The sequence below is a fragment of the Vulpes vulpes genome, chromosome 6, assembly GCF_048418805.1.
Source record: "Vulpes vulpes isolate BD-2025 chromosome 6, VulVul3, whole genome shotgun sequence".
NCBI classification, from domain to species: domain Eukaryota; kingdom Metazoa; phylum Chordata; class Mammalia; order Carnivora; family Canidae; genus Vulpes; species Vulpes vulpes.
The window spans coordinates 1,012,634-1,155,543 of NC_132785.1; the positions used below are offsets into that span (position 1 = coordinate 1,012,634).

General features: G+C 49.6%; 2 protein-coding genes and 1 long non-coding RNA gene across 7 annotated transcripts; 2 read left to right on the top strand and 1 right to left on the bottom strand.

Moving 5' to 3' along the window:
• The first annotated feature begins 14,583 nt into the window (after nucleotides 1–14,583).
• LOC112910844 (guanylate cyclase soluble subunit beta-2-like) lies at nucleotides 14,584–33,954 on the top strand. Its single transcript, XM_072760515.1, has 10 exons — nucleotides 14,584–14,700; nucleotides 15,815–15,918; nucleotides 17,794–18,010; nucleotides 19,917–20,237; nucleotides 22,714–22,862; nucleotides 23,384–23,530; nucleotides 25,422–25,576; nucleotides 26,490–26,641; nucleotides 26,997–27,104; nucleotides 33,677–33,954. Exons 1-10 carry the CDS (start codon nucleotides 14,613–14,615, stop codon nucleotides 33,814–33,816), a joined length of 1,581 nt encoding a protein of 526 aa, XP_072616616.1. The 5' UTR covers nucleotides 14,584–14,612; the 3' UTR covers nucleotides 33,817–33,954.
• A 17,158-nt stretch (nucleotides 33,955–51,112) lies between these two features.
• On the bottom strand, nucleotides 51,113–119,600 carry RNASEH2B (ribonuclease H2 subunit B). 5 transcript variants are annotated; one of them, XM_072760517.1, is made up of 12 exons: nucleotides 119,300–119,427; nucleotides 118,306–118,547; nucleotides 97,000–97,071; nucleotides 94,649–94,756; nucleotides 90,114–90,190; nucleotides 85,337–85,451; nucleotides 75,242–75,306; nucleotides 73,499–73,604; nucleotides 70,659–70,740; nucleotides 68,995–69,037; nucleotides 64,654–64,734; nucleotides 61,138–61,569 (listed from the first exon to the last, which is right to left on the bottom strand). In XM_072760517.1, exons 3-12 carry the CDS (start codon nucleotides 97,043–97,045, stop codon nucleotides 61,462–61,464), a joined length of 831 nt encoding a protein of 276 aa, XP_072616618.1. In that variant the 5' UTR covers nucleotides 97,046–97,071; nucleotides 118,306–118,547; nucleotides 119,300–119,427; the 3' UTR covers nucleotides 61,138–61,461. The 5 variants fall into 5 exon arrangements, with proteins under 5 accessions (XP_072616622.1, XP_072616618.1, XP_072616617.1 ...); XM_072760516.1 differs by lacking the exon at nucleotides 118,306–118,547 and having other exon boundaries at nucleotides 119,300–119,600; XM_072760521.1 differs by lacking the exons at nucleotides 61,138–61,569; nucleotides 64,654–64,734; nucleotides 118,306–118,547 and adding an exon at nucleotides 51,113–51,598 and having other exon boundaries at nucleotides 119,300–119,600.
• A 535-nt stretch (nucleotides 119,601–120,135) lies between these two features.
• On the top strand, nucleotides 120,136–120,685 carry LOC140599276 (uncharacterized). The gene is made up of 2 exons (XR_012001942.1): nucleotides 120,136–120,475; nucleotides 120,623–120,685. It is a non-coding gene; the product is annotated as an uncharacterized lncRNA (long non-coding RNA).
• Nucleotides 120,686–142,910: the final 22,225 nt, after the last annotated feature.

Genomic DNA, 142,910 nt, shown 5'->3' on the forward strand with positions numbered 1-142,910 from the left:
GGCGCTCCAACGGGGTGCTGGGGCGACGTTCTCCCTCCGTCTTCTCACAATCTCCCTTCCGGGGTCCCAGCGGCAGGGGCCGTGCTGAGGCCGTGCTGGCGGCACCACACCGGCTCCCCGGGGCCCCGAGCCCCCGCCGAGGGCGTCCTGTCCGCCCTCCAGAAGGAGCGCCAGGGGTTGGGCTCTGCTGTGTCGTGTATTAGTGTGACCCCGGGCAGTGCGGGGCCCGGGTGGGCGCTCAGCAAACGCACACTGGATCCGGGGGGCGGGGGCATTTCTCTGTGTGTGTCTGGCCACCGTCCCTTCCGGTAGGGCTGCGCTTTGCTGGTGGCCTCACACGGCTGTGGCACCGGCCCCGGCTCTGAGCGGCCCGTGCGTGGATCCGGTCCCTGCCCGTCTATGTGAGTAGAGTCGTGTTGGAACCCAGCCGTGGCCGTTCCCTTACGCGATGTCTCGGGCTGCTCCTGTGCCCTCCCGCAGGGGCGTCGCGCGTGGCCTGGAAACCTGGGCGCACCCGCTACTTCTCCTCTATGAAACCAGCTCGTCAACTACTGGTACTCTGGAAAATGCATCTTCTTTGAGACTTTTCTTTAAAAATCCATTTTTTACTTGAGAACCGTTAGGGACCAAGTCATACGTGGCCCCCACCCAGTGGTATTTGGAGATGGGGCCTTTGGGAGACGGCTGGTTCGCACGAGGTCACAAAGGTGGAGCCTGGGAAGGGATGAGGGCCCCCTGGGAAGGGGTCTCAGCTCTCTGCCGTGCCCAGCCCCACGGCGTGTGAGGACGCGGGGGAAGCCGGGAAGAGAGCTCTGCGGGAGCCCGACCACTGGCACCGCAGTCTCGCGCCCTGGCTTCCAGGTTCCGAATAAGTAAATTCCTGTTGCGAGGCCACCAGGTCACAGAGGTGGTCACAGCAGCCCGAGGGGGGCACCAAGCCAACCACACACTCAGAAGCCGCAGCGATTTTATAGACTTTGGTAGATTTTATAGTGTGGGGGGCTTTCCACCCAGAGCGGAGGCCGTCGCTGTGGTTTCTCTCTAACTTCGTGCTGCTGATCCCAGGAGGCTCCCCTGGCGGGCGGCTGCGGGCACAGCGGGTGACGAGCGCGTCCAATAAAGGTCGGGGGGCAAGATTGGGCGAACGCACGCATGCGGCCTGGGATCAGGGCGGCGCTGGGAAACGGGGCGCATGGTGTCTCGCTCTCCGTGCACACACACACACGGACACACGCACGCGCATGAACACACACGAGCATGTGCATGCACATAAATACACACGTACATAAGTACATAAATGCACACGCGAACACATGCACGCACATGAACACATGCACATGAATACACACGGACACATAAATACACACATGGACATAAGCACACACAAAAATACACACATGAATACACACATGCACACAAACATGCATGAATACACACAGGCACATAAACACATGCACATGAATACATGCATGCACATAAACACACATGAATGCACACACATGGACACACGAACACACACATGAATACACACACGTGAATACATATGCACACAAACACACATGCATGTGAACACATGCAAGTGCATGAACACACATGAACATCAACACACTCATATACACATGCACATAAACACTCACACGCACATGAATACACACACGAACACACACATGAACACACACATGCAGATACACACATGCACACACATGCACACACTCACATGAATACACACGAATACACACATTCATATTAACACACACACAAATACACACTCGTGTAAACACACGCACATGAACATACATAAACACATGCACATCAACACACATGCATGAACACACATGCACACCAACACATGCACACGCACATGAACACACACACGCACACACACACTCCACGAGTCCGAGGGAGCCCGGCCCCGCCGCAGGCTGGTCCGTAGGAAGGACGTCAACCGTTCAACAAGCCTCCTGGCCCATTGAGACAGGCTCTGCCCTCACACAAAGGAAACAACGCGCCCGGTCACCGCGGGTCAAGGCTGAGCCTCCGCTGACTCCCGAGGGCCGCCCCCCACCTTAGGCGACAGTTGGGACGTCCCCAGGCCGCTCTGCCGCTGCTGCTTAGGTCTGTGCTCTCCATCGGCAGGATTCGGGCTGGGACCAGACGGCCAGTGAGCCCACGCGAGGGTCATTCTGGGTGTGGACAAGCGCCTGCTTAGGGCCTACGTCGTTAGGGTCGTTCGTGATCGATGTGACGAACCGCGCAGCCAGCCGCAGCAGCCACCTGGCCCAGCTTGCTCGTGTGCTCGGCGGGTGGCGGCGGCGAGCCCTCGCCCCGTGCCAGGACGCCCTCGGCACCTACCCCCCCTGCGGTGACCCTCAGCCACACAGACGTTACAAGTCCCCGAATCGGGCCGTGACCCCCGCAGCGGCCGAGCAGCCCGGGGAGGCGACCTGAGGCCGCGGCCTTGAACTGTGGCGCGGACTCGCGGACTCGCGGCCCCACCTGTGCTAGGGGCCGCCGACTGCTGGGCACCAGGTCTCCGGGGGACTCTGGGGTCACGCAGACTTGCTGAAGCCCCGGCGGACTTGCACGGCGACCCAGGGCAAACTCCCGGTGGGGACACAGCTCGGGCGGCGCCCTCGGCCGGTCCCCCGGCCCCACGTGTGCTGGGAGGCAGGCGGTGGCTGCGAGCTGCCCCGTGACCCTCCTGCCGCCTGGGCCCTGGGCCTCCCAGTGCAGAGTCCAGCGGCTACCCCTGCGCCCGCAGCCCCCCTGCCCCCCGTTTAAGGTCTGGTTCCTCCCTGCCACCTAGGATACTCCCACGCGCAGCTGGGAACTACTTTTCTTTTTTAAACATTTTGCTTATTTGCGAGAGAGCGAGAGAGAGCGAGAGCGAGGGAGCACGCAAGCATGAGTGGGGAAGGGCAGAGGCAGAGGGAGAAGCAGCCTCTCCGCGAGCAGGGAGCCCTCGTGGGGCCTCGATCCGGGGAAGTGCCCTGAGCCGGAGGCAGAGGCCTCACTGACCGAGCCCCCAGGCGCCCCTCCTGCGTCTCCCAAGCTTCTACCTCCTGCTCAGATTTCTCCTACCTGCTGCTCAGGCCTGGCTCAGGTGACATATTTGAGGAGGAGAATATTCTAGATGAATGGCTCTTTCCAGATATCTGAAGCTTACTCCTTTGGATGCATAAGCCTTGGGGGAAAAAAATGACCCATTTTTGATGGAAAACTTTCTTTCTCAGGTGCGTCGCTATGAGGAGTCCCTCTTGTTTCCTGTGCTCAGGTATCAGGCAGCGGGCGGCGGGCGGCGGGTGGGGGTCTTGGGACGTGCGCCCGGTGCCCCGAAGGCCCAGCGTGGCTGCGTGGCTCCTGTCGGCCCTCACTCAGGGCTCAGCAGGCACCTGCCCCCCACCCCCACGCCCACGCCAGACAGACACACTCGTCGGCTCCTTGCGGTCCCCTGAGCGTCACGCGGGAAGAAGTAAGCCTTCCCTGCCGGTGCCAGAGGGCCAGGCTCGTCGAGTCAGGAGAGCTGAGTTGGGCTCCGTTCCAGTTGGAGAAGCAACTTAGACGGCTCCGTACGCCTTCTGGGAAGCCAGGCGTCTGGAAAACGGACACTTCCTGACAGGTAACCTCCCGCCAGCACAGCAGCCTTCCGTTCAGACCAGCCACCGTCTTATCAGAACGTCTCTCACGGAAACACGAGTGGAAAGGGGTGTGTGCTCACGCCCTCGTGCCCTCAGCCAGCCTCCGCGATGACCAATAGTTCACCAGTCTTGCTCCATCCCTCTGGTCCCTCCACCCTTTCTCTGGTTTTGTTTTTGCTGGAATGTCTTAAAGCAAAGCTCAGGTTTCCCATAATTTTAGCCATAAATATTTCAGTATGAGTCCCCAACAAGATAAAGACATTTTAAGACATAATCATAACGCCTTGATCATGCCTGACAAAATTCATGGTATTACAGAGGCCGGAATCCAGCTGCATCGCGGCTGGCCACGGGTCAATGTGGTCTTTGTGCTCGTTTTATACTAGATTTGCTGAGGTCTTTTCGGGACAATCAGCAAAAACTCCTACTCTGACACGATTTCAAACTCACAGGAGGCTTGCGAGAGTAGGGCAAAGAATTCCCATATACTTTTCCTCCCCGTTCCCCGAATGTCGACATCTTACTCGATTGGCTCCGTCCTCGCCCCTGAACCGCCGGGTGCTGCAGGTAGGACGGCTCCTTAGCGCTCCGAGGGCTCTTCCGTGACGACAGCGGGGCTGTTACGTAATCGACGGACGTTACTGGGATCTTTCCCATTGTCCCCGTGACATCCTCTAGGACAACAGAAAACCTTGCATCTTGCACGTCGCAGGTCTCCCATCCTCTGACTTCGGGGACGGTTCCGCCGTCTGTCTTTGTGTCTGAGAAGGCTGGTGCCCCGGCAAGGTCTGCTCAGCTACTTTGGAGAAAGCCCCGTCACTCGGGATGTCTCGTATTTCCTCTTGACCCCATTCAGGTTGTGCTCCCTTGGCAGCAAGACCAGAGAAGTGGGGTTTAGTCCTTCCCAGCTGGTCGCAGCGGTGGGCAGAGGACGGGCCTTTGTCCCCTGGTCCCCCGATCGACGTGAAGCCCGGTGGAGGGGGAGCTCCAGGTCCCTCTACTCCGTGGTTCCTGTCTCTCCCTGAGAAGACGCTTTAGGACCATACAAGTATCTCGCTGCGTCCCAAACTCCTCCCTGCCCGGTTCTAGGACTCCGCGGTGACTTTTGCCCCGAAGCCATAATTACGGTGGTGGCCAGAGAGTACACTGCTCCTCTTAGGTTTATGACTTGGATTTCTACGCTAAGGAGGGATTTCCCCTTTCCCACTTATTTATGTCAATGTGAACTCTTGATTCTTCCTTTTTTAAACAGGTGGTGACCCTCTGCTTCCATTATGTCTTCTGATGCTCGAATTCTCCAAGATGTAGCCAGTGGGGGGTCCCCTTGGGCCGGCCCCTGCGTCCTTTAGATGCATCATTACGCTTTGATTCCTTCTTTACTTTCTGGCACGACTGGATGTTATAGGCTCGTCTTATCCTTTCCCTGCCCCTGCCCCTGCCCTGCCATCTGCCATTTCTCCAAGGAGCCTACGTGCACACGCACACGCGCACACATCCGTCCGTCCGTCCGTCCAACACCTCGATGGGCCTTGTGGTCTCACGATGGCAGGTCTCTACTCGCCCCCCCAGACTTCGATCTGTTCTTTCCATCACCCCAACCTCCTTCTCACACAGCAGGAACCTGTTCCCCGCTACTCACCATAGATCTACTCCTCAGATGGTCAGAATGTGACTTGAGACCTGCTTACCAGCCCCGGGGGGGAGGAGGCCTACTGACCACCGTCAAATATTTGTTTGAAGTTTTCCTTCGCTTGTTTCTGGGTTTAGTCTGAAGACAGAGCAGCGTAAAGACTATGCTCAGATGTCGCTGGGTTATTTTTTCCCCCGGGTAATTAGATTATTCAGAACCGTTCTGTTCAAATAGTTTTCTTTTTTTTTTTTAAAATTTTTAATTTTTATTTATTTATGATAGTCACACAGAGAGAGAGAGAGAGAGAGAGGCAGAGACACAGGCAGAGGGAGAAGCAGGCTCCATGCACCGGGAGCCTGATGTGGGATTCGATCCCGGGTCTCCAGGATCGCGCCCTGGGCCAAAGGCAGGCGCCAAACCGCTGCGCCACCCAGGGATCCCTCAAATAGTTTTCTTAGTCTGTTTCTGTCTGTATCCCATCTCAGGGCTTTCCCTGTCCTTGTTGACTGTATTTATTTTATTTTCAGTGTATGAGTCATTAACGCGATTCCCCAAACCAGACCTGTCCAAAAAGTTATGCTCCGAGCAGGGTCAGTCCTCCTCCCTTCACAATATTTCTGACCTTTCTACCTCGTTCCCACTAATGCCCTGTAGGTGAGCAATCTCAAGCGTCCCTGGTTTATGCTTCTGGTGTTTAATTTTGCACAAATAAGCAGATAAATGCATATTTCCTTATTCCCCCTGATTTGTTGCACAAAAGATAAAATGCAAAGCTATTACAGATTCCCCCTTTGCGCTACCCAAAGGGATGGTGAGGCACCTGTGCTCTTTCCGTTTTCACACTTTCTTGCCATTTCCTATATATTCCCACCCCCCCGTGACCCAGAGAACTCAGGGAATCCTAAATTCACTGAGCTGAAGCTGTAACAACACAACACAGGCACTGGTGTTTAGAAGTGACCTTTGTCCTCTGCTGGACGAGCATTTTCAACCCAGAATCCGAGGAGCAGCCCCAAACCCAGCACGGTTGGAGGACGCCGCACCCAAGCCGAGATCCGGGTTCAAGCAGCCGGTACTCTCTGAGCCTGCCGTCCTTCCTACTAATGGAGCCGGGGCCCAGGAACCAAACACTGAGGGTCTGGAACAAGCATCTTCATGAATTTTTGTGGGTTTTCAGATTTGAGAGGAAGGCCCCGCAGACAGTCTCTCGGCATAAACGGCCACGGTCACCCTGCCACACCTTGCTTGGCTCGCAGGCAGCCCAGCCCTCTGGTGCGAGTCCCGGGAGGAGGGGGCCTCCGGGATCTGGGCTTCCCTGGCCAGTAACAGGACGCACCTGCTCAGAACTCCCGTCCGTGGGACGCACGGCACAGCTGTTTTTTCTCAGCCTGAATGAGCTGGATTTAGCAGGAAAGGGGAGGGGGGGAGGGGGAGGAAAGAGGAAGCGAAGATTGCACACCTGTCCGCGGAGGGTTCAGGAGCTTTCCTCCCGGGGACTCACGAGCAAGGGAGAGGACTTGAGCGGAACTTATGTCAGGTCCGTGGGGCCTGGCGGGTGGCTCTTGATGGCTCCTACAGACAAGCCTGCCTGCCTCGGGTTCGGGATGGCCCCGTAGGCAGGGACCCCAACAGAAGCAAGCAGCACAGGCCATTTCCACCCCGCCCCGCCGTCCCCAGCTTCGTCTTCCTTCAAAAGACCTGGCTAACATGTCTTTGGGGCGTGTGTACGACTCGCCCCTGATAAGGCCTGACCAACCGCTCAGGCTGCCGGACGGCGTCTGCCCGAGGGGCTGGGCGCGGACACTGAGCCACGGGCATCCGCCGCTCAGGCGCGTGGGGAGCAGGCAGGCTGGGAGCGCCCCGACCTCCCCGACCTCTCAGGTGGCTCAGCGGACCCGCAAGGCCCCTCGCCGTGCGCCCCGGACCCGGCCAGCGCATCGCAGGGCCCCTCACGGCCCCGGCCAAGGATGGGGACGGGGAATTCCGCAGGTCCTGGCGAGCCTGCGCCTTCCAGACCTGGTCTCGGCCCCCAAGACCTGGGACCGTCAGCGCCGCACGGTAGCGAAGGGAATGTCCGCCAGCGGCCAGCGGGCCACCCCTGGAGGAGGGTCCTGCCTCCTGAGCCAGTGGCCGCCCTCGGCAGCCCTCGCCCCGGCTGGGCCAGGCGGCCTCTTCGCCGCGGCGGTGCCCGCAGGACGTGGCACGGAAATGCCCGAACCTAGTCAGAGCCTGTGCCCCTGCTTGGGTCAACCGACGACGACTCTCCGCCTCAGTGAGCGCGTGTCCCCTGCAGACCAGGAGGACCAGGAGGTGTGACCGAAGACGCCGCTCACGCGGTTCTGGCAGGTCGGAGCAAGAGAACTGATGACCTCGACTGGGGGACGCTGAGGGTTACCGGGTCCTTCAGGAGCGGGAGAGACGCCGCCTCCGTAGAGCGGACAGTCGCCTCCCGGCCTGCAACGGCGCAGCCCCCGCTAAGGCCACGCCTCTCCCCCCGGGTATTCAGCAAGCGCCTACTTGGTGTCTCGCACAGGAAATGTGTGCAATGAGGTCACTGCCCCCCAGAATTATCACCCAGTTGGGAAGACAGTAAAAGGCAGCTCTCAGGAAGAGTACGCGGGGCGGCGTGGGGTACCCAGAGGGGCCTCTGCGGAGGGTGCGAGGCGAAAGGTGCGCCCGCAGGGAAACCGGGGTGTAGCGAGGACGAGGCAGGAAGGGGGCGTCCCTGCCAGCTCTGGCCTCCTCTCCCGTCCATCAGGACAAGCGTGTCGGTGTTGTTGCTGCCGTACTAGTTCTTTCTCCGACGTAGCTTATGTCACTTCACGGCCGCCTCCCTCCGGGCGTCTAAGGCGGTAGGGGTAGGGACACCAGGCCTCCCGTCCCCTCGGGGCCCTCCAGGGACTCACGCGGTGGCGACCGCAGGAGACTGGGGTGGGGTTCGGGGACACTCGCGTCCAGTGAGCACCTTCCAGGTGCCCGGGCTGCCCTGGGTCCTCCCGGTGGCCCGAGGACACAGGTGCCAGCGTTGCCATTTTACGTCGAGGAAGCACAAGCAGTGGGAGCCGCCCCGTCGCGCATCACACGGGAGGGACTTGAACCCTTTGGAAATCGAAGACGGCCACCCGGGAGCCAACACCCGGCAGGGGCCTTTATTGGGGGGTTTGCTTTGGGTTCGGCAGGGGTCTCCACGGAAGCCATCCTGAAACTCTTCGGGGAGCACTTCTTCAAGTTCTGCAAGATGTCCGGCTACGATCGGATGCTGCGGACCCTGGGGGGAGACCTCCCCGAGTTCATCGAGAACCTGGACGCCCTCCACAGCTACCTCGCGCTCTCCTACCAGGTAAGGCCTCCGGAGTCGGCTCTCGGCGGCTCTCGGGGCGGCCAGTGCCCCCAGCGCCCGTGGCGGGGCGGCCACTCCCGGCTCCCCAGGAGGGAGCAGGCGCAGGGGCTCAGAATCCCGGGTCCGGAGCTCTCTGAGGGAAGGACCGGGTGACGGATGCGCGTTGGCCGCTTCCAGAACCCGCTGGCAACCGTCGGGGGGGCAAGCTGATGAGGTCGCTTTGTGGTGCAGGGGACAGGGAGGCGCGCTGTGGCTCTGGCATGAAACCCGGTGGCGGGCTCCTCCCGGTGGGAGCAAAGGCTGAGCGGCAAGCAGGTCAGGGGTGCGAACCCCCTCAGGTGTCCTGGCCTGGGTGGAGCTGAGAAACAGCTCCCGCAGCCACACTCACTCCTGCATCACGCGAAGCACCTGGCAGGGCCAAGAGCCAGAGTCAGAAGCCATTAGCCCCGGCGACCCCCGGGGGGGTAGAGGAATTCCCCTACGGGCGTGTATCCTCCTGGAGTTCATGCCCACATCGCTGGCGATCCAAACACCTGGGCTGCCTTTCCTTCTTTTGGAAAAGAAAATGCTTTATTAAACAGGCAAAATGGCATTTACCCATTTTTTGATAATAGTTTATTTTATGTAAGATTATTTATATTTATTTTTAGGACCCTGTATAGTTTACCAAGCTCTTTCTCCACTATTCTTAATTTTTTTAAAGATTTTATTTATTTATTCATGGGAGACACAGAGAGAGAGGCAGAGACACAGGCAGAGGGAGAAGCAGGCTCCATGCAGGGAGCCCGACGTGGGACTCGATCCCAGATCCTGGGATCATGCCCTGAGCCAAAGGCAGACGCTAAACCGCTGAGCCGAGGTTGCCTTTCTTCACTGTTTTATATTTAATGCTCGTAGCCTCCCTTGAGGGGTTGTTGCCATGAGCATAAAATGGGGATGCATGTGTGAAAGTGCCTCCTCAACCACGAGGCACCGTGGCACACGCTTGCTGGGAAAACGGTTACTTTCTGTTTCTCACATAAAGAGTAAGAAACTTGGAAACCTCAACAGACTTCAAGTAGGAGGAGTCCGTGGGTCTGTCCTACTGTTACCCTGTGAACTGCTCGAGGACAGAGGCCTAGAAAGAGCCCTGGCTGTGGGGTTAGATGGGCCGACCACGCTGTCTGAGCAGCTCACTAGCTGTGCGATGCCCTCTCTGGACCCTGAGGTTTTCACTTATTCATTTACTAAGCATGTTTTGAGTGTCTACTCTGTGCCAAGCCCTTTTATTTTTAGGCATTGGGCAAACAGAGATGCAAAGGGATAAAGGGGAGGAAAAAAATCCTATCTCCCATTATTGTGTGAATTAAAAGAGATCACATGTGCAAGGCCCCAGAACCATGAGCAGGCTAGAAAAGGTGTTTCATAAATAATAATAATTTCCTTCTTTTCCCTTTCCTCTCTGTTCAACATGGCCAGTTTAAAAATTACAATGATTCATACGGCAACTCCCTTTAAAATTTCTTAGCTAAAGCACCACAATTAGGATACAAAGGAATACACTTGGCTCCTTCAATCATCTCCCATGAGGTTTTTTAAATATAACCTCTTTCATCTGAAAATTTGGCCAATACTTCAAGTCACGGTTGTGAAGAATGTTAATGTTCTCCCGTTCATTCATTAAACCAAAAAATATTATGGAATATCCTTTATGCTCCAGACACTGTACTCACCGTATAACTGCCACTCTAAGGAAAAAGGGTGAATGGTGTGGAGGGTCTGACGTTCCCGCCCACGGTCTGTACAGCTCTCCTCTGGGGTAGTCACGCGTCATTCCTTCACGCGCCAAAACTAATGGTAATGAGCAGAGCTTCCCAGGAGAGCCTGGATGGTCAGACGGTTAAGCGTCCAACTCTTGGCTTCAGCTCAGGTCAAGATCTCCAGGTCGTGAGACTAAGCCCTGCATCAGGCTCTGCGCTCAGTGGGGAGCCTGCTTGAGAGTCTCTCTCCCTCTGCCTCGCCCTCCCCCTCAAAAATAAATAAAATCTTAAGAAAAAGAATAGAACTTCTTAGGGTGTGCACGATGAGAGGAATAAAATATGTACCTGTTACGGTATTCACGCTGTAATAAAATACACGCGGTGACACCTGATAGCCACACAGGGCAAAACATCATAGGTTCTCTCTCTAGGCGAAACTAAAATAAGATAATGCTGACTTTTCTTTATGATTCTAGTAATGTATCAATGCCGTAAGGTATATATTTCTGATTATAGCTGTGCCTTTAATCTTGTTTTTTTTTTTTTTTAGCTAATTTTCATTGGGTGCTAATTATGAGGCAGGTGTTGGACTAAGTAACATACAAACGTTGAATTATCCTCCTTACGCCCCTAAGATTAGGTACTCTTATTTTTTTTTCTCATGATATAGATGAGAAATCAGGTCCAGGAAGGTCAAATAATTGCCCCGAGTTGCCAGGTTGTGGTGGCTGAGCCAGGGGACACAACCACACCTGTGCCTCTTTCCCAAAGACCATGCTCTGGTCTGCTTCCCATTAATTCCCCTTTGCCCTGATTCTCCACTTTCATAAAACCCTATTTTAATCAAGAAATAAAAGTAAATCTTACTATGTAGAGAGCTGGATAGACTGACCAGACGAATTAAAAGCACAAACCTTGAGAAATGTCTCTGGGAGGTGGCTTAGGCTGGGGGTGACGAGTGAGGGTGGAGGTCGTAGCAAGAGCAGGGGACTTTTCATTTTAACCCTCTGGGTTCTGTTATTTTTTTTTCACCATGTAGGGTTTGGACATAATTTTTTTAAATAACTTTTCATTTCCTGTTTTATTATATGCTTTTTACATGTGCTGCCTCAAATCCTCTTAAGATTTAACCAAGATGTAAACATGCATATATACAAACATATGCTTTCCCTGTGTATATGCTTTGGAAAGATAAATATTTTTTTAAAAAAGAAACTCATTTAAACTAGAAATCCTCCCACCATAGACGAAAGCAAAGATCTTGGTAGGAACCCACCTTCTTAACCTCTTCCATCACCCAGACCACAAGCTGTAGGCCCGGGTGCTGGGGGTCCTACTAACCAAGTGGTGGGGAGAGGTTACTTGCCCCGGGGACTCCCCCAGGCAAAGTCTTCATCCTTATTTTCTGACGCACATCCACCATGGGGTGGTGCATACTTGAACGCCAGCATTTGTTCCCAGAGAAAGACGATCTCTTCTGATGTTCTGATGTATCTTGATTTTCCTAATGTGCAACTTTACGCCGCGGACAACATGTACTTCCAGAAGGAGAGATGAAGTCTCCTCCAAATTGCTCTGAGCTCCTGATCCTTCTGAGGGTGAAGACGCCCCTGGTCCCTTGATCACAGGCCGGGCACAGCAGCTGGCCCCACCTTGGAGTGTGGGTAGAAGCAGCCTGCGTGGCTGGAAGGCTCACCGGGGTCCAAATATTATTCCACCCTTACTCTAGTCTTGACTCCACTGAGCCTGTTTCTTCCTCTTTAAAAGGGAAGAACACTTACCATATAGAGTAGGCTAAGGAATTAGGGATGGTATCAAATTCTGGACATATAGGGGCCAAAATTATGGTGGATTTCATGTGATTGGAGAGAGGCTGGAGCTGTAGTTGTGTGTGCTGTAATGGAGACGTACTGTGCTTTCAGAAAGCCTCGAAAGCATACACACCACTGTGTTCACTGGAGAAACATGTCCTGTCTTTTGATTAGGAGATGAACGCACCATCATTCCGTGTGGAGAGAGGAGCAGACGGGGGAATGCTGCTCCATTACTACTCGGATAGGAGTGGTCTGTGCCACATCGTACCGGGTAGGAGAACAGCTTAACCAGTACCACGGTTACGAGGTCTCTGCGGTAAGGGTGGTCTCTCCCTAAATCCCGCAGGATGGCTCATAGGCAGCTCAGCTCTTCTATCATCTGGTTCTATTGCCATCGTAACCGTTACTCGCAAAGTCTTTGGGCCATTCAAATAAGTTCCCAAACTTCCAGAAGAAGGAATACTTTCCATTTTTTTATTTTCGCATTTTAAACTATGCGAGCAATTACATACTTGGGATATTTATTATTTCATACCAGGCTTTCTTTGTGTATTCAGCTTCGTGGAGAAAGCATCCTGCCATGTGTTCATATGGTCTTTGAAACCCATTTCGACGGCTGAGTGACATTCTGCGTTGTAATTAGCTAGTCCCGTCGTTGGACCTTTAGCTGATACCACCCTTTGCTGCTGTGAGCAGTGCTGTGGTGAACATCCTTACGCTCGCTTTCCCATGCTTATGTCATAACCCTGGGGTCATGTCCAGTGCACTTCTTTTTAAAACATGGTCCTTCATGCTTTTACAACTGGATTCTGTTTACATTATTTCTAGAGTTCGTTTCATGAGTCAAATACCTTCATGAAATAAAGAAGATGTTCACGTGTAATTTTTCGGCCGGCCCCATCTTGCTGCCTTTGGCAGAGACACATCAGGATTAATTTGATAATAGATGCTGAACTAGAAATTAGAGTGGCAGGGACATATATGGTATCCAGACGTGTATAGCTTAAACCTCTACCTGGAAGGTATTTTATTTTTAATTTTATTCATCTATCCTGTGCTCCCTATCTTGACACAGGGCCTGGGCTTCGTAATATCTGGAATATTCACCTGAAGTCGTATAACTTGATTATTTTATGACTTTTGCTGACAAAACCGCCTCTTGCCATCCCTCACCATGAGGTGTCCCTCTGCTGTAGGTATCATCGAGGCTGTGGCCAAAGACTTCTTTGACATTGAGGTGACCATGGATATCGTCCACATGAATAGGGAAGAGGAGAGGACAGGCAAGAAGGAGCATGTTGTGTTCCTTGTTGTGCAGAAGTCTCACAGATGCATGAGAACGGCAAAACCAAACAGGTTACAAGACAGCCAGGACTTCCGGAGAGACCAAGAGGTACTGGGTTTGCTATGTCTTCAGAGAGCACAGATGCTCCCAGGGGAGCTCCAAGTCTCAGAACCACCTATGCAAGGAACAGAACCAAAAGGACCCTCAGATAGTGGATTTAAGGCAGAGTTTCTCCATCTCAACACTATTGATATTTTGGGCCAGATGTTTGTCATTATGGGCGTCTTGTGCATATTTAGCAGCATTCCTAGTCTACCCACCAGGCGCAAGTAGCACCCTGCTCCCCAACTCCTTAGTTGTGGCGATCAGAAATGTCTCCAGGAAAAGAAAAAAAAAAAAGAAAAAAAAGAAATGTCTCCAGGGATCACCAGGGGTCTCCAGGGAAGGGGGAGGGACAAAATCATCTCTGATTGAGAAAACTTGGATAAACATCAGGAAGTTTTCTAGGGATGAACGTTAGCTGGGAACCATTTCCACCTCTGAAAACATGAATACGAAGGCCAAAAATTTGGATTTGGTGGCTTATTTTGCAACCCTTCTAAAATAAATTGACCTTTCAAGTCCTAAGTGCCCACTTCTACAGCTGGGGCCAGTTAGGAGTCTGGAGTCAGTTCACGGTCCTGTGATCGGCTGCCTCAAGGCTGCCTCAATGGCAACTTGCGGAGTGAGCGTCATTTAGGCACTACGTGTATTAGGTACACAGCTCTCTGGGTCCACACACCTTACAAAGAGATCCAGATAATTCTGATCCCTGGAGCACACGGTGTTTACATCTTAGAGCATTCAAAGCCCACCTCAGAGTCTGTTTGCTACAGAATCTTCAACCCCAGGAAGAGAAGATGTTCACGTGGAATTTTTCTGCCAGCCCCATCTGGAGATATGTAAAAATCCTTGCTGCCTTTGGCAGAGAGACATCAGGATTAATGCAATAAAAATCTTGGGGATAACGAAGTCTTGCTAAAATTGACCTTGCAAGGCCTTGCCGTTCCTCTGGTCCCAGTTACAGCAAATTGGGCTTGTGCGTGTCTGGGTACAGGGCCAGTCACATGACCAGACCCCGTGCTTGTCTCTGCCGTCTGCAGGCTCTGGAGGCAGCTTTCCTTAGGATGAAAGAGAAGTATGTGAGTGTGTCTGTCTGTCCTGTGAAGAAATCCCCCTGGGAGGTTGTGAGGAGCATAGTCATGTTTGGAAAAGGTGAGTGTGCCCTTCTCCCGACCTCGGCTCTCAGAGCGGAGTAAGTGCTTGGTGTGCGCAGACGGGCAAAGGCCTCCAGGATTGTGATGTCCCCAGTTTCTGCAGAGCTCCGACCGGGCAGGCGTGGTTCTTAACTGTAGAACATCAGGCCCTGAGTTGCCTTCCTGTGGCCCTTTTATTTGTGCCGTGCCCCTTGCAGAGCTGGGGCAGAGACACAGGCTCCCTGCTCGCTTGTCAGGGAGACAGGATGGGAACTGGTCCCAGCTGGCTGCTGTGCTGACAGGAAGGAGGACGAGGACTGGCATATTCTCAAGCACCAGGCCTTCTGGACTGGGAGGCACGTCTGGCCTGGAAGTCTGCAGTTAATAACCACGGTGTCCAGTAGCGCAAAGGACACTGGACCAGGAGCCAGGAAAGCAGATTTCTGGCCCTGTCTCCGAGGGGCCGTATGGCCCAGAACCAGGACCTCCTCTCCCACGTGACAAATGAAGGCGTTAGGCTCTCAAGGTGCCCTTGTTGACGCCAAGCCTGTCCCGTGATGAGCACCCCCGGTGCAGCCAGAATGAGGGCCCGCGCTCCCATCAGCCCCTGGGCGTGGTCAGGACCGCATCTGGGAGGAGGTGTGCGGAGCTCAAAGGCTGCATTTTGAGTCCCTCAAGCGGTGGCAAGCGAGTCAAACACACGATTGACGCCCTTTGTCTGCGAGATTTTCATATCAAAAAGGCTCCATTTCGAATCTCTATCCCCTGCCAAATAGGGCCGTGGTTAAATTTTCATGTGCCACCCAAACTGTCAGTCTAGAGAGCCCCATGGCAAACGTCCCTGACGCTGGGCCGGGCACACACGCTCTGCTCGGCTGGCCCATTGTCTGGCTGTCACCGCCTCAATGCAGGCTCTATTTTCCTGGCGAGACATACTCAATTGGCCCAGAAGCTTCGGCGGCGGGCAGACACTTGGCAGGGGCGGGGGCTGCTCAGCCCGGCAGCAAGTGTTCTGTGCATTTGGAAGAGCGGCCGCGGCCACCTGGAGCCTGCGGCCGGCCCTGGGCCGCCCCCTCGGGCCGCTGTGTGCCGGCCGCGGCCGCCGTGACAGGCCTCTCCTCTTCCACGTCCAGGGCAGCCCGCCAACACCGTTGTGCCCGTTTATCCCGAGCGGCTCTGGATTGAACCGAAGACATTCTGCAAGGCTTTTCCTTTCCACATTGTGTTTGACGAATCAGTAAGAGGCCCTTCCCCCCTGTACTCGGCTTAGGGACAAGCTGGGGAGGGACTATGTTGTACGGTTTTTCCCGGCTGGTGGTGACCTTCAAGTCCCTGTGGGGCCCCCAGGGCTTGGGAGGCGAGGATGTAGCCCGGCGGGACCGCTGACTTCTTTCTCAGTGTGGCATCCTCCAGAAACCAGAATGCGTGATCTTCTCCGTACATGCGGGTGGGGAGCAGGGCCAGGGGGTCTGGACTCGTGAGCCCAGGGGCAGGTTTGAAGCGACACCGAAGTTTGCAACACTGAGATGAGAGAACAGTGATGACAGTGAAATCTTAGATGTGACTCCTTGCCGTCCTCGTGGCCGCTGTGGATGTCCCAGTCTCGCCAGGCTTCTCTTCCTGCATCGTGAAGGCAGGGGAGAGGTCTGTGCCGACTCCTGCCGCGGTTTTGTGGGACGTGTGAGGATGAGCATTAATGGAAAGTGTTTGGTTATCATTTCCTTGGATGTCATATATGTCACTGGAATCGATTAGGAGCTCATTTTTTAAAAAGATTTATTTATTCATGAGAGAGAGAGAGAGAGAGAGGCAGAGACACAGGAGGAGGGAGAAGCAGGCTCCATGCCGGGAGCCTGATGCCGGACTTGATTGCGCCCTGGGCCAAAGGCAGGCACCAAACTGCTGAGCCACCCAGGGATCCCCTGAGCTCATTTTTTAAAGGATTTCATTTATTTGGGAGAGAAAGAATGAGGGAGAGCGCACGAGCAGGGGGAGTGGTGGGCAGAGTGAGAGGGAGAGGCAGGGTCCCCGCAGAGCAGGGAGCCCGATGTGGGACTCAATCCCGGGACCCCAGGGTCATGACCTGAGCCAAGGGCAGACGCTCAACCGCTGAGCCACCCACGTGCTCAATTATGAATGCATTTAAAGGGCAATTAGGTAAAATGAATTTGGTCAAAAATATTTAAAAAGATGGCTTCAGAAAAAAATGGCTTCAGGTAATTGCAATGTTGTGTGATGCTTATTTGAAAGCCGAGACGGTTTGATTCAACGCCTGCTGGTTAGCTGACCGCTGTGGACACAGATTCTATGAAATTTCCTCATTGGAGGGGCACGTCTGCTCGCAGAGAACTGATGTAGCTGAGGCAAACGTTCCTGTAAGAAGTGACTGGGGAGTGATGAAGCCGTGTCCGGGCACTTCCCCAGGGCCATGAGGATGCTAGTATGACGACTATTAATGTCTTCAATTCTGGTGCATCTTAAACTCCTTTTTCCTTTTTACATTTTGGGCATAGGATAACAGAAAGTCTCCTGATAGTTAGTGTATAATGCGGGGTCGATGTCTGCAGTCTGACAGCCAGCCCACGGTTGGTGACGTGAAGTGCTCTGGGTCGGCTTCTGCAGGCAGTGGACAGCTTGTGTCCAGGATTCTCGTCTGGCCTCTTCCCTCTGTGTGTTCCCTGGACACAGCAGTGGAGGGCTCCTCACCTCCATCCGAGCCTGGGCGTCAGGTCTAAGCTACAGAATTTGCTAGTTTCTTTATTAGTGCATCCTAAAGAGAGGAAACAGGGCAGAGTCCGAGAGAGACAGGAAGGGACAGACAGAGAAATCCCACAGAGTTAGGGAAGAACTGTCCGCCCAACTGAGAGTTTTGGTGCTTCCTGTTGGTGGGAGCTCTGCTTCTGAGCACCCCATACGATCCTTTCCTGAGAGTCCAGCTGCAGATCCACTTTATAAAATAGTATTTATTCCCTCTTCGAGGTCTACTCCATTAGCGGCCCTTTCCTTTCCCCCCGTGAGTCACAAAGGACGTGGGATGAGGATACTGTCAAGGGCCCGTGTGTGGTGTAGGTGCTTTCTGTTCCGCGGGCTCACATCTGTCCTCTGTGGATAGCTGAGGGTCAAGCAAGCTGGAGTGAACATTCAGAAGTATGTCCCCGGACTCCAAACCGAGAAGGTTCCATTAGACGAGTATTTCTCCATCGTTCACCCTCAAGTGGCCTTCAACATTTTCAGCATCTGCAAATTCATCAATAGTCAATTCGTCCTGAAGGCACGAAGAGAAAAGATGCCTGAGGCATGGAAAAGTCAGCCTGCCCTCAAACTCCGAGGTAAGGAGCTCACCCTCCCTCCCCCACGGCTCTCTGGCCTTGGGGACACTGCTCAGAAAGGGACCCAACAGAGTTGTCCAGTTTTCTCAAAAAAAGGTGGATGGAACATGGCAGGCTGCCACCGGAGACTTGGCGAGAGGCTTTAGGGGTGGTGGTGGCGCTGGGGGGCTGGGGGTCACGGAGGAACAGGTTCAGGACATAACCACAGCGGAAGTTGGGGGTTGGATGTAGGGGCTGCAGAAGACAGAGAATGCTGAGGACAATGATTGGGGAACTGGGTGCTGAAGGTGTGGTTATAGCTGAGGAAGGACGAGACGGGAGGTCCTTGGGGGCAGCGGCTGGGCCAGTGAGTCACTGCTGTCTCCTCAGTGCCTAGGAAAGTGTGCCGGGCCCAAAGCAGGGACTGGGTACACATGCGAGGAAATAAGCTCCTGCAGACAGCCACGTGCAAATATTGATGAGTAATTAAAAAAAAAATCACTGCTGAGGAGAAGGTAAATTGTCACAATCATTTTTGAGGACATTTTAGCAATATGCATCAAAAACATTAAAAATGAGCATATTCTTTTGTCTCAATAACTCCATTCCTAAGATACATTTAAAATTTTGAGTTTTGGGAAACATGAATATTCGATCTGGGATGGGAATTTTCTTTTAAAGATTTCATTTATTTATTCATGAGAGACACAGAGAGAGGCAGAGACCCAGGCAGAGGGAGAAGCAGGCTCCATGCAGGGAGCCCGATGGGGGACTCGATCCCAGGACCCCAGGGTCACGCCCTGAGCCCAAGGCAGACGCTCAACCCCTGAGCCACCCCGGGCGGCCCTCTAAGATTATATCTTTAACAAAGTGGCCACGACTGTGCACAATGACCTTAAGCTTGGTCGCTGCCACGTTGCTTATAGGCTGATAGAAAGGGACATAATATCATCAATGCTAGCGAGTTGCTTATAAAATATGGTATAATCAATGTACCCAGCAAAAAGTATGATGCACATCTATAATTTTGCTATCAAAAGATAGATCTATTATAAATTTTAAATGAAAAATACAGATTACAAAAAGAAGACAGCCTAAATGTTAGTAATTACCTGAGCGGTGTGATTATAGGTGATTGTTCTTTTCATCTTTCTTCATTTTCTGCAACGCATGCACACTGCTTTTATAATAAAATAAACATATTTTTGGGATCCCTGGGTGGTGCAGCGGTTTGGCGCCTGCCTTTGGCCCAGGGCGCGATCCTGGAGACCCGGGATCGAATCCCACGTCGGGCTCCCGGTGCATGGAGCCTGCTTCTCCCTCTGTCTGTGTCTCTGCCTCTCTCTCTCTCTGTGACTATCATAAATAGATAAAAATTAAAAAAAATATATAATAAAATAAACATATTTTTAAGGAAATAGGCACCTTGAGTCCAGGAGGTAGCGTTTCTCTGGAAATTCAGATTCACTGTCAGCATGATGTGGGACGCCGTGGTGTATTCCCAAGACAACACCCAGACAGGACCTGGGGAACACCAGCATGGAAGCCATGAGCAAAAAAAACCTAAAAGAAACATTGAAGGAAGTCGGGGGGATCTCAGAGAGAAGGCAGGGTCAGGGAAGTCCCTGGAAGTGAGGTCTGCGTGGGGGGGGGGGGGTGGGTTCTGCATAAGACCCTGCAACAGCGGGAGGGCTCAGGAAGGGGGAGACAGGCCGCGCCGCAGGGGGTGGTTCAGAAGCCTGGGACGGGCGCCTCCCACGAGGAAGGTGCCCGGGACGGAGCTGAGCGAGGCGGGACCTAGAGACCAGCCTTCACCAAAAGTGGCCGAAAGGGAGGGAGGAGAACGTGCGGTGGGGTGGCAGGGTGGCAAGCCGTGTCACCCGCCGGTGACGCGCGGTACCGTGGCGTTTCTCCCCGTGACGGAAAGGCCAGATGATCTGGATGGAGTCCGTGCGGTGCATGGCCTACGTGTGCTCCCCGAAGCTCCGCAGCCTGCAAGAGCTGGAGCAGCACAGGATGCACCTGTCTGACATCGCGCCGCACGACACCACCAGGGATCTCATCCTCCTGAACCAGCAGCGCCTGGCTGAGATCGAGCTGTCCAACCAGCTGGAGAGGAAGAAGGAGGAGCTGCGGGTCCTGTCCAGGCACCTGGCCATTGAAAAGAAGAAAACCGAGACCCTGCTGTACGCCATGCTGCCGGAACACGTGGCCAACCAGCTGAAGGACGGCAAGAAAGTCGCTGCAGGTAGAGCATCCCCTTCCCGTCACGGGCCCCCTGAGCAAGGGGCCGCGTCCTCGGTGGGCACAGGCTCAGACGGCAGGCGGATCGAGGTTTGAATGCCGGCCCCGTCCCGCGGTGGCGACGTGGCCTGGGGCCGGCTCCTTGAGCTGCGTGCCCTTGGTTGTCTTGTCCCAACAATAATGATAATAAACGGAATACACGAGCGAAATGCAGAGCAGAGCAAACTGCCTGCCAACGACGCCCAGCTACGCTTCGTCCCCTAACACCCGAAAGCTGCGGCCTGTCACAGAGCTCCTCCTCCTAACTGGAAACAACACGGCCACTCAGGACCCCAGTCCCGGGGCTCCTCTCGGGGCCACCCGGGGGGAGCAAGCCGATTACGGGGAAGAAGGCTGTGTGTGATCTGAGCTCACTTTCCGTCTGCCGCGGGTGTGTGTTCACCTCCAGACGTAGGCAGGGAAGCTGCTCGATGCCAGGGGGCTGGCAGGCCTCAAGGACCCAGAGGGGCTCACGGTCTTGTGGGTCTGACAGATGCAGGACATATGCACGGGGGTTGGGGAGGCCAAAGGAAGGGACGCTCACATCCCTTGAGGGGCGATGGCTGTGCCGGGACCTGTGCGAGACGTTTTTACCCATGACATTTCATTTAATTTTCTGCACATTTCCACGAGGGAGGGGTTCTTACCCAACACAGCTACGTAAATTTACAATCACTCCCATTTATGAGTAAAACAATCTGAAAAATCAATTAGAAGTCCCAACTAACTCCAAAATCCATAGGTTTTCCATCACAAAGGTGCGGAGACACAGCTGCCAGGGAAGTGGAAATAAAAGGGTTGTCGGAGAGAAAGACAGGAGGGCAGGGGCTGTGAGGCTTTGTATAAGGTGCACGGCACTGGAGTCAAGCCTCGAGACCTCATCTTAGCAAAAAAAGAAGGGAAAGGAATTTCAGGAGAACGGGATCGCAGGAGTGAAGGTGAGGCAACGCGAACATAAGCCCTGCAAGGTGCTACCCCTGGAACGTGCCCGGAGAGGCTGGGCACCTAGGGTGGGCTCAGGTGAGGACTCCCTGAGGTTTCTGTTGCTTATAAGGAAGGTTTCCCGGTAAGTGTGTGATGAATGTGAACCTGCCTGCAGTGCAGTGAGTGCACGAGAGGGAGGCAGACAAGGCCGTGAGCGATGCGTGGCGTGCGGTGAGCATGGCAAGGGCCTGGACTGAGACCCCACCAGGAGCAATCGGCAGGACCCTCATTACCGAGAGGACGGAGCAGGGGAGAGAGGGGAGTCCGTGCTGAGTGCGGAGTTTCTAGTGCAGAAACACGTGGTCCTTTATTCTACGGCCGAGCCGGAGAGCAGGTCAGGTTGGGGGGAGGACGGGAGGTCAGTTCTAGAGCCTCTGAGTGAGATGCCCGTGGGACACCCCGTCGTGCAGAACCACAGGCAGCAGGGACTGCGGGCAGAGCTCAGTGGCGACGTCTCGGGTGCACCAGGGGTCTAGGAAGTAGCGCAGCGGGCATGGCGGCTAATCACAGGGCCCACGGATGACGAGTAAGGTCGAGGGGCTGGGAGGTGGCAGGGGAAGGGGGCTCGGCACGGAAGCCCAGGGGACACCTGTTGCTTCAGGAGGAGGAAAGCCAGTGCAATACGTAAGACAAGACCAGAAGGGTAGGGAGGGTAGGAAGAGAGAAGGGAAGGCCGGACGCCGAAGGGAAGAGAAGGGCACGCGAATGAGAGGCTCTTAGAGGCACCGTGACACGGAGGGCACCGTGCTGCGTTCGAGTCGTCGCACCCTCGCTCCTCCAACAGCCACTCCCTGGGCGCCTGCTGTGAGCCAGGCCCTGCCCCGGGTGCTGGGGATGCAGCAGCGGCCCAGTCCGCCTCTCCTACCCCGGAGCCTACGGTCCAGTGGGGAAGACAGCCAGTAAGGAACACACCCCACGCCACATATGCACATACAGCTTGTGGGTTGGGGCCGCAACAAGGCTAAAAGGGTAGGGTCTGGGGACTGCTGCACTGACAGGGGTGCCGGGGGTCTCACTGAGGTGCTCACACTGGAGATGTGAGACGGAGCCTCTTCAATATTTGAGAAAAGAGGGGTTGGGGGAGGACACAGCAGGCGGAAAGGCCCTACGCAGGAGGCACTGGGAACCCCACGGAGGCCGGGGTGGGTGGGGTGGAGTAAGCCAGAGCCATGGAGATGGGAGGTCGGGGCCGTGCTGGGACAGAGGGGGCCCCTTCCCGGCCACGGTGAGGACCTTCTGCTCCAGGCTCGGCGTGATGGAGCCATGCACTTGGGGCAGACGAGTGGACACACCGACCCAGACAGGCCACCTGGCCGCTTGGTGGAAAGTAGCGGGCCTGGACGCCCAGTGCCTGAGGAGGACGCGCCGCACCCGGTCCCCCAGGACGCCGGACGCTGGAGTCTGCAGGATGATCATTCCATATCCTGGGCCAACACGACACCCGGTTTCTGTTGCAGGAGAATTTAAGACTTGCACGATTCTTTTCAGCGACGTGGTGACGTTCACCAACATCTGTGCGGCCTGCCAGCCCATCCAAATCGTGACGATGCTGAATTCAATGTACTCCAAGTTCGACAGGCTAACCAGCGTCCACGAGGTCTACAAGGTGGGTGTCCGCGGCCTGCGGGGTGGGCGCCCGGGCGGGCAGGAGCTCAGCTCTGCACCCCCTCCGCCCCCCTTGGTGCAGAGCAGCAGGGTGAGCCCGTAAGGCTAGAAGGCAGTTGGAGCTAGTTTAGGAATTTTAGTTAGTTTGTAGAGACCCTTTTGTAATTCGCGCTGCGGAAACGCCTCCGAGGGGCACACTCTTCTCTGAGCATAATTCTATCCCTGGAACTCAGCCGAAGGCTAACGGAGTAACGTCCGCCCAGCACAGGGCGTCGTGCGCTAAGCCAGGGGCTCCGTCCCCTCGGGGACCTGTTCCTGCCGGCAGACAGAGGCCCGCGGGCGCTCTCCGGGGGTCTGCGGGCTCAGTTTTCTCCCCACCGCTTGCCTGATGCTCTTCACGCTCCTGGCAAGTCACCCGCAGCTTCCATATGGTCCTTTCGTCAACACACAGATAAGACGGAAATACTTAGGGACGGTTTAATGCCTTAAGGCAACCCTCTGAGGGCCCCGCCCCCCTCACAGGTGGAGACCATCGGAGATGCTTACATGGTGGTGGGGGGCGTCCCGGTGCCCGTTGGAAGCCACGCCCAGAGAGTGGCCAACTTTGCCTTGGGGATGAGAATCGCTGCCGCAGAAGTGATGAATCCGGTTACCGGAGAACCCATCCAGGTAGGCAGAAGCCGGGTCCTCGGCTCACACACAGAGGAGTAGCTTCTGCTTCTGTTCAGGTGCTCCCGGGCACGTCACAGTACTCCAAACGGGTGCTTTCTCCCACCTGTGTCTTCTCCCGCACGTGTTCTACGTAATTGAGCTATTAGGACATCATCCCCACCGTTCGCAACCTTCGGAGGGCCTGGGATCTCCGTGACGCTCACTGCAAGCTTGTCTCCAGGGCTGCGCAGGTCTCCCCGTTCGCTCACCGGGGTTCAATCCAACTTGAGAGCTGGCTTTTTTTTTTTTTAATTTTTTTATAATTCTGGTTTTTTAACTTGGGCATTCAGTTCAACAAGTGGTTCAGGTTTGCCGAATAGCCAACCCCTTCCCATCCCAAGGAAAACTGTGTATTCAACGTGCCTTCTCGCAGGTTCACGAGTTCTCAACCTGTGGCGGGCAACTGCCCCCGGCAGTAGGCCAGACACCGGAGTCGTGAGATACTCAGAGTAGGCTTCCTCGGGATCCCTGGGTGGCACAGCAGTTTGGCGCCTGCCTTTGGCCCAGGGCCTGATCCTGGAGACCCGGGATCGAATCCCACGTCGGGCTCCCGGTGCATGGAGCCTGCTTCTCCCTCTGCCTGTGTCTCTGCGCCTCTCTCTCTCTCTGTGACTATCATAAAAAAAAAAAAAAAAAAAGAGAATAGGCTTCCTCCCACCACGGGGCCCTTCGGGAGACGTCTGCTCGCCTCCCACACAGGAACCTACTCTCCCAAGCACGGAGATCTGTTTGCTCTGAGAGATGGAGAGGACAAGCCGGCGTCCTCTTCTGTGTGCTCAGCAGATCCTCCCCATCCTGACATTTCTGTGGTTTAAGTTTTAAAGTTTAAGCCACACTACTCGGCCGTTGCAAGCACACAGACCCATCTGTTGACTAAAACCCCCAGTAAAAAAAAAAATCAGGATGGGAGGGAAGGAGGGAAGGAGATGAGAGCGTCAGAGAAGAGATAACATGTTTTGGTTAAAAAGTCAGATAAGAAAAAAAAATTGAAAATGTACCGTTGTGTAAAGAGAGCGTGTGTATCTGGGTGCGAGTGAGCGGCCTCGCTACGGCGACGACAGTCACGCTACCCCAAGAATGGAATCAAACCGTGAATTCCTGGGAACTCTCACGGTGGGTTTACCGGGACGAAAACGGGAAGAGGTTATCAAGTTTAAGAGTAGGGCCGTGGTTAGGAGCATCAGTCACTGCGCCCCAGAAACAGCAAACCGTGCGGCTTACTTAAGGGAGCGGGGACGAGGATGCGAGACACTTCTCTCTTAGGACACTCACGCCACCGTCTCAGTTTCTTTTTTTTTTTTTTTTTAATTTTTATTTATTTATGATAGTCACAGAGAGAGAGAGGCAGAGACATAGGCAGAGGAAGAAGCAGGCTCCATGCACCGGGAGCCTGACGTGGGATTCAATCTGGGGTCTCCAGGATCACGCCCTGGGCCAAAGGCAGGCACCAAACCGCTGCGCCACCCAGGGATCCCCGTCTCAGCAGTTTCTAAATCGGTGCTCCGAGTTCTTCCATCATCTCACTCAGCCTGCGGTGTACACGGAGGTCCCACAACCGCCAGGCAGCCTGGCTCCCCTTCCCGTGGGAACAGGCAAATTAGTCTTTGGCGAAGGAAATAAGGAAGTGGATCCCCCTGCAGAGAGGGACGAAACTTCATGGGAAAAGGGCACAAGAGAATTTCGGGAGGCAACGACCGTAGGGGTGTGGCTACAGGGGTACGTGCTCTTGTCCGAGCTCACGGAGCTGAAGGCTTCAGATCTTTTCCTTTTATGTAAATTATGCCTCAAACTTCAAAATAAAAGCGGTGGCATTTGAGGGTCCCTTTTCAGCGAGGTTCTCTCTGTGCAGATCAGAGTGGGGATCCACACGGGACCGGTCCTGGCGGGTGTGGTGGGGGACAAGATGCCGCGGTACTGCTTGTTTGGGGACACGGTGAACACAGCTTCCAGGATGGAAAGTCACGGGCTTCCCAACAAAGTGCACCTCAGCCCCACGGCCTACAGGTAACCGTCCGTGTCTTTGTGCCTTCCTCTGCCTTCCCCTACTTCCAGGGTGTGCGGTGCCCAACAGAGGTGGGGGCACGAAGGGACCCCTGGTGCTTCTCCCAGGCCTCCCTGGCTGACAGGGCAGGACGCCGGGCGATAGACATTCCCGAGCCCCTATACTCTGGGACAGCTTTGCTCCGAGGAGCGTGGGAGGTGACGCAGGGCCTGGCAAAGTGCGGTCACAGGCCTCACCCAGCCTTCTGCCGCTTTCTGGAATTAGTTTCCTGGAGCAGAGCCCTGCTTTGGTGCTTCCTCATTACCCTGGTTCCCGCCCGGGCACCGCAGGGCCGAGCAGCGGTGGTGGAGGCTGCAGGCCCCCGCGCTGAGGACATGCACTATCCGGCCTGGCACCAGAGGAGGGAGCCGAGCCTTGGTCTAGTAGGAAAACGTTTTCTACTAAAAACGTTTCTAGTAGAAACGCTCAAGTAATTACTTTGAGAGCACGACGAGCACGACGACAAAGATGAGCATAAAATACGGTTTCGGGAACTCAGACGCCAACCGAATTCCAAGTTCCCTGACTTGTTCGCCGTGTGCTCCTGCTGCTCCCTGACGACCTGGGGCCCACGGGGGTTTCAGGGAGGAGAAGAGCCCAGAGAAGCCCGGGGCTCGGGCTCTGGGTCCTGCTCGGGCGCACCCTTGCGCCCCGAGTAGGGTGAGTGGGTCCTGGAGCCTGGGTGAGGGCGCACGGCCCGGCCGAGAGACCCGTCGTGGGGAGCGACTCCGACACGGAGCTCAGGGTAGGATTTAGCCCAAGCCGGGGGTTCGGGGGGTGACAACGGAGTGAAAACGGAGCAGCCCCCGCGCAGACGGGGGGTCGGGCGGGGACCTGACAGCTCGCGAGCCTGAAGCGCCCGGGCCCCCTCCGCAGGGAGCTGGAGAACCGCGGCTTCGACATGGCCGAGAGGGGCGAGATCGAGGTGAAGGGCAAGGGCCGCATGACCACCTACTTCCTGCTGCGCAACCTGCGCGCCTCGGACGACGAGATCCTGGGCCGCCCCCGGGGCCTGCGCGGCGGCAGCGGTGAGCACGGGCGACGCTGCTGCCCCCGACGGCCCGGGACGGCCTGGGACGCGGCGGGCGACGCCGGGGCAGACGGGCGGGGGGGCCCGGGCAGGGCGGACGGGGGCTGGACGGGCGGGGGGACGGGCGGGCGGGCGGACGGGGGGCTGGACGGGCGGGGAGACGGGCGGGCGGACGGGGGGACGGGCGGGCGGACGGGGGGCGGACGGGCGGGGGGACGGGCGGGGGGACGGGGGGCGGACGGGCAGGGGTACGGGCGGGCGGACGGGGGCTGGACGGGCGGGGGGACGGGCGGGGGGACGGGCGGGGGGACCCGGGCAGGGAGCACCTCGCGCTCACCTCTCCGACCCTGCAGGCTCGTCCGCAGACGCCGGCGCTCGGGGAAGGCCGGACGGCAGGGCCGTGGCCGTCATGCACTACGAGGACAGCGAGTCGCCGCCGCCTGCGGGCCTCCAGGCACACGGTGAGGAGCCGGACGACGCTCGGCCCCGCGCCCTCGTGCTCCGGGCGGCGTCGCGGGCTCGCGGCGGGGTCAGGGGCGGGGCACGGGCGGGGGCGCTCGGCGCTGGAGGCTGCTCCCGCGGGGGCCCCGGGCAGGGGGAGGCTCAGGGAAGCCCGCGGACGCCGCGCCCTCAGGGTGCCTCGGGGGAGCCCTCAGGGTGCCTCGGGGGAGCCGCCCCCAGCTGCCCACCCCGCTGGGACCTGGGGCGGGGCCTGTCCTCCCCCGCGGGCCCTGACGGGGGGGGGGGGGGGGGGGGGAGGTCGGGGGCTCCTCCGCGGCCTCCCCTTTCCCGCGGGGCGAGCGCTCAGTGCTCCTGGAACACGCGTGGAGGCCGGAGGGGCAGGGCGCAGCCCCCGGGGCGTGACAGCCCGGCGCCGGGGAACAGGCCTTGGGGCCGTCGCTGTGGGCGTCTGCGGGGTCCGCCCGCGCCGGGGGCCGGGGCCTTCCCTCCAGCTCAACCCCGAGCCTGAGTCCGAGGTGGAGCCGAGGCGGCTGGGCCTCAGGCTGCAGCACCGCCCGCTCCGCCCAGGGCCGTGGGCACGTGGCTGCTGCGGCCCATGAAGGGCCCCGCGGACCCGCCGTCACCGCCCAGGGCCGCTGCGCCGCGGCCCACGTCCTGCCTACGGTCCTGGGGTTAGCGGGCGGCGTCTCGCGGTGCGGCCCGCGATGCTCCTGTCACGTGGGGGCAGGACGCTCTGGTCATGTGCACGGGGGACGCGGGATGCGCCTGTCACGTGCAGGGGACGGTCCCGTCCCGTGTGTGGGGTCGGACGCTCCCGTCACGTGTGTGGGTTCGGACGCTCCCGTCACGTGTGTGGGGTCGGACGCTCTCGTCACGTGTGTGTGGGGGGGACGCCCCCGTCACGTGTGTGGGGTCGGACGCTCTCGTCACGAGTGTGTGGGGGGACGCTCCCGTCCCGTATGGGGGGATGCCGGGGTCACGTGCGGGCCGTGGCGGCCCTGGGTTCGTCCGACGGCGCGTCCGCGAAACTGCTGCGGCTCCGGGGAGACGGGGGAGGCCGGGCCCCAGGTCAGGCCCCGGGGGCGCTCGCTGAAGGCGCGGCGGGCGCAGGGGCTCGTCCAGGGCGGTCGCAGGTCGTGGGGCGCGGGGCGGGGGCGGGCGCGGAGCCGAGGGGCGAGGGCGTCCGAGGGCGTCCCAGGGCTGCCCCGCGGGAAGGCCGACGCGAGCCGGGCGGGCGGGAGTCCGGGCCTGCCGGGTGGCGGGGCGGGCCTTGGGCGGCCGCGTGGAGGGCCCGGAGGGGTGCAGGGAGGGGTGCAGGGTGGCGGCCAAGCGTCCCCGGGAGCGGGTGTCCGCGGCTCCTCCCGCGGGTGGCGGCCCCCTCCCCGGCTTCGCGGAGCCCCGACGGCTCACCCCGCCCGCCCGCCTCCCTCCCTGCGCCTCGGAGCGTGGCGTCGCGCGTTCGGGCCTTGCTGCTCGGGGCTGCGGGACGGCGCGTGGGCGGCTCTGCTCCTGCGGGAGGCCCGGCCTTGGCGCGATGGCACCGGCTCCCCCAAGTAGTGAGGGCGCTGCCGCGTCCCTGCGGGGGTGCAGCGGCGACTGGACTTGCGCTGCGCTGGGCCCCCCGCGGGCTGCAGCTGCCACCCAGGGCCGCCGCCTGGGCCGTGCCCCTGACCCCGAGGCGCAGCGGCTCAGCCTCGGGCTCCCTGGGAGTTGAGCCGTTGGCCCGGCGGCGCCCGCGGGGGAGGTGCGGGCTGGGAACCCTGGCGGCGGGGAGTGTCCTCGAGGAGGAGTCGCGGGTGGTCGGGCTGGGCCCTGAGGCCCTTGTCCTCAGCCCCGGACCCGATGGCTGGGCCCCGCGGAGGGACTCTCCGGGGTGTGCGTCGACCTTCTGCAGAGGACGCTGCGGTGCACCCCCAGGCCGGGGGCCGCCGTCGTGGCGCAGCGGGCATCAGCGGGAGACCCGGGGGCCTGGGTGCTTCGGGCAAGGCCCCTCCGCTCCGCTGCCTCGTCCGCCGGCCCCGCGCCTGCTGCACCGCGACGCTTGGAGGAACGCTCGGGACGCTGCGTGTGGTCCGGGCACCGTCAGCGCGGAGCCTGTCAGGCCGCCAGCGCTGGGTCAGGGGCCCTGTTGGGGTTTCACCGATGTGGCGGCCGCGTGGCAGCAGGAGCGGGAGGGTCCCCTGCGCTGACCTCTGGGGCACGCGGGGCTTCCGGGAGCTGGAGATCCGGTCCTTGCAGGCCACGGCCTCTTTGCCCATTGACAGAAATAGGAGGCGGGGAGAGGGTGATGCCAGAAGGGCAACCACCCAGGGAGGCTGGAGCCCCGCTGGGTCGTGTTTAAAGCCAGCGTAGACGTCTCCCGCTGGCGGGATTTTGCCCAAAAAGCTCACTCGTAGAGTTCAAGGCTCCGCGCTCTGTTCCCGCTGCGCACGGGGAGGTGTGGCCCGCCCGGGCCTCCCCGAGAGCAGGGGGTCGCTGCACGGTGAACCTCGCCGGGACCAGGTGCTTCCACAGGGGTGGAGACCAGAGCAACGGGCGGGCCGCGCGCGGGGTGGGGGTGGGAGGGACCCCACGGCAGGCCCCGAGGGAGGCACTCGCCCAGCGAAGCCTTGAGGACGACTAGGAGGACGCGACGGCCCTGCCCCGTCGTGGGAAACCCGTTGGGAAGCCGAGACAGCGTCGGGGCGTGAGCTGCAGGCCAGGAACCCCCGCCTTGCTCGTGTGGAATCCCTTCTCGCAACCCCACGTCGTGCCCTTCGTGACTCCTCCAGTCCCGCCTGTCGTGACCGCCAGTGACCCAGAGTCCGCGGCGATTCCCAAGGCAGCAGCATTTCCCCAAACGCCTCTTTGCTCTCCCTGCTGCGCTGCAGCGTCCCCCGGTTTTACCCTTGACCACACTCTGCCAGCAACAGTTCTCCAAACGGGAAGACGACGTCTTTACAGCCGCTTAATTCACGCTTAACGGATTCTGAAGTGGGTTTCTGCGCTGCTCTTGATTCTTCCCTGGACCGTTTGCTCATTTATGTTACAGGAGGAATATTGAATTATTATCATTTTTTTGAAACCGTAAAGTGCAGGTAAGTCTAAAGAAGAAAGCAAAAGCCCCCGTAATTACATCAGAGAGACCACTACCAAGTTTTGGGTGCTTATCTGCCAAACTTAGGTACGTGAGGGTCCGTGTGCATGTGTACACATGTGTGTTTCTCTTTACAAAATTGGGATTCAGTGCATACACTCTTTACAAAATTGGGATTCAGTGCATACACTGTTTTATAACCTGGTCAGTTTATTTCCTTGGAATGTTTAAATGCATTTCAAAACAGGAGAGGAAAATGTTTAAAAAGACACAACATGCCTGACCTGGTAACTTGTATCCCCCATGACTTGTGTTGTGTGTCGTGCACCAGAAGTCACCTTTTACAAATTGCAATTTTTTTAAAAGATTCTATTTATTTATTCATGAGAGAGAGGCAGAGATAGAGGGAGAAGCAGGCTCCATGCAGGGAGCCCGGTGTGGGACTCCATCCGGGATCCCGGGGTCATGACCTGAGCCGAAGGCAGACACTCAACTGCTGAGCCACCAAGGCGTCCCAGAAACTGCAATTATTTCGCGCTTTTGCAGACCTGTGATACGTCTGTGATGTCCCTGATGCTCTGGGAGCCCTACAGTTGCCTCTGAGTCTCCCAAGACTAGCCAAGTTGAACCTCAGTTTTGGTGTGTGATGCCCTCAGGTGTCCAGATGTCACTAATCCCTGGAAGACGTGCGGTGGAATCCTCAGTCAGAAAACCTGACCAACCAAGATGCTGCATTTTCCAACTCGGCACAGTAATGAGCAGTCACTGCTGCAAAATGATGGTACTAACGGGCAGCCCTTGGGGGCTGGGAGCAATGGCCTTCTAGGAGCAGAAGAAGAGTGCACATTCATCTCAAGCAAACAAGGAAATTATTCCTCCCTCTGGAGCGTGGAGTCGGATCGGAGTAAGATGTCAAACACACACGTGCAGGAATTCCAGGAGAGTCTCCGGTCCAGGCTGATCAAGTCCTGCTTGGATCATCGGGCAGCACTGGCTCAAACTGACGGGGCCCGTGTTTGGCCCGTTAGCTCCAGTCATAGCTGTCTCGGTTCTCCCAACGTGGTGCTCGCTGGCCAGTATTTTCTCCTTGTCTATCAGGGACTTTTTCCTCAAGGACAGAAAAGGGAAGGAGGAAGAAGAGTTTAATAAAAGTGCAAGAAGAATGTGGGTAGAAATGGAGGAGAAAGAGGACCACAGTTAAGAAGACATAAGCCAGAAAAGTAAAAAAAAAAAAAATCCTAGTTAGAAGAGAGAAAAACCTGCTGTGGGAGCGAGAGACATGAAGCAGGGGTGGGAGGGTGGGAGGGTGGGCAAGGAAAGTAAATGGAAAACTTTTTGAGGAGAGAAATTGGAAGAAAAACACGAGAAGGTGTTGAATAATGGGGAGCCTAAAGGGTCTGAGAGATACTCTTTCCCGGTGTTGAGTTTACTCCCAAAACTCTCCGTGAGCGGTAAAGCCAGAAAATAGAGGAGTTGTCTTCACTGCAAAGAAATTCCGGTGCTTTCTGGAAGCGGGGGCACCTCACCCCAGAGCCTGCCTGTGCACAGCTGACGTAAAGGGCTTCCTTTGCTGGAGTCCCCTCTTGTTCGGCTTCTGTTCTGTCCCCCTCCTAAGACACGAAACACACCTTGGCGTGCCGGCTCTGTCTCGCGGAGGTTTTCTCTTACCGGGTCTCAGAACACCCCTGTGGGCTGAGGGGGAGGTAGATGTATCGTGTAGCAAGTCTCTTAAACCTGGAGAAACTGAGGCACCGTGGGACGTTGGATGGGGAGAGGTCAGTTGCCCCTTTAGTGCTGATGGTGCTGATGGGCCTCCGGGGTGGGGCGGGGGAGTCCTGTCTTCTCCACAGAGATCACTGCGTTTCTGTGTGTAGTCAGCCCCTCTCCCCTCCGTGGGCCGTGATCTCACAACAAAACCGATCTCGGACTTTTCAATCCTTCCTTATCACTGATCTTGCAGATTTTTCTGTTTTGGAAAAGTCCAGTTCCTGTAAGAATGGTTCCAGTGCTTATATTTCAAGGAGAAGCTGCACCGCGGTAGCCTCTGTGACCCAGAGCGAAGGGTTAGGGGGAATTTGGAGGGACGAAACCTGTGGAGCTAGCGAGACACACAGCCCACACCAGCCGAGACACACAGCCCACACCAGCCGAGACACACAGCCCACACCAGCCGGCTCCGAGTAATTGTTTCTGAGAAGCATAAGGGAGCGCTGCGCAGGATTCCGTATTCTGCAAGGCAGGGTGGGAGGGGGGAGGACGTACCCTCGAGCTGGGATGACCGTGTAGCTCACATCTGCACCTCTGTCGCTCCCTACAAAATGGGGATACCCTACAAAATGCCGCGTTTCAGGGTCTTCCGAGCCTGATTCCTTGCCAGAGTAGCCCCAGCTTACACGTGAACTGGCTCCGCGTGAGTCGTCACCCGGAGCTACCAGTGGCCCCACCAAATCCTCCCTTGTGTGCTCCGGGGTCTCTTCCCAAATCCTCACCTCATCCTGGGCCAGAGACGAGGAGAGCCTGGGGCAGGCCCCGCAGCCCCAGGTTTTGCACACGTGTATCCCCACTTACCCCTACCCACCAGCACATTAGCAGATGGTCTCAGAGAACAGGGTCAGTCACTGATCCCGGTTCGGGAAGGAGACTGAAGCGCGAACAGAAGGCTGAAGGTAGAAGCCGCCCTGCGTTTCCTGACTTCTAGAAGCCTAGACCCGCAACCCTAGTATGTGAACCTCTCTGAGCTCCGATGTGTCTGGAACAATGATTAGTGTAAAGACAAAGGAAAAGGAACCGGGATGATACAGGAGTCGAGAACCTTAGATGCGAACCTTTCCTAGTGGAACCGCAGGGAGCGCGGGATGAGGTGGAGACGGGGCCTTCCCTCAGCCTTCTGGTTTCCGTGGGCTCCGGGTCCTGGGTGGCTGCATCCCCCCCTCCCCCCCCGGCCTGGTCCCTGGGCTCCCGTCCACACTTAGACTAAGAACCGGCATCTCGAGGGTTACCGTTGCATTAATCCCTTTATATAAACCATTTCATTGACTCGTTACAACAAGCCGGGGAGGCAGGTGTAGTCATCGTCCCCTCACTTGCCAGATGAGGACAGACGAGGCCCCGAGGGGCCGACGGTGAGCTGTGGCCATCCTGGGTGTGACCCTGGGCCTGCGTGGCACCGATGTGCCGACCCGTAGACCGTCCCAGGGCCAGCACAGTCAGGAGACTCGTGCTGTGCTGTGGGTCACGTCCAGGTAGAGACCTGACCTGGCAGGTGACCCAAAGGGTGACACCAGGGAGGACAGGAAATACAAGAGTGACGAGGCCGAGGTCTGGGTGGGCAGTTCAGCCTCAGCGAGGAACACGCTCCTGCCGGGAGGTGGGACAGGAGGCCCAGAGTGCCTGTGCTGAGCCCTCGGGCCTGGGGCTGGGCTCGGGTGACGAGGCCTGAGTGCAGAGGCCGCGGTGAAGCTTGGCTCACCTGCCCGCCTCCTTGTCTCCTTCCAGCTGCTGGTGAGCGCAGCCCTGACGGCAGCGCGGTGGCGGTGGCGGTGGCAGGCGGGGACTCTGTGGAGGCAGGCGACCAGCGCACGGTGACACCTGATGGGCCCGGGGCCAGGCCGTCGGGTTTCTGTGCGGTGCTGTGACACGGGGGCACCAGCCCTGGGCTTCGCTGTCCCCGAACTCGGTGTTCCGGGCACAAGGTCCTGTCTCAGCTGCAGACTTCCTAGGCTGGGTCTCTTCCCCGTTGTCCCTTTGAGAATAAAGTCTAGAAACAAACACAATCCTGACAAGTCTGGAGAATGTGCTTTTACTTCTCGGTTCAACGCCAGCCCCCCTCCCCGCCTCGAGGCCGAGATCGGTTTGTTCCCACGGGTGATCAGTGGGCCGTGGGGCCTGTTTCCCCCCCCGACAGGGGTAAAGGGTGCTCAAGCTCTCACGCTGCGGTTCCCGGGTGGGCGAGGCTCCAGGGCCCACTTGCACCCCGCACCCCCCATGCTGTGGGTCACCTTAGGGGTCGGCTGGGTGGGGGGAGGCGGGGGAGCGCCCCACACCCCGCGGTTATGAATCACCACGTAACCAGGGGCTGTGCAAGGAAATCATTGTCGCTCCCAGCCCCGGATCCTGTGGCCCCGGGTCCAGCCACGAGGCCAGGTGACACCGCGGGGGCTGGGTGGGGCGCGGGGGCTCCTGACCGAGGCCTGCTTGCTCTCGGGGTGTCTGCAAGGCTGTGCCCCGGCACCCCACGACCCCCGGGCACAGCCGGCACAGCCTGCTGCGGGCTACACGGACTACACGTGCTTCCCCTGGCGACGCCCGCAGGGTGGGTGGGCACCTCAAGGCCCGCCCCCCATCCCGGGGACCGACCCAGGCCCGTCCCTCACCCCCAGGGACCCATCCAGGTCCCCCGCATCCCGGGGACTGACCCAGGTCCGCCCCTCACCCCCAGGGACCTGTCCAGGCCTGCCCCTCACCCCCACGGACCCATCCAGGTCCCCCGAATCCCGGGGACTGACCCAGGCCTGCCCCTCACCCCCAGGGACCTGTCCAGGCCTGCCCCGCACCCCCAGGGGGCACATCCCCGGACCCCCGGCACCCCAGGACACGTCCCGCTCCGGGTGATAGCGTGGGGCGCCGCAGGGTAGCCTGGAGCGGGGGTGAGCTTGGGGAAGCCGCTGGACATCTCTCGCCTCCGTGGCCCCCCTGTAAATCGGGCTAATTCAGGGCCCGCCTCCGGGGAATGTCGTGAGACACACGAAGCATCTACGAGCATCACCCACGCGGTGCAAACCCTCTTCAAACGCCAGGAATCTCTTCTTTTTCTTAATGCTCCTATTAAGGGGTTTTCCCGCCCACGTGGGCCCCGGGGCCGCCATCCAGCTTCCAGTTCTGGCGGCTTGTCCTCTGGTGTCCTCCACAGTCCTCTAGCTCGGGGAAGGAGTGCAGCCCGGGGCCCCCAGCACGCGTGGGGGGTAGGATTGTGGGGTCAGTGGAGCAAACCGGTGTGGCCGGGCGGCCTGCTGTCGTCTCTGGAAGGAGGAGAGCGGGACCTGGCGCCTGGGCACCGGCCGGCAGCTTGCTTCACTCCCTGCCTGACAGGATGCGGCCCTGGGGCCCCGTGGTGCCCCGACTGCCCGAACTTGTGAAGCAGGTGCCCGGCCCCAGGTGGAAGTGCAGGGGAGTTTGTCCCGGGTTTGTTATGACTGAAATAATGATTTCCGGCTGCAAATGAATGTGTGCCCTGCATCTGGAGCCTTCCATCCACTCCGGGGACGCGCTGCCGGAGACCCCCTTCCGGGGCCTGGGGACACGGAGCCAGGCTGCCGACGTGCCGGGTGGGCCCTGGCGCCCGTGACAGCATCCTTCCGGGGACACACGTCCGTGCTGCAGCCTCCGAGCCCCGGTGCCAGGGATGCCCGCACCCCCTACAGCCCCGCCGGGGCCGCACGGCCATCGCCGGACACCTGCCTGTCCCTCCAGGAACGCACTTTGGGTTGTGAACTGCTCGCGCTTTCCCCAGCGGGGGAGGCACCGCGAGTCTAGGCCCAGCGCCCTCCAGGCCTGAGGACCTGGGAGCACCTGCGAGGGCGGGGATGTCCCACACCCACAACCTTTAGGTTTGTTTCCCCAGGAACCCCAGGAGGCCGGGCCCCTCAGCCCCTGCACCCCAGACCCCAGCCCCAGCACAGCCAGCTCGCGTGCAAGCAGATGAGGGCCCGGCTCTGGCACCACACTGGCCGCCAAGGACTGTGACAGTCACCGGGGCCACGCTCCTCAGCAAGAGCTGGGAAACAGCCGCACCGTCCTTACCCCCGCGGGGCCCGGCTTGGTCGTGTGGCTTCCCCGCCAGCCCTGCCCGCCCTCCGCGGCCCCCAGCACATACAGCAAGGGTCAGGGACACGGACACGGGTGGAGGGCCTGACCGTGGCCCGGGTGCCCCCCCCCCCCCTTCCCCTTCCTCGTCCAGCGGCTTCCTCCAGGGCCATCCGAGCCCGTGCTGGGGCCTCACCCCCCCTCTAGGTACCGCTGCTGATTCTTTTCCACCACCCAGACTCGCCGCCCCCTCTTTCTCACCCTTTTTTCCCAACTTCCCTTCAGCTGGCGTGTGTGTGAGAGAAAGAAGGCAAGTCACGTGCCTGGCTGGGGAATGAGATCATTGCTGTCCCCTCGTAGCGGGCTCGGCCTGCTGCTCGGGGTCACTGGAAGAAAGCGGGAGAGCTCGATTGCCACAGAGAGCCATCTGGCTCCACCAGACTCACGCTGATGCTAATCTGTTGGTTTCTTGTTCTTTCTTCTTTTTCTTTTTTTTTTTAAATTTTTTTGTTTAAATGTTTTGTTCCCGAGGAATCCTTCATCTGCAGCTGTAAACCCAGAGCTGGTGCGTCTGAAGGCAAGTGTGCATTCGGTGCACATATTTAGCGCAGCATTATGCACCCCGGCCCCTTGGAGGTGTCGGGCCATCATTGTTGTCACTGGTGGGTCTGTGTAGTCGTCCTGTCAGGGCCGCACTTTCAAATGGAAATCAAGCAATTATGCGCCACATGGAGAAGTCCGACAGATGCAGTAGTTTTACACGACTGGCCGTGCCACGGAGACAAAGGCGACCGCGCTCCCGGGGGACAGTTACATAGAATAGGTTTCAAGGGTGCAGAGAAATCTGGGAATAATTAACTGTGTGATGAGAGTTCATAGGTCTGGGGCGCCGGCGAGCGGCTGGGCTCATCCTCGCCGAGGCAGCACGAGGAAGGCGGGCTCTGCTCCGTGCACCTGCGTTCACCTGCCGCACGCACAGCTCCGGACGTCGCATGCTCTGCGCCCCTCTCCCCCGGCGCTCCGGCTGGAGCTGGTCGCTCCTGACGCCTCCGTGGTGGAACAGCTTCCAGCCCACCCTCCCTGTTAGATGCATCGTGCTCGTGCCGGACGGCGGGGGGGGGGACATGCTGCCGCGGCTACGGCTGGTCGCCCACGGTTATGTGCCAAGCCCCAGCCGAGGGCTCTCGTCCTGGGGCGCGAGGTGGGTACTGGTGTCGTCTGATGTTAGGGATGGGGAAAGGGACGCAGAGCTAAGTGCAAGAACTGGGCTTCAGCTGTAGGGCCCCCACCTGCACCCCCAACTCTGGCCGTGGCTCTGGCCGCCAGGCCGCAGCCTCACTAATGTTCCAGCAGAGAGTAGGGGGAAAGGTGGGTGCTCGCTCCTGTGCCCCCGACACAGCTACTAATGTCAGACACGTGGTTGCAGTGAACTGAATAGGAGAGACCTGAATAAAAGTTAGACCTTAATTTTTCCCGGGATGTCTGGGTGGCTCAGTGGGCGTGACCCCGGGGTCCCAGGATCGAGTCCCGCATCGGGCTCCCTGCATGGAGCCTGCTTCTCCCTCTGCCTGTGTCTCTGCCTCTCTCTCTCTCTGTGTCTCATGAATAAATAAATAAAATCTTAATAAAAAAAACCACTCAATTTTTCCCATGAGATATCCAGCAGTTTACGCAAATGGTTAAATCAGAGCCTGAAACACACAGTCATTCATCCCTCCGTGTGTCTGAAGTTGTGCTAAAATTCACTAATATCAGCAAGAAGTGAAGCCTCCCTCGGATCGTGGTGGTTGCTTTCTTCTGTCGGGGAAGAAACACCGGAGAGCAGGCTCTGCACGTGAGCAGTCCCTGAATTTCTCCACTACGCGGCTGCCTTGGACGAACGCGAAAGCTGATGACAGGTGCAATGGAGAGACAAGGCAAGAGGCATGTTACTTTTCTGAAAACGTGTTGTGAACTAGGCGTGTCCCGGAATACATAAAGCCGCTCTCCACAGGACCTGCTACACTTGCCCCCCTCGCCACCTGCCACCGTGGAAGTCCGCGAGGCCCCCTGCAGGGAGAAGACATTAATGGAACAAAACCAGAGGTTTCAAGGACGCAGAACGTTCACTAATTTGCCGATGACTAATAAACATGAGAGTGACACACGCTGCACCCTCTGACTGTGGCTTGTTTGACCTTCTCTGAGGGTGGAAACACGGAGGAGGTTCGACTGACGGCTGTGGTCCCATTTTAGGAAAGAAAGTTCTGCATCTGGAAACATTAGCTTTACTTTTTCCACGTCTGTTGGATACAGGGGTTTGAAGATATTAGAATAATGAGCTTGCACTGCAGAAATGAAAAATAATCATTATTCTCTTACGTAAAGACCTCCGTGAAAAGGGGTTGAAAACACTAGTGAGGGCAGCCTGGGTGGTTCAGCGGTTAGCGCTGCCTTTGGCCCAGGGCCTGATCCTGGAGTCCCGGGATCGAGTCCCACGTCAGGCTCCCTGCATGGAGCCTGCTTCTCCCTCTGCCTGTGTCTCTGCCTTTCTCTGTGTCTCTCATGAATAAATAAATGGAATCTTTAAAAACAAAAAAGAAAAGAAAACACTAGTGACAAGCATAAGAGACTGAAGTCGCAAATCACTTAAGAACGGGTTACTTTAGGAGCGCGGCCAAGCAGCAGGAGCCGCATCCCCCGGGGCCCAGCAACGCCCTGTGTCACAGGGACCAAGCGCTAAGGACCACAGGGAGGAAAGAAAATGGGAAGACCAATTAAAAATCAGGAATTAAAAATACTGGGATCCCTGGGTGGCGCAGCGGTTTGGCGCCTGCCTTTGGCCCAGGGCGCGATTCTGGAGACCCGGGATCGAATCCCACGTCGGGCTCCCGGTGCATGGAGCCTGCTTCTCCCTCTGCCTGTGTCTCTGCCTCTCTCTCTATCTCTCTGTGACTATCATAAATAAATAAAAATTAAAAAAAAAAATTTAAAAAAAAAAAAAAAAAAGGAATTAAAAATACTGAAAATCAAAAAAAGAGCTAACTAGCCTCAAAATATAGGTCATAGCTCATGTCATTCAACCAGTTGGTATCCACGATCCGCTATTAGCATGTGTCGTTCCCAAAGAACTGGGCTCAACGTCTTCATTATAAGTTCTTTACATATCAAAAAGTATTCTTTTTTAACCAAACAGAAAAAAATAAATCAGGTCACAGAGAAATCTCTCAAAATGTTCAGATGCAACCATTTGCCAGCCATTTGAAAGTTTTTTTTTTTTTTAAAACCACCTCTGATTGAAGAGGAGGTTTGTTTTGCTTTTTTTCTTCTCTTTGGCACATTTATTTGAAAATATCACGATCATCTTGTGATTGCGACTTTTTGTTTTTGATTTCTGCGACTTTTTCAACGTCGAATCTGAAATTCACAATCCACTTTGATTTTGCCGCAACTCTTCCAAAAACTGTGTGTGTGTGTGCGCGTGCGTGTGCACACGTGCACCTGCCTGCTGGAATATGAACCTGGCTCTCGGGTGACATATATGTCGTGACTCTGTATGTGACCACGTGCGCACATCACCACGATACTCAGCATCTTGAGAAAAGTAGAGCCGACGCTGTCCGAGGAGGGTACAGTGGGGACGCGACCGTGAGCGCAGGAAAGCCCTGTCAACCCCTCTGGTAAAATCGCATCCCACTTCTTTACACCTCATCATGGACAATGTGCACGTTGAAAACCTGCCGTTTCTGAGAAGAAGAAATAAAACGAAACAGCGAGGGGACCATATAAAAAAGCCAAATGTCGGGACCCCTGGGTGGCGCAGCGGTTTGGCGCCTGCCTTTGGCCCAGTGCGCGATCCTGGAGACCCGGGATCGAATCCCACGTCGGGCTCCCGGTGCATGGAGCCTGCTTCTCCCTCCTCCTGTGTCTCTGCCTCTCTCTCTCTCTGTGACTATAATAAATAAAAAATTTAAAAAAAAAGCCAAATGTGCGATTTTTCAGATTACACCCTTCACACCCTGGAGAGGATCTTTCCGGGGGAGCCCCGCTTACCAGTGGTCCTCAGAGGGACTGAGCTGAGGGGCCGGTTGAAAGCCACTGACTTAGGTTGACAGCGATCATCTTTGGGAGCTAGAACTACGGGTTAGTTTTCTTCACCACGAGTTCCCGGGTTTTCCGGGAAGGACTGACGGCGTGATGCTGAAACGAGCGGGCACTGGGGCCAAGCCACCGGATTTGGAACCTGGCTCGTGGCTCCCGGGCTGATGCCGCTCATTGTCCCCTTCGGTGCTCCGCGTGCCAGCTCTGTGGACGGAAACCCTCAGAGCGCTCGCGTCAAGACGTCGTTAGGGTGACTAGTGAGATAACGCGGAGCACCTGTGACCGTGCAGGAAATGTCAACTATTTAAGGGCGCCCTGGGGGCTCGGCGGTGAGCGTCCGCCTTCGGCCCAGGACAGTGACCCCGGGTCCCGGGATCGAGTCCTGCATCGGGCTCCCTGCAGGGAGCCTGCTTCTCCCTCGGCCTGTGTCTCTGCCTCTCTCTGTGTCTATCATGAATAAATAAATTAAATCTTTAAAAGAATGTTAACTATTTAATAAAAATCCTTCCATGGTCCAAGTCTATACAGTTTCTTAGAGAAACAGAAGCAGTGGAGACCCCCAGGCGCCCTGATGAAGGAAGCATAACGTCCACCTGCGGCCGGCCGGGCCCTGGGACACCTGCACACTGCTCCACTCCCTCCCCGTCCACAATTCCCTGTTTCCCATTCCCACACCCATTTGCACGCTGATGCTGGCTCATTTGTTCATGACGCCCGGAAGCAGCCACAGGGTGGATTTCAAGCTCGGGGGGCTCCGAATGTCCAGCAGCTGGCTCCGGCGACCAGCGCCCCGCGGGCTGCCCTTCTCTTCTGACGGGTTCACCACGTTGAACGTCGCGTTCGAAACGGCACTTCGGGTTTGAGGGTGAAGAACAGGCGCCTCTTCCACATGCCCAGGCCGGCACAGATGCAGCGGTTCGTGGGCACCACTGCTCGTGGGGGCCATTGGCTGTAACCAAACGGCGGACCAAATGGGCTATTTTCCTGGGTAGATTTGTATCGCTGTGAGGGTGAAATGAAGATTTCTTGGAGACCAATGCGATTGTCAAAATAGAGCCCATGACCTGGGTCCCCCAATAGCGCCAGGTCCCCAAGGAAACGAGCAAGGTTGAGCATCTCTACATTTAAGAATTCCAAGTGGGTTTTTTTTTCAGTTCATTTAAAAAGTCAAAATAACATAAAAGCCATATATTAAGATGTCTTTCTTCTACCGCTGAACCTAACCACCCACTGTTCTCATCAGAGATAAGCATTTCTAACTGATTTCTTATTTTCTTTATGAAAATAGAAGCAAACAACTTGGGTGTTTTTATTCCCCACACCTGCCTACTTGGTGCAAGCAGAACTACTGACGTTGTTCTAAGGTTTTTCACTTAACAATAGAACCTGACATTTTTCACGTCTGTGTACAGGGAACATCCTCATTTTTTTTTTTTTACAACTGCATGTTTTCAATATGTGGCACATAAAAGCCCCATCTTCTGTTCGTCTTCCCGTTGAGGGGTCGATTCTCCTTCCCTTGCCTTGAACACGCGCAGACTTAACGATTCGTTCGATAACAGCGTCGTTAAGGGAATACAGCGCAAGTGATGCTGTGCAAGCAGCTCAGGTGCAGGAGGCTTGCTGCCTCCACCTTCTGCATTTGGGACCGTCCCCTGGGGTGGGGGAGGAGGCTTGGGGCGCATCTGGCTGCCCTGAGGCCACCACGCTGTGTGGACGCCGAGCTAGGCTTCCCGGGAGACGGCGCAGAGGTGTGGGCCGGGCCCAGCTGGCTCACCAGGCTGCGGGGCCCAGACGGGACACCTGACCGCAACCCCACCCAACGCCCAGCTGAGTCCACTCAGCCCACGGAACACGGAGAGATGATAACACATTTTTGTCCTAATCACTGTATTTGAGGTCGTTTGCTACATAGCCACTGACAACCTGAACACATCGTGCAGATGCACGTCATCCAGTTAATTAGCCCCTTGGAGACCAACGTTCGGGTGTTTCCAATCTTGTGTCAATCAGCGATGACACGAATGATCTCACCTATACATTGTTTCGCACAGGTGCAGGTTTATAAATCCCCAGAACTGGAATCAGTGCGTCAAAGGACTGATGCATTTGCAATTTGGTGCATTTCCAGTCATTTAAAGTGCCAATTCCTTGCCCATTTTTCTAGTGGTTTGTCCTTTTATAGCTCAGTTTGTAGAAAATTGGTACTTTGTGATATGAGGTACAGATAGTTTTTCCCAGTTATCTTGTCTTTCAACTTTATTCATATTGATTTTTGCCAGGAAGAATTTTATTTTTAAGTCTCCCTTATTTCTTCCATTTCTTTTATCTTTAATCATTTAATCTTTGATCTATTTAGAATTCATCCCCATGCATGGACCCAACTTAATTTTTTTCTAAATTGCTACTTGCCCTAAAACTACATATTAAATAGGCCTGTATTTTTGCTACTGATTTGTTACTTCTATCATATATGAAGTCTTAGTACACTTTTAGGTCTATTTGCAGTATTTTTATTTTGATTCTTTGTCTATTCATGTAATATCACACTCAATTTTTGTAACATAAAACTATAATGTGTGAGTGGCTAGTGTACGCCTTGTTAGTCTTGTTTCAAAGACTTCTTCTGAATATTCTAATTTATTTTCTCATATGAGCTTTAGAGTCAACTTGTTGAGTTGTAAAATAATCTGGCAGTAATACTAATTGGAATTACAGGGAGATTTAATTTAGGGAGACTTGCCGTCTTTAGGATAGTCGTTCCTTTTATCCGAGCACATGGTATGCCTGCCTGCATTTGTTTAAAGCTGCTTTTGTGTCTTTAAGGATCAAAGTCTTTATTTCATAAAGATCTGAAACATTATTCTTGGTTATTTTAGCTTTTTTGTTGTTATTCTGAGTGTAAAAAGGTCTTTCGTTATATCTCCTAAGCAGTTTTTTAAATGTATGAAAGCTTTTGAAAATTCTATATTGATTTTGTATGAAGCCACCTTACTAAATTCTTATTTTCATAGTCTTTTTTTCAGATGATCGATCTTCTTGGGTCATCCACGCACACAAATAAGTCATTTGCAGATAATGATTTTTCTTTTCACTTCTTACGTGCCAAATTTCTCTTTCACCGCATATAACATTTTCAGCTTATTCTTGACTTTAGTCGGAATACTGTTGGTATTTCTCCTTTAAATATAATGTTGACTTTTTTAAAAAGATTTTATTTATTTGAGAGAGAAAACGAGAGAGAGAGAGAGAACATGAGTGGGGGGTTGAGGACAGAAAACAGAGGCAGAGGGAGAAGCAGACCCCCTATAAGTAGGGAGCCCATGTAGGACTCGATCCCAGGACCTCAGGATCATGACCTGAGCCAAAGGCAGGTGCTTAACCCACTGAACCCCCCAGGTGCCCCTTACACATAACGCTGACCCTCAACTTGGTTTGTGTTAGCAAGTACACATCTATTCCTTGTCACTGAATTTTTTTAGGTCAGTAATGGAGGCTGAATTTTATTACACATCTTCAAAGCATCTACAGGGAAAAACACACGGTTTTCTCTTTGATCATTTATATGGTGAATTCATAGAAGTAGACATCCTAAAATTGAACCATCTTTGCCTGGAATAAATCCCGCTTTGTTATTATACTGTTCTTTTAATGAGTCACTGGAGTCTGGTAGGATTTTGCTTTGTATTTTTGCATCAGTGTCTTTAAATGACTTTGGTTTTTATTTTTTATTTTATTATTTTTTTTTAAGATTTTATTTATTTATGAGAGAGAGAAAGAGAGAGGCAGAGACACAGGCAGAGGGAGAAGCCCTGGGGTCACGCCCTGAGCTCGAGGCAGACGCACAACCCTGAGCCCCAGGTAGCCCTCGTATGTTCATTTCTGACTTTACTTTTACCTTCCACAACTTCCAGGAAGACAAGGGGAGAGACAGACCTCCCAGCTTTCCACTTACCCCGGGAAAGTACATGGACATTCATATTTCAGATTCAATGTGAATGCTCTGAAGGATTGAAGCAGCTCGTTGTGAAGACCCTTTAAAGAAAAAACAATTCGGGATTCACTTTCCAGAGCGTGTAGGTATTTTGAAGCCTCAAGACGGGTTTGTTTATTTATTTATTTATTTATTTATTTATTTATTTATTTATTTATTTATTTATTTATTTATTTATTTCTATCAAGACGGGTTTAAAGTATTCAGGATTTTTTCTTAGCTTATCACTGGGGCAGAGCATCTGTCCAGACCTCATTGCTCCAGGGAAGAGAAAGGATTTCTAAAGCCTTAAGACAGTGGACAACCCAGGGTCTGACCAACATATTAATCATTGGTGGTGGTGGTGCCACTGAGGCTTGAGGATACTTGCAAGAGGGTGAAGACTTGCTCTCGGAGCCCGTGATCTCCGCACAATTCTCCTGGCTGTGCAGGCCCGTCCTGCCAGAAGTGCGTGGGCTGTGGTACCCTTTCCAGTCCCCAGGCCCTTCTGCTCCCCTGCCTTCCTTCCCACTTCCATGGCAATTGTTTAAAAACCAGACGTTTTAATAAACATCATATCCGTATAATCATGAATGCAACCGAGACGGCGGCATCCACTCTGCTATTAATCCTCCAACGACCAAATCCTGGCCGTGTCACGGTGCCTGTTCGGCGAGTGCTCTGGACACTATAATCAACACAGGATTCATTTGCTAAAACGTGAATAAAATAACTGCAGGCAGATCAGCCATTTTAAAAACAGACAAAATACATATATTCGGAGACCCAAAGGTGTCTTTCACCGAGCTCATCTTTTAAAACAAGACAAAACAAACCAAAAACCCATTGGTACTTTTGTTCACACTTAAAAAACACCACCGCATTTCAACCCGTTTTCATAATCCACTAATGAGATCAACGCAAATGACCCGCATATTGGTTAAAAGGGAAAAAAAGCAAAACATTCATTTCCTAAAAATATATTTGCTTAGAAATTCTTTTTACCTTATGAACTCCCTGTCAGCAGAGCCACCTGGGAGCCAGTTTCCTGCAGCCATAAACCCCACCACCCTTTTTAGGAGTCTTCATTCTGTGGAAAGGTAAACACTTGCGTTGAAAAGCATCACTGGGAAGACAGGTGAGCAGTAAGAGGATTCGTGCCATTCGGTGGTGACGGCCTCTGGGCCCCTTGACAACAGGAGCTGACTCCAGGGGCTCTGAAACCGGGCTCCCCCTCGCTCCCGGGGGCGGGTCTCTCCTGGGGCACCCGGGGGCGGGGTCTCTCTCCTGGACACCCGGGGGCGAGGTCTCTCTCCTGGGACACCCGGGGGCGGGGTCTCTCTCCAGGACACCCGGGGGCGGGGTCTCTCTCCAGGACACCCGGGGGCGGGGTCTCTCTCCTGGGCACCCGGGGGCGGGGTCTCTCTCCTGGGCACCCGGGGGCGGGGTCTCTCTCCTGGGACACCCGGGGGCGGGGTCTCTCTCCTGGGACACCCGGGGGCGGGGTCTCTCTCCTGGGGCACCCGGGGGCGGGGTCTCTCTCCTGGGACACCCGGGGGCGGGGTCTCTCTCCTGGGGCACCCGGGGGCGGGGTCTCTCTCCTGGGGCACCCGGGGGCGGGGTCTCTCTCCTGGGGCACCCGGGGGCGGGGTCTCTCTCCTGGGGCACCCGGGGGCGGGGTCTCTCTCCTGGGACACCCGGGGGCGGGGTCTCTCTCCTGGGACACCCGGGGGCGGGGTCTCTCTCCTGGGGCACCCGGGGGCGGGGTCTCTCTCCTGGGGCACCCGGGGGCGGGGTCTCTCTCCTGGGGCACCCGGGGGCGGGGTCTCTCTCCTGGGGCACCCGGGGGCGGGGTCTCTCTCCTGGGGCACCCGGGGGCGGGGTCTCTCTCCTGGGCACCCGGGGGCGGGGTCTCTCTCCTGGGGCACCCGGGGGCGGGGTCTCTCTCCAGGACACCCGGGGGCGGGGTCTCTCTCCAGGGCACCCGGGGGCGGGGTCTCTCTCCAGGACACCCGGGGGCGGGGTCTCTCTCCTGGGGCACCCGGGGGCGGGGTCTCTCTCCTGGGGCACCCGGGGGCGGGGTCTCTCTCCTGGGGCACCCGGGGGCGGGGTCTCTCTCCTGGGGCACCCGGGGGCGGGGTCTCTCTCCTGGGGCACCCGGGGGCGGGGTCTCTCTCCTGGGACACCCGGGGGCGGGGTCTCTCTCCTGGGACACCCGGGGGCGGGGTCTCTCTCCTGGACACCCGGGGGCGGGGTCTCTCTCCGGGGCACCCGGGGGTGGGTCTCTCTCCTGGGACACCCGGGGGCGGGGTCTCTCTCCAGGACACCCGGGGGCGGGGTCTCTCTCCTGGGACACCCGGGGGCGGGGTCTCTCTCCTGGGGCACCCGGGGGCGGGGTCTCTCTCCTGGGACACCCGGGGGCGGGGTCTCTCTCCTGGGGCACCCGGGGGCGGGGTCTCTCTCCTGGGACACCCGGGGGCGGGGTCTCTCTCCTGGGGCACCCGGGGGCGGGGTCTCTCTCCTGGGGCACCCGGGGGCGGGGTCTCTCTCCTGGGGCACCCGGGGGCGGGGTCTCTCTCCTGGGGCACCCGGGGGCGGGGTCTCTCTCCTGGACACCCGGGGGCGGGGTCTCTCTCCTGGGGCACCCGGGGGCGGGGTCTCTCTCCTGGGGCACCCGGGGGCGGGGTCTCTCTCCTGGGGCACCCGGGGGCGGGGTCTCTCTCCTGGGGCACCCGGGGGCGGGGTCTCTCTCCTGGGGCACCCGGGGGCGGGGTCTCTCTCCTGGACACCCGGGGGCGGGGTCTCTCTCCTGGGGCACCCGGGGGCGGGGTCTCTCTCCTGGACACCCGGGGGGTCGGGGTCTCTCTCCGGGGCACCAGGGGTCGGGGTCTCTCTCCAGGACACCAGGGGCGGGGGTCTCCTGGGGCCCTGCCTGGACCTGCCGCCCCGCCCCCGCCCAGCGCTCTCACTGTCCTGCGGGGCCCTCGGTGCCTCCTTGGAGCTGCACCTGTCGGTCCCCGTGGCCCCCCGTGCCCCCCCCGTCGGTCCCCGTCGGCCCAGAACAGCGTGACCCTAACCCAGAGGGACCCTCCGGACCCCGAGGCCTGGGAGGCGTCCCCCCCCCCCCCCCCCCCCGCGTCCGCGGAGCTCGGAGCCTGGCCCGGGCCGCGCCTGCGCAGATCCCGCGGGTCCCAGCCGGGCGCACCTGCCGCTCCACCCCGCGGTCCCGAGCTCCGTGCTGGCGGCTGGTCTCTTGGGGCGGGAACCCGCGCTTGCATCCGCTTCCAGGGAAGCCCCTCCGCGTGGCTCTCGGCCCCCGCCCCCCGAGCCCCGAAGTTCAGGGAGCCCCGCGCCCTGCTGCTCACCTGATGCCCCGCCGCGGGCTGCAGGCCTCCCAGGGGGGCTCAAGGCGGCACCTGGGTGCCCTGGGCTCCCCCGACACCGACATGGGCGCCTGCCCCAGAAGATGAACAGGAGGCAGCCTCGGCCTCCAGGCAGGAGGAGCGCGTAGCCTAGGGCGCGGCGCCCCGGGGCGGGTGTAGACTGGGGGGCCTGGGGGCAGCTCCGGCGGAGGCCCCGCCCCGCACTGCGGCCCATCACAGCCCCGGGACGGCGCCCGGGTTTAGGGCTGTGAGGCCTCCGACCGCTCGGGCTTCGCTTTCCCTCGTGGGGCGCCGGCCCACGGCTGCGCTAAGAAGGCCTCGAAAAAGAAGAATAAAGAGGCCTCAGTGGAAGCCTGGCCCCTGCGGGGTGCGCCCTCCCCGCCCCGGGGTGGGGGCCCACGGCTGCTCCCCAGGCCCCCTCGCGGCAGGTGGGCGGAGGAAGAAATCCCCGCTGGCTGTTACAGCTCCTGGGTCACCTTTTAGTCTGCTTTTTTGGGAAGAATGCATGTTCTTTACTGAGGTCACGGGAAGGTAATTAAGACATTACAGCGTTTCCAGGTGCCCCGGGGGGCTCCGCGGTGGAGCACCTGCCTCCGGCCCAGGGCGTGACCCTGGAGACCCGGGATCGAGTCCCATGTTGGGCTCCCTGCATGGAGCCTGCTTCTCCCTCTGCCTGTGTCTCTGCCTCTCTCTCTCTCTCTGTCTAATGAATAAATAAATAAATAAGATCTTTTAAAAAATTCTTAGTTCTTTTGAGAATCGAACTGAAGTTGTTTTCACTTCCATTTGAAAAATAGGCACTAAACCACTTAGTACGCGTCAAGGGCTGCAGCTCGTGGGGCACACGGGAGCTGGGAGGTGTCCTCAAGGCCCCTCCCGGGTTGGAGCGCCTCCTTGCACCAGGGCTCCCCCGAGCTGCGCAGGCGCAGTGCTGGCCGCTGGGGCATCACAACCGACCCCACAGGCCCGAGGCACAGGCAAGGCGGGGCGACCTCCCTCGGCTCCCCTTCTGGCCTTCCTGCAAGCCGGGGTCACACGCTGCAGGAAGCTCTGCACCTTCCCGACTGCTTCCCGGGTTCCTGCCGGTGGCTGTCGCTGCAGCCAAGGGAATGCGACATTTCAAGGCTTTGCACCTCGTTTTCCAACTTGGCCTCCAGAAGTCATCTTTTCGTATATTCCTCCCTGCCGGGTCGCTTCCCACAGCCTCTCAGGCTGGAAGCAGGACTGTTCTCTCAAAGTCCTGGACGATCTGGCAAGGAAGGAGTATCTCGTTTTACCGGTGCCTTGATGGATGGTTTAGGGCGGCCGCCAGGCAGGTGGGACAGGGCCTGAGGCCCGCGCGCTGGGGCCGGATGGCCACTGATCTGTGTGCAGTTTTCCTGAGAAGCACTTGTCAGACAGGATGACATGATACCCGACACTATACACAGCAATCTAACAACACGGTGTAGACTGTAGGGAAAGTGAGTGTGGGCTGCCAGCTGCAGGGTGGTGGAGACCAGACAACTCCCACAGGAGCCCGGTTCAGGGCCTGGGAAACCCGTACCCAGAGCCGCTTGTGCAAAGGTGCAGGTAGGCGTCCTTTTGGCCTCCTGTTGTCTTTTCAACTGTTTTTGGAGAGTAGATCATGAATCACGTGTACAGATTTAATAAGTAATAGATTTTTATAATTTCAGGTGTCCTGAATTTAAAGTGTTAGTAGTTCTTCAAAGTTGGGGCCAATGGAGTATGAGGTAAGAGTGTGGGGCTTCTAGTGACAACTGAGGTGTCACCAGTGTTCAGGGACTTTGGTCACCAAGGAGTGGGTTATATTTGAGGCAGTAAGTGAGCGTGTGTGTGTGTGTGTGTGTGTGTGTGTGTGTGTGAAGGTGGTAGGGAGAGAGAGAGGAGAGGAGGGAAGGAGGGAGGGGATCAAGGACACAGTTGGCAAGTGCCGATGGAAGACGCACAACTGCTCGGCAAGCCGTTCTGGAGCTGGGGCAGCCTCGTACCGTGGGAGCAGGGCGCCCACACACGGGTCTCCCCGGAGCATCTTCCTGGGGGAGAAGAGCAAGGGACAGCCCGCCTGTTAGCTGGTTCTCCAGCCTGGAAATGAGGTCCTAAGAGGCCAACCGATTTGCACACTTGGCAGTAAAACTCCAGTATCGTTGGTAGTTGCTTTGGATCAAAATACACCCTGGCCTCCGAGGACAGCGCTTGGGATGATGCAAGGAGGGGACAGAAAAGGGCAGGTTCTAACTCCACAACTGTGTGCAGCACTAGGTGTCAGGCTCTGGGTTCTTACCCCGATGGCCCGGGTTCCAAACGGGTGCTTCCCGCCACACGGAGGCTCCCTCCTGGCGCCTGGCGCACCCCCGAGTTCCACAGCGGACTCCAGCGCTGGGTCCCTGAAGAGGACCACGGGAATATTAAGCTACAGAGCTCCGGCACCCTGAAGTCCTTCACGGTCAATGGAAACTTCTGCGCGTGTGAAAGGAGACGTGTAAGAAGTTACAGAGTACTTTCCAGAACCACGTTCCACCTACCTGCTGGAATGAGAGAGTCAGAAACAAAGTTGTTTCCGCAAGAAGAGGAGTGGGGTCCTGTCGGAATGCAGGAGGACCCCTGAGTGGCTTCGACCCCGTTCCTCTTGTGTGTCAAGTGGGCCGGCCAGCTCTGATCCCGGGGCATTTCTGCACAAACCCCTCCGCTGCCCCCTACACATACTCACCGTGCACCAGAATCCCCACTAAATGACTTTCCGGCATCTACTTCCCACTTTCTCCCGTGTCTTATGTCTTCACTTTAAAAAAAATAATAATACACATACTACATTTTTTATATTCTTTTTTAAAAAAATTATTTATTCATGAGACACAGAGAGAGAGAGAGAGAGAGAGAGGCAGAGACACAGGGAAAGGGAGAAGCAGGCTCCATGCCGGGAGCCCGACGTGGGACTCGATCCTGGGTCTCCAGGATCACACCCCGAGCTGAAGGCAGCACTAAACCACTGAGCCACTCGGGCTGCCCATACTAGATTTTTTTAAAAAAATGAATCAATGTTTGTAAGTCCAGCAGATTGTAAAATGCACACGGTCGGGTATTGTTTTGAATTAGAAGCTGCCAAATTGGTAAGGAGGAAAGTGAAGTCGGGGTTTTTCTTTTTCTTTCTTTCTTTCTTTCTTTCTTTCTTTCTTTCTTTCTTTCTTTCTTTCTTTTCTTTCTTTCTTTCTTTCTTTCTTTCTTTCTTTCTTCTTTCTTTCTTTCTTTCTTTCTTTCTTTCTTTCTTTCTTTCTTTCTTTCTTTCTTTCTTTCTTCTTTTTTTTTTTTTAAGTAAGGGTAGGAACTTGGGTCGTCAAAGCTTCCGGTGTGGAAGCAAGTGTGTATGGTCAGCACACACCTTCCTAAAACACACTTATCCCGCCCCAGGAAAGCAGGGCAGGCCACGTGGTGAGGCTTCAGGAAGGCCTCAGCCGTTCGAAACGACACATACCCACCATGTGCTTCGACGTGGAGGGGCCTGGAGGGGATGACGCTGAGTGAAGTAAGTCAATCGGAGAAGGACACACATTATATGGTCTCGTTCATTTGGGGAATATAAAAAATAGTGAAAGGGAATAAAGGGGAAAGGAAAGAAAATGAGTGGGAAAGATCAGAAAGGGAGACAGACCATAAGAGACTCCTCACTCTGGGAAACGAACTAGGGGTGGTGGAAGGGAGGTGGATGGGGGTCAGGGTGACTGGGTGACGGGCACGGAGGGGGGCACTTGGTGGGATGAGCACTGGGTGTTATGCTATATGTCGGCAAATTAAACTCCAGTAAAAAAATTAATATGCAAAAAAAGAAAGGCCCCAGCCTCACCGTGCCCCCCCCCCCCCCCCCCACTGTGTTGAAGTCGGAAGCGCCCTGCGGTAAACTGGGAGACAGGCTGGTGCCTCGGGCTGTGGGCCATCCGCGGGCTTTCAAGCTCCACAAGAGAACTGCCTCCAGGGCAGGGCCCTGCCCCTAAGGCGCCAGTGGTATGAACCCAAGAAACGCATCGTTAGTGGTTAGTTCTTTAAAATACAGCTTGTGGCATTTACAGGATTTCTAGAAGGTGCAGAAGAAAAGTCTTAGCCACCCTTGAGAGTGGCTGAAGTTAGAGGAGAAGCAGCCAGGCTTTGCTGTCACTTGGCCCGTTTCTGTCTTTGTGCTGCCACCTAGAGAGGAAAGGAAAACACATGTTGTACTCTGGGGAGCAGGGGCAGCCTGGAACCCCCAAGGCTGTCTGCACCTTCCAGAACGACAGAGCAGGGTGGGCTGGTTGAGCCCTGAGCAACAGCAGCTGCGACACTTTGGCTTCCGAGGGAAGAGCTCGGGTAAGGGACGGGGTTTCTCCCTCCTTGAGCTCATTCTGGGGCTGATCTTAGTCTTCTGGAGGAGCGGGGGTTGGGAGGGGGCATTTTTCTTTGTGCTGTTCAAATGCAGTGAAACACAAAACCCTAAGGTCACCCCAATTTATGGAATGAATGCCGTCATTTCGGAAAAAAACCAAAAATATCAGAAACACATGAGAACAAATACATAATACAAAACACATAATCTTAGGGATTATGCATCCTAAGATGCATATTTCTTAAACTATCTTTCTACTCTTTTTCTTTTAAAAGGGAGATCCTGGGGATCCCCGGGGGGCCGGCGGTTTAGCATCTGCCCTCAGCATAGGGCGTGACTCCCCCGGGTCCTGGGATCGAGTCCCGCATCGGGCTCCCTGCCTGGAGCCTGCTTCTCCCTCTGCCTGTGTCTCTGCCTCTCTCTATGTCTCTCATGAATAAATAAATAAAATCTTAAAAAAAAAAATAAAAAATTAAAAAAGTAGGAGGCCTTATGTGGACTCCAGCGTATTAAAATACAGGGAAGTAGGGACTTGCCGGTGGAAGTGGTTGGTCCCTAACAGCCTTCTGGGAAGCGCCTGTGACATTTAATGACGACTCGCTGACTGCGTACGAGCTCAAACACTACGTAACCTGCAGCTGTTATGTTCCCAAAAAGACGTTTTTAAGCGGATGGAAGTCAGATTTCTGCGCCATACTCAGAAATGAGGTTAGACATCCGTGACCACCTGCCTCCACAGGACTCTCACCCCCTGCCCTCGTCTGCCCCTAGAGCAGAAACTTCTGGAAGGCAGGTATCTGTGGGCCACGCTGGCAGCTGTATTTCTGGTGTCTGGAACACCTGGCACGTGGCAGGCGCTCAGTATATGTCCTTAAAGGAGTAAATGAATCTGAGCTTGTCCCTTGGCTTTTTCCTTTTGCGAGCACGGACAACATTAGTTTCGTACGTTTCTGATTAAAACACACGCGTGCGGGAACCACCCTTTTAGCATCTCTGAGGTCGCTTCCTCTCTCAATCACATCTGGCGTCTTTCCTCCCTCTTCTATAGTCTTCATGGACGGGACAGCCTCAAAACGCCATTTGCTAATGGAAGTTTGTAGAGGCCAACGGGCGACAGGCGGGTCACAGACCCACGTGCAAACGCACCAGCGAGTGGAGGCCTGGCCGCGGCCCACCCGAGGATGACAGGGCCTGAGGACCCCTGCTGGGTACAGCAAGAGGCTGAAGCTCCTGAATCTGATGTTTCCTTCCTTAAAATAAGGCTCACAATGCACGCAGGCTCCCCAGGGAAGGACGGTGACAGCCGCACCCAGGGGGCGAGGTCCGGGCGGAGGCCACCAGGGCAGGGTGGGCCCGGCGCCCTCAGGCTGTGCCACCTGCTGGACCGTGGAACAGGGACACCCATTTCCCGCCCGCTCCGAGGGTTCGGGAAGACGCGGGCCGGTCAACGTCAGGGAGGGTCTCTGCTCGCCTGATGGCCCGCGGCGGCAGGTGCCCGTGACGCTCCCCAGGGCGCGGCCGGCCGTGGGCACCGCTGAGGACACGAGCAAGGCCGCGGCGCCCCCTCCCTGCCCGGGGCCCTGCATGCAGGGCTGTCCCGAGGCATCAGGTGACGTCGGGGCAGGTGGTCCCCAGCCTTCAGGCCCGGCTGCGGGACCCTGGTGCGGGCGCTGGCACGATGTGGGCCTCCGGGGCTGTGAAGTGGGGAGTGACACCCGGGAGCCGTACCATCCCCGACGGTCACGCACGTACATCCCCGTGAAAATTGCTCAGGGCCTGCGGAGCATGTGGGCAGCTGCCACCAGGCCTTCCCACCGGCGTCTCCTTGTCCCTGCAAGGACAGCGGCGACAGGACACCCACACGGCAAGGACACGGCGGGCACCAGCTCTCCTTCAGGCGACAGATGGGGTGAGCCACCCAAGGAGCTGGAGGGGTGCCGGAGACAAAACCCTGGCTGGTCCCCTGCCCCGGAGCGTGTCCTCCCGCGGGGGCTGAGGCTCCACCGGTAGCAGGGCCCGGGGCGCTCGGGGACCTGGTCTCGCCCCACGGGGAACACGCGACTGTGGGCCAGTGAGCCTGGTGACCCGGTCCCGGGCCCACACAGCTCAGGCCGGACTGGACCACGGCCAGGGCAGCAGGGTCCGGCTCCGTGAAAATAATTGGTCATTTTAGGCCGATTACTTTTACTCTTCGGGAGTAAACTCTTTAGTTCCGTTTGAAACATGGGGAGTCCTTTTCCACTTCGTCACATTTTTAAAGATTAAGATGCCTGTTACTGGTCTTGTCACAAGTTTGCATGTAAGAGAAGCAACAGGTGCATTTGGTAAGTAAACGGATACTTTCTGGTCCTCACTTCCAAATTGGCCTCGCGCCTGCTATGTCTCCCCGTCGGAGGACGACGATCCTGGGAATGGGCTGTGGGGCCTGGAAACACGCCCGAGCTCGCAAAATTCGATTCACTCGATTCGATGTGGGATTCACTCGAAACCCACATTAAACCCGACGGAGGCGCGTCTCCTTGGGAGTGCACAACTGAGAAGTACAAACCTTGAAAGATGACGGAGCCTGAGAGCCAGAACGTAGGGGGAATTTCAGAGGAAGATAAACCAGACATAAAAAAGAAAAGAATGTTGGTAATCCGAGATACGTTTCAGAAATATGTATGTCTTGACAAAAACGTTGGAGGCTCTTGTGTGTGTACATGAGTGGTTTTGTAGTTTGCAGAGATATTTTGAAGCTCACCCCAAGTCAGCACATTAATCAAAAAGATAAATAATGTAAGTAAGAGAAGCAAAGGGCCACGGGATTTGGAGCCAGCCCTTGGGGTTGGCTGTCACTATCCCGGCTCCTATGGCCACTACCCGGCCTTACGTCTATAGCTGTTGTGGGGATTCAAGCAAAACGCTCAGGACAGCGCTACTACACGGATGCTGTACAGAGTGTGTTGTTATTAGAATCACCGGTTACTAGTATTACCAAATAATCACGTGAGAAATGGGATATTAGTACAGTTTCAAAAACTGAAGGGCATTTTTACAGAATAACTGACCACTAGTCTCAAAAGTGTGAGATCAGGAAAGGACAAGAACCACATGATCCTCTCAACAGATGCAGAAAAAGCATTTGACAAAACACAGCATCCTTCCTTGATTAAACCTTTGCACAGTGTAGGCACAGAAGGAAAGCCCCCAGCGAATATCCGTCTCAGTGGGGAAGCACTGGGAGCCTTTCCCCTAAGATCAGGAACACGACAGGGATGTCCACTCTCACCACTGCTATTCAACATAGTCCTAGAAGTCCTGGCCTCAGCAATCAGGCCACAAAAAGAAATAAAAGGCATTCAAATTGGCAAAGAAGAACTCAACCTCTTCCTCTTTGCCGATGACATGATACTGTACATAGAAAACCCAAAAGACTCCACCCCAAGGTTGCTAGAACTCATACAGCAATTCGGCAGTGTGGCAGGATACAAAATCAATGCCCGGAAATCAGTGGCATTTCTATCCACTAACAGTGAGACTGAAGAAAGAAAAATTAAGGAGTCAATCCCATTTATAATTATGCCAAAAAACATAAGATACCTAGGAATAAACTTAACCAAAGAGATAAAGGATCTATATTCTGAAAAGTATACAATACTCATGAAAGAAATTGAGGAAGACACAAAAAGATGGAAAAACGTTCCATGCTCATGGATGGGAAGAACAAATATTGTGAAAATGTCTATGCTTCCCAGAGCGATCTATACAGTTAACACAATCCCTATCAAAATACCATCAATATTTTTCACAGAGGTGAAACAAATAATCCTAAAATTTGTATGGAACCAGAAAAGGCCCAGTATAGCCAGGGAAAGATAAAAAAGAAGGCCAGAGCCGGGGGCATCACAAGGCCAGATTTCCGGTTGTACTACAAAGCTGTGGTCATCAAGACAGTGTGGTCCTGGCACAAAACAGACACAAAAATCAATGCAACAGAATAGAGAACCCAGAAGTGGACCCTCAACTCTATCGTCAACTAATATTTGACAAAGCAGGAAAGACGATCCACTGGAAAAGGACAGTCTCTTCAATAAATGGTGCTGGGAACATTGGACATCCACATGCAGAAGAACGAAACTAGACCGTTCTCTTACACCAGACACAAAGATAAACTCAAAATGGATGAAAGATCTAAATGTGAGACAAGAGTCCATCAAAATCCTAGAGGAGAGCACAGGCTACAACCTCTGTGACCTCGGCCCCAGCAACCTCTTACTAGACATGTCTCCCATGGCAAAGGGAACAAAGGCAAACACCAACTATTGAGACTTCATCAAGATAAAAAACTTTTGTGCAGCAAAGGAAAAGACAACAAACCCAAAAGACAACCTACAGAATGGGAGAAGACATTTGCAAATGTTTTTATCAGATAAACGGCTAGGATCCAAAATCTGTAAAGAACTTATCAAACTCAACTGCAAAGAACAAGTAATCCAGGCAAGAAATGAGCAGAAGACGTGAACAGACATTTCTCCAAAGACACACAAATGACCAACAGACACATGAAACAATGCTCCACATCACTTGCCATCAGGGAAATACAAATCAAAACCACAATGAGATCCCACCTCACCCCAGTGAGAATGGGGAAAATTACCAAGGCAGGAAACCACACATGTTGGAGAGGATGCGGAGAAAGGGGAACCCTCCTGCACTGTTGGTGGGAATGTGAACTGGGGCAGCCACTCTGGAAAACTGCGTGGAGGTTCCTCAAAGAGTTAAAAATAGACCTGCCCTACGACCCAGCAATTGCACTGCTGGGGATTTACCCCAAAGATACAGATGCAGTGAAACGCCGGGACACCTGCACCCCGATGTTTCTAGCAGCAATGGCCACAATAGCCAAACTGTGGAAGGAGCCTCGGTTTCCATCGAAAGATGATGGATAAAGAAGCTGTGGTCTATGTATACAATGGAATATTCCTCAGCCATTAGAAACGACAAACACCCACCATTTGCTTCGACGTGGATGGAACTGGAGGGTATTATGCTGAGTGAAGTGAGTCAATCGGAGAAAGACAATTACCACATGATCTCACTCATATGTGGAATTTAAGGAACAAGCAGAGGATCACAGAGAAAGGGAGGGTAAAATGGAACAAGATGTAACCAGAGAGGGAGACAAACCATGAGAGACTCTTAATCATGGGAAACAAACTGAGGGTCGCTGGAGGGGAGGAGGTGGGGGACGGGGTCACTGGGTGACGGGCATTGGGGGGGGCACATGATCTGATGAGCACGGGGTGTTATGTAAGACTGATGAATCACTGACCTCTACCTCCGAAACTACTAATACACTCTCTGTTAATGACTTTAAATTAAAAAAAAAAAATGATTACCATTTTGAAAAGGTACAAAATTTAACTGAATAAAAGTTCTGTCCTATTATCTCAAATGCTTTATAAAGAACATCAAATAAATACTGCATCTATACAGAAGCAGAAATAAAAAAAATATATATATTTTTAGCTGGATTAACCAAGAAAACAAAAAGATACACATGACCAATCAGGTATGAAAAAAAAAAAAAGAAAATCACTACATATCCACAGATATAAAAAGATAATAGATACACGAGACAAAACTTATGCCAATAAATTTGACAACACAGATAAAACAGACACATTTCTTAAAAGACATAAATTACTAAAACTGGCACACACACATACAAAAGAAAATTAGAATAGCTCTATATGTATTATAGAAATTGAATTTGTAATTAAAAACTTTCCTAGAAAGAAAATTCCAGGCCCAAATGGCTTCCTTTGTTGAATTCTGTGCAACGTAAAAGGAAGAAACAATTACTCATCTCCTATAAACTCTTTCAGAAAATAGGTGACGAGAGGATATTTCTCAATTCATTTTCTGAGGTCGGTTTTGCTCCTGATACCAAAACTAGACGGAATTATTACAAGGAAAACCACAGACCAACATCCTTCATGAACAGAGATACAAAAATCCTTAGCAAAATAGGAGGAATTAATTAAAACAGAATACTGTGTAGGGAAAGAACAATGCACTATAAACAAAGTGTGGAATGTTATTTTAGCTTCCAAAAATCAATCATTATACTTCACATACTAAAACATAAACCTTTATTGAAGGAAAAGTACGGGATCATCTCAGTAAATGAGGAAAAAAATAGGTGATAAAGGTCAATACCCATTCCTGACCAAAACTCTCGGTGACTTGGGAATAGGAGAGAAACCTGCAAATCCACACGCACGGTGGTAGAAGCGAGGAGCACATCTTGTGCATAGACAGTGGTTTCTAAATGAAAAGGAATCCTGGCTTTTTAGGAAAAAGGTAGATTCACAGCAAGGGCAGAAAGGATACCAGAGCCTGGAATACCCTGTCACATAAGAAGAAAGGAAGTATTAAAAAGTGACTGAAACACACCAAAAAGATACAGAAGCCAGCCAGTAGGGGCTCCCACTGGTCCTTCTGGGTCATTGTGAGCAACAAAATAATTTCATAGAACTCACGGGACAAAATACAAAATCTCCAAGTCCATACTTACATGAGTTCATAAATGAATAAGTAAGTATAGGAAGGGAAAGCTATTCCTCCAAAAAAAAAAAAAAATTCCAGCTAAATATAAAAAAAAAATAAGTACAGAAGAAATGAAGGAGTTAGAAAAATCACCCGTCGATTCTAAACTTTGTCAAGGGTGAATGTTTGTTGAGACTGTACTTAAAAGCCCCAGAGCATTTACCCCCATATTACCCATTAATTACAAAGGAAAAAAGCCGTAACTCTACGGTGGACAGACCAGTATCAAAGGTTACCACCACCTTAGTCAAGGTGAGCGTCACTCCTGGTGCGTCACCCTGTGGCTCCTGAGACGCTGCCCTGAGAAAGACTCGCCGTTACCTCTGTGGGTTCCCATAGGGTATCGCCGAAACCTAATCAAGAGCAACCACTAGCAAACTTAGAGTGAGGAACGTTTAGCAGGTAACTGGCCTGTACTCTTCAGTAATGTCAAGGTCGAGTAAGATAAAGACCAGGTGAGAAATTTTTCCAGATGAAAGACTGTGACGATGTAAAAGACGTCTCCGAGCTAGATGGTTTTACCTAAAGTCTCCTTCAATATGGCCCAATAACAGAATATTCCTATGCAAAATTATTCCTTCCGGAACACGGGTCAAGATGGAAAGGCAGCATAATTCTGACACTTAACCTAATTACAATATTGCTTTTGAATATATAGAGGCAAAAATTCTAAGGAAGAGCCCAGAAAAGCTAATTACAACTAGACTTGACATGGCTAGACCGGAAGCAGACACTGGGATCCCTCATCTAACGTCAAGGAGGGTTTATCACCGGAACTGAAGTACAGTTCAACGAAAGCTCTCTCGTCACCTCAAGAGGTGCCAGAAACATATTTGATAACAGCCGACACCAGTTACTAAATAAAACTTTAAAGAAACCAAGTATGAAATGAAATATCAAAAATAAATATTCCTTATCATATTAACAGCTAGTGTCAGAATGGTGACGTACATGAATCACATCACAAATCAGTCCGAGCAGCTACTATTATTACTCTTCAACACTGTTCCAGGTATTCTCACCCAGGATATGAAAGGCATAAAAGAGGTGTAACTATCAGAATTGTACACAATTTTTCAAAGATTACATACCTTATACACCAAAGACCCAATATGAATATAATAAAGTTTAAATTTATAATAAACAAGTTTAGTAAATTGGTTATTTAAAAGATAACTATATAGAAAAAAAAAGGTAACTATATAGAAATGTAAAACTTTACCACAAAGTGGCCAGTTAGAAGATCTAACTAAAAAATAGATTTTATTAATAGCAACAAAAATATCTAAACATATGGCTAAAAAGAAGTATCTAGAACCTATATGAAGATGGAAGAACCAAATGTTAGTGAAAATATGGTTGGGATTCTAGCAAATATAGAGAAATACAATATTCTTGAGAAACAACAAGGAATTTTATAAACATGTCTGTCTTTCCCCTAAATAATTTATGTGTCTAACAAAAATCTCAATAAAAATCCCATTGGAACTTACTCTTAGAACCCGAGAAAATAATTGTACAGCTCTCACGGAATAATCAACAGGTGAGAAGACAATCAAATTAGAGCTTTATCTCACAGCATATTTAAACACAAATTCTGCAGATGATTTGTCATTAAATATAAACCAAAAAATTAATTATTAAAAATTTAGAAGAAAAGTAAGTGACTGGTTAACTTTCCTGCAAAGGGAAGCATCTTTCTAAGTACAACATCAATGTAAAGGAGAAGTTTATACACATATGCACATAAAAACATATATAAATATACCAGTTATATTTATATATTCATATACATATATATACACATACATAAAACCCAAAAACAACTGCATGACCAAAAAAAAAAACATACACAAAAATTAAAGACCACTTTTGGACCAAGAAAAAATTTACAATGAACATGGTGGACAAAAATTAATGTCCTTAAGTTTTAGAGTATCTCTAGAGTCTGTAAGAAAAATACTGATACTTTCACAATTTAACAGATAATTCTCTGTAAGATGATGAATGGTTTAGTAAATGTGAAAAAAACGTTCAATACTATTACTAATCAGGGAATAAAATGCTTTTTTCCCACTTATTTGCAAAGATAACATTCAAAGCTAACGAGGTGGCCCTAAATAAGAACTGAAACCACCATGGGTTACAGGGCACGATCCTGTGCCCTTTCTGTGAATGATCTTCCCAGAAGTATGTATTCGGAAAATTCAGTTATAAACTGGCAAGCCCACATCTAAAAATCTATTCTAAGGGAGCAATTAAAGATGTGAACAAACATTTACTTATAACCTGATGCTTCAAATGGTGAACATTTATAAGTAATGTAAATGTCCAAAATAGGGTCATGGTCATTACATAATCAAATATCCAAATAATTAAAAATGACCAGCATCAAAAAAAGCGTATTTATGAAGAATACTTTAGTAGCCTGGGAAGATGCTCCCAAAATGAAGTGTCAAGAAAGAAGATGATAAAATTAGTATTACGATTCCTTAAAAAATTATTATTATAAGAACATGTGCCATATATGATCTCTGGGTAGTGTCAAGTTGGGAGATTACCACTTTAATTTTACGCCTTTCCCTCTTTTCTACAACAAACATGTATTATTGAAACAGAAAATATTAAACAGAAGATTTACTGAAAACAAATGGCTTTTAGGAGGTAGTAGTTTCCCCGACAGCTGCGGATTGCTGTCAGTGCGCTGAAAACCCTACTGCTATAGGGACCGTGTGGCAAAGCGGCATAAAGTAACAGGCACACGCTCAAATATTGTCACATGTCAGTTTATTGAGCAAAAACCAGGATGCCAGCTAGAGGATAACTCTATTCACTTGATTACTTTTCATGATGTCAAACAAGACTCTGAAGGCCACAGAGTTACACAATGACTTTCCCACATTTTGTTCAGAAAGACAAAAATCAAATCCCAGGAAATGTCTGATTCTGAAAATTGCCTTCATTTTTTTTTTTTTTTCTCCAAAAGGCAGTAATTAAGGGTCAGGAGGTACACTGGTGCGGGGGAAGGACAAAAAAGGAACATGTAAAAGGCAAATAGTTTTGCTAGATTTCATTGTCAAAGTTTCAGATCTTTTCAATTTTTTTTTTTACTTTTCGTAGCAAAAAAGGAATCAATACTTTTCATTCCGGTCTTGTCAACTTTAGCCAAAGCCTTCTGAGCTGCAGTCATTTTGCTATTTTTCTGTTAAGGAAAATAAGAGAAAAATTGTTACAAATGTAACATTTATGAATTGTACATGCAAATCAGACAAGACCATGCACGTCTCAAGGTTCATGTATTTGTTGCTAACGTGCTTCACAAGGGAGCGATGATGATGATGATGATGATTTTTTTCTTTTAAGTTCTGATTTCCATTCCGGGTTTAGACCCAAGACCTAAAGTCTGGAGCAACAGGCAGGAGACAAACCTCTGCCCTCTGAGGGTGGAACGTTATGACCCGTGGTTGACTCTGGGGGGACGGCTCCGGAGGGAGGGCCTATTAGCCCAGTAGCGCCAACAAAGGGACTGGGAGCGACTGGGGGGTCACAGCGTGTTGCGGCGTGATGACGGGTGCACAACGGGGGCCCAGGGCAGCCACGGGGGCCTAGGACAGCTGCTGTATCCCAGACAACCCGTACCCGGGAGCATGGGGACCAGCCGGGCGACCGCCCCGGTCCTCGTCCGACAAAGGGAGACTTTTCATAAGGCTGCCTGGAGGACCCTGCCTTTTAGAGGCCGCTCCCCTGCCGTCACTGCCTGGCTCCGTCCTGGGACCCGCGCTGCCAGACGCTAAAGAGCAGCAGGGCCGCACGGGCTGGGACTCGGCAAAGCCGAAGCCAAGCCCTCTGTCCCCCGAGCGCCGTGGGGCGAAGCCTCTGCCGGAGACCCTGCCGGGGGCACGGGGCACGGGCCCTGGCATCTTGCTTCTCACATTCGGCCCCATTTCGGGGGCTTGTTTTTTGCCTGGATGGGACAAAGTGACAGTCTCCTCGAGACGAGTTACCCCCCGAGTTCAGCTGACATCCTGGCCCAACCCCTCAGTTCCTGGGACTGTGCCCGGGTAGACGGGACAAAAAGCAGCCGTCACAAGGGTGGGGGCAGAAACAGTTCCACGGAGGAACTCAGGAACGGCCCCTCTACGGAAGCCGTCCAGAATGCTCCCTATCTTGCCAAGTCTCAACTTGGATTGCCCCCTGACGTGGCCTGCCCAGATACGTCACGCAGAGCCCCAAGGGTCAAACCGATGAACGTTAAATGCCAAGGAGCGGGTAACTGCTGTTAAAATTTAGGAGGAGGGGATCCCTGGGTGGCTCAGCCGTCTGGCACCTGCCTTCAGCCCGGACATGATCCTGGAGACCTGGGATCGAGTCCCACGTCGGGGTCCCTGCACGGAGCCTGCTTCTCCCTCTGCCTGTGTCTCTGCCTCTTTGTGTCTCTCATGAATAAATGAATAAAATCTTTAAAAAGTAATAAAAAAATAAAATTCAGGAGGAAGTTAATTTATCTTAGGGCAGGCAAGGTCTTTCTAAGCATAAAAATAATGAGAAAGTCACAAGGAAAAACATTTCCTACATTTAATCCTCAGAATAACTTACAACTGTTTAAAAAAAAACAAAGAATAAAAAGGCTAAAAGCCAATTAGGGAATTATTTGTACCCTGTATGTCATGAAGTGTTGTTAAATTCCTAATCTAGAATAAGCTCTTAAAAATCAACAATAAAAACCCTAGTATCCCAATACGAAAAACAGGCACTGGACATGGACTGACAATTTGCAGAAATGCAAATAGGCCACAAGCATTTGGAAAAAACAAACAACTAACTTTTCTCGTCAGAGAAATACAGCCTAATTAGAGAGTCAAAAATTTCAAGAATAAAGATAATATTCAGTGTTGTCAACAAAGCAAGATGAATGCTCAACAGCAATGATGGTTGGGAATACAAATTTCTACATTTTTGGAAAGCAGTTTATATACATATACACATACATATGTGCAGAGATACACAGTTTATATAACATGTAGACACACACATATACACAAACATATATTTACACACATATCTAAACACGAGCTCCTTCCACATGATTTACATGTTTTATAGTCATATATATGATTATATGACAAAATCATGATTATATATAATCAATATATAAAACCACAATCCTATATATGTGCACACACATATTTACATATTGTCTCAAATCACAATCCTACATATGTACACACACACATATATTTATATATTATCTCAAAAATCATGGAAAGAGCTCATGTTTTCTTTTCTTTTTCCTTTTTTTTCTTTTTCCACAGAGCTCATGTTTTCTAAGCTCTTACCCTTTCTTAGTTCTAAATTGTGTCTAATGAGATAACCAGAGATACAGACTATAACGTTTATCACTTCATTAGCACAAGAAATTAAAAAAAGCAGGATAACCCATGTGTCCAAAACCAAGGGAGCTAGTAAATAGATCATATTCCTTACGGCGAAATAAAATAAATGACTGAATATCGTGAGACCATTAAGGTTGTCACAGAAAGCCTCATGACACGTAAATGTTTTCACGATACAGTGCTAAGGGAGAGAAAGGGGGCCCCGAACTGTAAATATTAAAATGCCAATTTTAAAAGCTATGCATGCATTCAGAATGTATGGATCAGATAAAACTTTGCATGAAAGGTCATGAAAGTATTTCCTGGGGTGACTGCTGGATGGTGACTAAGGACTATCGTCATCGTCACAAGCTCTGGGAAGCTTCCCGGCAGCACAGCTCCCTCGCTCTGCGCCCCTCCGAGGACAGAGTCCCGCACGCTCTTGCTACGTGTACCGCCCCGCCTTGACCCGGGAAAAAGCCTTCCCGGCTTGACACATTTGCTGCCGTTCACAATTGTGACTTAATCACTGAGTCACAGAAATGCAAGTTACTAATCCTTGCGTTAAATCACAAAATTAGGGCAGCCCAGGTGGCTCAGCGGTTTAGCGCCGCCTTTGGCCCAGGGCGTGATCCTGGAGACCCGGGATCGAGTCCCACGTCGGGCTCCCTGCATGGAGCCTGCTTCTCCCTCTGCCTGTGTCTTTGCCTGTCTCTGTCTCTGTGTGTCTCATGAATAAATAAATTAAAAAATCTTTAAAAAAAATTAAAAAAAATAAATCACAAAATTATAATTTAAAATTAAAAAAAAAAATCACAAAATTATACAATCACAGTCAAGCACATTCCCGGATGTCCTTGCGCAGATCGCCTAACTGGATCCAGGAACGGGCCACGACGGCGGGACACACATACCTTTTCAGTCTTCAAATCCTTCCTGTTAAACTTAGTGTAATCTTCTTTTGCTTCTACGGGCTCATCAGATAACTTTACTTTCTGCAATGTTAGAGCAGGGAAGTGATGTCAAATGTCACCTCAACACATCAATTCGGTTTTTTTTTTTTTTAAAAGACTATACGGGTCATTTTGGTCAAGGCCAAAGGGAAGAGCAGACCCTGCAAGGGGCCCACTTTGCATTTCGCCAATTGTGTGGGAGAGCGAGCCGCGGATCCCCCCGGAGCGGCAGCTGTGAGGCGGGCCCATCCGACGGGCTCCATGGCCCGGCCCACGGGCAGCCGAGCGGTGCTGCTCATGGATTCTGTTCGTAGCAGCGTGACGGGGCACCTGGGTGACTGCCGGCTTCGAGGACAGTCTAGGAGGGCGAAGGCGGGCACAGAAGTCAAAGACAAGAAATTCTTTGAAGGGGGCCAGGTGTCCAGCTGGAGCCACCACTTGGTGTAATGCCCGTTTAGGAATAAGGCATGAAAAAAAAAAAAGCAATAAGGCACGAAATTATCTCTTATCACCATTTTCGTATAGCCTCACTCTTACCTCCTTTCGACTCAACTATCTCATTTTGTCCACATGAGGACAACCCTGCAAGGTGAGCAGCCAGCAGGACGAGGACGCACAGAGACTGAACGCACGACCGGAGGCCCCTTCGCAGAGGCCGGGGTAAGGCCCCCACTGCTGTGCAGGGCTCTTTCCACGAGGCCCAGTGCAACTAGCTCCGCCTTTCCTTCCTGTTTCCACCTTCCTCCTGAGCACTTTGCACCCATGAATGCGAGAACCTTGTCAGGAGCTAGGTCTGTGGCCTTAATGTTCACATAACTGAAGGGACTGGGACTTATTTACTATGTGAGAGGCACGTAGCAGGGCAGGTTAGTCTTGATGCTCAACACGGAGAATTGACGGCACAGTGGCCACAGCCTGGGTTTCTGCAGATCCTCAGGCTCTCTGTGGAGACACGGGGTGGACAAGACCCACTGTGGGTCTCCCCCAGGAAAGGCGGATTTGTTCCCAGCTTCCCTCCTCCTAACCCAGCATTTGCTAAAGCACAGAACTGCGGCGTGGGCGTTAAAAGACGCCACGGCACGTGTGTGGGGCCGAGGGGATGCAACGGCAGGCCCTGAAGTTCTTCACCGTAAAGCACAGAGGGGCATCCTGGAAATCCGTCACGTCACGCGGCGGGGAAGGCCTTCTCTTGGTCACGGGGCAACCTCCCCGCAAACGCATCTTCAAGGGAGAAAGCCTAGCTCATCACCAACGGACCACCTGCCCACACGGTGCGCACCCAAGCCACGTTCGGAAGAATACAGATTTCTACTTGAATTAAGGTCAGTAAAGGGCATTTAGGTGGGTGATGCTTATTTTTATGCAAAGGGGAAGGAGAGTGGATATCACAGGGAGTAGAGATGAAGGCTACGATGGCCTCGCACTGCAAAAGGCAGGGACGCCCGGGTGGCTCAGGGGTGGAGCGCCGCCCTCGGCCCAGGGCATGACCCCGGGGTCCTGGGATCGAGTCCCGCATCTGCTCCCCACACAGAGCCTGCTTCTCCCTCTGCCTGTGTCTCTGCCTCTCTCTGTGTCTCTCATGAATAAGTAAATTAAAAAACCTTAAAATAAAAAGCCTGCAGAAGGCTTGAGGTCCTAAGACGGTCTGCTCTCCTCTATGGTAAAACGTTCTACTACAGATGTGCTGTCCACTTGGGCACGCTCGCTTCTCGCTGATAAGTCCGATGGAAAACGTTCAAGATGAGAGTTAAGACGAAAAGCGCTTCTTAATGAGCATACACCGTTTAATAAGATGACTGACTTGTCCAAGGGTTTTGGCGGCTCCGGATCAAGCAAGACACTGGTTATCAGCTCATCAAAAAGACGACTATGCTGGAGGGGCCTCGGCACTGACCTTTCTCCAGTTATTCACAGCACGCGCCGAATATGTTCAAAGGAATCCTCATTTCTACACTTATTTTGTTATTTAAATGACCAGATCAGGGTCCTTGCTTGGGTGGCTCAGTCGGTTAAGTGTCTGACTCCTGGTCTCAGCTCTGGTCTCAACCTCAGGGTCATGGGTTCAAGGCCCGTGTTTGGGCTCCACGCTGGGCATGGAGACTGCTTTTAAAAAAAAAAAAGCCCAAATTGCTACAGATTTGGGGGAAAGTTTCAGAAGAAACAGGAAAAAAAGGCTCAGAAAGACAGCAACAAAGGCTATGACTCAATGGGTAACGGGTACAGTTCTGGAGAAGGAGCGAACGAACGGCCCAGTACCACAGGAGTTAGTGTCCGGCGGTTCTTATCCTTAACGATGGTCTGCAAGGAGGAGCTCAAGTGTCCCCAACCTGCTGACTGCATCCGCCCCGCCGGCCGCCAGCCGTCCACTCAAACGACAGAAAGGGGCGAGGGCGGGATGCTGGGCTTCGGCCCACGCAAACGTGTGATAGTAAGGAAATAGTGCAAAACACATTAAGGTCCACAGGCCCACGAATCGTGGGTGGCGGCCTCCCCGCTAGCACAGCGGAGCGGGGGCTGGGGACAGAGGCCGTGGGCTCCGTGGGGCTCACATGGCCACTCTCTGGCCTTTACAGACCAAGGCTGCTGACCCCTGATCTAAATCATCCCCAAGGACATCACAAGCACTTTAAGGTCTGGAAATCAAAATAAGAAAACAGAAAACCGGGTTAAAAGTGAAGGAAGGAAATGCACCACCGAGGACGGCACCAAGGGCCGAAGGCTTCCAGAACGGGCGCAGGTCCCCTCTCGAAGGGCCTCGAAGTTACTACGGAAGGCGGACATCTGGGAGAAAGACAGATGCGTCGCTTCTGGAGGGAGAGGAGCGAGACAGACACGCTCCGCCTCGTGTCACAGGGCAATCGGGTCTCTGCCCCCAGAGCGGCTGTCGGGGCTGAACTGCCACGGGAAGGACGCGGCCCTGACCCCGCACGACCTCGGGTCTTGCAGCAGCTGACCCCGCGCCGCGCTACTCCCCTCCAGAGAGGATGGCCCTCCTTGGACGAGCTGCCGACGACGGCCTACGGCTACCGTCACCGTCCATGCGCTTGAAACTTTCCGTCCTTCTCAAAAGTCGAAGTAATGAGCGCTCCAAACGGGACAGGATACCAAAAAAAAAAAAAAAAAACCCAAAACAATGAAACCCAAGCACGTTGGCCACATGGAAGGCAGGGAAAGGCGCGGTCCCTAACACCCACGGCGTGTCCCCCTTCCATTCTCAAGGAGCCGGTACCCCGCTGGTGGGGAGGGACCTCAGCAACACGCCGCCGGCGCACATCTCTATTTCCCTGCCTCCGAGAAGCGCTCCTCGAGGGTCGGGGGGCGGAGGGACCCCGCAGTTTGCCATCGGGGTGGTGTATGGCCGACTCCTCTGCTCTCCCCCTCCGGGAGACAGACACAAGCCGCAGCCCACAGAGCAGAGGAGCCGTGGGCGGGAGCCTGAGAACGTCTGGAAGAGGAAGTACACAAGTTGCCTTGATCATTCCAAGCAGGGGTGTGTTTTGGGGGGGGGAAGAAGCTTAGCTCCCCTCGCTCAAAGGATTCTTTGTGTTGCAAAAATCATGCTTTTAGCGCCTCCTTCAGCCCAGGGCATGATCCTGGAGACCCGGGATCCAGTCCCATGTCGGGCTCCCTGCGTGGAGCCTGCTTCTCCCTCTGCCTGTGTCTCTGCCTCTCTCTCTTTCTGTGCCTCTCGTGAATAAATAAAATCTTTAAAAAAAAAAATCATGCTGCGTTCACCTCTGGGCCAGTAACAATTAGATCTGGCAAAATGAGTTTTTGTTATACGTCGAGTATTCCTGACGATTAACAGAGCTAATTACAGCACCTGGCTGGATTTTAATTCTATATCCGTAAGGTTTTTACGTAGGTTATCTGGCTCCAACCAACTCTTAACTTGGTTTTCGCAGCACTGTTCTTATCATTCAGGTAAAATCTACAAAAATAAAAGAGTATCGATGGAGAGCTCATTATAATCTTTTTTTTTTTTTAATTTTTATTTATGATAGTCACAGAGAGAGAGAGAGAGGCAGAGACACAGGCAGAGGGAGAAGCAGGCTCCATGCACCGGGAGCCCGACGTGGGATTCGATCCCGGGTCTCCAGGATCGTGCCCTGGGCCAAAGGCAGGCGCCAAACCGCTGCGCCACCCAGGGATCCCTCATTATAATCTTTAATCCACCCAGCGTCACTCCGCCCAAGGAGGACTCAGTAGGCTTTACAATGTACTAGAGCACACTCTACCTCTGCGGTAAAAATGTAATATTTATCCAAGTCCCCCAAAGATATCTTAGTCACAGCTCCTTACCTTCGATGGAGGGCTTGGCAATGGAACTGAAGGTTCTGGAAGCCTGAGGAGTCAAAAATAAGAATCAGAGTCATGGTTTTTCATAGACAAGCAAACAGAGAGACTGGGTCACCTTAGGACTTAGTAATGCGACTTTCTTGGACTAGCTTCACCCCCCGGTGTCCTAGTGTAAACCATCTCGGTGGAAAGAATGATGTTTCTCTAAATGAAAAAAAAAAAAATCTTCATTTTTCTCATATTGGAATTGTCTGAACTAAAAAAATAAAATAAAATTAGGACTCACTTGTTACAGTGGAACTGCTCTTCTTTAGTCTCCATAAATTTAGCATAAATGTAGTATTTCTCCCTTCATAAGTGATGAATCCACCATACATATATTTTTATTTAAATACAATGTATTTGACATACAATGGAATCCAGCGTATATTTAATAAAAGTCAGAATTATTTTAACTGCCTAACAAAGAGTCAGAAAAACTTGACCTTTCTTCAGTTAAAGAGAAGTTTAACTGACACGTCTTTCTCTCCAAATCTTTAACCAAAAGCTAATCACTTCTGAGCAAAGAAAGGAATTTAAGAAATAATAGGAGTACAAAGACCTAGGTCTCTAATGAGACAAACAGGCACTGAGAAACCCAGGGAAATATTAAACAGAAAGATAGCGTTATCAATCTAAAGCAGGCTTTCAGAAACACTTTATTATGGAAACCAGTTTCCACTCATTGTTTTTTAAAGTAGGACCTATGCAGTTTGCTAAAAACAGCAACTATATATCTATTAAGAAGTCGCTTTATCTTCACGTATCAGAGGGGAAAGCTATTATAAGAATCAGGAAAAGCTATTATCACACCCATAAAATCTTAACAATAGTTGCTAAAACCTAGAAAAGAAACACATTCCTTTCAGCCTAAGGTAAAGTCTTTATATTATATTAAATATCTTTATGAAGGACAAGCCACAAATCAAGTCGTTCTTATAAACCCCTTTTCAGCCTTCAGACACAGATTGTGTTTCATCATTTGAGTTCCAAGTGCTGGGCACAATGGAGGTACTTGGCCAACGTCTAATGACTGTGAAAATGCTACAAAACCTTTAAATGTAATTTTCAAAAATATTCTAGGGGCGCCTGGATGGCTCAGTCAGTTAAGCCTCTGCCTTCGGCTCAGGTCATGATCCCGGGGTCCTGGGCTTGAGCCTCAGGTCAGGCTCCCTGCTGAGCAGAGCAGTGGGGGGGTCTGCTTCTCCTTCTCCCTCTGCCCCCCCCTCTCAAATTACAAAAACAAATCTTAAAAATATATATATATATTCTACATGCCATCTATTGTTTTCTTCTAAACTTTATTTCGCTTAAAATGATCACGTGGAACCAAATTAGCAAAGTCTAACTGGGAATAAAATTTTATACCGTTTACCCTCTACAATCATAGCAACTCGCGATTCCAGTCCTAATGCTCACTAGTTTCCTCAATCAATATGCATCACATCAATTTGTTCCAATAAATCAGTGTCTATTAAAAGTCGCCTTCAAACCACAAAGCCTAGGATCTAACTCAAGAATAATTTCTTATCTGAAGCAGTGATGTGATAAGCTTTAAAGGAACCTGCTGGGGAACCGAGAAGCACCGAGGCACTTCCTAATTATAACTAAAGACGAATGATACTTACTTTAAATATTTTGCTAAGTCATCACTTAGTTCTTTAGGGATGTAATCAGATATCAGGCCATGGGCATAGCAAACATAATCCTCTGGAAGAAACAGAATGGAGAGTGCAAGACAAAAAATTAGTAACAATTATGGTAGTTTTACAGTCAAATTGACCAGAGTTAAAATTCTGGCTCTATCAGGCCTTAGAGACTCACTTAAGCTCTTAGCCTCCACTTCCTCATCTGTAAAATGGGGATGCTAACATCCATCTGTTAGAGTAGTGAGCAATTTCATGGATGAAATATGATAGAGGATGATATCAAAGTTAGGAGATGACGTAACACAGCAGATGCTCACCAAATGATGGTTAGAACAAGGATTCGGGGTCGTTTTCTTAGCTGAGGCCTTTGAATACAAATAAGGCTCAAAATCAGCTGTGACAATTTGACATGTTCGTGCCTTCTAAAGACTAATCTTTTCTAGTTCTGTTGCAATACAGAATAAATCTAATTAACGAGTAGTAATGAGTATGTTCATTTAAGAGACATACTATATGACACGTCTCTGTCAAGTACGTGCTTTATAAGAATCCTGAACATTACACATACCCTCAAACTAGTAAAACTGCCTTCTGGGCCGCCCGGGTGGTTCAGCACCTGCCTTTGGCCCAGGGCGCGATCCTGGAGACCCGAGATCGAGTCCCACATCGGGCTCCCTGCATGGAGCCTGCCTCTCCCTCTGCCTGGGTCTCTGCCTCTCTCTGTGTCTCTCATGAATAAATGAATAAAATCTTAAAAAAAAAAATTAAAAAAAATAAAACTACCTTCAAAAATGTATAAAACTAAGCTCGGTAGGATGTATCATTGTCAATTAATTAATTCTTAGCACCTGGACACTCAGTTCTAAAATGAAGCCGTGGCATCAGTGAGCTGCAGCTACATGAGACCAAACCTGTTTACAGCCCTGATTTTAAATTCAGTATTTCACGTATACTAGAGGATAATCAAAGTTAATATGTGGATAATCATTTGAAGATAATCAAAAACACTGTCTCAGGTTTGCTGCTGGGATACTTATTTGCTCCTTTTGTTTTGTTTTTTTTTCTTTCTCTTCTGCCTTCAAACTAAGATAATAATTTGCCTGAGCATTAAAGGGACTGCTGTCCGGACCACATGATCTCGGAGAGTCTTCAGTGAGAGACTCTCTCCACCAACATAGAACTGAAAGTTATCACCAGACCCTTTAAGAATTAAAATGTGCTCCTGGTTCTAGGTTGGTAATTATCCACGAATGGATGAAGGGACCTAAGAAAGCCAGCATGTTATTTGTTTGCCTCTTCTGGCTGCAAACTTCATTAAAGATCTAAAAAGAAAGGAAATAGTGTAAATACTGCAGGCTTACTTTCTGGCTAGACCCTAAAGCCATGGCAATAGAGCCGTGCCCAGTCCCTGAATTGGCTTATACCGACTCAGAAATTGGTATAAACGCTGGATTCAGAGCAGAATATGTGGCCTACGAGCTAGGATGGGTGACCTTGGCTAAGTCATTTACATCTCTGAGACCACAAATACTTACTTTTAAAATGAGATCTGTCTAAATAATCTCTAATATCCCTTCTCCTTCTTAAAAAAAAAAAAATCTATGGTCCATCCACCCATCCGACTTAACCCCCTCTCTTTTGTTAGAGCTGATCAAAAACCGTGATAGCTGGTAAACTGAGGCTGGCCAGAGCTTTCCCCCATTTCCAGAATGGCAGGAGTCCTCTACCATCTACACGTGCAAAGTGTTTTAAGGTATATTTCGGCCAAAGATCGCCTGAATTATACCTTCAATCACAAGCAGACTCTTGGTTCTAGTTTTTTTTTTTTTTTTTTTTTAAGATTTTATTTATTTATAAGAGACACAGAGAGAAGAAAGAGAGAGAGGCAGAGACACAGGCAGAGGGAGAAGCAGGCTCCATGCAGGGAGCCCGACGTGGGACTTGATCCCGGGTCTCCAGGACCATGCCCTGGGCTGAAGGCGGCGCTAAACCACTGAGCCACCGGAGCTGGCCTCTTGGTCCTAGTTTTAATTGTTTTAATGACAAAACTCAGAGGCTTTGGAGTTTATATGCCCACAACAGGGGAACGCTGGATTGGAGCTCAAAGTCAGAATAACTTCTGTCCCACCATTTGAGAAGGTTAATCGCATAATGTAGCTGTGTTTACTCAACTACACAACTATGCTCATATAAAAATAAGAGGACGGGACGCTGGGAAAAGCAAAAGAACAGACCTTAATAACCTAAAAGAAAAAAATTGCCGGAGGAATTGATTTTCACCTAAAATCAAAATATTAAGACCAATAGTAGGATCCGCCGCAGAGAGGTAGCACATTGGAAACCCAGGGCCACACAAGTAGTGGCACAAACACGGTAAGTGTAGGCCTCGGAGCCAGCAGCTCCATCGGAAGCTCCGCTTTATCATTTACCAGCCGTGGGACCTGGGGCGCAGCCGCCAGACTCTCAGTGTAGATGGGACCTGTGGGAGGGTCAGCGGGGCTGCTGTGTGTCCAGTGGCAATGCAAGCAGGGGGCTTGCACACAGCGCTCTCTTGATAACGACAGCCTGAGTCGTTTGGCCGGTCACTGCTACTAGTGCAAAGCAAATATTTGCCAAAGGCAGGATTTAAGCATCAATTAGTGAGAGCGGTGATCTACGGTAGAAGTATTACTGGGTTCTGAACCCCGAGATCTGCGAGAGCACACGGGCAAGAATGCAAAGCTTCTGAGACATCAGGATTTTAAATCCGCAGCACAGGCATTTATACGTCAGCAGCTTCCTCCAGGCAAAAAGGACTTCTGACGAAATGATCTGCTTACCTTCCTTGGCACTGGAAAACGGGTCACCAGAGAAAAATGCAGTTGCCTGTACCCGGGCGCTGACGTTCACGTTGTTGGTTTTTAGGGCCGACACGGTCTGCTGAACCTGTGAAGTAACCATAAAGGGAACGTTAGGGTATTTCCAACTAACATTAGAAATCCACAACCTGGGATCCCTGGGTGGCGCAGCGGTTTAGCTCCTGCCTTTGGCCCAGGGCGCGATCCTAGAGACCTGGGATCGAATCCCATGTCGGGCTCCCTGCATGGAGCCTGCTTCTCCCTCTGCCTGTGTCTCTGCCTATCTCTCTCTCTCTCTGACTATCATGAATAAATTAATAAAATCTTTAAAAAAAAAAAAAAAAGAAATCCACAACCTTCCAGATCGTCCTCCCACCATTTAGGATGCAGGAAGGAGTACCCGAGGACCTAGAAGTGTCTCCACCAGGTATCAGACGATGAGAGATGGCTCAGTTTATATGCAATAATTTTTCTAAACAGAACAAATAATAAATTTTCCCCTGCCTAAGGATTTAAGAAAAGAGACATATTCAATAAATATAAATGTCCCTTTGCTATTCGTGTCATTATTATTTGCTAAGGACAAAACTAAATGCCAAGGTCCTGCTCATCACTCACCCTGATTCTTCACCTACTACTAATGCAAATGCAGGGTGACCCATGGGGGCATCTTTGCTCTGCTTTGTATAGTAGTGGCCTCACTGCAAGGTCCATTTCCATATTTCCAGGTTCCCCATGTAGCAGGTTTTTACATACAAGATAGAAGAGGAGCTTGGAAACGGTACTATACCGGTATGCACGGAACCAGAAAAACTGTCATCCATAGACCCGGTCTGGGGAGATTCCTAATCAGTGCAAAGTGCACGATATTCTTATGCCACTGGCTGTCAAAATGGTTGGTTTCTTCCCACAGTAAGAAATAACACAGCAATCCAATACTTCAACACATCTATAGTTACATGTTTCATAAAACCATAATTAATACTTGTCCTTACTCTGTGCTATATTTTAATACATCACACTACACCCCATCCCACCCCACTCCACCCCATCCCACCCCATCCCATCCTACCCCACCCCAATCCCATCCCATCCCACCCCATCCTATCCCACCCCAATCCCATCCCATCCCAGTCCCATTCCATCTCATCCCAATCCCATTCCATTCAATTCTAAGAGAAATACTGATCAAGACCCACTAAATCAATCTGAAAAACGCTGCTCAGACCTTATAATAGTTCTAGGATTTTAGGATCACTAAGATCCCTCCAGCAACCAGACGCTGACAGTGAGACACACTGTCTCTAAGTGTGAATCCCGTCTGCCCCAGCCCTTTGCTGTGCTGCATGTGAGCAACGTCAACCTCTGAGACAACAGCAGGACTTGCAGCAGCAAAAATGCATCATGCCTGGTATCACCTGGCATGGAAGACTCAAATCTCCATCACCATGGAGAACTTCTTGTACCCAGTGGTGAGGATCCTGGGAAATGGGGAAGATGACGCTAACTCCAGACATACATGAATGACGGAGGATGAAAAGTCAAACATTTCTTTTCCTATCTGGGATATCTTTATACAGTTTTTCTCCTTTAACTGGATACACAAGATGGTCTTTGGATTCGGACTTAGCACCTTCTCTAAATATTATTTAAAGGGAGCATCAAACTTTTCCTGCTGGAAAAAGTAGGTACTCCAGTACTCCAGGTACTAGAGATGTACTATACCTTTTTTCCAAGCCACTTTATTGTCTTCTCCTTGCTGTACTTATAATACTTCTTTTTGTCTACTTCTGGATTGAAGAAAAAAAAAACATAAGTGTATTAAACAAAAAAATAAATTCCTAAGGTTATATCTTATACTATATATATACTATATATATCTAGATATATGCTATATATATTATATATCTATCTACATATATATACTATCTATATATATCTTAAAAATGTTTCATAACGGTTTATATTCTTGAAAAACTCAATTTATAAGCCTGGGAGTCTAAAAAAAAAAAAAAATCCCAAAACAGAACTTGGGTGACTCAGGTTTCATCCAACCATTAATTGAATGGGAATCTAAGCAAATCATCCAATTACACTAACGGTTCTCATCTCAAGGAGAAATTTTTTTTCTTCCCTTTTTGTTGCATCTATATGAGATGACAGATGTTAACTAAACGCACTGTGGTGAGCATTTCGTAACAGCTGTGAGTCAAGCCATCGTGCCGGACACCTTAAGCCCATACAGCGATGTGTGTCGATCGTTTAATGAAACTGGGAAAAGGCATAAAACAAAATCTGTAGAGAATGAATCCGTCATTTTTAAAACGCAGCAAATTAACACGGCAAGCAACCTTCATTTTTTGAAATAATTCTGAGCTTACCCTAGTGTTTTCCATTACAGACATCTTTTCTAAAATGAAAAGTGGAAATCCCAAGAAAGGAAACTGAAACTAAGTGCAGATGCATATGAAGTGCACTGCAGACGTTCAGGGGGAAAAAAAAAATCTTGTTAACTAATTGGCACTATCCTGGCGGGATCAGCGAGAGCAAAGAAGCGATAAACCCATCTTCGAAGGCGCTAGCAGCGTGACCACAGCTGTATTTCAGGGAATCCAGATTTACGACAGGCTTGACTCGGCCCTTAAGGGGATAAAGGCTCCAGGTCTTCTAGGGTCCACTTGCTCCCTTCGCAACCCCCTGGCTTTGCACAGGGTGACGTGGGCCCGAACGTCCTCGGTGACCCTTCGCCCAGGGAGTTTCTGGCTCTCTGGGCCACCGGCAGAGCCGGGCCCCTGGCTGTGGGGGGTGACCTGGGGCCCCCGAGAGCCCCGGGCCAGCGCAGACTCCCCCACCTGACTGCTCGCCATCGCCGTGGGAATGGTTTTCCGTGGGCAGGCCTGTCGCCTGCGCCACGCCACAGTTCCCACGGGCGAGGGGCTGGCCGTGGCTCCGAGCCTTGCTCCCCACTTCAGCCTGTGCTTGTCTGCACCGTGGGCACCAGGAGGCGTGACGGAGGGCCCGGAGCGGCAGAGGGGAGATGCTGCCAACGGTGCCAGAAGCCCCGGGGCCCCGGGGAGCGCCGCCTGCTGCGCTGGAGCCAGTGGCCCGGCCGTCCCGCAGCCTTGCTCCTGCCCACGGGCCCACACGAGGCGGTGCGGGGCGCGCAGGGGGCCCTCGCTGCAGGACGTGCGGCCGGGCGGGGAGCTCTGGGGCGCGTTCACCGCCTGAGCCCGGCCCCGGGCAGCTCGGCGCAGCCCGTCCTCAGAGATGCGCCTTGATGCCGCTGCGGCCTCCTGCGGCCTCCAGTCTCCACGTTCCTGAATGTCTGCAACCTGCCAGCTTCCTCGCCCTCCCGCCCCGAGCCCCGGAGCCCCGCAGGCCCTTCCTTAATCCTCTTGAAAATGCGCTGCCGGACTTGGTGGAGACCCGGGCCTGCACCGACCCTGGGCCCGGCGCCCGGCCCCGGCCGAGCAAGGCCACCCGCGGGGCTGGGCGCACGTGCCCACGCCCCACCCGCCACCAGCACTTAAGATTACTTTAGAAGGAAGCTTAGGGACGCCTGCCAGTGCCCACAGCACCACGCCGCGGTCCACGTGCAAGCCTGGCGGAGCCCCTCACGTACACTCCTCGTGGACGTTCAGAATGAATCTTGGGTGGGAACCGCGGCCTGGCCCACCCCACCTCAAAGGACCGGGCTAGAGGGACGCGGAGCGCGTCGTCCCAGGTCACGGAGCCAGCGGGCAGGGCAACCAGAGCCTACGCAGCGGACTCGACGCTCTGGGATCTGATGGTCGTTTTATTGAGATGAACTGGGTCCTGACCCTTGGCAGTGCTTCTGACCCTGCTCTTCGTGGGGGCACAACTTCTCCATGATTCTACAAACACTCGTCCTCCTGGTTCTTCTAGGTCTCTGGTGGCTTTGCTTCTGATTCGTTTCTGGCTCGGTTGCTGCTGCTCCACGGCCAACCGTACTTTTCTCAGGGGTGAGTTCATTTTTTCTTTTTTTCAAGAAGGCCAACCAAACCCAAGCAGGAAGCCTAGAGACACTGCTCACCTTCCTCCCAAACCGTCCTCCTGGTCAGCCAGGCCTGAACTTCAAGGCCATCACTCACTCCTGCCTCCCTGCCCACATTCTATCACTGGATTCCAGTATTACCTTTGCGGGGTCCACGGAGGAGGAAAAAACAAGACCAAATACATAAAAAAAATACCACGTCTGATATGAGGAGGCTTGACTTCTCATGGGTCTGTAACTACTTCATTTTTTTTTTAAATTACCTTTATTTAGGAATAGCGTTTATGTGGTTAATATACCCACTTTATATAATTTGAGGGTTTTGAACAAATACATATATACATATATACGGTCGTGTAACTGTCACCCCAAAACGTTCTCGAGCCCTTCTGTAGTCTATTGTTTCACACCTCTCCAGACTTCAGGTGACCACTGATCTGCCATCAAAATTGATTACTTTTTGCTTTATTCTAGAACTTCATGGAAATGTAATCATACAGCAAGTACTTTTTTGTGACCATCTTCTTTTGCTCCACATAATTTCTGTGAGACACATCCATTTCACTGCCACTTTTAATAGTTCTTTTGTCTTACGGGGTAGTATCCCATGTATGGACAGCCTACATTTTGTTTACACACTCACCTACCAAAGGGCATTTAGGTTGTTTCTAGTCTGGGGCTATTTTGAAAAAGTTGCTATGAAAACAAAAATGCTGCTCTGAACGTTCTTGCACAAGTCTTTCCATAGAGATGTGTTTTTGTAAGTCTTGGGTAAACCCCAGGAGTAGAATGACTGAGTCATAAGAAACTTGTCAAGTTGTTTACTATTTTATGCTTCCACCACCCAGGTAGGCAAGTTCCAGTTGTTCCTCACCTTATTGTTTTTTTTTTAATTTCAAGCCACTCTAGTGAATACTAATGATATTTCCTTGTGGTTTTAATTTACATTTCCCTGGTGACTAACGATATTGAACATGTTTTCTGGTGCCTATGGGCTATTTATAAATCTTCTTTTGCTAATTGTCTGTTCACACTTTCTGGCTTTTTTTTTTTTTTTTAACTGGGCTATATGAATTTCATCTCATTATTGTGTTAAGACAACTCTTTATATATTTGAGATACATATTTTTATCAGATATACCATGTAAAACATTTTCTTCCAACTATAGTTTATCTTTTTTTTTAGTGGGGTCTTTAAAAAAAACAGAAGATATTAATTTTGATAAAATGTAATTCATGGGTACATTTATAATTTCTTTTTTTATAATTAATAGGTTTTGTGTCCTAAGAAATCCCTGCCTATCCTCAGGGTCACAAAAGTTTTCTCTCTTCTTTTAGAAGTTCAGTAGTTTCCATTTCTGCATGTAAATTAGTGATCTATTTTGAGTTAATTTTTCTGTTAACACTGTTTTTCATATGAATATCCAAATTCTTCAGACCATTTGTTGAAAAGACTCTCTCTTCTCCCACTGAAGGATCTTTGTACCACTGAAAAAAATTCAATTGACCATATAAGTGTGGGTCCACTGCTGGGTTCTCTATTCTGTTCCATTATCTATATGTTTATCCTTACACCAATGCCACACTTCCTTGATTGTTATAGCTCTAGAGTAAGTCTTGAAATCAGATTGTGTGAGTTCTCCAACTTTATTCTTTTTCAAAATTGTCCCAGTTATTGCAGGTAGGTCTTTGCAAAGTCACATAAATTCTAGAATCAGCTCATCAATTTCTGGCTCTCTCCCCCAAGAAAGCCTGATAGGCATTACATTAAATCTATAGATCAGTTAGAAGAGAATGGACCTCTTAACAATATTGAATCTTCAAATTCATGAACATGGTATACCTCTCTATTTAATTCATTAATTTCTCAGCAATGTTGTGTAACATCCAGTATACTGGTCTTGCACATACTGTGTTATATTTATTTCTAGAACTTCATGATCTTTGATGATATTCTGTGTAATATGTTTTTATTCCATTGTCCAATTGTTCACTGCTAGTATACAAAAATACAATTCATTTTTTGTACATTGATTTTGTATCCTGTTTATTAGTTATAGTAATTTCTTTTGGTATATTCATTTGGGCTTTCTACATACATGTATATACTTTTTATGTATAAAGATGGTTTCACTATTTAATTTCCAATCTATATACCATTTTCTTTTTCTTATTTTGTGAAACTCTTAGGACTCCCACTCCAATGGTGAATAGAGTGGTCAGAGCAGACATGCTTACCTTCCACCCAACCATAGGGGAAAACCGTGTTCAGTCTTTTACAGTGAAGTATGATATTAGCTTAGGTCTGTCATAGACGCCATTTACCAGACTGAGGAAGTGCCTTTCTATTCTAATTTGCTAAGAATTTATTTTATGACTGAATTTTGTCACATGATTTTCCTGCATCTCTTGAAATGATCTACAATTTTTCTTTTGTCACGTGTAAACAGGTGAATTATGCAGATCGATTTTCTAATGTTCAACCAACTTTGCATTCCTGAGATAAACCCCACTTGGTTATATTATCCTTTTTATATATTTGATTTGCTGATATTTTATTAGCAATTTTTCAGTCTATGATCATAAGGGATATTGGCCTGGTTTTCTTTTTAAAATAATTTTGACTTTGATATTGGGGTAATTTTGGCTTCATAAAATTAGTTGGGAAGTATTCCCCCCTCATCTAATTTCTGAAAGGACTTGAGTAAGTATCATTATTTGAGTATTATTTCTTTCCTAAAGTAACGTAGAATTAAGCAGCGATGCTAGTTGGGCCTGGAGGGTTTTTTTTTTTTTTTTTGATAAATTTTTAATTACACATTTATTTCTAACTGAACATTCCTTGGACAAGATGATCACTAAGAAATATCCAATTCGGATATCTCAGAAGGCTACAAAAGGCTACAAGTGCGTAAATTATGGCCTAATTTTGAAATTTACAAATTTTGATAAGCAAAGGAGTTCAAAATATTCGTGAAGGCCATAGATTACCCACAATTATGAAAAATATCATAACACGTTTGTTCGTGTGTTAGACTTAACGTTTGCAAGAGCTGGTGAGTTAGATAATATGTACATATGTTGGGAGGTTTCTTTCCCTAATGTGTCTGGTGCCTATAAAACGGGTCTCAAACATCTGGAAAGACTGGGTTTACAAAATAAGGATGGAATAAAAGTGAGTCCACAATTAAATAACATGTTCAGCAATTGGGTAATCGGCTCACAGTCTTGCATTTCCCTGATGTATTATTGAACGAACTGCCTAGAGCACATTTTCACATCTACTTTCTCAATGTTTTCCATAACAGAAACTCATATGGTCTCTTTTTTTTCCCCCCTGCCCCCTGGAGATAGAAACTTGGCAACTGTACTTGGGGTATTTTAATCAGGTAAGTTTTCCTGGCTCTTCCTGTTAATCACATCGGACAGCCTAGTGCAGCTCTGGCGTGCAATGTGAAACAGTGTTCCACTCAAGATGAAGTTCATAACCCTTTATTAGGCCTTTCCCCTGTCATCCCTCCGCTGAATGTGAGCTCCTTTGGCAAGAAACAAAGTAAGCCCCAGAGCTAGCAAACAGAGACACATCACTTCCTTCACTAATAAAGCAGGCAGAGCCGAGTAAGGTCACCGCCACCATCACTGGGGATACAAACAACCGTGGCTGGTTTATGCAGCAGGGATGAGGTGGGTGGGGGAGGTTCTCATAAACCCAGCAGGCTTATCCAGATCTTTAATGCCACAGACTTCTGAGACAGCATCTGGAGTCTAATATCAAAACAGCTGGCTGGGGAATTTGAGTGTTTGGGGTTTTGCTCCGTCTGCACAGAGCCTATGGAGAGAACGGATGTTAATGGCATCAGCTCTCTTCCTTATGTTTGCTCCCTCCCGTGGACATCACCTGACCACCCCTAGCAGTCCTCCTTGTTTCTTGTTTGGAAAATCCTAGCAATAAAATACGGAATGGAAGCAAACACTAGCGTATAAAAGGACAGTAATTCAAATAAGCAGCCGATACCCAAGGCAATCACTGTTCTCTTTTCCTGAGAACAGGAAAGCTCACTGCCGGGATGAGAAGTCTGTCTTCTCCTTAAGGTGTTGCAGTCCCCTGTCTTCTTCTCTGTCTCCCTCTCTTTGCCTCTGGAAGGGAAATTATGAAGATGGGGTATATCCCAAGACTGTTTTGTTTTGAAATGAGTTTCTATTTTTATATGAGACACCACCTAAGGATTCTACCTAACACCTAAGTGTTCTGGAAGTGTTACACGGTTGCAAGAAGGAAGGGAAAGAGCTGCTGTCAGACAGGGGTTGCAGTTCTGGTGCCACCACTTCTATTGCCAGGATGCTAGTCCAGTAACTTCATCTCTTTGAGCCTCTGTCCCCTCATTTGCAAAAATGCAGGTTGTAACAGTGAAAGGGATACTGTAAAGATACAATAACTTATGTAAAATACAGAGGATACATAATTTCTCATTAGATGGTAGATGTTTTTGTTATTATCCAATTATCCCCATTCTACTTAATATATATATTTAGCAATGGACCATCAAACGGGTGCATATGGGTGTGCCCAGTACTTAAGCATCAACAAAGAATTAAAAATTTTCTAATTCAAAAAAATAAAATAAAATAAATAAAAATAAATAAAAATTTTCTAATTCAGAAGCCTTACTAGTACTCACATTCACTGAGCACTTACTATACATCTAGTACTCTCTGGGCACTGATTTACTTGTATTACATCATTTAATTCCAGAAACATCTCTTTATGGTAGCTAGCAGATAGACTATTAACTGCAATACTTAAATAACGCTCACATCCTGGTCATTCAATAATCTCAACACTATGAAGCTAAGAGAACAAAAAGCTTTATTTTATGATGTAGAACAACTTTGCAAAGTACTAAATATAACATATGGGGGATACTCTCAACCCTTCCAACTCTTCATCTTACAGACCAAGAATGCTGAAAACTGAATGATTTCAACACTATATAACAAACACACTTTTAATTTTCCTTATAAGCCAGTAGAAACTGAGATCAGATTACCAAACTATTCTCTTTTTTTAAAGATTTTATTTATTTATTTATTCCTGAGAGACACAGAGAGAGAGGCAGAGACACAGGCAGAGGGAGGAGCAGGCTCCCTGCAGGGAGCCCGACCCGGGACTCAATCCCAGGTCTCCAGGATCATGCCCTGGGCCAAAGGCAGACGCTCCACTGCTGAGCCACCCAGGCATCCCTACCAGAGTATTCTTAAAGAAATTCTTTCCCCAAAAAGATATGAAACAAATACAATAAAATATTAACATTTCTTGATTACCGGGTTGAGTACAAATGATACTTTTATCTGTTTTTTATCTGAATGTTTTATATCTTGAATTTTCTCAAGTTAAAATGATTGTTTTACTTGCCCATAGATACTTTCACTTTCTGAGCAGATATTTTATCAGCCTATATGTTTTCCAGGTTTCTTAACACGCCAGGCCTCAAATTTTTCTTTTTTAATGACAGTAAGGCAAAACATAAAGTGATAATTCAGATTTGATTTCCTATAGTAAAAGATGTATGCAGTTCTCTCTAGCAGTCTTGACAGTTTCTTCACAATCAAAACATTCTTTAAATCTTAATGGAAGGTTTAAAAACAAAACCAAACATTTTAAAAACAAGGAAAGAAAAGGAGTAGTAGGATCTCTTATAGCTCCCAAATATGCTTCAGCCTCTAAAAGGCCTGTTCATCAAAATACACATAAACAATCTCCCAGTACTTGCTTCACCCCTTAACCCAGAAGACAAATACGTGAAATACTGTCTTTATGTCGGTTCTGCGTGCAAGGACAGCATGCTGAGAGAGACAGCCTTGCCCATGAAGGTCCAAAGGGAAATGCATAGTATTTCGAAGTGTATTTAGAGCTGGTCAAACAGGTAAGTGCAGAACTTCCAACATTTAGGCAGTATTAAGAAGTCAGAGGTCGGGACAGCCGTTCAGATAATGATTCAATCAACGGTCAGGGGTCCGTGCGCAGGAGGGAAGGATGAGAGAGAGGGAAGCTCTTGCTCTGGAGCACAGGCCGCAAGCCAACACAGGCCGGTGCATTCACCTTGCTTCTGGATCTGGGCTTCTGGGTTTGGGGTTAACGTAACTGTCCTCGACACAGCTCGTAGGAGCACTGGGGATAACGAATCAGTTGCGTTTTCAATGTACGTGAGCTTGGCAAAATTCAAATGACTTGCAATTATCCTCCGTTACTGAAGCTCTCAGAAACGGCTGCGAGCTACTTCCCTCGAGACTGTTACGTCTCCCAGCTCAGGACCCGGCAAGGACTTTAACAGGACTCTTCAGACAAAACCTTGCTGCTATACACCATATGCAGAACGGAATGCTAGGCCCCGCCGAGCGTGAATTCAGTTGGATCGAAGATGTGAAATGCTATCAGTGAGGTCTCCCCTTTCGTGCTGAGCTCACACTTCTTGGAACCACCACTTTCTTGGGCTCAAAACCGTCACGACTGCCAAACCAGCCACCTTTTGTGAATCAGCAGCTTGCTGTCTTGTTTCCCGCACCACATTTCCACATTAACCCTGAGCCTGCCTGAGTGACCCTTTTGAGGCATGGATGCCACGTGTGCCCAGCGTTTCTAACTTTCCGGGACGTGCTCACGTACGCAGCCTCTCTTCTTTCTCTCAGAATCCAAAGGAACAGTGACTCGGGCTCATCTCCTGGGTTCCCCCAGCCCGCTCCTCCCACCTGTGCCGCCAGGAGGCCCCGTGCAGCCAGGGCCCGACGCGGCAGTCATCCTGGACTCCTCCTCCTCCTCCTGGACTGCTGCCCAGCAGCCGGGGAGGCTGGTTCCCCGGACAGGTGCCACCTGCCGCTAGCTCTAGGTGCTAAGCTCAGGCTACCGTCATTCCTACCGGAGCCCCGCAGCAGCCTCTGGGGACCTGGCCTTAGACTCTCCCATGTGCTTTCCACATTATGGCTCACACTCTGCTGACGCTCTGCTACCAGTAGGCAGAGTCCGACACACATAAGCTCCTTCTTCATCTGAGCGTGTGCCTGTGTTCCCACCCCTTTCCTTCCTTACCACCTTAAAGGCACCGCTGGCATCCTATACCCTGGCTCACCTGAACTCCTTAGAGCTGCTGATCATGACAAACTCTCTCATGAACCCATGCCTCTGTGATGTCTCTGACCTACCCTTCAGGGCTGCACTGGGAGCAACACGGTACCCAACTGCTTGCACTCTCCAGCTGCAAGGTTATACACCTGTCCTGGGTGCACCCAGAACACCCCGAGTTCACTTCTGTTACTCTCTGCTGCCATTGCCCTGCTTGCAATTTGTCCCCAGTAGACTCAGAGCTTAGTGAGACAAAGGATCATGTCTTATTTATAACCAGCCTGGAGTCTAACTCCAGTGCCCTACATAGGCTGCTTAGTTGGCACTCGATAAGCACTTCTGGATTCAATGAAGGCGTAGGCCTTACGTAATCTTACAAGTGAGAAATCCGAGGCCGAAAGCAGGTAAGGAACTGAACTAAAGTCACAGACTAGTTCAAAGAAGAACGGAGACCAAAGCCCAAGCCTCGTGACTCCTGGCCCTGTGGGAGACAGGCCACCATATTCCACAGGATACAATTTCAAAGCCTGAACGATCCAGTGCAACAGAGAACCAGTTCTGACAAGTGGAAGCAAGTCTGAACGACAGCTTCCCCGACGGGTGATTAGAACAAGCCTTACGTTCACGGGGACAGGTGCCCAGCCTTTCCAGCAGCCACAAGCCTGATTTCAAAGGCCACCTAGGATACCTTTCTCCTCTGTCACGTGTCGAAGTAACTTCTCGAGATCAGGAAGTCTCAGCAACAAGATGCAATTTGGAAACGTGTCATCCAGCACAACTTGATCTAGGGGCTGGAACTTTCCCTGAAAAAAAAAAAAAAAAAAAAAAAAAAAGACTTTATTCAGTCAAGAATGCAAGCACTCCAGTAGTCAGCAAACTCAGAAACTCACACCTTATAAGAAAAGAGAAAAAGACACATCATCTCGTAGCTGGACCTTTAAATAAAGTTCAAAGCCACCTGTTTCACCTAAAGAACCCCTACACTGGGCAGCCCCGGTAGCTCAGCAGTTTGGTGCCGCCAACAACCCAGGGCATGATCCTGGAGCCCCAGGATCGAGTCCCACGTCGGGCTCCCTGCATGGAGCCTGCTTCTCCCTCTGCCTGGGTCTCTGCCTCTCTCTCTCTCTCTCTCTCTCTCTCTCCTCTCTGTGTATTCTCATGAATAAATAGATAAAATCTTTAAAAAAAAAAAAAAAAAGAACCCCTACACTGGGAGAGGCTCCAAAACTGACCTCAGCTCCCTCCTGGAGCTCTTGAAAGCACTGGGGATCCAACCAGCATTACCACCCGTATCTAAAGTACAGTCACGGGATGAAGCGGGGATGGCGTGGGTGGATCTGGAAGAGCACTAGAAGCCATGGAAGCTTGCACAGATGGTGGAGACTGCGTTGGGCTGGTCCCAGCCATTCAGTGGGAAGAAGAACCAGCTGAGGTCACACAGCAGGGGCCCTGACCACAACTCAGGAGTAAGCCCAGATCGCACCCAAGCAAACAGCTTCCCCTCATCCTTAGCCCAGGGCTGAAGAAAGAAGAAAATTAACCAAAATGAATCCACTCTTGCCAGAGCCGTCTGACAGCGCTTCCAAATGTTGACCATAAGGAAAGACAAGACAGCCAGGCGGGTAGGTGCAAGGAGGCTGCTGTTAAGTCCGGCTCATCTGCAGAGGTGGGTGTGCGAGGCCTGGGAGCCCAGGGGCCAGGGCGCACACACAGGAATTCAGAACATTCTTCTTCCCAATCAGGTTGTTTTTACTGAACTGTCAGGAGCGTGGAGAGGTGAAGTCTGTCTAAATGATTAGTGCCCTGACTTGGAGATACTGGACCTTATAGAAAACGTATGGCCCTGCCCATGTCCCACTGCTAGCTCACTCTGCTGTTCTGTTTTGGCGACAACCCCATAGGAAGACAAAGAAACCATCTGGTCAGTTCTCTCACTGCAAATATAGCTTTCTTTGGTTTTAAGGGTGAAAACTCGTTCATTCAGTAGCAGGTGTGAAGGCTCCTTGTACTTTCTCTTAAGTCAACAAGTGGCAAGAAATGCCTTAATTGAAATGCTTTTTTCCATCAGATAGTAAGAATAACCCGCAGACTTCCCAAGTCTTGCTGTCTCTAGATATCTACCTTAATCTACATTCTTCCATGGTCAACAAATATTTTCAATATTTAGCAGTTTAAAACAATATTCTGATTTATATATAATGGACTGCCACACAGTAATGATATAATAATTTCATAATTAGGGATACCTGGGTGGCTCAGCGGTTTAGCACCTGCCTTTGGCCCAGGGCACGATCTTGGAGTCCCGGGATCGAGTCCCACATCAGGCTCCCTGCATGGAGCCTGCTTCTCCCTCTGCCTGTGTCTGCCACTCTCTCTCTCTCTCTCTATGTCTATCATGAATAAATAAATAAATAAATCTTAAAAAAAAAAGCCAACTATGTGTTAAAAAAATAATAATTTCATAATTAATTTCATTCTCCCTTTCTTTACCATATAGGCCCCAAAAGGAAACACAATAGCAACCTGCTTCAAAATAAAGTCAATAACAGTTGGCATAGCTAGAAAGAAGAATCTCTCTGGTGTTAAACCTTATGATTAGAAAAGAGCAGGTCAACGTTTCAAAAGCGCATCCCAATATCCTTTCACTCAATAGGATAAGATTGTATCTAAAATGCAGGGAAGGAAGGAAATACCTAAATGTCTCATGAGTTATCTCATAGGGCATTTCAGGTATTTGAGAAGAAAAAGTAGGACGGTTTACAATGAAAGCCAACACCACTTTGAGCAGGATTTCTGCTTCGCTGTCCCTGTCGACCTGAACCAGCCACGGTACCCTCGGGCCTCCCAGGGGGCCTGGCTGAGGGCTACTTTGCCACAGTCGTGGTCCTAACGGGACACGGGCAAACACCCCCACGACATGGAGGGAGAGGCTTTCTCTCTGTTCATGCATCCCAGAAAACAAATGGGAGCCAACTCAAGTATTGAACTGAATACAACCGGGTCCTTCCTTCTGGGGGTGACCAGAACCACTCCTGCTCCCTAGAGATGAAGACTTCCTAGCTTCATTGCTTATATACCTTAAACTGCCTCGCTTCACGGTAGCTTCCAGATGATGAGCACCATGGATGAAGCGAGGAATAAAACCTCCCGGGTCCACATGCCAGGACGGAGGATGTAGGGAAGGAGGAGAATGCAAGAAGCTAAGCTGCATCAGGAGAGAAAGCGTGACTTAAAGTTTCAAGTCCGTTTTATTGCTTTCAGTTTTTAGAGCAAATTAAATTGACAGACCTGTATGGAAGCAAATTAAATTGACAGACTGTATGGAAGTTCTGGAAATTTGGTCTAAGGACTAAGTAAGATGAGCCCAAAAACATTTACACAATAAGCAAACATCGGGGTATAAAAACCCAGATTCTTCCAAGCAGTTTGAATAGCACTTCTTCCTTAAAATTGTTAATTCACAGGTTTTCCAACTGTGGTTGGTAAATCCCTGGGAGTCTCTAATACCTTTTCAAGGTCATTTTCACAATAATGCTAAGATGCTATGAGCATTTTCACTGTGTTGACATTTGCCCTGCAGAGGTGGGCAGAGGTGCAGCCTCCTGAGCACCAGCCATGGCCATGGCACCAACCTGTGCTCCTGTGTTCAACCAGGAGCTCCTGTGCTCTCCACTGCCATGCAGGGCAGTTAAAAAAAAGAGAAAAAACCAGTTTTACTGAAGGATATCCTTGATTAAGGAGTAAAAGCAATTACTTTTTGGTTAAACCTTGACCCTGAGTGCAAATCTTTTAAATATTCCGTGTGTTAAAAGTGATGTTAAAGCCCTTCTGCTACCCAGGCACCGTGATGACCTCAAGAAAATGTCCTTGCATCACTAAGCCAGGAGCAGAAATGGCCCCTTTTTCCCCTTTTTGTAGGATACCATTTTCAACTGGAAAAAACCATCGTGGACTATGGCTGTTCAGACTTGGGTGTTTGGCTGGACATCAAAAAAGTGAACCCGTCACCTCAAGGAAGAGACTGGCAGTACTTGTAGCCTATGATACAATTTTAATTTCCAAGTGAAAATCAGAATCGTAGAAGAGTGGCCTCTGCAGCCGTGACAGCTTCCCGATGACTCGGTGGTGACAGCAACAACGGAGAGAGAGACAATGAGGTGTGTCCAGACGTGGAAGGTCTGCAGAATCCAGCGGAACAGTATTCTCCCAGTGACTATCCCAATGCGTGATATTACAAAGTCGTATGTGGGTAAAAATATCCATTCTCGGTGCAAGACAGACCAACAGACTCACATGAACAGAACATGGGGACTTCACTGACGGGGTTTCAGATTCCGCATCGCCACTGACGTTTCAGAAACCGCCCCCTCCATGTTTGGAGTGGTTTCAAACAAGAGCATCCAGTTACCTGAAAGAGCCTATTGCACCGTCCTTCCCTTTTCCGACTACGCATCTCTGCGGGGCTGCACACTCTTCATATACTTCCACCGAAACACGTGCAAACAGACGGATGCAGAGCCAGATACGAGAACCTAGACGTCGTCTGTTGAGCCCGACATCAACGAGATTTGCAAAAAATGGAAAACAGGGCCACACCCTCCACTGGATCTTTATGTTATCACGTAATGGGCTTATTATTTTTATTTCAAAATAAACTAATAGAATTATTTTTAGATTTCTCAGTTTTCATTTCTAATGTAGTCAACGTATCAGAATCTATACATTCTACACATGTATCAGAATCTATACATGATACATCCAATGTATAAATGTATCAGAACGTATATTCGAATGTATCAGTATCCTGATAGATAAAATCAGGAGCAAAGAGCTTTTGGGGACCCTCAGAAACTGTCAGGAGTGTAAAGGTATCCTGAGATATGCCGCAGGACCTCTGGCTGAAACTATCACTCCGTGAAGTCTGTCCTTACACTGCACAGGAAACTTCATCCTGTGGATCCTAACTGGGATCCCTAAAGTCTCGGGTGCAGCAGCCCCATTAATGAGCTTTTCCTAGGCACACCACAGTTTACCTAAAGTCTCTCACAAAGAAGAAAATGAAAGAAAATAAGTCTTCTTTCCTCCCCGAAGGCCTGAGGGAGGTCCGTTCCTTAACATCTGTACTGTATTTCAAAACTAATGAGTACTTCACGATAACATTTTCATCGTTAGGCTTTTTGCCACACGAGCCGGGCACGTGGCAGAGAGGGCTCGGCCGTTCTCAGAAGTCACAGGAAAACTAGATCAGGGCTGGCTCTCAGGCGTGGAGGTGCCCCAAGCCATCCCAGCCCACCTGGTACCCATCCATGTTCTATACCAACGACGCCAACCTGAGTTAAATTACACAACGTCTGAATTGTGGGGGCTCTACATCTGGGTCACGGGGAGCAAAGAGAGAAGCTCAGCCGAAGAGCACCCTAGTCCGTCGTCCCCTCACCGTTAACACCCCCAACAGGGAGACCCACCTCCTTATCAGCCTTTCTGAGGTAGTGGAGAAGCAGAAATAGAGGATCCATGGGTGTGGCGAAGTGGAGCAGACCGCCTACAGATTAAAAAGAGAACAAAGGAAATTAAATGTCTTGGAAAGACAACTTAGTTATTTCATCTTAATCCCAATGTGGAAACCATTCCTTGAAAAATATACGTGGAATTCCAAATTCAGAAGTTCTTCTTACATAGGCACAGGATTTTTTTTTTAATAATAAATTTATTTTTTATTGGTGTTCAATTTGCCAACATACAGAATAACACCCAGTGCTCATCCCGTCAAGTGCCCCCCTCAGTGCCCGCCACCCAGTCACCCTCACCCCGCGCCCTCCTCCCCTTCCACCACCCCTAGTTCGTTTCCCAGAGTTAGGAGTCTTTATGTTCTGTCTCCCTTTCTGATATTTCCTACCCATTTCCTCTCCCTTCCCTTATATTCCCTTTCACTATTATTTATATTCCCCAAATGAATGAGACCATATAATGTTTGTCCTTCTCCGATTGACTCATTTCACTCAGCATCATACCCTCCAGTTCCACCCACGTCGAAGCACATGGTGGGTATTCGTCATTTCTAATGGCTGAGGAATATTCACTGTATACATAGACCACAGCTTCTTTATCCATTCACAAATTACCAAAACTGGATCAGGCACAGGACTTTCTATAGGACTCTTTCGAAAGGCAGAATGTGCTAAGTGTTGTCACCACCTGTCACCTAACACTGTTAATACAGTCTCATTAACTATGTTCCCTGCGCTGTATTTTTCATTTCTGTGACTTATTTATTTTACAACTGGAAGTCTGTACCTTTTAATCTTCTTTAATTCAGCCAGCCGTCCCCCCAACTCACCTTCCCTCTGGCAACCACCAGTTTGCTCTCTGTATTTTAGAGTCTTTTTTGGGGCAACTGGGTGGCTCAGGCAGTGTCTGCCTTTGGCTCAGGTCATGATCCCAGGGTCATGGCATTGAGCCCTGTGTCGGGCTCCCTGCTTAGTGGGGCGTCTGCTTGCTCCCATCCTCTACTTATGCTCTCTTTCTCTCAAATAAAGAATATCTTTAAAAAAAAAAAAAAAGTGGGGGCAGCCTGGGTGGCTCAGCAGTTTAGCGCTGCCTTTGGCCCAGGATGTGATCCTGGAGACCCAGGATCAAGTCCCGCATCAGGTTCCCTGCATGGGGCCTGCCTCTCCCTCTGCCTGTGTCTCTGCCTCTCTGTGTCTCTCTCATGAATAAATAAATAAAATCTTAAAAAAAAAGTGTTTTTCTTTGTCTCTTTTGTTGTTTATTTGGTTGGTTTCCTAAATTCCATTTATCAGTGAAATCATACAGCATTTTTCTTGGACTGACTGACTTCATTTAGCATTATACCCACTAGGTCCACCCATGTTGTCACAAATGGCCAGATCCCATTATTTTTTATGGCCGAATAATATTCCATTGTAAATATACATACATATGTATTGTTCTAGTTGAAGTTCATATATGAATTGTTTTAGTTGATATATATATACACATATATATGTCTCCTCTGACAAAGGAAACAAAAGCAAAAATGAACTATTGGAACCACCCAAAAAAAAAAAAAAAAAAGAGATCTGGACATTGAAGGAAACCACCAACCAGATGAGAAGGCAACTACTGAATGGAAAAAGATACCTGCAAATGATACAGCCAATAGAGGGTTAATTTCCAAAATACATAAAGAACTTATACAACTCAACACCAGAAAAACAAATAATTTGATTAAAAAATGGGCAGAAGACCTGAATAGATATTTTTCCAGAGAAGACTTCCAGATGGCCAACGGATACATGAAAAGATGCTCAACATCCCTCATCATCAGGAAAATGCAAATCAAAATCACCATGAGATATCACCTTACACCTGTCCGAGTGGTTAGAATAAAAAATACAAGAAATAACAAGTGTTGACAAGGACACAGAGAAAAAGGAACCCTTGTGCGCTCTTGGCAAGAATGCGAATTGGTTCAGTCACTGTGGAAAACAGTATGGAGGGAGATTCCCCAGAAAAGTAAAAATAGAAGTGTCACGTGATCCAGGAATTTCACTACTATTTGCTCAAAGAAACAGAAAATACGAATTCAAAAAGATACATGCACCCTGATGTTTATTGCAGCATTATCTACAGTAGCCAAGGGATGGAAACAGCCTAAGTGTCCACCGAAGGATGAATGAAGAGACAAGATATGGAATATTTAGAAATCTTTTTTTTTTTTTTTTTTTTTTTTTAGAAATCATTTTTAACAGAGGTCCTCCCACCATCCCAAATAAGGGGCAAGAGTCAGGGGAAACACTGACCGAACGTGAACCAGGGAAACATTAGGAGACCTGTATGTATAAGTTTACCTATAAAGCTTCAGTAAAAGGTAATTTCCTATGTTTTTGAGGATGAAGCCATGGGCAAGCAATAGTCTTCCCTCCATACATAGCTCTTTTTATGGTCTGTGGGTTAAGAGCTCGAAACTGCCAGTGATTTAAAGCTCAGAAAGTGGTTCCCCACCTGAGGCCCTGCCCTATCCAAACCTCACCCTATCCTCCTACTCCCTGAGAAGAGAGCCTAATAATAAGACTGAGCGTAAGAAACAGGACACTCTGTAGCAAGATTCATGGTATTATCCAGGAAAAAAAGGCAAATCAAACAAACTAGTCTATCCATTCCCCACTTTTCTTCCCTCATCACAGCCCATCCAAGCATCCCAGACTCTCTTCCATAAGCCAGAAGATATAGTTCATCAAATGGAATAATAAACAATTCCTTTATCTTTATACTTATTTTGGTTTCAGGGAACATACGTACTTACTTTTATTCCCTAACAGAGCAACCCACCTCTACAGCCAAGAACTTCTAACCCCTAAATTATATATGCAATTCCATTTCACAGTAAGTGAAAGGAAATTTAAGATAGTAATGCACATTATATTAGTTGATTGTTCTTTTTAAAGTAGAAGAGAAGCTTATGAAAACAACCTCTTAGAAGCTCTAAGCTCCTTTTATATGAAGCATCCACGATAGAAATTAGGAACCGGTTTCTAGGTCTGAAAACAATATCCTGGTGGCTATTCTTAAAAACAGTTCTCTCTTCAAGGCTGAGTTTAAAAAGAAGACGATAAAAAAAAAAAAAAAAAAAAAAAAAAAGAAGATGATGAAAAAAGCAGGCACTTTGCTATGAACCTAAAACCACTTGAATAAATAAGGTCCAGTAAAAAAGAAAGGGGGGGGGGGCAGGTACCAGCTCTGACAGTCCAGGAGAGGAGATCAGTATTTCCCAGTATCATCTGGGTGTTACTGTGTCTCTCTAGCTAAACCCAATTGCAAGTGCATCACGTTAGGAGTTGGAACTCTCATATTTTGCCAGATCAATGAGCACAGCAGCAACAATAAAAGGGAATGCAGACTTTCCACCTGCCAGACACATACACAGACGGCCACTGCATTTTGGCGACCGAAAGCCATTGCACATATTCTCAGGCACGTAGGTACAGGAAATTTGTCACCAGCAATAAACTCTTGCTCTGGAATGTCTCAGAAGAAAGTGGCCTTTCCATCTTGGCACTAAGTGAAGACATACACGGCCAACAGAAAACAGAGGGCTTACAAAGAGATACAAAAATGCTCCCCAAAAACCATGAGAAAAGAGGCAAAGGCAACGCGAAATGCCTCAGCTATCCCCGACTCCCCCCACCTCCCGACTCCTAGAACCATCAGGACACGTCGTATCCGTTTTCCTTCTGAGTCAATGCTGCCCCCAAATCAGAGGACCAGTAAAAGAAACAGAACGTTGGTGCTGGGTATGTCGGGGATATGTGGGTGAGGGCAGTAATAATTTATATGACAAAGCATTAAAAAATCTGTTATATTCCATTTTATTTTAAAAGCAGCAGCAGTATCCATTTGCACAGGAATAAAATGCTACTACTAAAATGCGAAGATCCTCAGAAGTGCCTAACAGAAGAACAGAGTTCCCAGCCCATACAATGCAAACCCGCACGTTAGAACGATCATCTAATTTCTTTTCTTTCTTTCTTTTTTTTTTTTTTAAGATTTTATTTATTCATGAGAGACAGAGAGAGAGAGAGAGAGAGGCAGAGACACAGGCAGAGGAAGAAGCAGGCTCCATGCAGGGAGTTCAAGGCGGGACTCGATCCCGGGACCCCAGGATCACGCCCTGGGCCGAAGGCAGGCACCAAACCACTGAGCCACCCGGGGATTCCCCGATCATCTAATTTCTAAGAACCCATCAGTGTTTTAAGACACAAAGCAGAGTTATTAGTTTAAATTGTCCTACTATGTAAGATATGCTGGATATTGATCTTAACTTGCTCCAATGATCTTCCCCTTGCCCTGGATTACACCCTGCTAACGCCCAGGCAGCCACGGCATGGGCCCGACTGCAAACTGGGCCGCCAGGCCTGTGCCTCCACCCGTGAAGGGTGGGAAAGCCTTCCCACACCAAGTAGGTGTTTGGTGAATGGAAATATATACACGAGTCACTCACCTGATTGGACTGATTGGTCTATAAACCAAGAGTGGTGTTTCTCCTTGAAAACTTTTATTTCAAACAGCTGCTGGAGACACAGATCGAACAAGTAAATGGTTCCTTCCCCTGTTGAGACAAATCTGGTTTTTATTTGTAAGTTTTCACACGCACGGAGCATCAAGAGGCTGTCGAGGCTGTCCCCCAGTTCTGAGGAGTGTCCCTACTATGAACATAAACACATTCTACACGGACTGGCTCCAAGGAAAGCGTGTGGCTACCATAGACGCTTATTCTCCAGCTCTGTGATCCTCACTCAACTCAAACCAATAAATAAAAAAGTGCAAGTCATTCATCTCAACTGCTACAAAGCGTCTCACTGACTCCTGCGTTAGGTCACGAAGGGAAACCCGTTCTTAAACTGCCCAAACCTACTGGTTCAGCCAGATGCACCGAGCTGGCGGGTGGCTCCTCCCATGGGGACCCCAAGGGCCAGCTCTGGGCAAGGAAGGACCTCGAGTCTGAATCTATGTGCACCACATGCTGGGCGTGTGCCCTTGGGTAAGGTATGGAAACCTTTCTGTGCCTCTGTTTCCACCTCTGTAAAGTGGGAGCAATATGGAACCGACCTCACAGGTTTCTAATCTAAGGATTAGAAAGGCAGAGCACGTGCAGAGTTCTCAAAACAGTACCTGGTACGTAGTAAATGCTCAGCGAACGTTAGCCTTTATTTTTCCACAGTCACGTAGTAAATGCAAACATTTGTTCCTCTGTTGTTTATTTTTTTATTTTTTTAAAAAAGATTTATTTATTTATTCATTTGGAGAGAGTGACAGGCAGAGACACAGGCAGAGGAAGAAGCAGGCTCCATGCAGGGAGCCTGACGCGGGACTCGATCCCGGGACTCCAGGATCACACCCCGGGCTGCAGGCGGCGCTAAACCGCTGAGCCACCAGGGCTGCCCTGTTCCTCTGTTGTTTAAAGGCATTTACATAAAATAAATTTTACAAGGAGTCTGACTTTTTTTGTGCACCTTTACTTTCGTTGCATGCTTCACAACCCTTTACTGCTACCAAAGACTTCGCTTGAAAAAAATTGCTTGCCTCAACTTAGTCTGATGTGTAATGAGGAGTTCCGGGTAATATAGCTGACCGATTCCATTTTCAATTCAAATTCAACTCCACGTTGAGGAAGAGGACACGGGAAGAAGCCAGAAATGTGTGTCTTTCTTGTGGCTTCCAATGGTGTCTTTCCATCAACACCAATAAGGCACCACCCATTGGCTTTCCTTTGCTCTTACTATTCAGGACCGACCCACCAGCACAACACTCTAATTGGCTACGTATCAGATGTCGACCCAAAACCTTATAAAATCAATTACAACCTTCTAACATACATCTTGTAAAATAATGAAAAAATAATCCCACATGGAGGTGCATCAATACTACTATGTATTTATGGAATATTTTAATGTTTTTGCCTGAAAATCAAACACAAAATGCACTTAATAGAGTCAAAATGAAATCAGTTGCCATAGAATATGTATCTCTGTACAAAACGCTTTCTATATTAAAAAAAATCACTTGGGCAGCCCAGGTGGCTCAGCGGTTTAGCACCTGCCTTTGGCCCAGGGTGTGATCCTGGAGACCCGGGATCGAGTCCCACATCGGGCTCCCTGCATGGAGCCTGCTTCTCCCTCTGCCTGTGTCTCTGCCTCTCTCTCTCTCTGTGTCTCTCATGAATAATAATAAAATGAATTAAATAATAATTTATTTTATAACAATTCATTTATTAATGAATGAATTTGTAATAATAATTCATTTTATAAATAATATGAATAAATAAATAAAATTTATTTAAAAAAATCACTTCTAGACTGGGAACAAATACACTGCCTTTTGGTCAGAACGAAATTATGGAAGTACCACTAAACAATGAAAACACTCAAAATCCTGGCAGGTCAAGAGAAAACTTTGTTTTTGTTGTTGTTTTACTCTGATTATTTTACTTCACCACATAACATGAATGTAAGTGGAGGCTAATGTTGGATAGCTGCTTTAAGAAGAGTTGGCTTAAGAAAGCTGAAGATTAGTCTGTTTTCAGAGAGAAACTAAACACACCACTTCTTATCTTGCATGCATTTCTGATGAGCGAACAGTTGTACCGATTCAGGAGAAATAAAAAATAAAAAATAAATAAAAAATGTTCAGATCAAGCTTGCTTTTGTCACCCAGCAACGCCGTCTTGCCTTTAAAAGCTAGTAAGGAAGGACAGACGTACGAAGGTAAATAAGTATACAGACTTTTTGGCAGCAATGTTTAAAAAAAAACCTTAAAGTTACTGCTATGGGAGAAGGGGAGAGGAAAGCTTACCTGAACATGGGTTCACCAATTTTACAAACATAAGCCCACTTTTCATCTTCTTTGAAGCATCTTTTAAATACTCTGAAAAGAAATGATGAGTTTGTAAAAGTTAAGACATTTGCTTTGTCGCTCACCTTATTTACTCTGTTTTTCTTTTCCCTTCTGTTTACGTGGTTTTTCTTTGTAAACTCTCGAGCTCCTATATGGTTGTACCCTCTGTGTCCTACGTAGGCCTTCTCAAGCCTATAGGCCTATGCATCACCTCTATTTTCTCCAAATAATGTATCTTTAATCTATATGGAATACGCCTGGGTAGAAGACATGGAGAGGAGATCCAACTCTTTTTTTTTTTTCTTTTTTCCAATGAACTGCTCAGTTGTACCAATGCGGTCTTCTAAAAACCCATGACTGGAACAGATCCTTTAGGCTACGTGTTTATTTATTTATTTATTTATTTTAAATTTTTAACTTATTTATGATAGTCACAGAGAGAGAGAGAGAGAGGCAGAGACACAGGCAGAGGGAGAAGCAGGCTCCATGCACCGGGAGCCCGACGTGGGATTCAATCCCGGGACCCCAGGATCACCCCCTGGGCCAAAGGCAGGCGCTAAACCGCTGCGCCACCCAGGGATCCCTAGGCTACGTGTTTAAACTACACTTATAAGTCTGCGTATGGGAACTCTATGTCGGTCCACTAGTCCGTGTCTTTATTAGCATTACTATTTCAACATTTTGATTATTACAGCTTTAAGATACATTTCAATATCCATCGAAATAAGCTCTCTCATTATGTGTCCTCTACAATATTTTACTGTCAAAGTTTTAATCGTGTAGATCAAACCACGATGGCCATTTTATTCATAACCTCCTCCACGCATTTTGAATGCACCCAGACTCCTAGAGACTCTCTCTCCAGATGGAACAAAGGGGATGGATCATCGAGCAGAGCAACAACCCCCCAAAAACGCAAATCGGAGAGCTTTGGGGTAAGGAGCGGCTCTTTATGGTTTTTATTTTCTCTGGCCCCACTCCCTTCCCCTACTTCAGATCTTCACACGCTTAAATGTAGCAAGCGTGATTAGAGATCGGTTTCTTCATAAATGGTTAAAATACAGCTTTCTTCTTAAAATAAGAGTAACATTAACTATATAAAGGAAAAAAACCTGATTTTGAGATTTCCACTTGGAACTAAATGGAGTAACGGGACTGTATCTATCCTCCCACCTGAAACCACCACCACCACCAACAAAATATACAAAACTGTTAAGTTCCAGACACTGAGTGGTGATCCCCAAGAGATGGGCAACGATCGAGGGGACCCCCCCCGAATGCCCCCGCCTACTGCCTGGGGGCGTCTGCAGCCCGGAGTGCAGAAGTGAAGGCCCCAGATGATGCCGGGCGGCCTCCCTGGGTAGAAGAGGGGGCGCTGAAGGTTCTAGAGGCACCAGGGCCATGGTTCAGAGGGCAGCGTGCGGGCAAGGAGGGAGCTACAAAGAAACAAAACCCCAGAGACGTGCACAAGGGAGAGCTGCAGTCCTGGGGCGCAGACCCCGACGCACCTGCGAGGACAGAGGCCGCCCCGCGGTCGCCGGGCCAGGGGCGCCTGGTGGCTCAGGGCTCTCAGCGCCGGGCAGGTGGGCGCCCCCACACCTTCACGCACCCAGAGGGTCTCACCTCGGCAGCAGGAAACCAAGGGCCTGAGCTAAGTTCTGCTGTGGCACCAATGAAGGGCTTTAAAATGCAAGACCGAAAAGCACCAAAGCGTTTCCGAGCCCCTTCCCTGCGCCCAGAGGGAAGCTCCAGATCACGTACAGGCGCACGGACGTATTCGTCAACCCAAAAGCTAAAATTCACGCTGTCTGGCACCGAGTCGCATATTCCTGGGCGTTCAAAGCCACAGAAAATGGCCCACGAGGAGGAGAATAAAGGAGCCAATGACTGAGGGCGGGGTCCTGAGCTTAGACACTGGATGTTAGAAGGATCGGGCAAGGGCCGTCCTCATGCCCTGAGGATTAAGGCGAGACACAGAAGGTTTTTTTAAAAGACCCAAGTTGAAATGAAAACCACACTAGACGGGGTTGATGCGGGAGGGAAGGTCAACATGAAGACGTGGCAGCAGGAGCTGCGTGGAAGGAACACGGAGGACAAGGATGGCGAGTCCGTGGCCGTCGGGGAGCTGGGGGGGCCTCACGTCCTGCTCACCCACGGGCGCCGGCGGGGACGCGGGCAAGGGCAAGACGTCTGAAGGAGTTACGGCCGCATATGTTCAGCTCTGATGGAACCGGACGCCCACAGGTCGAGAAGCTCAAGTAAACCCAAAGCACAGGAAAGAGGCGTAAACTAGACGTGATCGAAGGCTCAGAGCCAGTGACAGAGGCGCAGGTGGTGGGAGCGGGTTAAAGGAGACGCGCGCGGGCGGCGGCAACTGGTCCTGGAGACTGAGCAGCCGGAGGCCGCGCCGGCGCCTCGGACGTCCTGGCCCACACGGGAAGAGGCCAGAGCAACGGCCTCGGGAGACGAGGGCGACAGCAGACTGTCGGGGCACGCCAGGGCTGAGGGCAGGAGCCACGGACAGGGACAGGCCGCCCCCCGGGACCGTGAAGGAAGCCCGGCACGAACCCACAGGCGGCGCGGAGGGCGTGGGAAGGAGGCCACGGGGCCCCAGAGTCACGGGACTCGCGTGGGGTGATCCTGCCCTCGGCCCAGGCCGTGGCCCCGGGTCCCGGGATCGGGTCCCCCTGCTTCTCCCTCGGCCTGGGTCTCTGCCTCTCTCTCTGAGGGTCTCAGGAATAAACAAATAACGTCTTAAAAAAAAAATCACAGACAACACGAGGAGTGCGGGGCTTGCCAGGCGGACGTCCGTGAAACGCGAGGCGGGGAGGCGCGGGCCAGGGCAGGGCGGGAGGCCACGGCCGCGGACCAGGCCTCGATCAGGCCTCGGGGAGATTCCCCTGCCCCCGGGGGCGGGACGTGGAACCCCGGGGGGTCACCAGAAGTAACAAGAGGCGCCGTCACTGCTAAGGTAACATGGGAGGTGAAACAGAACCATAAAGACTCAATTCACCCAAAAAGGCGGAAAGGGAGTAGGAGACGGACGTTCTGGGGGACACACGAGACAGACGGCAGCCAGACGGCAGGACCCAACCCCATCAACAATCACACGCGACGCCAAAATCTGTGCCCCCCAATCCGAAGGCAGCAATTTTCGGATTCACTGAGGAAGGGGAGCACCGCACCTGCCTGTAGGGCCACCGAGAGACGCAGGCAGGCCGAGGGGGGGAGGCAGGTGGGTGCCCCCTACCCTGCGGCCACCGGGGGAGCGAGCCCAGCTGGCCCTTAACAACAGACACACAGACGACCCCAGCGTCCAGCCCCGTCAGGTGGCCGCAAACGGGCTCTCGCCCGGGCCGCACCCCCACCGACGCCCCCCGGCCCGGCCGCACCTCGGCCCACACGGCGCCTGGCCTTGTCCAGTGAGGGCTTCGTTCCTCTGGGTAAACAGCCAGTAGTGGAATTACTGGGTCTCACGGTGACCCTAGGGGCTTTAGGGTTTTTTTGAGGAACCTCCATACTGTTTTCCATATGATTTCACTTATATTTGGATTTTAAAAAATTTTATTTACTCCTGAGAGACACACAGAGAGGCAGAGACCAGGCCGAGGGAGCAGCAGGCTCCCTGCAGGGAGCCCGAGGTAGGACTCGATCCCGGGACCCCGGGGTCACGGCCTAGGCCCAAGGCAGACGCTCCACCGCGGAGCCATTCAGGTGCCCTCATATTTGGAATTTAAGAAACAAATTAGTAAAGAAAAAAGAAGCAAACCAACCAACCAAAAGCCGACTCTGAACCGTAGAGGGCAGGTGAGGGGTCAGGAGTCCACGTGTAACGTGTGTGCTGTGGAACCACCGTGTTGCACACCTGACACAACACATCTGGGTTAGTTATACCGGAATTTAAAAAAAAATAAGGAAAAAAAAAAGAAAATGTCAAGGTCGTGTCATTTCGTAAGGATAAGAGGATCGAGAGGAACTAGTCGCCGACGCTTTCGTCCCACGGCCCCTTGCCCGGCCCGGGCCGCGCCCTACCCTGCCCGCCCGCGCTGTCGCCTTGCGGCTCTGAGGATGGTCTACACGGAGCCACGCAGGTCTGATCGTAGGAATCTCTTCAGACCTTCCTTCGTGCGGCGAACAAGCCCGAGGGACGCCCAGCGCCGCCAAGAACTTTCCCGAAGGCCGCCGGGTGGCCCCGGCCCGGCCCGGCCGCGCTCCCGTCTCCCCTCCAGCCGCCCGCCCGTCGCCCGACTTCAGTTTGGTGAACCGTTACGGATTTTTTAAGTTTCTTTTCTTTTTTTTTTCTCGATGGAGGGTTCTGGTTCTGGTGACTCTTGCCAGGTCTCCTTCCACTTTCCCATTCGTCCAGCGCTCAAAAGAATTAAGATTTACAGACACCAAAGGTCCAGAGAATCTCACTTCCAACGACGAACACCACGAGGGACGCGGTGTTCCGTGTTCCTCAGGGAGGGCGCGAGTCCAGAGGCTCAGCTACAGCCCAGACGGCGACTAGCAACGCTGGAACTAATTCCTAAGTGCGAGCAAATACGGACGTTGATGCATTTGGCGGCAAAGGCCAAGGCTCTGTGGGATGCACTGCGGGACGCGTCGGCGCTGAAGAAGTCCGCGTCCCGGGGGGGAGCAGCTTCTCTCCGGCGCCGACTAAATACGCCGCCGCCGGACTGAGCCCTTCCACACAGCATCCCGCTGGGGCTACCCTCTTTAATGACAGAGTTGTCCTACCTCTTTAATGATAGGATGGATTCGATTGATCTTTTTATTTTTTAAAATATTCCATTTATTTATTTGAGACAAGAGAGAGAAAGCACAGGAAGGAGCGGGGAGGGGGAGCAGAGCCCCCACTGAGCAGGGAGCCCGATGCGGGGCTGGACCCCAGGACCCCGGGATCATGACCCGAGGCGAAGGCAAATGCTGAACTGAGCCCCCCAGGCGCCCCCACAGAATGGACTGTAAAATCCACGTCTCCTGCCTACTTCACTCATTCATCTATTAACTACTGAGGAGCAAAGGAGACCCAGCCTGCTCCCACGAGGAGCTGATGGACGCTCCACGGAAGAGACGGACACCGAGTCCCCCAATCATGCAGATGTAGGCTCCAGGTGCAACCGCTGCTAAGGAGAGGACATGCATGGAATCGGAGGCCTGCAGATGAGGACACCACGAGGTACGCAGGTCCGGGAGGCCTTCCTGCGCCTAGCGCTGCCCGATGTCTTTGCTTTGATGCCTAAGAAGTCAAAGGAGTTACGCATTCACTGCACCAGAGACATCTTCAGCAGGCTCCTGGGCCACATCCGAGCCACAGCGGGGTTTTGTTTGATGTACACATTTGAAAAAAAATTGATTTTAGGTGCCAATAGTTGTAAGTAGGGTGATTTTACATACAGCACAGGCTTCAAATATGTTCTTTCCTAAATATGAAAAAAACATTATATGGTCTCATTCATTTGGGGAATATAAATAATAGTGAAAGGGAATAGAGGGGAAGGGAGAAGAAATGGGTAGGAAATATCAGAAAGGGAGACAGAACATGAAGACTCCTAACTCTGGGAAACGAACTAGGGGTGGTGGAAGGGGAAGAGGGCGGGGGGTGGGGGTGAATGGGTGACGGGCACTGAGAGGGGCGCTTGACGGGATGAGCACTGGGTGTTATTCTGTATGTTGGCAAATTGAACACCAATAAAAATAAAATTATTAAAAAAAAAAATTACCAGGCAGATTTTACCTCGCAAGATCAAAAAGCCTGGCGACAACCAACTCTGTCAAACTCCAACGACCAGTCTCTACTTCCCCTTATTCCTCTGTAGCACCTACACCACTTCATGGTCAGACCATGGTCACCACTTCATGGTGATCAGGTGCCACGGGGGTCCCTCCCTAAACCACATTCTCGTCTGCTAGAGTCCATGTAACCACAGCACCACGTATCAGGTGCTGCATAAATAACCATTTAGTAACAAACACCACTCTCTTATGGAGTCTTTTTATCACCAAACTTTATTACCAGTTTTCTATTCCCAGCTCAGTCAAATTCCGAGGCACTAAGAATACAGCAGTGAATAAAACAAAACCCCTGCTCTCAGAGCAAGACTGCATCCATTACACCCCGCGATCCCCACCCCACCCCAACTACACCAGCCCACTTCATCGATTCCCAGGCTCCATTCTCCCCTCTCCTCCTCCCCTCATCCAGTCCCACAGGACAGGGACTAGGGTTCATATCCACCAGACCTTGGAGGCCCTGGGTCCAGAACAAAAAATGCATTCCACAAATGTGAGCCACTTCTACAATTTAAAATTTGCTAGGAGACATATTAAAAATGGGTAAAATAACTGCGGGTAACATATTTTATTTCACCCAATATATCTAAAGTATTTTCATTTCAACATGTAAAGAAAATTTCCTATGAAATATGTCAGCATGACGTTACCTGTGGGTTTTTTATAGATGCCCTCTATTAGATTGAGGAAGTTCCCTATTCCTAACTTTTGGACCGTTTTTTTAACCATGAAATAGCACCCTATTTTCTCAAATGCTGTTTCTGTGGCTGAGATGGTTATGTGGTTTGGGGCTTTTATTTTATTAAAATGGTACATTTGATTGATTTTGGTATGTTCAAACAATGCCGCATTCCTAGGATAAATCCCACTTGGTCATGGTGTATGATGCTTTATACATATTTCTGGATTTGGTTTGCTACTTGTTGAGAACTTTTGCATCTATGTTTATGAGGGACATTGATCTGTGCTTTTCTTATGCCTTTGGTGTTGGTATGAAAGTAACACTGGCCTCAGAGAACGAGCTGGGAAATGTTTTTTCCATTTTTTGAATAAAGTTTAAAAAGGATTAACATTAATACGTTCAATGTTTAGTGGAATTTACCATGAAGCTATGTAGGATTGGCCTTTTTTTCTGTGGGAAGCTTCTAATTTACTAATTTCTTTACTTGCTCTAGGTCCATTCAGATGGTCTGTTTGAAGAAATAGAGTTGGTTTTGGTAATTTATGCCATTCTAGGGCTTTGTCCACCTCATCAAACTTAACTATTTCCTTGGCCTACAGTGGTTGATAGGGTTCCCCACGATCCTTCTTCATTTCTGTAAGATCAGTAGTGATGTCCCCTCTTTCATTTCTGATTTTAGCAATTTGAATCTTCTTTTATTCTTAGTCATTCTAGCTAAAGATTCAGTAATGTTATTGATCTTTTCAAAAGGACCAATATTGGTTTCATTGATTTTTTCCTTCTGCTGTTTTTCTCTTCTCTACTTTGTTCATTTCTGTTCTAACCTTCATTCTCTTCCCTTCCATTTGCTTTGGGTTTGGTTTGTTCTCCTTGTTCTAGTTTCTTGAACTGGAAGTTTAGGCTATTTGAGAACCTTTCTCCTTTTTAGGCATATACAACTACATATTTCGCTCTGAACACTGATTTACCTGCACTGCTTATGTTTTTGATATATTGTGTAACATTTTCATTCATTTCATTCATTTGATCCATCTGTTAAGTCGTTTATATCCACATATTTGTGAATTCCCCATATTTCCTTCTGTTATTGCTTTCTATTTTCATGTCAGTGGTTTTGGAGAGCATATTTTGATTGAGTAATTTCAATCTTTTTAAAGGTAATGAGGTTTGTTTTACGGGCTGTGATATGGTTGGTCTCTTCTAGAGAATGTTTAATGTTCACTTAAGGTGAATGTGTAGTACACAATTGTCGAGTGGAGTGTTCTACAGATGTTTGTCTCTTAAGTCTAGTCATTTTATAGTACTGGTCCAGTCTTCTGTTTCCTTGATGATTTTCCCCTTACATGGTTTAGCCATATAGGAAATGGGTTATTTAAATCTCCCACTATTATTATTCAATTGTGTTACATCTACCTTCAATTCTGTCAGGTTTTTGCTCATGTATTTTGGGGCTCTGTTATTAGGTGTAAACATTTAATAATCATCACATCTCCCTAATAGACCATGTGCCATACACACACACACACACACACACACTACATCTTTATATAAGCCCATCAACTGTTTGTGGTTTTCTTTGCCTTATGAAGTTGTATTTTTTAAAGATTTATTATTATTTTTTTTATTTGGAGGCAGGGAGAGCGCATGAGTGGGAAGGGCAGAGAGGGAGAGAGAATCTCAAGCAGACTCCACACTGAGCACAGAGCCAAGACGGGGTTCAGTCTCACAGCCATGAGATCACAAACTGAGCTTCAACTAAAAGTTGGGCGCTCAACTGAATGTTCCACACAGATGCCCCTAAAGTCGTGTTTTAAATTAGAAAGAAAGGAGCTACAAACACACACACATTTGTACCGCCTTTTATAGTAAGCTATGTGTTTATCTTTACCAGTGCTCTGTATTCTTTGCGTGGATTCAAGTTACCATCTAGTTTCTTTTCCTTTCAATCTGAAGGACTCCCTTCATGATGCTTGAGGGTCACGTCTGCTAGTGATGAATCCCCTCAGTTCTTCTGTATCTGAGAATGCCTTAGTTTCTCCCTCAGTTTGGAAGGACAGTTTTGCCAAATACAGAAATCTTGGTTCAGTAGCTTTTCCTTTCAGTATCTTGAATGTATCATCCAACTAATTTCTGGCCTCTATGATTTCTAATGAGAAGTCAGCAGTTTGCCTTATCGAGGATCCCTATACTTGATAAGTCATTTTCTCTTCCTGCTTTCAACATTCTCTCTTTAACTTTGCCATTAGACAGACTGACTATGAGGTGTGTAGGTGTGGAGCTCTTTCAGTTTATTCTACTTGGAGTTTACTGAAATTCTTGAATATGTAATGTTTTCCATCAAATTTGGGAGGTGTCTGGGCATTCTTCAAATATTCTCTTTGCTTCTGCCTCTTCTGGGCCTCCCACTATACGTATGTTGGTATGTTGGTGGTGCACTACATGTCTAGGAGACTCTGCTCAGTTTTCTTTCTGTTCCTCAGGCCAGCTCATCCTAATTGACCTATCTTCAAGTTTGCTATTTCTCTTCTCTCCCAGCTCAAATCTGCTACTGAGCCTGCTAGTGAATTTTTTATTTCAGTTATTGTAACTTTCAACTCCAGAATTTATACATTCCTTTATAATTTCTCTTTACTGATACACTCTACTTTGTGATACTTCATTGTCACACTTCCCTTTAATTTTTTAGACAAAGTTTGCCTTAGTTCTTTGAATATATTTATAATAGCTGATTAAACACTTGGCAGAGTAAGTCCAACAATTGGTCCTCCTCAGGGATAGTTTTTATTGACTTTTTTTCTCTTGTATATAAACCTACCTTCCTTTCTCTTTAGGTGTCCCACACACCCCCCTTTTTTTAATTAGACATTTTAGATAATAAAATAGTTAATGTGACAATTCTGGAAATCAGACTCCCCTCCCCAGCTTCCCAAGATTTATTGTTGTTGTTGCTTTTTGTCATCATTTCAGTTGCTGTTTGCTTAGTGACCTTCCGGGACTAATCCTATAAAGTCTGTATTCCCTGCAACCACTGATGTCTCAGTTAGTTTAGTGGTCAGTGAACGATTAGTCTGAGATTTCCGTAAATGTTTTGAACAAACGAGCCTTCTCCCAACCTTCGCTGAGGAGTTCTGCATGTGTTTGGGGACATGCCTACAACACTCAAGCAATTTGAACTTCTGCCTTAGCTTTTTTTTGTTGTTTTTGTTTTTTTCTGCCTTAGCTTTTATTAACTGCTTGCCTAGGACCTCAAAATCAGTCAGAGGTGGGAGGTTAGGGCCTTCTAGGTCTTTCCTGGGCATGCACACAGTCCTGAGTAAATGCTCAGCCTTTTAATTTCCTAGGAATATGTCAGAGGTTTTCAAAGTCCCTTAAGGATACCTTATCCCTTTTAAGTTTTTGGCCATGTTCTTATTTGCCCAACTGCTAAAGCCCCTTCAGCAACTGATATGTTAAACAATTGCCAGTGATTATTTTTGACAAAGGCCCTGGGGCCAGGGCATTTTCTGCAGAGCAAGTTCTGAGCTCCAATCAAGCTTTTCCAGGGACCTGCAAGACAGGTCAAACAGGGACAATACTCTGGGAATGAAACTTTTTGAGAAGCTCCAAGCAAGGCCCGTCCCATCCAGTGGTTGCAATGCTCCTGGTTTTTTTTTTTTTTTTTTTTTTTTTTTTACAAGTACCATGTTTGCAAGACTGCTGGTTTTCAAGGTTACTGTAGACCTGAGGAGAGGGATATGTGAGCGGTTCAAGTTACAATGCCACAAACCCTGCTTAATGAGATTCAGCAGTTTTTCTTGAATAAACACTTCTCAGATTGTTGGAAGACTTGGCTAATTTCAAGAGTTTTGAAAAAGTTGATTTTGGCCATCTTTGCCAATGTTTTCATTGCTTTTATGGAAGGGTGGATTTACCCTCACCGGATTTTGAAGGCTTAGCATGAGTAAAGAACTCATATTGCTATAAGACTTTTGATAAATTCTTTAGTCTATACCTGGCTGTAGACACACAAAATTACTTGTGACTATAAATTAAAGGCTTTATGAAAGCTAAAGGGGTTCTTTTTAAATTCTCCTTTAAATCTGGAAAATCCTGGGTCATCCCATGGCCTAGTTCCTCACCCACAGGCTTGGAAGCTCTATCTTTTTTCTAAATTTTACCTGCATCTAGCGTAGCTGAAGGATAGCTAAATTAATTAAGGAAAAAAAAATCTGCTTTTAGAATAATGGGAAAGAATCAGAAAAATAAGAGAGTGTGGAGAAGAGGTCTCCTCCATTAACCCACTTTTAACTCAGGCCTATTTCTTTAGTAATGTCAGCATAGAAAGAGCACAAGATCTGGAGACCGAAAGGTCCATAATCCACTCCCAGCTCCTCTTCTTACTCAGCAGTATGTACTTGGGCATGATGCTCAGACTCCGTGTGCCTCAGTCGTTTCATTTATAAAATGGGCATAATAATAATAATTATTATTTTATAGGTTTTTCTTAAGCTTACATATATGGGAAAGTAACTAGAACATGTAATAAGCACTCAATTAAAAATCAGTTTCCTTTCTCTCAATGACATGGAAACATTAAGAATACGTAGGGTAATAAGATCAAAATATAAAAGTCAAAAATTCTAAGCACAGAATTACTTAAGGGACTAACAATTAGCTTTCCAAGAAGAGATTAAATTAGGACCAAGATATCCTTTTTTAAGAATCCAAAACACAATGCATTTTATCTAAAAAAAAAAAAATTAAGACCATATATAGTAAAGTACCCAGTTTTTGGCATATGTGATACACTCAATAAATGTTAATGGATGTGTTGGTCGATTTTAGAAAAAGCTCAGTAAGAAATGGTAAAACAGGGCAGCCTGGGTGGCTCAGTGGTTTAGCACTGCCTTTGGCCCAGGGTGTGATCTTGAAGACCTGGGATCGAGTCCCGCATCCGGCTCCCTGCATGGAGCCTGCTTCTCCCTCTGCCTGTGTCTCCTCCTCTCTCTCTCTCTCTCTCTCTCTCTCTGTGTCTCTCATGAATAAATAAAATCTTAAAAAAAAAAAAAAAAAAAGAAAGGGTAAAACAAGTTTTTTGTTTTGTTTTTGTTTTTTTTGTTGTTTTTTTTTTTTTTTAAGCAGGCTCCATGCACCGGGAGCCCGACGTGGGATTCGATCCCGCGTCTCCAGGATCGCGCCCTGGGCCAAAGGCAAGCGCCAAACCGCTGCGCCACCCAGGGATCCCTAAAACAAGTTTTGATACTTAACAAGCTGAACTTCATTTATCTAGAAAATTGACTCCTTCTAAAACTATGCTGAGTAAAATAAGACTTCAAATTACATTTTTTAAACAGCAAGCTTTACACTTTCCTTCTTTTTTTCTCTTTTTTGGACTGTTTTTTTCTTCCATAAGAGATGACGTAAGTCCTGCTGGCCAAAAGGCTATTTTCACCAAAATTAAAAAATTCAGACAAAAGCAGGTACTCAGTCTTTTCAGCCCACTTTGAACTCAATAATGTCTTAAACTTTCCAAATGTCTCCAGTCCTGCCCCTCTAGCTTCCTCTAACCAATTCCATGGCAGTTTTCTCAAGGTCTTTGTGTTTTCTATAAAGATCCAATTTAATGTCCCACTGGTCACCATTAATTCTAGCAGCAAATCTTCCACCTGTTTGCCATCCTGATCTAACTATCTCAACAGGAAGGAGAATCTGGTTGCTACTTTCCTGACACTTGAACTTTAAAGAAAACATACCAGCGATTAAGAGACAGCTATGCCCAATGAATATAAAACAGCAAATAACAGCTCAGGAGTACTGGGCATTTACTCCTCGGATTCCCATTTTCGTGGGTCGGAAACTTCCCCAAAGTTAAGAAACTGTTCGAGGTCACAGAGCTATTTAGCCGCGCGCAGAACCAAGCACGAACTCAGGCAACCAACCGCTGAAACTGTGACACTTCAGAGAAACTCTTAATCTCAAATCCCATCCGTCTCCACTCAGAAAACATGAGCCGCGGCTCTGAAGCAGGTCACCCTGGGACGACTGTCCTCTTACGACACTGGCGTCTCGAACTCCGGTCCCCTCCTGCTGTGTCCTGCCCAGCCGCGAGGCCCAGAGAGTCCCCGAGCAGCTGCCCCCAGCAGACCCCAGTGCGGCCTGGGCCCCACACGGCCGGGGGTGCCGCAGACGGAAAAGCAGGGGCTGGGGGCGGCCGGGGGAGCGAGAAAGAGAAAAGCACTGGATCAAAAAATACAGAAATAAAAGACGAGAGAAGTCTGCTGTGGGACACAAGAAACATCGCGTGATAAACCGATAAAGTCAAGTTTGACCAAAGGTGGGAAAAGGAAGCGCAGAGGCCTCCGCAGAGCTGCAAGCAGCCCAGGCTTCCCGGGCAAGGTGCGTACACAGCAGGGGTCAACGCAGCCTTCACGCCCCCGTGCCATCGAGAAGATACTCGGGACGTCTTGCAGAAGCCAAGCGGGACACTATTTCTCATCTTCAGACTATGCAGTGCGGCTTGCACAGTTGATACAGTTATTTATCACCCACGGTCCAAGCCTGGCAGCTCTTTCCCATCCCTCCCTTGGTTAAGGCCAGTGTCTTCATATCATTCAAAGTTCAAAGACTCGAGGCAGCAGAGAGAGCCACCTTTTGCCAAGTGTCTTATGACTTGGAAGCAATGGACGTTTGTCCGTGGACCTGTCGGATCCTTGGCACACAGCAGGCAAGCTCTGAGGGACACACACCCACCGTCACTCAGAAAGGAAAGAACAGACATCAAAGCACCATTCACATTCACCATATCAAAGCTATTCAGTTTTCTTAAGAAGATGTAATAGGGAAAAAGAAAAAAGATGAGAGTATCATTCTCATGCTCGTGCAATAGAGTGACTTAAATAAGTTCCAGTCCATTCTCCGTAGTCGTCGCCACGAAGACCTACTCAAGTCTCCTGGTTCCGGTCTGTCTGATCGCCGGGGACGGCTCCTTGGAAACACTTGGGTAGGACACAAGAACAGCGCACGCAAGACGAATCAGCAGGATTTTCAAGTTACTTGCCACTTCCAGGAATGCTAATTTCAGCAAGAACTAACGTCTTCCCTCCCCAAGATGTCACCACTGCCATCAAAGGGACCTGGGTCATTTTCCCAGCTTTGAAGCTCTCAGTTTCCTTAAACACGACAGGAGGCAAACCAAGAAAGCTAGAGAGGCATGCGCCAGAGAAATAATTTTCAAGTCATGAGTTCCTCTAAGAATATCTTTCGAAGCTTTGAAGAAAGAATAAAAAATAAGAACTGGCCTCCCCCACGGACCACAGAAGATAAAATCTCCATTTTCTGAGGGCTGTCCCTGCCAACAGCCAAGTTTCTAGGACTGGCCTGTGTGCTGAAGAAGAAACGGATGAAAAATTTCAGGGGTGCAGCCAATTCGGAGCCACAAAGTTGGGCAACCTATCAAGACGGAGCTCAGCTCCGGAAATCTCTGGGAAGCAGGAAAACTCTGAGAGGTGGAAAGGACGGATGACTGAGATGTCTAATAATGACCAGGGCCGGCTGCAGGACAGGCGGCGTGCCTGGTTCCCAGTCCTCAAGCTGACAACAGAGGGAGCCCAGGCCCCTTCTGACCCTTCCACTTCTCCCACCCTGGTAAGAGACCCCCACTCCGTAGCAGGGTGGCCTCTGGCACAAAGCAGGGTCCCAGAGGACGGGGAGAGCCCGTCGTCTCTGCCATTTGATTCCTGTTGAGTGCCGGGCAGATGAGCTGACTTCTCTGAGCCTTGCAGAGCGGTGATGGTCAAGCCTGCCTTGACCACTTCCCAAGGCCGCGGAGAGTCAACTACAGCAACACACACCGGCGTGTAGTGCAACGGTCCAAGAGCTGGAAGGTACAGGCTCTGGAGGGTGGGCTTCCTAAAACTTACATAAACCTTGGGTAAATGAAGGAAGAAAGAAGTTACCGCCCAAATATAATTCTTCATACGATAAACCTGTGCCCCACCTATATGTCACCTGGTCAGAGGCCACCGGTAACTGAGAAAGTGCACGTGCTCGGCTGAGACGGGCCTGGTGCCGTGTGGCCCGAGCTCAGGCCCACTGGTGAGTGGGGCAGGGGCTAGCTCTTGTGCTGCCTCGCCTCGCCTCGCCGTCCTCTGAACAGTGCTCCCTACCCTCAGGTGCCCCTCGGGCCTCCCCGTCTCCCACCTGGGGCTCGCCCCTCAAGGCTACAGCTAACAGGGGATGAGGCTGGGGGTGCAGGTGATCACAGTGTGGCCGGCCGGAAGGTTGGCTTGGAACAAGAAATAAAAAGAGGCAGCTTCTCCCAGCAGGCTCTGAGATCCGAGGCGTGGCTGCGGTGTGCCGCCTGTTTTCCACCAGGTGGAGGGTGCTGGTTTGAGAAGAGGAAGTTACCTCTTAGGGAGGCAGGTCCCTGGACCTCTCGGTGCCAGGACACCCTAGCTCCGATGTTCTTAGACTCTTCACCCTGTCCCTGCCCCCAACTCGCACTGGCCCTTCCTAGGACCGTGTGACCCGGCTGGGGAACTCCTAGAGAAGCGCGGGCCAGCTTTGTGACACAATTAGGATGGACGGACTCCACGTGAAACAGTGACGTGCATACCAAGGCAGGCCGACTCACGGCGCACCCACACTGTCATCCTGTGGTGGCAAGCACACCGAGGGACGTTTGCAGGAGGCCATGGCTGTCCTGAGAGATTCGACCTCAAATGCCTTACGAAGAATCCCAGCTTGCCCCTGTGTCCACTGTGGCTCTGTGGATTTACGCTCGCCTCTGTGGCCCCCATCTGCATTTTCAGTCTGTACCTGCTCTTAAAGATAATCCATCCAAAATATGCAGTCTAGGCTGTAGAGCAGTACTTGTTTGGTGTATTTGTTACCGTAGAAATAAACTCCTAAGTAGGGAGAGTAAACAGTAAAATACAGATCAAAGTAGAAAAATGAGAAAAAAAATTAAGAACACTGAGTTTATACTAGGATATATACAGAGTAGAAAGAGGTATTTCCAAAATTGTTGTTTCTCAGCAGCAAATTATTTTCTTCTCTATATTTTTCTGCATTACTAAAGTTTCTATATTGGGGATGTATTACTATTTAACTTCTAAAAAGTTACTAAAAAAAAATACTGGGAGAAAAATGTCGACATGAAGATTTAACTGGTCAAAAGTGAGCAACCAAATGGCTTAGGGTCTCGCAGGATATCATCAGCTCTGGCTAGAGACCTGGGCCAGTTTGGATCCGAGTCGTGTCAGCGGCAGGGAACACAACAGGCATCAGAATGCACAGAGCTGACCCTTTCGGCAGGCAACCAGGTCCTCTTTAGCAACAGTCATGCCTGGAATGGAAGGTCACCCTTTAAAGATATCTAAAAAGCACATATAAAGGACCTCTGAACAAAAAGGCTGGAAATCCTAAGGGGCGTGCTCTGCTTTCAGAGACACTCGGCAAGGGCGGGCTCCGGAGCTGGAGCCAAGACGCCCGGCACCGGGAGGCTGATGGTGGTGCCGCAGGGAGCACACGCCGCCGGCTTGGACTGCGGGCTCCAGGGAGCTTTAGAGGAAACCGGTAGTGAACTGGGTGGCTCAGCAGGTTAGGCGTCTGACTCTTGATTTTAGCTCAGGTCATGATCTCAGGGGCAGGAGCTCCAGCCCTATGTTGGGCTCCAGGCTGGGCGTGGAGCCTACTAAATAAATAACTAAATAACTAAATAAATAACTATATAAACAAATAACTAAATAATGAAATAAATATCTAAAAAAAAGTAACAAAGTAAATAAATAAAAATTTTAAAAATATATAGAAGATATGTACACGAATAACTAAATAACTAAATAAAAAATAACGAAATAAATAAAAATTTTAAAAATACAAAGAAGATATGTACATGAATATACATATATATGAATACACATATATATTGAACAGAATAACCATGATGAAATGTGCAAGTAAGTCGATTAGGTTTACACCACCAGCTTGCACACTATTAGGGGAGAGGCTTAGATGGAAGATGTCTTGGGGGAGCTGTGGTCTGGGTTTAAAGGATAAATAGGCATTTGCCAGGCAGAGGACATGGAGGAGAGTAGGTGGGGTCCAGGCAGATCCGAGGTCACAGCCATTCAAAGAAAGAGATTGTGTGTATCCCCAATATCCCTGAGCCTTACGGTAACGGAGAGTCTAAGTACATAGTGAAATAAGAGCAGAAACAGAAAGATGAGGAAAATTTAAGAATAGCTTTCAGTGAATGTTTACTGATGCTGACTCTGTCCCAAGTCTGGGGCTAAGGGCTTGGGGTGCAAGGAAGAGCTTAAGAGAGGAGGCTGGGACCGTTTTCCCCACCTTAAATATGAGGAAATTGGGGTTTATCAAGAGGCTGCAATGTGTCCAAGGACGTGGACACACACACATCCAGATGGTACAAACCTAGTTTTAGGTTTTATTGCAACATTTCAGGAAATATCGGTAAGCTGTTTCTTAACATCGTGGTGAAAGTTTATTTCCCTATATGGGGACGATCCGTGCAGCCCCTTTTCTGTTATTCAAATAAAAAGTTATGTTTTCTGTCGGTAAATACTCAGAAATACAATTACTAGACCATACAGTATAGCTCTACTTTTAATCTTTTGAGGAACCCCCATCTGTTTTCCACAGCGGCCGCGCCACTTTGCGTTCCCACCAACAGGGTGCCCGAGGGTTCCTTCTTCTCCACGTCCTCACCGACACTTACTATTTCTGCTTCTTGAGTCTAGCCCTTCTGATAGGTGGGAGCTGGGATCTCGTGGTGGTTTTGGTTTGCATTTTCCTGATGATGAGGGATGCTGAGCATCTGTTCATGTGTCTGTTGGCCATCTGGAAACTGTCTTTGGAAAAACATCTATTCAGGTCCTGTGCCCATTTTTTAATCAAATTATTTGGGTTTTTTGATGTTGAGTTGTATAAGTTCCTTATATAGTTTGGAAATTAGCCTCTTATTGGATATATTATTTGCAAATATATTCCATTCAGTAGGTTGCCTTTTTGTTTGGTCGATCATTTCCTTCACTGTGTAGAAGCTTTTAATGTTGGGGTAGTCAATTTTTTTTTTTTTTTAAAAAGCTTTTTATTTTGTGGTGCTTTTGACTCCCTTGCCTTGGGAGACACAGCTAGAAAAATGCTGCCGTGGCCATCCCTATGGTTACTGCAGCGTTACTTACAATACCCAAGATGTGGACTCCAGTGTCCATCAACAGATGAATAGATAAAGAGGATGACATATATGTGTGTGTATATAAATATAAAATAAACAATAGAATATTAGTCATAAAAAGGATGAGATTTTGCTATTTGCAACCACACGGATGGACCTAGAAGCGTTTTATACAAAGTGAAGTAAGTTAGACAGAGAAAGACAAATACCATGATTTCACTTAGGAATGGAAAAACAAAACAAAACAAAACAAGTAAACAGAAAGCAGAATCAGGCCTATAAATACAGAGAACAAAGGGATGGTGGCCACAGGGGAGGAGACGGGGGACACAGGGGACGGGCAAAACGGGTGAGGGGAGTGGGAGATCCGCCCCCCAGTCATGGGACGGAGGCGGCAGGAGGATACGAGGCACCGCAGCGCGCGAACACAGCACCGAGGGGATGGACGGGAGCGACGTTCGTGGCCAGCACGACACACGGTGTCCGGCCGGTGAATCACTACGTCGCACACCCCAAACTACTGTAACATCGTGTGTCAACTAGGCTCCCAAGGAAAAAAGAAAATCATAAACATTTCTGACTTTCCTTTTATGAAAATGTTTTTCTGCCCTGGGAAGATAAATACGTGAGCCTCGTAAGGTCTCATCAATGTCCTACATCTTTCGGGCCGATTCCTAGGCCGGTGACGCCAACCGACAGGTGACCGAGTCCCCGGCCCGGGGAGCAGGTCTGGCGGCGGTCTCGCCAAGGTCACCGGGGTCGCCACCAAAAACAATTTTGTGGACAGAACCAGCCTCAGGATCCGCGTGGAAAGTACCAAACGTGCCTCCAGGCTGCTGACGGCCCGCAGGAGACTACTCAGTAGGGGACAAATACTCAGGGACTGTCCACCCGCAGCACCCGAATCGCGCCCCCAGCGGATGCGCAGGGCCCCCCGGGAGCAGGCCCCCTCACTGGGCGAGCCGTCAGCCCACGAGCTCTCTTAGAAACACAACCACGCGCCGGGCAAACGGTGCTGCCCAAGAACGGAAAACCCACTTCTAACCCTGTACCTTTAGGAAGAGGAGGGAAAAAGTTTTATGGTTGTTTGCTTGTTTGTGTAGGGCCGCTGAAAAGCCATGTAGGTCTGTAGCTATTTTCCTTTACCACATACTTTAAACTGTTGTTTTTTTTTTTTTCCCCAAATAAGAGGTGTTTCTTGTAGGCTTACTAAAAAGCTACAGGACTCTAATCAGAAATAACAGCAATATAAATCCTCTCTGCCATTAACTATAAAAATTAGTCTTGCCTTCTAAATTTCACTTTTTTTAAAAAAAGATTTTATTTATTTATTCGACACAGAGACAGAGGCAGAGGAAGGAGAAGCAGGCTCCCTGCAAGGAGCCCGACGCAGGACTCGATCCCAGGACCCCGGGGTCACACCCTGAGCCAAAGGCAGACGCTCAACTGCTGAGCCACCCAGGGTGTCCCTGACTTCTTTTTCAATCATTTAATTAGAACGTAGCCCTAAAGGCTGCAGTTATACGATGCTTTCCAATCTACTGTTGTATTCTATTTGGAAAGACAAATCTGATGTTATTCTTTGTGATTATTATCCTGACTCTCATAAAAGGCTCATTAATATATTCAGAATGACTAAGGCAAGCAAGCCACCTGTGATTCTTAGTTTTCCCAAAAAGCAACCCATCCTCTATCCCCACGCAAGCTAGCATTATTCCTGCCGTGGGGAAATAAATAACCAATGCAACTCTTCCTAAAACACTTCTGGACGGGTGTTTTCTTGAGATAAAGGGGAGTAGCTTCGTTGCAAAACTTGTCTGCAGCTGAAGATGTGACGTGGTCTACTTTGATCTGGAGGCTCCTGCAGAGCCTGCTTCTCCCTCTGTCTACGCCTCTGTGTGTCTCTCATGAGTGAATAAATAAAAAACCTTTAAAGAATAAAAAATAAATAAAACTGAGTACAAACTGCCTCTACCAAATACTTATGAAAAATCTTATATAACCTTTGTTCTCTTCATTAAGGGCCCAACTCCACCGTAGCTATGGTGCTCACTCCAACCAGGACACAGTCTCTTTCTCTCAAATTTACTACCTACTGGGGCTGATTTCTCATCTGCTAGAAACGCACCAGCACCAGCACCACCAGCACCAGCACCAGCACCACCAGCAGCAGCACCAGCACCACCAGCAGCAGCAGCACCACCACCACCACCAGCACCAGCACCACCACCAGCACCAGCACCAGCACCACCAGCAGCAGCATGTACCTGTGAAGACAGGCCTCACAGCCTGTGCGTATGTGCGCCCCCGACGACATTAACTCTGCCCACACAAGGAGAGCTAAACCCGGGGCTGCCCATTCCGACCTCCCAACCCTGCTCGCAAGGGCTGTCTCAGTGCCGTGCTTCCTCGCAGTGTCCGCAGACCGGCAGCAGCGGCATCACCTGGGAACCTGTTTGAAATGCACGTTCTCAGGCCCCATCCCAGAGCCACCGAATCAAGAGCTGTGGGGCTGGGGCGCAGTTCCCCAGGTGACCCATGCCCTCAAGCTTGAGCAGCACTGCTGCACTGCAGGAACTCCCAAGCCACCCCGGCTGTGCACTCAGAGCCTGCAGGTGGCACTCAAGGCCGGCCGGAAGGACAGGAGCAGCCCTCGCAGGCAGCACAGTTCCCCAACAGCTGGCTCAGCCTCCCCTAAGGAGTTCAAAGGTCACAGGACATCTCAGCTGTGAACAGGAACCGCACTGAAACTCTCACCGCCCAGAAGTACACAAACTGAACCTATCATTTTCGGGGACACAATCGATATTTAATCATTTTAAAGTTTTTTTGTGTTGTTTAATACGATGAGGATACAAACACACTTGAAGAATGAAAACGTCGATGAAACAGAACAAAATAAGAAACTCGAATTATCCTCAGCCGTCGCGTGTATCTGAATAATAGAAATGCCCTCTATGGGGAACGAATCATTAGAGTCCCTACCCTGAAAATCTCACTGAATTGATGTGACAAGAGCGAGGATTTTTCTAACGTCGGGCACGACCTCTGCTAGAGCCTAGCAACGACACGAAGCATAACGGAAGGCACGATCTGTGATAGATTCTACCGAAACCCGGAATTGTGCTTCCTGGGTTTTAGTACACACACGTCTAGCGAGGATGTGGACTGCTCTGCTGGTGGGGTGCAAGTCGGCAGGAGCCCTCGGGGGAACCAGTTGGCAGCTGCTGCTGGAGCTGAACACAGAGCTCTAGGGGTACCTAGAACCACAGAGGTCCGTCCGCCTGAGCACAGGCCGCAGCGGCTTGAGCGCTCCACCCAGACGGGGCCTCCTCAGAGAATGTTCTTACAAGTGTCACAGCAGTCACAAACTGGAAACGACCCAAACGCCCACTGGCAGTAGAGGAAATGGTCACGGACAGTCATTCAATAAAATACATACAGCAACGCACACACAAACCAGCCGGTAAACCAAGCCGCGGCTCTACACCACTGGGATGAACGTGCAGATACCAGGGAAGCCAAAGAGGCCACACTGAAGGGGCGCCCGCCCCCCCCAAACAGGGAAAGCAAATCCCCAGGGACAGCGGTCAGGGGTCAGCGCAGTTACCAAGGCTCCCCAGTGACAGGTGCACCTGCAGGATCAGGGCTGGGGTGTAGACAGCTCGCACGTCCTAGGCTGCATTCACTGAACTGCACGCTTAGGCGTGTACTTGACTGTACATCCCACCTCTTTATAAAGAGGAAAAAACACGCAAATCTCATGGTTGACGGGCATGTCATAATGTTCAGTTTGCATCGGGAGAGTCCAGGCTGCTGGGTCACCAGAGCTCCGCTTGTGCTGGGCTAACCCTAAAGTCAGATACAGTGAAAATTAAAACCAAGTTTCCCTTAATTCGCGCCTTATGCCAGCGCGTGGCGGGGGCACCCCAGAGGCCGCACTCCTCTCCCCGGGCTCTGGCCATCATCGGAGCCTGCAGCATCCCCGGCCGGCACACCCCGGGGCGCGGGCATCCCGGGGGACAAGGCCTGGCTCACCCGCCTCACCGGGGCTCCCCGAACCACCCCTCACCCCGCCGCCCCAGGCTGCCCCGGGCTGCCCCAGGCCCCGCCGGTTAGCGCAGTGTCCCAGCCCCTTAGGGCCTGTGGGTTCTGGATACTGGATTCGCCCCGTGGGGACCAGGGGTCGCGGGGGGCGGGGGGGGGGCGGGAAAGTGCACCCAGAGCAGCAGCCCCGGCCGCTCCCTGCAGTCCCCTCCCTGCGCCCCCCCGCGCCCTCCCCACGCCCCCAGGCGCTCGGTCCCTTTCTGCGCTTCGGGTGGGAGCGATGCTGCGGCGCGGAGGGGGCGCATCCGCATCCGCATCCACAACCGCATCCGCAGCTCAGGTGCGAGCCCGCCGCGCGCAGGTCCCCGGCACCCGGCGCGGTACCTGGAGCAGGAGCACGTGACCCCGCCCCCATCCCCCCTGTGGTCCCCCTGTCCCCCCCCCCCCCCGCCGTCCCCATCCCCGGGCGCCGTACCTGGAGCAGGAGCACGTGTCCCGGTGCCCCCCGGTCCCATCCCCCACTGTCCCCCCGCCCCCATCCCCCCCCCGCCCCGTACCTGGGAGCAGCAGCACGTGCCTCCGGGCTCCGGCCGGGCCCCCCCGGTCCATGCCGCCCGCCCCCCTGCAGGGCGCGCCCCGAAGCCGCAGGCCGGGCGCGGCGGGAACGGCGGGCGGACGCGTGCTCCGGGCGGCGCAGGCCCGGGAGGCGCCCTCGGGAGCCCGCTGCCCCCGCCCAGCCCCGCCCAGCCCCGCCCAGTCCGCCAGCCGCGCCCGCGGGGCTCGAATTTAGCGCCGGGCCCAGGGGCGACCCCACCGGAGACGCGGCCTCTCCCCCCGCGCGGCCGGGCTGGGTGCTCGCGAGGGCGCGGGTGACGCGGCGGGGGAGGGGGAGGGGCGGGCGGACGGCGCAGGGGAGGGGGAGGGGAGTGCACCGGGGGAAGGCGGGACGGACGCACGGGCGCGGGGGAGGGGCGGACGGCGCGCGGGTGGGCGGGAGGGGGGAGGGGCGGGTGCGCCGGGGCGGGGCGGAGGGTGTACGGGGGCGAAGAAGCGCGGAGGGTGCGCGGGGCGGGGGCGGAGAATGCAGGGGGAGGGGCGGAGGGTGCGGGGGAGGGGGCGAAGGGTGCGGAGGTCCGCGGGGTGCGGGGCGGGTGTGCGCGGGAGGAGGGGGCGGGGGGGGCGGAGGGTGCGCGGGGTGCGGGGCGGGGGTGCACCGGGTGCGCGGGGTGGGGGAGGGGGCGCGGGGGCGGGGCTGAGTGCACGGGGGAGGGGTGCGCGGGGGGCGGGGTGCGCAGGGGGCGCGGGGGCGGGGCGGGGGCGGGGCTGGGTGCACGGGGGCGGGGGTGTACCGGGTGCGGGGGGGAGGGGTCCGCGGGGGCGGGGCGGGGGGCGGGGTGCGCAGGGTGCGCGGGGGCGGCCCCCGGGAGTCCCGGGCGCAGCGGGCAGGGCGACCCCGCGCGGTCCGGCCCGGGGCTGTGGTGCTGGAGCCTCCGCGGGCCCGGCCCAGTCCTTGCCCCCACCCCCCTCCCCCGGGGCCCAGCCCCCCCGCCCCCCGCCAGCCGCGCAGGTCAGGGACTCCGGGTGTGGGACCGGCCCCCGCCACTTCGGAAGTGTCCTTGTAAGGAGTCAACAAGGGAGACCTTTGCAGAGCGATGTTTTAAGACCCCGAGGCCAGGACGTTTGGGGATTCAGACTTGGGAAAATAAAATTTTAATTGGAAAAATCGGTATCTGGTGCGTGGCTTTTAAAAAGAAGATAGTAAATACTTATCTCATAATTTGAAGAAAAGCGGGCGCCCCTCCTACCCCACCCAGATCCCCATCCCCACCCGGGGGGCGGGGGGCAGCCCCTGTTGACCGTTTCCTGTCTCTGCCTTCCAGGAGTTTTCCAGGCCGGTACAAGTCCGTGTCTTATTTTTTTGCACACATGGAAGAATAATGCTACGTGACTTTTCATGCACTTCACTTTTCTTGAAGACAGTGAAATCTGGCAGCGCTGGATCTCAGGCTTCTGAAAGGGATTTTTAATTTCCATCCTATGTCCCCTGGGCAGTGGCAAATGCAGTTGCCGGGACCCCAGAGCGCACCTTTCTGGCTGAGGAGGGTCGTCCAGATGCCAGCGCTGGAACAGGCCTCGGATTATCTCTCTGGTCCCTTCCCTCCCCCGAGATCATTCTATGGGAAAAGTTATGGGGTGTAGGCCAAATCCCCAGGCGCACCCTAATCATTACTAACAGCTACAGGAGAAACGTTTCCCACAGTCCCGGCTCCGACATACAGAGTCGTTCTCATTCTTCTCTGATCCTTTCCAGCCTTTGGCCCCATGAATATGTATTTGTTACGCGGTGGCTTTCACAGGGTAAGGACAATTTTGTCTGCTTCTCTCCCTCAATTTTGTCTGCTTCTGTCCCTGCACATGGTATAAACACATTTTCCACGGCCTCCAGAATGTTGTTAATGAAGACACAGTCTCACACTGCTAAGGTACCCAGGTTACGGAACCCTTCCCTAGTGTGCGATATTGAGGTTCTTTCCAACTGTTTTTATAAATAATGCTACGATGCGACCCGTGCGTGGACTTTGCCGCAGTTGAAAGCAACGAGCTAGATGGACACGTAGCAACTTGGATGCTTCATGTCAGGGGGGAAAGATGCAAGACTAGAGGCAAGACGAGATTTATAACGCAGTACCAAGGAGATGAATTTAAAAACACACAGAAAACAACACTATCTTTTTCTTTTTTTTAAGATTTTATATATTTATTCATGAGAGACACACAGAGAGAGGCAGAGACACAGGCAGAGGGAGAAGCAGGCTCCCTGCAGGGAGCCCGACGTGGGACTCGATCCCGGGACTCCAGATCACTGCCTGAGCCCAAGGCAGACGCTCAACCACGGAGCCCCCCGGGGGCCCCAACAGTGTATCTTGTATGAGGACACATGCACCTCTAAAAGACCATGAATCAAACTCATAAGGAATGGGCATCTTCAAAATGCAGGGGGGTGGGATGAGGGACAGGTAAGGGATGAAGGGGCAAGAAAAATCAAGAGAGGGCCCAGGGCACACGCGGCCAACTGTCACTGTGTCTTAGGAACAACAGTATAATTTACTCTCTGACATTTAGGCCCAGAGACAGAAACTTTTTTTTTTAATGTGTTGAAACAAACATTTGTAAACAATTTCCTTTATCCACTTAAAAAATTTACCCTCCTGGAAGGGGTGACAGTGGTGATAAAGGAAACTGCCTCCAGAGTCCTGTGGTCCTCGGGGTAAATAATGCCCAAGGTACTAAGCTTTGAACACAGGGACTTTGAGATGCGGCCTCACTTGCCCCTGCAGCCACATTCCCCGCTGCTCCCTCCCTGTCCACGGTCTGGCCACCCGGAACTGCCCTTGTCACATCTATAGCTCTTGACGCTGTGCTGCCAGTGCCAGATGCCACCGCGCCCACTAGCCTCATTCCTTCACCTGCTCCCTCACCTTCCACCAGCGCTTGGCCAGCTTTACTCTTCCACCAGGTCTTACTTAGCGGATTCCCCCTCCAGGGCTTCCCCTGCTGGTGCCCCCCCCACCGTCCCCAACATCCCCCCAAGAATGAGTGAGATGCCTCCAGTCTTCCCAGTAATGTCACTGGGTGGTGGAGCCCAGTCCGTCCCCATCAGCTCCTTGAAGGACGGCATCTAGCAATCCTCCACTTTATCCTCAGAAAAGGACAACGGCTTTCTCTCGGTACTGTGACCTCGCCCCCTAACTCAGATGACCCTTCCACCCTCCAGCAGCCTTGAGGGGAAGTGGTAATGGGATCCCCACATTTTACAGAGGAGGAATGTAAAGCTGGGAGGGATCAGCTAAGGGCCCCAAATCCCCAGCCGGCCAACCCACAGGCAGCGCCCCGCCTGCCCGCCCTCCCTCCCTGGCGTCCAGCCTGGGACAAAGCTTATGGGCACGCGGTGAGCTGAGCTGCATCTTTTGAATAAACCTGTATGTGGAGAGATGGCAGTGATGGCAACTGTGTGGCCTGCGGTGTTCCTAAGTTTTATAAATGAGAACAAATTGATTACACCCAGTATACCATAAAATATCCCACAAATTAATTTGTATGTAGTCACACTAACATGCAGGCACAATCTCCAAATAATAAGAAAGAAACTGCAAGTAGAGAATCACAGAAGCTCCTCTAAATGCCAGAAGCAAGAGATGTTCGCTTTCTATTTAAAAAAGAAATAAAGGAACTGGGAGGAAAAAAAAAAAAAAGTTCAGAGTCAAAGGACTTTTATGAGGCTTGGGGGTGACCAGAGCAGAGGAAGTTTCAACTAAGGGTAAATAAAAAATTTCTCTCTTTCTCAGAGATTGTTAAAAACTTCCGACAATGCTTCTTTCAAGACAAAATTTGCATTTATCATCACTTTTACCGTAAGAAACGGTCGTTGCCTTGTTTTTGTCTTGTTGCCAAATGTTCATCTAGTGACACCAGGGAAGGCCACGTCAAGCACAAGCTGGGGAGGAGCGAAGGATCAGCTCTCTAAAGAGCCCACTGTTTTTTATATTTTCTCTTTTTCCCCTTTATTCCCTTTCACTATTTTTTATATTCACCAAATGAATGATAGTGAAAGGGAATAAAGGGGAAAGGAGCGACAACGAGTGGGAAATATCAGTGAGGGAGACAGGACATGAGAGACTCCTGACTCTGGGGAAGGAACAAGGGGTGGAAGGGGAGGTGGGCGGGGGTCGGGGTGACTGGGTGATGGGCACTGAGGGGGCACTTGGTGGGATGAGCACTGGGTGTTACCCTATATGTTGGCAAATCAAACTCCAATAAAAAAAAAAAAAAAAGCTGATTGTTTAGAAAGGGGACCAGGGAGCACTGGCGAACCGTCCTTTCTGGGGAGGATATTTCCTTTCTGTTCACTCTCTTAACCACCCCAAGCTAAAAGTGCACTGCGCCTGCTGCAGAGGGGCAGCGAGGCCCACGTAAGGTAGTGAGACCCGCCAGTTCTAGAGGAGTGACTGGAGCTATTGGGAGAGGAAGAAGAGCAAGCCCTGGCGTGGAGAAGCTGGCCCTGGGGCCCACAGTGGGGCCACCGGGCTCTCCCGGGAGGCAGAGGCAGGACCCAGGGGCCAGCCTCGCCCAAGGCCGCCCTGAGGTCATAATGGAATGAGACAAAGCTGGGCACCTGGGGGGCCCCGGCCTTCCCCTTAGGGTGTAACCCGAGGGTCCCAGGGTGTAGTCCCCGCATCGGGCTCCCTGCATGGAGCCAGCTTCTCCCTCTGCCTGTGTCTCTGCCTCTCTCTCTCTGGGTCTTGCAGGAATAAATAAATAAAATTATTGAATTAAAAAAAAAAGAAGAAGAAGAAAGAAATGAGACAAAGTCAGGCTACTTTGTGATTTTTGCAAAGCACAAAAATGGGTCACTGCGGCGTCCACAAAACGCCACACGCCTCCCCTCCTCCCCAACATGAGTGACTGCTGCTGCTTTTCTCCCCTGCCTCTGTCCTCATTCCACTTCCCCTTCCTGTGCATGAGGCTCGCCGGGCCGCCCACTCATAGAATTGCCTCACTTTCTGTCTCTAGACAGAACAAATGAATGTTGTCAGTGCACAAATATCCCTGATTCTCTAGGAACTTAAATTAATAAAAAGACTGTCTTTTAAAAGTGCTTATAATTTTTTAAAATTTTTTAACATAAATATTAAACGCACTTAAAAAAAAAAAAAAAACAACCTATCAGAACCTCTAGACAGAACAAACGAATCTCGTATTTCTTGCCAAGATCACGCCGGAGGTAAAGGATGTGCAACCAAGGAAGTACTCCTTGTTCTGCAGTTAGGAAAAAAAACAGAGATTCAAAAAAAAAAAAAAAATTAACATTGATTGAAAAGGTGAAAGAACGGCCCTAAACGTTAGAGACTGCAGTATTTATCCCACAGCATTGGCAATGTGACTAAATGGGCTAAGATGTGACAAGCCTATCGTGAAACAGATTGTCATCTTTCTGGTGGATGGGAGCCACCCAGGCAGGTCTCCGTTTATTTAAAACGTAGCTTAAAATAAAAACACTATTAAGGTATGGGGCAGTGCTTCTGGCTTCAGGGATGAGCACTGACGCAGAAGAGGGCTTTCCAGCGGAATCTACGTTCAAATTGCTCAAGTAACGCTACAGGTGGGGATGAAGGAGGTCTCAGCAAGTGATGCTGCTCAGCTTCCGCGGAAGGGCAGCCGTGGGCTACCTACGGCAGCACAGGTGAGGACGAGGATGGACAAGAAGTGGCCACATTCTGAGTCATCCCTTTTGTGGAGCTTTTCGTTATCTGTTGTTTTGGGGTTTTGTGCTACCGACACGATGTCCATCTATTTGCGGCCCGGCCCCCTTGTGAATGGCATCCCTGGTGCCATCATGTACAGCCCCAAAGTGTTAATTCTAATGTTTCTTCCGGAAATTATTCATTTCACGATCTTCTTGCTTCTTAAAAATGGAAACTACTTCATATATGATCCTCATGACACAAACTAGATCAAGGTACCTTTTTTTTTTTTTTTTGAGAGAAGCGCAGGAAGGCATCGCTAATTTCCTTGGGTGCCGGGAGTAGTCTGCTTCTATGTGGGAAGTTTGGGGTGAGAAAGAGATGAAATGTCCAGCTGCCTGGGTGCCAGAGCCGACTCCACCGCGGGCCTTTACCCCCTAACCTGGGGGCTCCAGACACAAAATTTCAGAGCCCGTCACATTGATCTTGTTACTTTTCTCCCTACGTTTTATGTTGTAAACCAAGTGACCCTGTAATTTATGTTCTGACCTCCTTTACGATTTCATTTTCCACGTTGGATAAATAAGTAAGCTCAGCAGAGACACATGTTTTGATGATTTTACCTAGATTAGCTCCATTAAACCTATAAATTGTAACCAGAGGCCCATTTCTTAACTTGTGCTGCACTCTTCCGGGAGGGGCTCCTAGAAGTTAGTTGGAGGCTCTCGGTCTCGCGGCTTGTAGAACCAGGGGAGGACTGGGCCTTATAAGGAGAAAATGTAAGTTAGAACGCCTGCTTTCTAAAAAGAGTTAGAAGTTTCTGACAAAAGGCAGAAAATAACCTACAAATGCGATGCCAATCTCCTGGTGATTGTGAATCTGATGCTTGGTCTCTCTCCGTCTTGACGTGGGCCCAATCTAAATTAATTCCACGGTATTTATTGACACCTAGTCTGTGCCAGACACGGTTCTGATGGTTTGGGCGAGCTCACTAAATAAAACAGACAAGCCTACCTGCCTTCCCGGAGTTTGCATCTAGTGGAGGGAGACAGATGCGCATAACAGACCCATCCCACGGCACAGCTGAGGGAAGATCCAGCAGGGACAGAGGGTTGTGCCAGGGGGGCTGCAGCTGCAAATAAGGAAGTCAGAGCGGGCCTCATTAGGAAGGCGACAATTGAGCAAAGACTTGACTTGCCGGAAGAGAGGGAAGCAGGCCCGTACATCTCCAAGGGAAGGCGGCTGCAGGCAGAGGGAGTGGCCGATGCAAAGGCCCATGCCGAGGGCTCATGGCACATCCAGGGACAGCAAAAGACGCTGCGTGGGGTAAGTGGAGTGAGCAGGGGGAGAGGTAGTAAGGGAGGTGGTTGGAGAAGTGAGGACCCTGCACACCACCCAACGGGAAGGGATGAGGTCCCTCGGAGGGCTGAGCAGCCAGTGCTAAGAGAACGTAAAAAGGCATCAGGAAAGGGCTTGGATCAACATGTGGTCAAGAGAAAATGGTAGAACAGCCCAGAGTAGCTGCTGCTAAAAATCTGAAAGAAGCCCAGTGTTGCTCCGGACGTTTTCCCTGTGACCCACAGCAAGAGACGCCTTTCACAGCGTGACCCGCATTCCTACAAGACACACAGCTCAACCAGTGCCCATGCCCAACATCCTCTGCAGCTGAAAGAGCTCCGTGACCAGTCATGTGTCCCCAACACGGGGACGCTGCAATCACCACCACTCAGAGCCACTCAGAACGTGCTTTGGCTAAACATCACCTCGGGCCTAGGGACTGTGCCCAGGGAACCACCATCAGCTCATTAATCACGACCCAATGTGTATGTAAGATCGTCTGCTTTCCCGACAGCTGTCGTTATGCACAAGTGCTGTGTGGGCTGGATCCCTGCTAGGAAATGCGAAATGTGAAATCTGGGCACATCACTTCTGACAGGCAGCCAATATTTATGGTGGTTGGCCAAAGAGATTTTACTTCAAATAAACAAGTGTCTAATGGTTCCCAAAAAGCATAGATGTGACCCTAATTAGTAAATTTGCTAATAGATTGTTGTTCATTATCTCCAGACCAACCTTAATATATATATATATTTTTAGATAATACAAAATGTAGAACTGCATCTAGAAATGTTTTGACAGTTTCTCAAAATTGAGAGCAGCCTGTTTCCATGAACATATAAGCCCTGATACTGTTCTGACTTGTTAAATTGCTCTTTTAAAACTCAAAATTAGTCTCAATGAGATTATAGTTTTAAATGTTTTTTTTTCCCCTGCAAAAAAGTTCTTGCATTTGCCATTGGGTAGATTCAAGTTTATTTGTCACAAAAAATTTGTCCATTTTATAACTGGAAGTCTGTAACTCCTAATCCCCATCACCTAGTTCACACGTCCTCTCATCCGCTTCCTCTCTGGCAACCACCAGTTTCTTCAGTGTATGTTAAGAGTCTGTTTTTTGCTTGTTCATTTGTTTTATTTATCAGATTCTACATATAAGTGAAATCATATGATATTTATCTTTGACCTATTTCAGGAAGCATAATTCCATCTAGGTCCATTCATGTTGTCAGAAACGGCAGGATTTTATTCTTTTTTATATATTACTACACACACACACACACACACAGCCTCTTCTCTATCCACTCACCTATCAACGGACACTTAGGCTCCTACTGTATCTTGGCGATTGTAAATGCTGCTGCTGCTGCAGTAAACCTAGGGGTGGATATATCTTTTCGATAGGTGTTTTTGTTTCCTTTGGGTAAATATCCAGCAGGGGAATTACTAGATCATATGATATTTTCATTTTTGATTTTTGAGGAACCTCCATATTATCTTCCATAGTAGTTACACCAATTTACACTCCCACCAACAGTGCACAAGGGTTCCTTTGCTCCACATCCTTGCCAACACTTGTTATTTCTTGTCTTTTTGGTACTGGCTATCCTGACTGATGTGAGGTGATCCCTCATTATTGTTCTGATTTGCATTTTCCTAATAATTAGTGATGTTGAGCATCTTTTCATGGGTCTATGGCCATCTGAATGTCTTCTTTGGAAAAATGTTTATTGAGGTTCTCTGTTCAGTTTCAATTGGATTATTTTTTAGGGGGGAAGATGTTGAGTTGTATAGGTTTTTTTTTACATACTTTGAGCACTAACCCCTTATTGGATACGTCATTTGCAAAATATCTACTCTCATTCTGTAGGTTGCCTTTTTGTTTTGTTGGTTTCCTTTGCTATGCAAAAAAAAAAAAAAAAAAAAAAAAAAAGCCTTTTATTTTGCTGTAGTCCCAACAGTTTATTTTTGCTTTTATTTCTCTTGCCCAAGGATATGTACACATAAATATGTTGCTGAGGCCAATGTCCAAGAGATTACTGCCTATGTTTTCTTTTAGAAGTTTTATGGTTTCATATCTCACATTTAGGTCTTTAGGTTCAAGTTTTACAGTACACTGGAACCGTCCTGCTCTTACTACAGAGCAGTGTCCAACTTTTTCAACAGTGTTATCCAAAGAATCATTCTGCAATGATGGAAATATTCTATATCTGTGCTTTCTATTAAGATAGCCACTAACTGCTCGTGACTTTTGAGCATTTGAGATGTGGATCATATGACCAAGAAGATGAAATTTTAATTTTGTTTATTTCTAATTAATCTAAATCCAAATAGCCATGTAGGGCTAATGGCTGCCATATCGGATAGAACCATTTTACAAAAAAAAGTTGAGCAAGTCACTTCCCTACTCAAACCCCACCAACAGTTTCCAATGACCTTTCAAATAAAGTTTAAAGTCTTCAGTTTGATATTCAAAGACAAGCTGATCCCTACCCCATTACTTGCTCTCTGTAACCCCAGTTTCCTTGGTCTCCTTTATGCTCTTGCGACATACTATGTTCCTTCCACCCTCCAGGAGCTGATTCAGGTTGCTCTCTCTGCCAGGAAAGTTCTCTCCATCCTCACCCAGTACTCCTCTCACATCCTCCCATTTCTCTGGCCAAAGCCTATTCATTTCTTAAGTCTCTTTCTCTTATTGATGCCACTTACCCGTTCATTTAGCAAATATTTGTTGAATTCCAACTATGGGCCAGGCATCATGCTAATGAGTGAGAGTAAAGGCAATAGAACAAGATAAAACGGGCCCTCTGTCCTCGTGGAACTTATAGTCTAGTTAGGATGACAGAATTTTTAAAGTAAATAATCAAAACAATAGTAAGTTGTGATAAGTTTCTTAACTCTGGGCTCTGAACCAAACCAGAGAATAATGGCAGGTGGGGAGAGGCTTCTCGGAGGATATGGCATTTTCAATGAAACCCTAAAGGGAAAGGAGCCACATTATATGAGAATAGGTAGAAGGGCCCTGGAGAGCACTTATTACAATGGTAGTTAAAGCTTCACCCTGTGATTGCATATTTATTTAATGTCTGTAGACTCCATGAGGGCAGGGGCTCTATCTTGTCTTATTTTCTCATTGCAAGAGGCTGGCATATAATTGATGCTCAGTAAATGCTTGCTAATAAGTAAACCAGTAATAAGTAAAATTAGGCAAATAAGTAAATTTTTTTGAAGTCTAAAACACAGAAAAATTGTTTAGAATAATTATAAAAGGAAAAAGCATTAGTGATTATTAATTATGATTCACATTGGCTTATTAAGATAACTTTATCTAAAGGCTTTGAACCTTTAAAGTGCAAAGTAAAAAATAATCTCTCAAGAATCAAGGATTGGTTGATATTCCTCGAATTCTCAGAATATCTTAATGAAGCAACTTTTCCCTGATTCTCATCTTCATACTCAAGTTTCTACTAGTTATTCAATTAATTATTAAATTAATTCTAAGTGAGGCCATTCTTTCCATTTGTGCTTCAGATTCCCTTCTGGGTATTCAGATCCGAAACATATCAGCTCAAGATCACATAGTTAATTCATACTTCAAGTCCCCAACCACACTAGTCCAAACAAATAACATTGTAGGTATGAAACTATAATCGAAAAGGCACAGCTCATGTTATAAAGCCAGATAGTCCTCCCTATGGACTACCTGTAGAGAGGAAGCTCAGAACAATAAATTGGGGCTAGCTCTGTAGGCCTACAGGCTCTGAGCCCAGAGGTAGGCAGAGGCAGCTGAGAGTTCCACCGTGTTGAGTACCAGGATTAAAGGTGCCCTATGTGAGACAGGGTCGGTGTGGCTTCATTATGTCAAATCAGGAAGTGAATTGAGGATGGAAAGAGGGATAATGGGATGAAGGTAGACACAGACATTACCCTGCAGCTAGGACATTTGCAAGGCCCCCTGTGACCAGGTGACTGGATCTTGGAGCTCTCCAACATGATCAAGGGTGGGAGCCCGGAGCTACAAGATTGAAGCTTGGTTCTGAGTTGGGAGCTGGGTGGAGACAATCACAAAACTGCTACTTAAAAGGGAACAGACTGGGGATCCCTGGGTGGCTCAGCGGTTTAACGCCTGCCTTTGGCCCAGGGTGTGATCCTGGAGTCCCGGGATCGAGTCCCGCATCGGGTTCCTGGCATGGAGCCTGCTTCTCCCTCTGCCTGTGTCTCTGCCTCTCTCTTTCTCTCTCTCTATCATGAATAGGTAAATAAAATCTTAAAAAAAAAAATAAATAAATGTTTTTAAAAAAAAAAAAAAAAAGGGAACAGACTTGGAGGTAGAGATGAGCAAGACCAACAAAAAGCAACCCTTCAAGATGAGCCTGCAATCTAGAATTCCAAAGCACAAGAAGAAGAGGACAGTTGCACAAAGCATGGCACATGGCTCCTACAAGAGGAACATGGATTCTCTGAAGATGATATGAAAATAACAGAGCAATCTGAAGCTGATATTGAAATAAATGTTTCAGAGCCCCAAAGAGATAAAGGAACACCTTCGCAAGAAAAAACATGGAATCCTAAACAAAAGCTGGTGGAATTAGGGTACGAAGAGCGTATATTTAAAAAACAAAACAAAACAACCCAGTTAGAGTCCTCAAAATAAAAAATACAGTCATTGAAATAAGTGCATTAAGCAGAATAAAATCTAGACCGGACACAGTCAAGCCGAGAAGTGGTGGATTTGAAGGCAACAATGAGGAAATGACCAAGAAAGCACATACAAGTTGGTGGAAATAAAAAAGGGCAGCTGGTAAACATGGTGGCTGGATTGAGAGCTTCCTGCAAGAGTTCTAAAAAAGATTGCAGGGAACAGGAGAGAAACAAGATTTGGAGCAATTATGGCTGAGTATATTCAAGAATCATTGAGATATAATGAGTCCTGATAGGGAAGAGCACACAGAATGTGTCCCCATCTCCTGACCCTTCCAGTGCGGCTACTGGAACTCATCGTGGTCACCCTCTGAATCCTTTATATCACAATCTCTTCTCTGAACATTCCCTTCTCCTTGCTCTAAAGCAGACTTGGCTTATCCAAGGCAAGGGCTTTCCTGGAAGCTCTCTAGAGTTTTCTCTTTATTTATTTATTTTTTAAAGATTTTTATTTACTTATGCATGAGAGACATGGCGGGGGGGGGGGGAGGGGGCTGCAGAGACACAGGCAGAGGGAGAAGCAGGGCTCCATGCAGGGAGCCTGACGTGGGACTCGATCCTGGGACTCCAGCATCACACCCTGGGCTGAAGGCGGCGCTAAACCGCTGAGCCACCAGGGCTGCCTGAGTTTTCTCTTTAATACCACTTGGCTTTCAGGTGGGATAAGTATCCTCAGTCCTTATTGCTAGGAAGAAACTTTTGTGAACATAAAATGAAATGCAAAAATCAAAAACTCTGAAAAAAAGATTGACGAATTTGACTACGTTAAATGGTTTTTTAAAAAACCTTTAAAATATGACACTTAAAGTTAAAAGACAATCCACAGACCAGGAAAAGATATTTGTCCTGTTTGTAACTGACAAAGGATTAGAAAAAGAGAAAAACAGAATGTATATATTTAAAGCCTACATGTCAGTAAGAATGACAAAATAGACAAATGGGTAAATGCCACAAAAAATAATTAACAGAGAAGGGAACCCAAACGACCAATAAACAAGAAAATATGCTTCCCCTCACAAACAATCAGAGAAAAGACAAGACACCAAATTTTCACCTACTGGAAAAAATTTAAAACCCTAACAGTGTCAAGTGGTGAAAAACTCAAAAACCTCTAGTGGAAAGGTGACTTTCTAGAGGCAATTTGGAGAGCAGATTTTATAATCTGGTAAAATTCAAGATGTGCCTTTCTATAATATAGCAATTCCACGCGTGAGCATCATTATAATCTTAGAGAAGCTCTCAAATATGTACAGGTTCTGATCCATACATACATGCTCGATATATAGTTTGTAATAGAGGAAATTGGACGCATTTTAAATGTCCATCAGTAGAAGAACGAGTAGGTAAATTATATCACTGTTGTAAAAAGGAAAACCATGTTGCCAACTTGGTGAAACCCTAAAAACATATTCTTACATGCAAGTACATTTCCGAGGGATACGTCCGCTGTGATATAAAGAATATGAACACCCCACACGGTGCCTATCGTATCCCACAGCACATACATGGATATGATATATGTGTATATGATACACGTAGATGGCACATACAACTAAAAACTGGACAGAAAAAAAAAAATAATAATAAAAAATAAATAAAAAAAAAATAAAAACTGGACAGAAAGAACATACACTTGGCTTCAGTCCTTACCCTTCTGGAGAGAGAACAGTCAGTAGTCTAAAGGGGGCATTAATTATATCCATTATACATTAATTTTTAAAATAAAATATTTAAAGCAAATGGGACATAATTCCCTTGTACTTGGAATGTTTGTGAATTTAAAGGACTTGCCTTATTATGGTCGATAGTACAGACGGCTGTCTACTCTAAAACCAAGATCAGATGTAAAACACAGCAGCACGTCCTTTTTTTCGGGGGGGGGGGGGACAGCAGCACATCCTTAATTTGTCTAGAAGACAGACTGGCAAATAACATTTTTAAAAATCAGTTATATGGTGTGGACGTGATTTTCAGCAAGGAAAGCCCTGGCCCCTGTTTCCACTTAGGGTTGGGAGAAAGGGAATGGACTGGAGTTGCAGCCAGAGTCGGATTAGACGTTAGAAATAAGTGTGTATCTCTGCACGACATTCAGGATGGCCTGGGGATTTGGAGAACAAGAGCTTGGCCGAAGCGGCGGACACCCTGGCCTACTTGGAGCTCGAAAGGATTATCAGCGTCACGGATGTCCTCGGAAACCCGAGATTTGGGCTCTGCAGATAAGGGGAACTTAATGGATCTCAGAATCTCCTGCGAGGCAGGAAGGACACCGAGGAAGAGAACGAGAGCTTGGTCCTCCGTCCTCACAGGAACCTCTGCTGATGAGAAGCTGCCTCCCCACCAGGGCAGCGGCGCCCGGCTGGGGGACCCGGTGACGCAGGGCAGGGGGCAGCTTCAGGTGTCCCCAGGCGGCTTCTATCCACCCACCAGCCAGCGTCTGCAGACGAGCCTGTGGACGGGGCTGCAGCGTGGATACAGAAGAGAAAGACGTCGCTGCTTATTCTTAAGGACGGCACGCAGTGGGATTAGAGGAGGCCCACCACCCGTCTGAAATAGAAAAACATAACCCAGGTCAAGGGTGAGCACCACTGAGGGCGAGGAAAGGCCAGGAGCTGGGCCCAGTGTCACTGGGAGGGATTTCTGAGGGGCCCCTGCGGGTGGATGGGCTTGAGGGGTCCCAGAGGAGCCGGGGGCAGGTCAGAGGTCAGGCCCACGTGGGCTGGGACCCAGGGAGAAGTAGCCCGGGGTCTCAGGGAAGGCCTCCGGAAGGCCCTGGTGCAGATGGTTTGGGGAACGCGTGGTTCTCCATGGTTGATGAGCTGCATGTGGTCACGGAATGCTTTGGAAATTGGCCAGAGGATTCTAGAATTAAGGATGGGGGTGGGCGTGCATGTTCTGGAGTCGGTGGCAATATCCTGAGAACCGTGTTCCCAGGATTAATTTGGCAGCAATTTTTCCCACTTAAGTATTTTATTGGGTTAGGTATGACGTCAAAGGTGTGCATGTTGCCCTGCTTCTCGTTCATCCCACAGCTGAGGACTTTTTTGGGGTGCAGCCCGACTCTTCAGTGCTTAGAACGCACATCCTGAAGCAAAAAGCGGCCCTCTCAGGCGCCCGGCGGTCCAGCCAGCTTCACCCCGCGGCTCAACGCCCTTTCCTGAGGGCAGGTCTTCCTTCTGAGCGTGGGTCTCCAGGGAACGACAGTGACAGTCCGGTGGTGGCAGAGCTGTGGCACCGCAGCAGGTCCGTGTGGGCCCCAGCAGCCCCGGGCACGAGGGCTCCGTGCTGCTCTGTGTCCCCTCAGTGCCTCCAGAGCCAAGTCTGCTCAGGTCACTTCCCCAGGCCTGGCTTGAGCTAAAACTGAGAAGAATTAAGTTTGATAAATTAAAAAAAAAAAAAAAATCCAGCTCAGACTTTATCAAAACACATTTCTGTGTGTGTCTGGGCTGCAGTGCAAGCCCAGGCGGGTGCAAGGGCATCCGGGGCACACTGGGCAGCTGCCAGAGGCCCAGTCTGGTCGCATGAGGAAGAAACGTCGGGAAAAGAACTCAGGCTGAGAGTGGAGCTCACACATGGTTCAAGGAGCTGTGGGCCTGGAAGGGTGGGGAGTATGAAGTGCCTGCTTCCTACTTGGAGCCTCTAATGGGCCCAGCGCCTGGACAGGCCAGGAATCCTAGGACACTCTGGGGAGACTGGGGTCAGGCTGCTCAGGAGACCCCTGAAATCGGCTGAGTATTTTCAACCACAAGGAATCAAAATCCTGGAGGCGAGCGGGCGTAACCGTGGGAAGACTTATTTATACAACTGGATGCCAAGGGTCCAGAAGCATTGGCTTCCCCCTCAGAGGGATCCTTGGGTGCTCCCCGTCTGGCTGCCTGTGCCCATGGGAGCTCCGTGGTGCCCGGTCCACCTGAGGCCTCAAATACAAGGATACAAGGCCTTCTTATTTTGCCTTTGTTGCCTTAATCATGTTAGATTAGGTGCCTGGCCCCATCACGGTGGCTGGGCGACCACCACTGACTCAGCCTTGAACCAAGGAGGCTGTATTGCTGGTGATGTGGGTGGTGCTCAGAGCAGGAGATGCGTGCAGGACGGGTTGTTTCTGAGCAGCTCTCTGGTTTGCTGAGGTACAAATGAATATTCTGCAAGCAATGAACACCCCTTAAGACTCTTTTTTTTCTTTTTAAATTCAATTTGCCAACATATAGTAGAACCCCCAGTGCTCATCCTGTCACGTGCCCTCCCCAGTGCCCGTTACCCAGTTGCCCCATCGCCCCACCCTCTCCCCTTCTGCAGCCCTTTGTGTTTCCCAGAGTTAAGGGGCTCTCATGGTTTGTCTCCCTTCCTTTAGACTCTTACCTAGCGTTTGGAAAGTGTCTGGAGAGGCAGGGAGAAGAGAAAGTCTCCTAGAGATTGGAAACACTTCCCTGGAGGGCAGCAGGGCACAGGGGTTGCTGCCAAGGAGGGGGTGGGTGATAGTTTTCCAAGAGCTGAAAGGACCGGTTCCCTAAACCCATAGGCCATTCAAAACGCGGCTTTGGTAATTCTGACGGTTCACATTCTTCACCGTGAGGGTCTCACTCACTGCTACTGATTTGGGCCGAGCTCACGCGCTGCATGCACCTGGGAGGAAGCTGCCGGAGAGACGTTACCCAAGGTGTGTGAGGAATGGAGACTTTAGTGCATAGGTGGTGAACATGCTGGCTGGGATTTGGGATAAACGAAAATTCAAGAAATGCATTTGGACAGGCCCCTGGGGGTTTGGCTAAAGCAGAGAAGGGAAGACATTTAAAAAAAGAAAAAAGGTTTTTCCTTGATTAATGGTATAATTTTCCTTTAAATCACGAACCAGCCTATTTCTTGGTAGGTGGGGTTGATGAACTGCAGAAATTCTAGTTCAGCTTTACCTTGCCTCAAGGCATCATTTTACTGTTACTGTCGATCGATACATGCCTCTTTTCTTTAGCAATGAAACCGCCTGAGCTTATTAGAAAAGCTATGTTTCCTACCTCATTTAATGCATCTACTTTGCATGTAAGGAGGGAGCTTGGTTGCGGCCTAACTGAATTTCTATGCACACCAATGTGGTTTCCTGATAAAGAAAATGAAATTTTGTCTCCATGTCATTATGAGTCTAACATTCATGCTAACTCTTTTTTTTTTTAACTGTGTATGTGACTCACACTGAAAAATCCTATTTCTACTCCAAAGGAAAAAAAAAAGTTAAATTTATGTTACATGCCTGTAAGGCATTTTAAAGTTAATCGGGCCCTTTGGGTCTAATTTAATTTGTGTAAGATTGCTGTTGATGATTAGAATAGCTATTTAAGATTTTTGTTAACAGTCTGTTATGTGGACTTAATGGAAACACTCCAAAAGCAGTCTGTTCACTTTCCCCTGTCAAATTCAGGTTACAGAGCCTTCACAGATGTTGTAAGTAGACATCGATATGAAAAGGGAATAGAACATAAATTAAAATCATAAGTGTACTCAAACTGCCAACGTTGAGCTTTGGTTAAAAACATCTGTCACATAAAAGCACACATTCAGAGCTATTGCGTCTTGTAACAATTGTCTTTATTTTTCATATCTTTGGCATTTTCATCATTTTATGTTACTGCTCCCTTTGGGATTTTTCTCACGAATGATTGCTTTTTTAACACCACTGATTTCTCTTTGCAAACGGCATTTGTAAGGTTTTGGGACCAACACTAAGAAGTGAAAAATCCCAAGTATAACTAGAATTGCAATGGTCTCAGAGAATCGGAAAACTGACTAATGCAGAGCACGCGGAGCAAGTGAATGTATTTAACGCGTACGGGCCCGTGTTAACTCCAGCTAGCCCTTTGATTCCGTCTACGAGGCTAGGTTTCCTCATTTACAGTTTTACAGTTACCATCCTGACAGACGTAAAATGACCATGAGAAACATTTGGGTCCAGTCCTTCCTTTTCCATAATCAAGGAGATTTCAGGATGCTCCAGACTCAGTCTCCTGTTATTTGTTATAATCAGACAGGTTTTTGTTTTTGTTTTTGTTTTTCAGTTTTAAGACTTTTGTTCTCTCATGACTTTGTTCCAAAGCTTTTGATTTTTGTATTCCTTCATTCTGTTTTACTTTTCTGCTGCTCAGGCTTTGCATTTCAAATCCACAGACCTTTAGTTCATCTTCCCCCTTCTTGCTTTTCCCTTCCATCTCCTCAATGTCCTTTCCCCTCTTTGACTCATGTTTCTCTAAGAGAGAGATTTCTCAGAGGAAGTGAGTGTCCTGTGAGCTGCAGCTGAGTGTTCACACAGCAGAGAAGAGCAAGGAGACAATGAATGCCATCCCTGTGCCACGTTGCATTGCACTGGGATCAGTGGTGGTGAGGGGGGGACTGTATGTGACAGCATGGATGCTTGAGATTGTAGCAAATATTTTGAAAATAATCAAGTCAATCCCTTAGTGGGAAGTGGTTGGACCAAAATGATAGCCTTTATTTATTCTTGATGTACCCTTAATGGTGATAGGTTATGATACTATAATTTATACATTATAATCAATCAGGTGATGGAAGACTTAAACTTATGTGAAAAGCATTATCTTGATAGGCATTTTGCTAGGGGTTTGCCATTAAAGCACTCTTTCCCTAAAATGTCTTTTAAAAAGTATTAATTTGGGGCACCTGGATCACTCAGTTGTTTAAGGGTTTGCCTTCAGCTCAGGTGATGATCCCAGGATTTGGGGATCCAGCCCCATGTCAAGCTCCCTGCTCAGCAAGGGGTCTTGCTTCTCCCTCTCCCTCTGCCCTTCTCATGCCCTCATGCTCTCTCTCTCTCTCTCTCAAATAAATAAATAAAATCTTTGAAAAAAAGGATTAATTCATTGAAGGGGAACATAAGATTTAGGTTAGCCGTATTCCTTAATTTGGGGGAAAAAAGTTAGGTCCAACTTTGTGTTTTCCCCTCAAATATATTTTTAAAGATTTTTTTTTTTTAAAAAAACCTAACCTTTTGCTTCTACACCTCTGACAGTAATGATAAAAATGCCTTATCCCCCCATTCCTACGTGTCTATTAGAGTTGTAATGCTCTTGAAAGCTGGGGAAACAGGATGAAAACAGGGTATCACTGGAATGAAAGTAGAAAGATCCAGCAGCCTTTCCACGTGTACTTGAACTATGGAGATCTAAGCTGAATGCCGGCCATTCTTTAAAGGCTCAGGCCACTGTCCTGCGTGGAGCTGTCCCAGCTGTGACTCCATCTCAGGAGCTGTGTTTTCTTCTCCATCACAGGCCTTCCTTATACCTGCCTTAGTGCACGGTGTGCTGGTAGATGTTAACAGGTGGCTGTGGTGGAGGGTGGGGGCACAGTTTATAACAATTCCTGTGGTATAGATACTCCCAGCACTGCCACTTCTAAGCTGTCACCTTGACAGCACTAAACTGAGAAGTGATATGCATCATGGGCTCTTGGAAGCAGGCTCATGCCACCTCAGAGATTATTAAATTACAGTTAAAACAAGACAACAGACCCAAAATGGAGCCCCTTATGCTAAGCCCCACATCACCAAACTGAGAATTACAGTTCTGGCTTTCCCAGAATCGAAATCTTGAACCAGTCAATTAAATAAACAAAGGGTTGCAGAAGGGGAGGTGGGGAGGATGGGGTCACTGGGTGATTGACTGAGCACTGAGGCGGGCATGTGATGAAATGAGCTATATGATATACTATATGCTGGCAAACTGAATTTAAATTAAATTAAAAAACAATAATGATTAAAAAAAAAAGAAATAGCTTGATCAGTACTAGTTAGGTAGACTGCCTGATAGAGCCCTGTACTCCCTTAAAGGAAAATAATCTTGCAATAACCAACATCCTTTTTGCCTGGTATCACTTCCTTTATCCTGCTCCCTTCTGGCTATAAAAGTCTTTCGTTTTGTATGGCTTCTCAGTTCTTTCCTATCTGCCACATTGAATACTACCCAATTCAAATCAATTTTTGCTCAAACCCTTAAAAATTTTAATATGCCTCAGTTTATCTTTTAACACTACTCAACAAACATTGACTTGCTGAGCATCTACTGCTTTTGTTATGTATCGTGGGAAGAGACGGTGTATAAAATAATGTCCCTGACAATGGAGAAGGAGCCCCAAAGCAATTGCCAGAGGAGGACAGTACGCAGTAGTGACCCACCAACTCCAATGAAGGGACTCAGAAAAGCTCAAAAGAAGGGCATGTTCACGGGGGAAAGCGTGCCTCAAAGATGCTGAGGATTTCACTATGTGGAGGAGAAGGCAAAGGAAGGCCGGAAGGCTGAAATAGTCACGGTATATTCTTAGAGAAGATAGAACAGATTTCGAGTCACCCACACTGCCCCAATGACCACAAATGAACAACTTCTTGTACGATTACAGAATATTTGTTTCCCATTTACCAAGCATTTTCACACACAGTACTTCTTTGGATCCTCACTAAAGCCTTGGGGGACAGGTAGAATGGAATAGGTATTATTATTATTATTATTATTATTATCATTATTGTTTTCATTTACTATAAATAAGGAAACTTAGAGTAAGGGTAGTTGAGAGCCTTCTTGTGCTCCCATAGGCCCAGGTCTAGAATGATTTATCTCACACCTTGTCGTCTGCCAGTTTGAAAGTCCTGTTCTGAGGTCCTTTGCTAAGAAGTACATCCATTCAGCGGTCCCCCAACTGCAGAACCTCTCATGCATGAGCATGATCTGCTTTTCTTTATAAACTGACACATTGCCTCAATGGCTTTATATAGAAGAGCAAAATCTTCTAATCATGTCATTATCTATAACATGTTTTTAAGATAACTGTGAAATCATTTTGAAAATAGACCAGTTATTTGAAATAAATAAATGAACAAGTAAATTTTTTTAAAGAAATGCTTTTACTTTATTTCTTATTCACGCTCTGCCTAATTCCACAATAATTCCACAATCCTTGAGACACCTCACAATGAAGTGCTCTACATCAGGACAGGTTCTTTTGGTTGTAAGTGACAGAAATCCAATGAGAAACTAGTAGAAGCCATGAGAAACCTGTATTGATTGACTCAGTTAACCTAACTGGGAGATGAGCAAAGTCGTTTGTAGTTTTTAACATGTATTTGTAGCATAAACAACATGCACTTTTTTGGTGTGTTTTCAAACTACAGAAATACTGTAACTATTTTAAGTATTCAGTTTATTTTTTGTAGTAGACACTGTGATGTGGCCACCCAGATCTTCAGGACAAAGCACTTTCTCCCCATTTGGGAGTGTTGGTCATGGTGATTCCCTGTCTGAGACTTTGCATCTGCCAGAGAGAAATCCCTTGCCCAAACTCACACCCTTTGAGTAAGTAAATTGTGGCAAGTTAATCTCAAACCAGTGACTTCTATGAGCTTTTCCTCTCCCACATTCCCGCCAACATTCTGCGTTGTCAGGTCAAAATACTTTCTTTGTAAAGCCAGTGGGTGTCATGGGCCATTTCAATGTTGTTTTAGTTTTAACTTCTCTGAGTGCTGGTGAGATTATCCATCTTTTCACCTGTTTTTTGGTTATTCACCTTTCATCTTTTGTAAACTGTCTATTCACATTTTCCTCCCATTTTTTTTCTATGGGGTTATCACTTTTAAAAAATTGATTTATTGTAATTCTTCACATACTAATAATTGCTATGTGTTATGCAAATATCCCAGTGCATGTCTTGCTTTTCTACTTTTGCTTGTTTGTTTTGTTTTTTAATCTTGTTTTTGTTTTTGATTTATTTGCTGTTTTACTTCTATATGTTATTGTGTGGAGGATGTTTTTATGTTTAAGATATTTGAGTGTATTATATTTTTTATGGTTCATGTTCTTGAATTTTATGTAACAATTAGTTCTCTATTCCAATGCCATAAAGATATTTTCTATTTTCTTCCAAACTTTTATAATATTGCTTTTCTTACATTTAGGTTTTCCATCTGTCTGAATAGCAAGTTCTTCAAGATTCCTAACTTGTAATGTTGTTTCAAAAGTCTACATATAAGTTTCTTAAGTTTCTAGACTTCTATGTCTTTGGTGTTCTGATGTTTCACTGTGATATGTCTAGCTATGGTCTTATTTTCACCCAAGAGTGAGGGCAAAATAGACTTTCAGAGAAACAAAGCCTGATACACTTACTAGATCCTTGCTAAAAGAACTACTGAAAGATATACCTCAGGAAGAAGAAAATTAAAACCAGATGAGAGAATTAGGATGCAAGAAGCAGTGCATCTTAGCTTTATTTGACAAAGATGAAACTGAAACAAAACCAGCACTGGCTTTCAAACAATAATCATAACGCATGTTGGCTCTTCTAAGCATTATTTAACAGCCAATCTCTTCACAGTATCATTAAAGGTAAGAAAGGGAAATGCAGAGAAAATAACAGGAAGACTAAATAGGAGATGGAAGATTCTGAGAAATCTGTGCTGATTGAGATCATTTTTGGTGCTTTCCTCTTTTTTCCATTATGTGAGTTAACAAAAAAAAATCAATAATAATAACAAAGTTATGCTTTTCCTAAAAATATATATAATTTGCAGGTATTTCCAATTTGGAATAGTATAAGCATCTTTAAAATGTTATTTTAAGCTTTAAAAAGTAAGTAAATACCAAAAGGTAGAAGCAACACAAGTATTCATCAATGAATAAACAGAGTAACAAAATAGGGGCTCCCTGGGGGGCTCAGCGGTTGAGCCTCTGCCTTCAGATAAGGTCCTGGGGTGAGGTCCTGGGATTGAGTCCCACGTCGGGCTCCCTGCATGGAGCCTGCCTCTCCCTCTGCCTGTGTCTCTGCCTCTCTCTGTGTGTGTGTCTCTCATGAATAAGTAAATAAAGTCTTAAAAAAAAGCCCAGGGTAACAAAATATGTTTACATGTAGAATGAAATACTATTCAAATTTTGAAGGAGATTTTGACATATGCTGCAACGTGGATGAAACTTGAGGTTTCCCGATGCTACGTGAGATAAACCCGTCATCAAAAGACAAGTATGGTGTGACTCCATCTATCTGAGGTACCTGGAGTAATCAAATGTGGCAATAAAAAGTGAGCGGTTGTTGTCAGGGATGCAGGGTGAAGACGATGGGGAGTTACTGTGTGATGAAGACAGAGTTTCAGGTTTGCAAAAGATGAGAAAAGTTCTGGAAGTGGATAGTGATGATGGTGGCACAATCAAATGTTACTTAATGCTGTTGGACTGTATGTTTAAAAATATATAAGATGGTAAATTTTATGTCATGCGTATTTTAAGACAATTTTAAAAATAATTTAAAGAAATTAGTAAAATTATATTTGGATCTGTTTTATAATATGTTTAGGGATGAAATTACTTCTGAGAGGGAAGTCACTCGCTCTGTCAAGGTTCTAAGCCACCAAGTTCAGTCTGGTGGGGCCATACCCTATCCACTCTACCCACCTAGTGCACCCACCGGGGCACCATAGTGCCCCGTCTAACTGGTCCCTACTCCCTAGGGTCATTTTTTCTAATAACTCTAGAACCCATTTCCCCTCTCTATCAGTACTCCAAGCCTTGGGTCAGGCCCTCTCATTTCTTACTTTTATTAACGCAATAAAATCCTAAGCAATATTCCCTGAAGTATTTTCCATACTCCAAGCTAACTGGTCTTCCCAAGAGCCGGAATCTGCTTTAAAAAGAGTGGGGGGCATGGCGGTTAATAATGTGAAATGATGCAGAACAGTCAAGGAGAAAGTGAAGCCTGAGAAACAGTTGATGGATTGCTGTCCTTCAGGACAGAATAGTTTAAGTTGTGGAGACAAGCTAGATGGCAAAGAGTTGAGAAGAAGTGAAGACAGTAAAATAAAATTACCTGTCTAAAATTATCTACTTCAAAAAATAATAAATAAATAAATAAATAAATA

Coding starts and splice junctions, on each gene's coding strand:
- LOC112910844 (XM_072760515.1), top strand. CDS start 14,613: ATGAAAGAGAAGTATGTGAGTGTGTCTGTCTGTCCTGTGAAGAAATCC. Junction 14,701..15,814: donor CATAGTCATGTTTGGAAAAG/GTGAGTGTGCCC, acceptor TTCCACGTCCAG/GGCAGCCCGCCAACACCGTT. Junction 15,919..17,793: donor ACATTGTGTTTGACGAATCA/GTAAGAGGCCCT, acceptor CTCTGTGGATAG/CTGAGGGTCAAGCAAGCTGG.
- RNASEH2B (XM_072760516.1), bottom strand. CDS start 119,351: ATGGACCGGGGGGGCCCGGCCGGAGCCCGGAGGCACGTGCTGCTGCTC. Junction 70,741..73,498: donor GTTTTCCAGTGCCAAGGAAG/GTAAGCAGATCA, acceptor TGTTTCTTCCAG/AGGATTATGTTTGCTATGCC. Junction 61,570..64,653: donor AGGATTTGAAGACTGAAAAG/GTATGTGTGTCC, acceptor TTTCCTTAACAG/AAAAATAGCAAAATGACTGC.